Consider the following 140,312-nt stretch of genomic DNA (forward strand, 5'->3'; position numbering starts at 1 on the left):
TCAATTTTAATGAAATTGTAAAATGAAAAATGTACACTATTCATCAGCAGAAAAAGGATGAATGTTATTGGTTTTGGTCTACTATTGTGGAATCCCAGTGTTTTGGTCATTTCAGTTGAAACACCTAAACACTACAATCATTTGTTTAATAGTTGTTAGCCCTTTAATACTATTAATACTATTATTTTTAATGCTATTTTAAACAATCATACAGTGAAATCACTCTCATAATCCAGATACAGAATAGTTCTATCACCCAGAAAAACTCCCTCACCCTATCCCTTCATATTCACCCCTCTACCCACCTATAATCCCTTGTAACCATTGAGCTGATCTTTCTCTATATTTTTGTCTTTTTGAGCATGTCATATAAATGAAACCGGCTTCTTTCAAAACAAAATGCTTTTAAAATTCATCCAAGTTATTGCATGTATAAAAAGTTCATTCTTTTTTATTTTTTATTGCTAAGTAGTAGTCTCATGTATAGATACACTGTAGTTTATCCATTCACTATTTGAACGAGATTTGGGTTTTTCCAATTTTTAGCAATTACATATAGAGTTGTTAAAATATTCACATACAGGCTTTTGTGTGTACGTTAAGTTTTTATTTCTCTAGAGAAGATAGGCAGGTGTGCAATTGCTGGGTCATATGGTAAATGTACATTTAAGTTTATAAGAAACTGCCAAAATGATTTCCAGAGTGGCTGTGTCATTTTGCATTGCTGCAAGCAGTGTAAGAGTGCCCATTGCTCTGTATTTTTGTCAGCACTTCATATTGGCAATATTTTTATTTTAGCTATTCTGTTAGGTGTGTTGTGGTATGTCATCTTAGTTTTAATTTGCATTTTCCTAATGGCTAATGATGTTGAACATCTTTTCATGTGCTTATTTACCATTTTATATCCTATTTAATGAAGCATCTGTTCATGCCTTCTGCCCACTTTTAATTTGAATTGTTTTCTTATGGTTAAGGTTTGAGTGTTCTTTCTTGCTTTAGGCTGCGTTGTGTCTTCGTTGCAGCACATGGGCTCTTCGTTGCATATGGGCCCTTCGTTGTGGCACATGGGCTCTCAAGTTGCAGCATGCGGGCTTTCTCTAGTTGCAGCATGGGCTCTAGGGCACGTGGACTCAGTAGTTGTGGTGTGCCGGCTTAGTTGCAGTATGTGGGATCCTAGTTCCCTGACTGGGGATAGAACCCAGGCCCCCTCCATTGGGAGTGTGGAGTCTTAGCCACTGGGCAACCAGAGAAGTCCCAAGTTTTCAGTACTTCATAAATTCTGGATACAAGTTCTTTGTCAGATTGTGATTTGCAAATATTTCCTCCCAGTCTCTGGCTTGTCCTTTCATTCCCTTAACCATGTCTTTGGCAAAGCAAAAGTTTTTCATTTTGATGAAATCCGGTTTATTACTTTTTTTTGTATAGATCATGTTGCTGTTACCATGTATAAGAACCTATCACCAAATTCTAGGACATGTAGATTTTATCCTATGTTTTCTTCTAAAATTTTTACAGTTTTGTAGCTTACATTTAGATCTGTAATACATTTTGTTAATTTTTTTATGAAGTGTGAGTTTTAGATGAAGGTTCATCTTTTGTTTCTTTTTGTTTTAGTTTTGCATATAGATATTCAATTGCTCCAACACCATTTGTTTAAAAAGCCCATCTCTATTGAATTGTTTCTGCCCTGTTGTCAAAAATCAGTTGGCCATATTTGTTTTGACCATATTTGTGTGAATCTATTTCTGAATTCTTTGCTATTCTGTCAGTCTATGTCTCTTTCCCTTCTATAATACTACACTGTCTTGATTTCTTAGTTTTATGGTAAACCCTAAAAAACAGCTAGTGTAATTCCTCTAGTTTCTTTCTTTTTTCAAAATTGCATCTGTTTCAGTTCTTTTGCCTTTCTATATAAATGTTAGAATTAGCTTCTTGACATCTATATAAAGCTTGCGAATTTTGATTGTAATTATTTGATTATGTTGCGTTTCATGTGGATATTTTAGGTTTATCCTTTGAGGGTTTGCTCAGCTTCTTGAATCTGTAGGTTTATGTCACCAAATTCAGGAACTTACCAGCCATTATTTCTTCAAATATTTTTTCAGCAGTGTATGTATGCTTCATCACTGTATGCAGAGTCGTTTCCTTCTGGGCCTCTGAGAACAAAATGTTAAGACATTACTTATTGTCCCACAGGTCTCTGAGCTCTGATCTTTTTTTTTTTTTTTCCAAGCTATTTTCTCTGTTATTTAGTGTGGATAATTTTTATTGATATATTTTCTTTATTTATTTATTTTCATTTTTTTAAACATCTTTGTTGGTGTTTAATTGCTTTACATTTTGTGTTAGTTTCTGCTGTATAATAAAGTGAATCAACTATACATATACATATATCCCCATATCCCCTCCCTCTTGCGTCTCCTTCCCACCCTCCCTATCCCACCCCTTTAGGTGGTCACAAAGGTCCGAGCTGATCTCCTTGTGCAATGCAGCTGCTTCCTGCTAGCTATCTGTTTTACATTTGGTAGTGTATATATATCCATGCCACTCTCTCACTTCGTCCCAGCTTACCCTTCCCCCTCCCCTTGTCCTCAAGTCCATTCTCTATGTCTGCATCTTTATTCCTGTCCTGCCCCTACGTTCTTCAGAAACTTTTTTTTGTTTGTTTTAGATTCCATATATATGTGTTAGCATATGGTATTTGTTTTTCTCTTTCTGACTTACTTCATTCTGTATGACAGAATCTAGGTCCATGCACCTCACTACAAATAACTCAATTTCATTTCTTTTTATGGCTAATATTCCATTGTATATATGTGCCACATCTTCTTTATCCATTCATCTGTCAATGGACACTTAGGTTGCTTCCATGTCCTGGCTATTGTAAGTAGAGCTGCAATGAACATTGTGGTACATGACACTTTTTAAATTATGGTTTTCTCAGGGTATTTGCCCAGTAGTGGGATTGCTGGGTCATATGGTAGTTCTATTTTTAGTTTTTTAAGGAACGTCCATACTGTTCTCCATAGTGGCTGTATCAATTTACATTCCCACCAACAGTGCAAGAGGGTTCCCTTTTCTCCACACCCTCTCCAGCATGTGTTGTTTGTAGATTTTTTGATGATGGCCATGCTGACTGGTGTGAGATGATATCTCATTGTAGTTTTGATTTGCATTTCTCTAATGATTAGTGATGTGGAGCATCCTTTCATGTGTTTGTTGTCAATCTGTATGTCTTCTTTGGAGAAAGGTCTATTTAGGTCTTCTGCCCATTTTTGGATTGGGTTGTTTGTTTTTTTGATATTGAGCTGCATGAGCTGCTTGTATATTTTGGAGATTAATCCTTTGTCAGTTGCTTCTTTTGCAAATATTTTCTCCCATTCTGAGGGTTGTCTTTTCGTCCTTTTTATGATTTCCTTTGCTGTACAAAAGCTTTTAAGTTTCATTAGTTCCCATATGTTTTTGTTTTTATTTCCCTTCCTCTAGGAGATGGGTCAAAAAGGATCTTGCTGTGATTTATGTCATAGAATATTCTGCCTATGTTTTCCTCTAAGAGTTTTATAGCGTCTGGTCTTACATTTAGGTCTCTAATCCATTTTGAGTTTATTTTTGTGTATGGTGTTAGGGAGTGTTCTAATTTCATTCTTTTACATGTACCTGTCCAGTTTTCCCAGCACCACCTTTGAAGAGGCTGTCTTTTCTCCATTGTATATTCTTGCCTCCTTTATCAAAGATAAGGTGACCATATGTGTGGGTTTATCTCTGGGCTTTCTATCCTGTTCCATTGATCTATATTTCTGGTTTTGTGCCAGTACCATTCACTCACTCTTGCCTCTGCCTTCTCCATTCTGCTGTTGAGTTCATTTTGTACGTTTTTATTTTGGTTACTGTTCTAAAATTTCCATTTGGTTCTTTTTTATACCTTCAATTTTCTATTTTAACATTTGTTGCAAGGTAAGTGACTGTTCAAGCATTTTTGTAATAGCTGTTTAACGTCTTTGTTGTATAATTCCAACATTGATGTCGTTTCAGCCTTGGTATCTGTTGATTGTTTTTCATCTGGAAGTTGAAATTTTTGTGGCACTTTACCAGGTAATTTGGATTGTAGCTTGGACATTTTGAATATTATATCATGAGATTCTGGGTCTTGTTTAGATTCTATGGTGAATGGCATTCTTTTTGTTTTAGCAGGCAATGAACCTGATTAGATGCAGAATGCAGTCACCAGTCCACCTTCTATGGACTGTGGTTCCAGTGTCAGTTCAGTTTTCAAGAACTGCAGTTCTTGTGATCTAAGATTTATGTGACCTGGTCTGGAACCTATGCAATCTGGGACCTAGTCAATTGGATAGTTTAGTTCTAAAGTTCTTTTTGTATGCTAAATAGGATCAGATCCAAGCATTAGTGACTTGAGAGTGAACTTTGGGGTTCATAATCAACTTTACAACGTTGCTTTCCTCCCTCTCTATGATCTCCTCACTACTTCCTGGTTCCCTAGGCTCCCTTTCTTTAGTCCTCTGGCCAGAAACTTGGAGTTCTGTTTACTCTGTTGCTCTGTGTCTCATACCTTCATGATTGGGCCTACATCCTGACCTATATGGAGTGGGGATAGAGGAAAAAAGCAAGAGAGGTTTTCGCTACCCTCTTGAAATCATAACTCTGTCAAACAGAAAAATTCTCATCTCTCAGTTGTAGTTCTTGTGGGTTTCCATAGTTGCTGGCCACTACTACAGGATTGTCTAGGGGAAGTCTTTGGAAGCCAATGGGAAGCCTTTGCTCCAAATGATATAACTACAAATGTAGTAACTTTGTCTTGATTTGAAGTTCTGAGGAAATCAATATGACCTGTGTACAAATTATTGCTCAAGGGGAAGTAGTATGATGCACATACAGGACAGATAACCCCTGTAAAGTTGAACAACAATCTGATCTATCTTAATGCCTAGGGTGGAAAACAGTGATGGCTAATCAGACAGACCTTATTTATAATTTTAGAAGCAGTTACAATGTTTTCAAAAGTCCAGGCCAAATGGCAGGGTTCTAATTGCTGTGAAACTATACCTATGCTTAGATGTGAATCTTAACTTCTTGTTTACTTGTACAGTGAGTGTCACCCTTTTAAAATATTATATGTACCTAAAGTCAGGAAATACTTTGGGGAATGCTTTTGTTTTCATATTATTTTGTTTTCAATCCTTTGACTTTAGCAGGGACTGTCTTTCAAAGAGTACAATTCACTTTAACAATCCATACAGAACCATTTTTCAAAGAGGTGCTAACCTTTATATTGTAAGCATAATTCATCCATTGTTTTCAATAAATATTGATTGTTTAAACGGTGCCAGACTTGATGCCTTTTAGTATTGTCACACTGTTACCATTATTACTGCTATTGGTTATAGGAATTTATTAGATAAAGTAGAATTATTCATTTACATGTTGGTAGCTTGTGCTAAGCCTGAACTTCATGGCAGATTTTTTTTTAAGTCTGGAAGTAGAGCTGGATGAGCTGACAGATTGTTTGAATGAGATTGAATCCTATTAAAATGATGTTTTCTTTTCTGCATACAGAATGAAAAATACTAAATTGCTGTCATTTTATCTACATCTGTTAGACCTGCTTGCTTCTCTCTGCCTTTGCTGTTTCTCTGGTCTAGAGTAATGAAAAGTCTGCTTATTGCCATATCATGGGAAATGAGATTGAATAAGGAGGGAAGGCAAAGCATTATGAGTTGCTAAAGTTGTTCAGAGGAATTTGTATTTGATGAGCATTTAGGCAGCCACTCGATTCCTGAGCTGAAGGAATCACAATGGAAACTGGGAAGCTTACTTTGTTAGTATAACACAGGGTGGCTTCTGGGGGGAGGGAAGCCAAAAACTCTAGATAAAGAAAGATTGGGTAGTGAACTATTTTAGTAAATAACTTGCCTAAACCTGTATGTAAACAGAAGAGGCTGCTCTAAAGGGGCGTTGATAGGCCACTGTGGACTTCCACTAGGCCAGAGGCTAATTCCAGAGAACACAGGAAAGGCGGGGCAGGGAGTCCCTGGCAGGTGCTGTAGCTCTAGCAGGTCAAAGTCCACTATGCAGAAGGGCAAGCAGAAGGTAATCAGGAAACCAGGTTAGGGGACATGTTTATAAAGGGCCTGGACAGGAGTCTGATTCAGCAGAAATTCCTTGTCTCCCTGCCTAAGGGCAGAATTGTTTTTGTGGTGTGTTGTGTGTGCGTGTGTGCTGAAATGGAGGTGGCTAGAGCTGGGCATGGAATAGATGGGAAGTCAGACAGTTCCTCAGAGTGACTCTGCGTACAGTTATCAATGAAGTACTAGACTAGGGCAGTGGGAATGGAAAGGTGAATTTAAAAGATTTGCAAAGAATTGTTGCAGGGACGGGGACCCCTTCCAGGGCCCGAGAGTGGGCTGTCGTCTAATACTCGGAAATGAATTGTCCAAGGAGACACGTGTGCTGACAAAGCAAGAGACTATTGGGAAGGGGCGCCTGGGTGGAGAGCAGCAGGGTAAGGGAACCCAGGAGAACTGCTCTGCCACGTGGCTTGCCGTCTCGGGTTTTACGGTAATTGGTTTAGTTTCCGGGTTGTCTCTGGCCAGTCACTCTGCCTCAGGGTCCTTCCTGGTGGCGCGTGCATCGCTCAGCCAAGATGGATTCCAGCGAGGAGGATTCTGGGAGGGTGGTAGGACATAAACGGACTGGCATCTCCTCTCTCCTTTTGACCCTTCCCGAATTCTTCCGGTTGGTGGTAGCTTGTTAGTTCCGCGTTCCTTACCAGGACCTCCTGTTGTAGGAAAACTCATGCAAGTGGTTGCTGTGATACCTGGCCAGGGTGGGCGGTTTCAGTCAATGGTTCCCCTAACAGAATGAGGAGGACTTTGTGATAGGGATTCAGGAAACGGGGGTGTGGCAAAGGCGACGTTTAGATTTCTAAGAATTCTGTAAGGAATTCTGACAGAAATGGTAGTTGAAAAGAGATCTGAGTGGGAAAGGTAAATGTATTCTTTTCTTTTTGTTGAATTTGAGATGCTGGTAGTTATGCCACAGTTGTGATAAGAATCAAGCCACCGATGGCCTTTGATTAACTCCACAAACTAGGGAGGAGTGAAGCAATATTACTAGGAGCTACAGAAATGGTTAGAAAGGAAGTGGAAGAAGCACATGTAGACCACATGTAAGATGCTTGACAACAGACACCCTGAGGATGAAGCCCTCATTGTGTGGCAAAGACTGATAGTAGGAAGAGGCTGCATTGTAAGAGTATGTTTCAGAAAGTGGGATGAGTGGGATCTGGGGTTTTGTGGAGAAGTTACTGAAATAAAAGAATTTCTTCTGATGAGAGGGAAAAAATTTGGAAGGATAATGGAGGCTCATGTCAGATGGTTTTGGTCTTCATTTCCTATAAGCTGAGATCATAGGGAATGAGGTGAGAGAACAATTTGGGGTTAATGGTAATGTCTGGAAATACTTTAAGACTTGTTTATGAGGTAAAATAATGAGTATGATGATCCACAACGAGGATCTTCACAATGTCAAGACATTTCCAAGTCTCCTGCCATCTCCTCTTTCCTGATCAACTTTGCTGTTTCTGGGCCCTGAGAATCATTCTTTCCCCTCCATTCCTTAAGTCCTCCAGAATCTGTTCCAATAACTGTTAAATTCACAGTGTTCTTTTCAGTTCATCAAACTAATAAGACACAATTCAGGTAAAGATTTTTAAACAGAAATTTTATTGGAAGAATTTTGATACAATAGTTTATCATTCTTTTTAAATACATCTGAGGTTAAACAAAATATATACATGAATGTCTTCAAGTAGAAAAAAGTAAAATATACATTATGAATTTGTTGTGTTGTTCTTAGGCAAATCATAATTGCTCACTTTAGCATATTCAAACCAAATTACAACATAGTCTTTGACATTCCAACCTAGCCTTGTACTCGAACGTTTATTTAGAAATGTTTTGATGCCATACTCTTCACCATAGGAATCAAACCCAAATTCAAACTTGGCCATATGTTTAGAAACCATTAAAGACAGGGAGGTAAAGAGTTGTAGGGGTGTTTAGAATAGGATTTGGCAATTTTTCATTCACAGTATTTCTGATATAAAAGACCCATTCTGTGTATTGATCAAAGTCACAAATGTTGGGGCAAAATATCACTTGGGCAGAAATATCACTGAATTTGCTATTAGAGGAAGCAATGAGATGATTACTTGGCAAGCTCTTGACAGGATATGTCTAGTTCAGAACAGAATCTTCATTGAGCCTAATCGATGCATGATATATGATACATAAAACTCAAATACTAAAATTCAAAATAAAGCTTTTTTTTTTCCACTAGTGAAAAAGGGAAGTTTTACATTGGCAGAAGCAATGAAAAGAGATGGAAAATAAGTAAAGAGAAGCTCTACTGAAATTTAGTATTTAGAGGGGAAAAGACAGAGAAGATAAAAACTATCTTAGGAATGTTTAAATCACTTAATGAATACATGTAGTGTTGTTTTTATAGAAGTACCTTCAAGATATACCTTTGAAAGAGTTTTAGATGAAAATACATCTGGGATAAATGAAATAGAATGTTATACACAGGTCCTTAAAGTAATGGGAATATGGCAACTTTCTATAAAAACAAAGAAGAGTGTGGTTTCTCATTTGGCTATACAAAATATAAAAATTCAAGTGACCCAGGTTCCACAGTCCCAGTTCTACGAAATTCCTGTCCAACAGCATGCAAAATGGAAAACATCTCGATATTTCCACTGTTCCTGTATTAAAATGAAGGAGCAGCTAGCTTAGAGGGCTACTTGAAAAAAAAAATGGCCAAAGTGAATATAAACTCACTTATTTGTGCAAAAATGCCAAAGAAAAGCTGAGATGTCTTCTGTAATAAACAGTAAATTACTGGTTTACCTGTCCCCAGTCCTTACTTGTGTATCCACTGCTGTCTACAATATTTACTCACTGGTTATCCAAACATTTACTAAGTGCGTTAAGTGTAAATTCATGCTAAGTGTGGTGACAATAGGATGTATGAGACAAAGACATTCTTTTTTACAGGCTTTCCATCAGGATCAAAATTACAAATATTAAATTTTCAAAGCCATGGGAAGAGTTCAAAGTTAAATATTATTAAGTTTAAGCATAGATTACTACTAATTGTGAAATATATTTCTTCCTTTTGAAAAGGTGTCTATAAAATGTAATGTTGTAAATCGAATCCTATGTATCCCTCTCATGCAGTGCAAAATTATTTGTACTTCTTGGAAGACAACTTCCTACTAACTAGGTTAATGTGTCTTGGCCAGGAGTTCAGTTTCTCGTCACACACTGGTGCTGACACTATTGAATCAGTCCCTTTTAAGCAGCTTACTCTGTGTCAAAAAAACTTTACTTTCTTTTTTTAAAAAAAGTTCTTAAAAGTGCTTAAAAGAGCTCTGATTGCTCTTTTTAGCCTGCACAGTTTAAGTTAAATGGCAAAGGTAATAAGCATAAGAGAGCATCCAAAGAAGGAATGGGTCTAACCAATGTATATATAACAACTATTCCCCTATATCAATTTTTTCATGGTGATGGTTCATGATTTTATAGGAGAGTGTGTTTAGATCTGCTACAACTTCTTGGACCTTTAAATCATTGTAGAATGACATACAAAAAAGAGTAGTTGTCACCAAGAAGTACTGGATCTAGAGTCAGTGCTCTACCACTGGCTATCCCCCAGTTAGGTCATTTACAATCTCTCGAAACAGCTTCGTCATCTGTAAAATGGAGTTATGAATTAATTCCTTCCTCACAAGAATGTTAGGAGAATCAGAAGATAAAATATATCTGAAAAAGATCTATGGATCAAAATCATGGAAAAATCTTTCTTTATAAAAATATGAGGATTTTAAATGTGATAACATGAAAAAGGCCATACAAAGAGCCTGATATATAAACACTTAATAAAAGTAACCCCACCCTTCCTGTATAATTTGTAGTTAGGAAATGGTTAAACATAAACCAAAGACACACTCATCAAAAACATCGATTTGACCTTTAAATAGAACTATACTCTGCAAATACTTTTTTTGATACATAATTTTTCATTGTCTTGATTCTATGATAGAGGTCTGGATCACTAAGGCTTTTGGGGGTTGTGTCTTGAAAGAATCCTCTATGAGTAAAACTTTTATTGAATGTTCTTTAAAGAATAAGATAATTTCCTTTTTTGTCAAAGTTCTGGTGAAGTGGAAAATAATTTGTTTCGAAGATAGTGACAGAAAGAAAAAAAGTTTAACTTTTTTTTTTTTTTAACTTTCTCAAGGTAATGCTTTTAATGAAGAGTTGAAAGTAGCAGTTTAACATCTGGGATTCTGATAAGACTTCAAAATTTTACCCTATTAAAAATTTTGTTTTGTTCTATACAACATTTAATGCCCAATTTTGTGTGGCTCTGAGAATAACGTTAAGAATTCAAGAGCTCTCTGGTGACTGAACAAGGATGAAATGATATGACCTATGAATTAGCCTGGTTTCTAAAAAGCACCAATTCACAGAATTTAAACAAAATAAAGAAACTAAACAATCCTTAAATTGGATTTAGTCTTGGGCAATTAACAGAAAAATTTACTCACAAGTTAAAAGTATCCAATGCACACCTGTCACTATATTTTTTTAAAAAAATCAGAAACTGGTTCCAGAAGAGTAAAAAAGAGTTAAAAAAATTAATCATATCTTTCATAAAGAATACTATGGAAATAATATTCTAAATCTCATAATTAGCTAAGAAAAATAAGACAATAAAAAAACTCCATTTATCACGTGCCTTAATGTACCAAAAATGGAGGTCAGACGTTCTTTATTTAAAAATGCTTCTTCAGAAGCATTCAGAACATTTACAGAATTACACTGGAGACAAAGCACAGTAAGTCAGAAAACCTGGATTCTGGTCTTGGCTTTGCCACTAATTATCTCTGTGACCTTGAATAAATGACAGCATTTCTGGGCTTCAATTTTCTCATCTGTAAAGTGAGAGGTAGAATGAGAGACTGCTTCTAAGGACAGTCTCCTTGGATGTAAAATTCTATGCTAAGCAATGAATTATTTTTGTTCTTAAATCCCAGCATTATATAAGAGGATGCTACCATATTAATAATTCTGTAAAACTGATTATACCATGGTAGGTAAAAACATTACAGAACTCTGATCATCTGCATCTGGAGTCAACGATTTGGCTGCTTTACAAAGGTGCACAAAACTCACAGTATTTTGGTTATTGGTGTTTACCAGTAGGCTTTGAAGAACGCTGGAGCATTCCAGGTACATGGGAAATGCCAGTAACATCTGTTACCACTTCCTTATGCCTCTGCAGAAGATGCTGTGGGGATGTGTGAGGTACACTGAGCTACAGATAAACTAGATACTGTCCTTCACAAAGTGCACAAGGAGTAAGCAAAATAAGGGAGCCATACATAGGTTAAGCCCTTCATCTCGATCAATATAATCTAGATTTAAAAACACAAAACTAGTATAGGTATATTTCTCTTTGGGGAAGTTTACTTGGCAAGGTAAACATTCCCTGAGCAATACAAATTTTTTCTCCAGAGAATATTTGGTTTTTAAAATATCAGCAAAGTTATACTCAGATTTTTTTCCCCAAGAATTAGGCCAACAATAGGGACATTCTAAATTTATAATAATAATCAAGGAGTATTTCTCAGTGAAATTATCTACTTTAGCAATACATCTGTGCCAAGAACATTGAGAAGACAAAGTATTTCCTAAAAGGGAGAAAAAAATTCCTTTTTGTCCTGCTGCACACACAGGTTTAAGAACATTTCATTAAAGTATAAATGTTAAGGCCAACCTGCTAAATGATATGAACTGGAGATCTCTTGTAACAGGTGCAAAACTAAGAGTTTCATCTCAGTCAAATGTCCTATATATATACTCTATTCCTTATCAAAGGAAAAAACCATGCTCATGCACTTGTGTATTGAGAGCGTAGTTAAATAAAGTGATGCATATCTTGACAAGAAACTTCGCTTGGAATGGAGGCCTCAGTGAAAGGCAGAATTGGATCTTCAATGTGCACTGTAAATTTTACAGGCCAGTGCAAAAATTATCTCTGTATGTGAAATATCAGTACAATTTCACATAATTAGTTTTTAAAGGCACACATCTAAAATCCCCGCCTTCCTCTAGATCTGTCATTTTACACAATATGCCAAAACCTATAGAATATCGCAGGCTTCTATCAGGCTTGGTAGTGGATGCAAACTACTACTACAAGGTAGTCATTATAAGTGACTACTTATAATGAAAAAGCAGTACCATTATCAGGACATTTCCTTTTATATTTCCGTCCTGAAACATCTTAACAATTGTTTCAGTTAAATGCATTCTATTGCAGGAATTCTTAGCTTTAAACTGCCTGGCAGTAAGTAAAAATGTTTTGAAAATACTACTTAATCTGCAAAAAGGGGACTATCAACAGTTCATGGCAATCTGCAGCGGTTTAGAAAAGCATGAAGAAAGCAGTCTATAGTTTTCCTAACACAGTATATTTCATAAATTGTAGGTCAGAAATAGGGAAACAGATACCTTGAAACTTAGACAAAATCAACAGTGATTTCTGCCACATCAGTGAAAAAGTGCTTATTACTGATCTACATTCTAAACATTCATTTCCATCCTGCAGGGTTTTCCCCCCAGCAATTTAAATTTTTCCCTTTCAGTTAAAAGGGAATATACATTGTGATAAAATGAAGTACAATGGGAAAATGTCTATTCAGAACAATTTCTTCATAAAACACAGAGAATATTTAAGTAGAACATTCAAGCACTTATCTCAAATTGCAATTTTATTTTTCAAATACACAAGAGCCTAGAAATCAACTTATTTATTAACTTCCAAGATACCTGTGTTAGGAAGAGTTCTATGTTACCACATTTACTCAGTACCTTCAATACTTCAAAGTCAATAAAATGCTGCTTTAGGATTCCTGAAAGCAACTGTATTTGTGTAATACTTGCACAGGAAAACGTATGACTTGGCATTTGAAGAATGAAAAAGCAAAATAACATTGTCACAACCATTTCTGCCTTCACTCTACATGCCTTTTCCTTTCATTAATAGAATCTATAAAAACAGTAAGGAAAGATATACGAAAGTTTATCACAGACACAGTAGCTTTTATAGAAATTTGGAATTTAGCAGATGTTTTAAGTAAGTTAAAACACCCATCTGTATAACAGAAGCATTTGCAAAGTTTTGAAAACACAGTACACAAAATAATTTAATGTAATAACTGAATTTGATTTAAAAAGCAAAATAACACCTTTTATTTTTTGATGGGATAAAGCAATAAAAGGCAGATTTTTATATATCTAAACCTATGCTGCAAGTACACAAAAAGACATCTGTATACATTACTAACAAGCGTCTTATTTTGTACAGAATACAGAATACCCATTAAAAAAAAAACATATACATGACCTTTGATGGTACATTTCTATGCTGGCAAATACATTTTCTGATACAAAGGCACTTTGAAAACCCAATATGGTTTGGTTCATAAGTTTGCAAGGTACAAACAATTTTACAAACATGGTTATATTGAAGAACGTCAACAATTGTGACATTACATATAAAGCAGATTTCCATTTTTCTTTTTCTTTTTTTTTTTTTTTTTAAATAACACTGGTTTTCTGGGAATGAAAGTAGTGGTTTCCAGCAGCTTCAGTGAAGACATTCCAGATGATTAGAGGCCCACTGTCTGAATTTCTTACTGGCTAGGATGAGGGGTGGGAGTGAGGGCATTTGAAATGAAAAAAAAAAGGAAACAAACAGAAAACAATACCCTGGAACAAAACTAGAAACCTCAGAAATCAAAATGGTTTGGAGGGAAGAAGCACAGAAGACCAAAAGTCCAGGAGAGATCCTCTTAATTCTGATCCCTTAGTTGTAAACTCCTGGCAGAGCACAATCGGCTGACTCTGCCTGGTCTACTTGGTGCTGGGAAGTTGTAGTGATGATTTCTCTTTTTAAAAAGCTAGGTACCATGATTAGGATTTTACAGTACCAGAAAAAATTAGGTCCCCCAAAAAGCATAATTTCTTTTCATTCATTTACATGGCCGCAAAGTCAATCTGTACATAAAGCTGTCTCACTCCGGCCTGAAAAGTTAAAAAAAAAAAAAAATTAGAAAATCAAACAAACCAATAATAGACTACACATTTCAGAAAAGTAGTAGGAAAAAAAATTTTTCTTTTCTTTTTTTTTTTTTGAAAAAGGGAAGAATTATTTTTCTTTTCTGTCTTTGGGAAAGAATTCTCCATTTTTCATCATAAAGTGCCAATAATTTTATTTTAGAAACAAGTATGTTAATAAGTTGCAAAAAAGATTCTCCATTTAGCCCTACAAAAGAAAGCTATGCTACTAATTACATGCCCTGCCCAAGTGAATTTTGGAAAAATGAGGTTACCCTGCTACCATTATTCTGCTAGAAAACACCACAGTGCTTGACTAGTTGGCTACTAAAATCATAAATCTATCCAGTCTAAATCTTCCTATGATAAATGATTTTAAACACTGAAATAAGCATAACCATCTACTGGTTACTGAATTACTTTACACTCCAACTCCTCTTTTCAATTTTGGATATAAACTTGCTATTCAAGGACACTGATCTCAAAATTGCCCCCATCTCTCCAGTTTTATCAATTTTTCTATATTTGCTATCTATAATTCCTTTACTCTCTTCTCTCTTGAACTCATTTCAACCAAACTTTTGCTGCCAACCACTTCCCAAAACTGTCAAGGTCACCTCTAAATTGCTTAGCCCAGTGCTCAATTCTCAGTCCTCATCTTAGTAATTAATCTAGCAGCAAAAAGGACACAGACGATCACTTCCTCCTACTGAAACACTTTTCCTGCTCTTGGCTTCCAGAGAATACTCGCTGGTTGCCCTTTTACCTCACTTATCAATCTTTCTCAGTCTCCTTTGTGGGTTTTTCCTCCTGTCTTTGAATACTAAACACTCAAATACCCAAAGGCTTAGTCCTCAGATCCCTTCTTTTTTGACACTTGTCCCCTAGATGGTCTCACCCAGTATCCAGACTTTCAGTACCGTCTACATGCTCACACCTTTTGTAGACTGGAACCTACCTACCATCTACCTGACAGTTCTACTTGGATGTCTGACAAGCATCGAAACACAGCCAAATTGATCCCTATTTCCTCCCCTCTAAACTGTTGATCCTATATCTTCTTAGGCTCAATTCCTTCCTCAATGCTGCAACTTAAAAACCTTTCTTTCTCTCATACCCAACCCATTAGCGAAACCTGTTTGCCTTACCTTCAAAATAATGCAAATACAGAATCTGATCAATTTACATCACCTCCATTGCTATCCCCTGGCCCAAGTCACTATCATCTCTTGCCTACATTTTGTAACGGCCTCTGATCTCGTTTTCACTCTTTTACCTTTGCCCTCCTTTGGTCTGTTTCCAGCAGAGCAACTATAGTGATGTCACTCCATCACTCAAACCCTACAACAGCTTACCTTCCTCAGTCCTTAGCCCAGAGTCCTACAATGGCCTTCAAAGCTTTCCCATGATCTGGCCCCTATTACCTCTCTGATCTCATCTCTTACTTCTCTCCCTTTGTTGACTCTGTTCCAGCCACACTGGGCCCTCTGCCTGGTACAATGTTCCTCGAGATTGCCACATGACATACTCCCTTTCCTGTCATATCTCTACTCAGATGTCAGTGAGGCTTATCCTGACCACCCTATTAAAAAATGCATTCAATTCATTCATCCAACAAATACATTTTGTGCATCTACTGGAATCCAGGCCCTCTTCTGTCCCCTGGGAATACAACAGCCAACAAAACAGGTAAAAAATACCCTTGCCCTCATGGAATTTATAAGCTGTTGGGAACTAGGAAGGAGGGGAGATGATAAACAAGCAAGTAAATAAATATGAGATGATGAGATAGATATTATCTATCTATCTCTATCTATCTATCAAAAGAACAAAAAACAAAAACAAAGCTTGGTGCAAGAGATGGTAAATGCCTCAGCACCCCCCCCCCCCCCCGTCTCCCTACCCTGCTCTCCCTATCTATAACACATCACTTTCTAATATATCATAAAACTTATTTGCTGTGATGCTGTTGATTGTTACTCTCCAATGATAATGTCCAAGATAAAAGGACTTTGTCCTGTCTTTTGCTGCTGACTCCCAGAACCTCAAGTAGTGCCCAGCACACAGTAAATGATCAATAAATACATGTTGGATGAACTGAAATTCTATTAATTTCCTTCTTTCAAATAAAAAACAATTTTTAAAGATTAAAGCATACAATCGGTTACAATTAAGCACTTTCTTGTCAGCAACATAGAATGAAGAGTAAAGTGGAACATCTAAGAGAAAGAAAAGCCGGAGTGGGGGATAAAATAATAACGCTACCTTCTCCCAGGAATTTCTGGGCTCCTGAAAGCATTACTTTCTACCATGGCTTTTCTTCTAGCATTCCAGTTGGAGGGCTCTGCCCAGCACTAATGAATGTCTAAGGAGTCAGGAGCTGCTCTAGTGGAGTAAAAAGCTGGAAAAGACCCCAGTAGCTTTCCAGCACAGAAAACATGCTAGCGTTTTTGCCTCATTAAAAAAAAAGAAAAAGAAAGAAAGAAAAGAAAAATCCTTGCTGTGGTAAAGTTAAAGTTCTCTGAAAATACATTGAATTGCACGCACTCAAAGAATTTTGTGGCAGAAAAAAGATAGAACTTAACATCTGTATGATTTTAAGCTAAAAACTGAAACAGAATCTCAGTTTTCCTAATTTTAAAAGTGTTGATAAATACCAATCCTACTTATCTCACAAAAATGTTATATATTCATCCAGTATTTGACAAACATTTGATAAATCCTTGCTACATATCAGGCACTATTGTAAGGATCATATGTGAATATACAAGAAAGGATTCTTACATGCTATAAAAAACAAATTATTATGGTTGATTATATTTGATTTACTCAACCCAGATGGGCCCCGTAATAACTGTACTTAGGAGCCCTTCTGCAAAATTCTTGTGTATCTAACCTTAGGAGAAAACAACTATTGCCCAAATAAACTGGCTTAATTTCTTTTCTCTTTAACAAAATTGTTAATGAAAGAAAAATGGACAAGGTAAGTTGGGCTCCCATTATTATCTCTGCCACTTTCCTAACCGCCCCCCCCCATATACAGTGAAGATAGTAATAAGAAATGAGGTAGCCCAAGGCAATAAAAAAGAAAGAGGAAAAACAAAGAGGCTAGGTAAATTGATCTTTGCATAATCACAAGTTAATTACTCAAGCTGATATCTTTCCCCAGAGGGCCTACTGCTTTACACAAAAGCCCAGTCTAACAGAAAAAGTCATTTTGTTTCATCCATCTGGCTGGATGGGAACACCTTTAAGTCTTCCAGCTTCCCATTTTCCTTTCTCAATTTCCTTCAATGTAGAGAAAAAAAGTGGAATTTCCAAAGACTCCTTTAGGAAGTCACCTACTTCCTGAATGCAAACTAGGTTTTCTTTACAGTTTATCCACACGACAAAGACATGACAAATACTCCAGCAGATCAAAACAGTGCCCAGTGCCATTAAATATTCTACCTACCGCTGGGATGACACTAAAGCCGGCTGAGGGTTGTCCTCAAAAAAAGTGAAAACCCTAGAATACTTGTGTCTTATATCCTGAGAATCATGTATAAACCGTAATTCAGTTAACACTTTTTTAAGTTGGAAAGACAGCTAGTTATTTTTAACATCCATGCTTCTAAGAAAATAAGTGTTAACCTGAAATCATAGACTTAGAATACTCTCCATAAATACTCGTTGTGGAAAGGAAGACAAATCAGCAGTAAAAATTTAGAAAAATAAACAAGAATACGGCTAAAGAAAATTACTGGGTTGTTTGTATTTCTCTACCAATTCTCAAAAACTGCAGAAACTTTCTACTTTTTTTTTTTTTTTGCTGTACGCGGGCGTCTCACTGCTGTGGCCTCTCCCATTGCGGAGCACAGGCTCCAGATGCGCAGGCCCAGCAGCCATGGCTCACGGGCCCAGCCGCGCCGCGGCATGTGGGATCTTCCCGGACCGGGGCACGAACCTGCGTCCCCTGCATCGGCAGGCGGACCCTCAACCACTGGGCCACCAGGGAAGCCCTCTACTTTAATTTTTGACTCAATGTAGAATATTAGTCTTTATCCCTTAAAAATGAATTCTTGAAAAACTGCCTTACTCTTCCATGTGAAAACTGAATCATCTCAGAATTCGTGAAATAGTGACTTAATATGATGAAATTACAAGTCATGAACAATAACTTGGGTCTGGGTTCCTTTTTCTGTAAACTGGGGAGAATACCCCACCTGTGCTGCAGGTAGATTAATATGTTAGGTGTCTATCGCAGTGCCTGGCATGTGGTGGGCTCTCAATAAGGCTAGCTGCTGCTGCTGTTATTATTTCCACCACCATCAACCAATGGACACTTAACCCCTGTGGATTAATTAAAACTAATCAATCATTATAAAAGATTAAAATTCCCTACAAACAGGAAGGGTGGAAAACTAGCTAGCCACCCTGAAAGGCACAGAAAGCTTCTCCTATTCCCTACTGTCAGAGACAGGAAGGGATCGCGCAGGCAGGACAGCGGTGCAGGTGGGAGGTCCTGAATCTGGGGGAACTCCCATCTGGGTTAGTGAGGAGGCTTTTTGGTTCCTTCCTGGCGATCAGTGTTAACTTCTATTTTGAGGCAAGAAAGTAGAGCACAGAAAGCTGAAGCAGGAAGCCAGGGGTTCAGGACTTAATAGGTATAACAGAAACAGGCAGAAGAGAAGATGGAAGATATCAAGGTACAATTTTTATCAAGGAGCAAATAATATGCATTAGCCTTGATTGTCTTTTCTGCTGTGTGGAACTGAGGAGGGTAATGAACCCAAGCATATTCTAGATTTTTCTTCAAACTTTATTTCTAACCAAAGTGTATTAAAAAAATTAACAGATGATATCAGCCAGTTTAAAACAAGAAACATAAATGATAAATTGCCTTCCTCATCCAGTATCCCACATCCACTTCCTGTTCATATACTAAACATAAATAATAAATTTTCTATTTCATCTGTTCCCAAATGATAAATCATTTTTAAAAAGTTAGTGCACGCGGTGGAAAGGAGAGGGACTTTTTCTATGTCAATAAAAAACCCTGTAGTTTAAAAACTGGATTATCACTTAACTAATAATCCCAAAGGAATCAAAGTACTGAAGAGACTTCTACCAATTCACTAGTATTGCTCTATATTCGTGATAGCAAGCCAACTGCCTTAGCCATTCATGATTAAGTGATAACTATGGAACATGAGAATAAAAAGACATGCTTAATGTACAGTTCCAAAACAGTTGCAAAGCTTATAGTTTTAAAAACAAAACAAAATGTTATAATTCTCAAACTTATGTTAACCTTTTCAAAGCTAACCCCATATAAATTTTAACAAGAACAACTTTTTAACCAAAAGAAAAAAATTTTAATTCCAATTTAAGATCAGCTATAAGAAAAATACATTAAAATGTCATAGAACCACAAAGTATTGAGAAAATCCTTCTTTTGGTCTTTTGGAACTAAGGCCACCAGTATTTCAAGTCTTTCTACAAGAAATGTACTTAAAGGATTAGTGTAATTTTTTTCTTAAAAATGGAGCAATTTGATCTTTACTACTTTTGATAAGTAAAATCTATGATTAAGATATAATTTAAAATTTTTAAAAAACGTAAAAAAATTTAAATTTCATTTCATGAATTGCAAATGTTACTGCAAGGTATTGGATATACTCATAGCATAATGAATATGCATGACTAGGGCATAAGCAGTAAAGGAAAATAAATTAATAAAAAACTTCAGTTTTGCATACGTCAGAACCAAAACAACTATCACAAAACAACTTTACAATCATTAAATGTATGGAATGAAAATCATGAGAAGGATGACTTCTCTCTGCCTGCTGGGAAAAATGTGTTGAACCATTTTCACTGCAAGCCTAAGAGAGTCCCTAGTCTCTGCAAGGAATGAAATCAAGTGTGCTTGACCTTAGCTGATAAAAAGGCTTAAAATATGTTTTAGAGCTTAAAATTTTCAAAACCCAAATACAGTTTCCAAAACCAAAGAGGCAGCTGAGTAAACTTTCAACTTCAGCCATTTTAAAAGCCAAGATTTCTAAGGTTACCAGAAGAACCTCCCTCCACCTACTTCAATTACAACTTCAGCAGTTCTAAGCACAGACACAGCTGCTCACACATTTCTAAACCTATAAATTGCATTCCTTCTCAGAGGGAAAATTAAGTGACTTAAGTGCCAAAGTCTTCGGACAGTATGAGGTATCCTAGAGGTGGACAGAAGCTCAGACTGTGAGGGTGGAAGGACATGGTATAACTAGGAGAAAATCGAGACTGAAGGAGAGAATAATGACCTAGAAATGGCAGTGAAAAGCAAGGTTGTTGCTAGTCATGTTCTCCTTTTTGCCTCTGAAAAAGGGAGGAGGTGTGAGAAGGATTCAGACATGTTGTGAAGGTTTTGCATGCTGCATTATGAAACTCATGGTGGTACAGACTTCTTATAATGTCTGTTAAGAAAAGACAGTTCTTAAATGTCTAGAGTAAATAAGTGGTACCAGCATATTGTTTTGTAGTAGAGGACGTCTGGCTGTTGCCTACATTATAAGATTATTTCATTAATTATTCCAAAGGAACATAACCATACACCTCTATTAGAGAAGAGATCGTTTAATTTATGCTAAGGTCCTGAATTTAAACTGTCAGTCTGTCCCTCTCTCTTTCTCTATCTATATGATGCTTAGAAGGGTCTTTAAGGCTTCAGAGAGAAAGTAACAATTGAATTGGACCTTTACATTAGAGTAGGATTTTTGTCTCACACAGGTAAGTAAATAGTCTGGTGGGGCTGGCGTATGAAGTACATGGCAATGAATAATAGTAGGAGAGAGGCTTGAAAGTTAATTGTGTCATGCTAGAAAGTTTGGGCTTTATCCTGGTGGCAATGAGGAGCCACCAAACTTTTATTTTTTAACTTTTTATTTTGAAAAGGCTTAAAGTCAAAAGAATAGCACCATAAATGCATATCTACCCATCACCTGTATAAACCAATCGCAAACATTTTGCCACATTTGCCTTATTTCTCTATATATGTATTTATTTATAATCCTTTTTACTTTTGCTGAAACATTTGAAAATTAGACATCCTGATACTTTGCCACTAAAGCCTTCAGCATGTATCTCCTAAGAATACAAGCATTCTTCTATAACCACAATACCATTATCGTACCCAAGAAGTTTAACACCTACACAATTATATGAGCTATTGTGTGGTCCATATTCTAATTACCCAATAGTTTCCTCTGTGGCTGTTTCTCCCCAGTCCAAGATCCAATCAAGGGCCACACACGGCATTTAATTGTGAAGTCTCCTCTAATCTAGAAGAATCCTCCATTGTTCCTTTTTTTCCTTTCATGACACTGACACTTCTTAAGAATCCAGGGTAACAGTCCACAAGGTGACGGGATTCACATTAACTATTTCTGGCAAGAGTGCCACACAGGTCATGCTGTGTACTTCCCACTGCATCACATCAGGAGGGCTGGGTCAGTTTTTAAGCACAGATTTTTTTTTTTTTAACATCTTTATTGGAGTATAATTGCTTTACAATGTTGTGTTAGTTTCTGCTGTATAACAAAGTGAATCAGCTATACGTATACATATATCCCCAAATCCCCTCCCTCTTGCGTCTCCCTCCCACCCTCCCTATCCAACCCCTCTAGGTGGTTACAAAGCACCGAGCTGATCTCCCTGTGCAATGCGGCTGCTTCCCACTAGCTATCTGTTTTACATTTGGTAGTGTATATATGTCAATGCTACTCTCTCACTTCGTCCCAGCTTACCCTTCCCCCTCCCCTTGTCCTCAAGTCCATTCTCTATGTCTGCGTCTTTATTCCTGTCCTGCCCCTAGGTTCTTCAGAACCATTTTTTTTTTAGATTCCATAAATATGTGTTAGCATACAGTATTTGTTTTTCTCTTTCTGACTTGCTTCACTCTGTATGACAGATTCTAGGTCCACCCACCTCACTACAAATAACTCAATTTCGTTTCTTTTTATGGCTGAGGAATATTCCATTGTATGTATGTGCCACATCTTCTTTACCCATTCATCTGTCGATGGGCACTTAGGTTGCTTGCATGTCCTGGCTATTGGAAATAGTGCTTCAATGAACACTGAAGCACAGATTTTTAAGGCATGGAATCAGTTTCCTCATTAGATTTATGTGTTAGATAATTTTGGAAGCAGTGTCAACATCTAGATTTTTTGCCAAATATTTCCAGCAAGCTAGACCAAAAAAAAAAAAAATCTGTGGTCTCTCTCTTCAGATATTCTTGACATGATGTTCTTATTCTCCCAGTATATACAGAATAACCTAGTAATCACTTTTACTTTATCAGTCACTGACTATGTCAATTCATGATGGCATAAACATTACCTGATATAATTTGGTTGCAGTCATGCACTGACTAATTCGTGATTCCATATACAGAATTAAGAAAACCTCAACAGCATATTAAGCCATTAAATGACACAGAAGTAGAGATGGCTTTGCTATCAACAAAAATGTTAACATAGTTTGCTTTTAGCCAACGCCACTGACCAGACATTATTCTTATTCCAAATGCTACCTTAGAATTCCTAGCTTCAAATATCATATAACATGTCTTATAAGGAGTGTACAGTAAGGGAGAATCTACTTTTTCTTAAAGGAGCTCAAATCAGTACAACAACGAGTAAACAGGACTATCTTCATTAACAGTATTCACTAAAGTAAGGATCTCCCAAATTTGACTCTGTGGTTGAAAAAAAACTTTCACACTTATCTCACAGTGTAGTATATATATATTCAATATGTTAAATAGTAAATCTTTTTAAGACTAGTAGATACAATAAATTCCTAGACCCTTAAAAGAAGTTAGTAAAAAAATCATACCTGAGTAAAAATATTATGTGTTTGGCTTAAAATCCACCTGGCATCAGCATCAGGTGCTACTACTAATTTCAAGGTCCCAACATAAACATCAGAACATAAGGTCCAGAAATGCTGTTCTTGTAAACTGTAAACTCCTTGCAACTGCTGCACCTAAAATATAAAGAGCACATATTAACATGAACTCAAGTTTAAGTACACCCAACTTAAATCATGCAACACATCAGTAAACATGGATTCTACTCTCTAATGAAAAAAGTGGCCTGGTGTGGCGGGGGGGTGGCTTGCATTGATTAACAAATACCTACTGGGTACTTACTATGTGCTGGTACCATGACAGGTGTTTGGGAAATATAAATGAGCACATATCAAAATTTGTGGGGCACAGCTAAGAGAGCACCTAAGTGAAATTTACATTTTCAAATACAGTTGACCCGAGAACAGCACAGGGGTTAGGGATGCCAGCCCTCTTCTCAGTCAAAAATCTGAGGATGCAACCAACCATGGATCATGTAGTACTGTGGCTATTTACTGTTGAAAAATATCCATGTATAAGTAGAACGTGCAGTTCAAACCTGTGTCGTTCAAGGGTCAACTGTACATCGATCAGAAGACAAATATAAATACAAATGAGCTAAGAAATTAGGAAAAAAACAAAAAAGTCAACTTAAGAAATAAAAAGGAAGGAAATAAAGGATGGAAATCAATAATCCACAAATTTAGAAATGACAGAGTTCACAATATCAAAAAACTAGTTCTCTGAAAAGATTAACAAGCTAGAGTCAGTGTTTCGTACGTAATGGGGGCATGTTTTAGACAGGATGATTCTTCATCGTGTACAAGTGTCAGAAACTACAGGATCTTTGCATCCCCAGGACCCAGGGAAGTACATGCCAACATATACCCTTCCCCAACTCATGTGACAACCAGAAAAGGGAGGGATGTCTCAAAGTTTTTCCAGTGGCTCCTTAAGTGTTCCACACCCTTAGGTTGACAACCACTGGCAAGACAAACTCTGATGGCGGTAAAAAAATAAAATAAATGAACATGCAATTAAACAAAGTACAAAATGAAAAAGGAAAAGAACTACAAACAACAGATTTTAAAAACTATAAAACGGAATACTATATGAATGTATCAATATGTGAGTGTACAAAATACTACAGCTGAGTAGAATCCAAACACTTCTCACCACCTCTACTGCTGCCAGGCTAGTTGAAGCCACTTTAGTTTGGATTATTATAATACCTTATTAACTGGTCTCTCTATTTCTAGCCTTGCACCTCTTCATCTATTCTCAAAACAGTAGCCCAAGTAAGAATCTGTTACTTTAGATCAGATGCTTTCACTCTGTTCAGAATCCTCCAGTAGATTCCCACCTTACTCTGAACAAAAACCAGTGCTTTCACAATGACTTACATGGACCCACGTCATGTGGCCCCTTGTTATTTACCTTATTTACCTCATCTCCTACTACTCCTCCCCTTGCTCCCTCTTCCTCAGCTACAGAAGCCTCCTCACCACTCTGAAAAGTCAGGCACACTCCTGTCCCAGGGCATTTGCTATTCCCTCTGCCTGGAGTGTCTTTCCTTCCAGATTTCTGCCTGGCCTACTTTGTTTGGGTCTTGACTCAAATGCCATCTTCTCAGGAGGCCCTTCTACTGTTATTCTATGTAAAACTACAATGCTTTTATTTTTACATTTCTCTGGTTTGTTTTACTTTTCAGCATATAATGTCGCACACTACATTACTATGTTATTTATATTGTTTCTTGCCTGTCTCCTCTGGCAGAACGCAAGCTCAATAAAGGCAGGGATTTATTTTCGATTTTTATGTTTTGTATCCTCAGCACCTAAAACTGTAAGGACCTAAGCCTGGCCCAAGTAATTGCTCAGTAAATAGTACATGTATGTATATAAAATGAATATAAATTCAATTTTGGTGTTTGCTTTGGTAACACATATACTAAAATGAGAACGATCAGAGAAGATTAACATGGCCCTTGTGCAAGAATGACATGCAAATTCATGAAGTGTTCCATGGTCATTTCACAATGTACATGTATATCAAAACAACATATTGTACACTTTAAATATACATAATTTTCATTTATCAATTTTACCTCACTAAAGCTGGAAAAAATAAATAATAAAATCAGAAAAGCAAAAACAAAAAACACAATTTCAAAAATCTAGACAAAAATGAATACATTTCTGGAAATACAGAAAATGCTGTAATATAAGAAAAAACCAGAAGATATAAAAGGGCCATTAAAAACTGAAAAGGTAATAAAAGTTCTCTTTCATAAAGCCCCCCCAACCCCCAGTCCCAGAGGGCAGACTTTCAAGAAACTTAACATAACCTCTTAGTTTTGCCAGAAAATAAAAAAGAGGTGCTATCTCATATAAGAAATAATCTTGATCCCCAACCAGATAAAGACAATAAATCATAAGCTAATTTCTCTTATGAATTAAATAAGCTAACTCCAACAGTATATTAAAAAATAACATATCATGACTACGTTAGGTTTATCCCAAGAGGGAAAGATTAAACATCAGAAACTCTATTACTCTTATTCTTCAATTAGTGAAGCAAAGGAGAAAAACCACATAGTCATTTCAATAAAAGCATTACAATTATTTAATAAAATTCAACCCCTATTTATGATTGGAAGGACACTTCCTTAACTTAATAAAAGCTATCTACCCAAAACGTACAGAAAACGCTTAAGGAAAAAACGTTAGATGTATTCCCTTGAAGATCAGGAAAATCTTTACAAAGATGTCCAAATCACCGCTATTGTTCAATATCTCTGTATAGATCTAGAGGAGATGAACTAAGATCAGAAACCAGAAGTTAAAAAGATCTTTATAACAATTACAGCAATTTAAAAGAGAAAGAGGTTACTCAGTGAAGGGGCTAACTACCGATTCCTGGAAATAGTCAAGAAGCCGAATGACCAACTGAATGTCGCAAAGGAGATTCTTCCAACAGATAGAAGTCTGGGCCAAATGAATAATAAGATCTTTTTGAATTCTGAGATTCCCTGATTCTTAAGTAATCTATTTGGGCTGTCAATTAAGAAAAAGTTGAACTTATATTTATCAAAAATATTTATTTTTATCAGAATTTGTTGTAGGATCACTTTCTATAAGCTCCAAGACACTTGGTGGGAAATGTGAGACAATAACCATTGTGCCCTTTAAAAAAACTGCTTTTACTAGGGAAAGAGGTCAAGGTGCACTTCCTCTTCCTCTTTCAGGACTCTGATGACACAGTGGTTTGAACCTGATATCCCTCCACACTTTTCTAAATGGAAATGGTATACTGCTAGGGAACCAACACCCTGATTGAACAGATTTCTTCTACCTCCATAGATATAGCAGTACAAGCACATTCCTGCAGTTATCCTAAAGCATAAGTTAAGGAATGAGTCTTATAGAAACTGGCATTAACTTTACTCGAATTAAAAAAAGTGGGGAAAGTGTAGCTACAGATGAAAATCTGTGTCGCTCTTCCTGCTCGGACCGTGTGGTTTAACAAAAAGAGCATGAGCTTTTAAAGCCAGAATGATATGGATTCAAATCCAGATTCAGCCACTACCATCTGTGACTTTAGATGAGTTACTTAAATCCTCAAACATCAATTTTACTCAATTTTCCTAGGGAAAGGAAGATGAAACTTACCCTGTATGGTTAATGTGAAGAAAAGAAACAATATATGTAAATCACTTAATATAGGGACCAGCTTAGAGTAGGCGTTCAATAAATTGCCCCTTTCTCTTCCACAACTATGCTGACTGGTCCTACCTTAAAATCATAAAACCACAAATGTCAAATGGGCAGCACTTCACTTTCCCTACCTCAAAAAGGACTATTTTATACCTTCTCTTTTCTCCTCTGGTCTTCTAATTTCTCTGCATGATTACTCTGCCCTGTAAATCAAAGAGAAAATAGAAGCACACAGAAAATCCCTTATCCTGCACCACCGAATCCACCAGTCAGCCCTCACCTCTTTCAGCACTTTCTGTCTTCCCTTGGGGGATACAGTACCCCTGGCTCCTATCTACAATTAATTCCTCCATAGTGCTTTGGGTTCTCTCCTTCTTCACCTTCTCAAGACCTTCATTCCTTCAGCAGGTAGTGAAGTAACCTGCTTCACTACCATACCATCAATTTCTTCCTGTAACACACAGGCTCCAGAACTGCACTGTGCAATACAGAAGTCACTAAACACATGTGATTAAATATATGAAAATGAAATGAAGTTTAAAAATTAGTTGCGCTATAGCTCAAATTATTAAGCTTCAAGTGCTCAACAGCCACGTGTTCCTTGTGACTTCCATACTGGGAAATGTAGATTATTGAACATCTCCATTATTGGGGGAAGTTCTATGGGATGCTGTTTTAAAACATCTTATTTTAAAAACAAATTCCCTCACCACTGTTACTGTATCTACAGCCAAGCTATCAGCTCATTTCTTTGTTCCCTTTAACAACACTTCTTAAAAAAAGTTGACTGTAACCACTATCTCTACCTCCCCAATTCATTTTCTCCTTAATCTACTATTATCATGCTTTCTCCAAACTCTACTGAAAATGCTTTTATCAAGGCCATTAATGCTGTTCATGATCCCAATCAATGGTCACTTCTCTGTTCCTACTGTAATTGCCTCACAGAAATATTTGGCACTGTTGATTACTTCCTCCTTCAACTTCTTCTGGGTTTTCCAGCTCCCATTCCTGGCTTTCCTGCCTGTGCTCTAAATCTGGAGTGGAAGCTTGACCTAAAGATTAGAGCTTAATCCTCCCAAGGTAACCTCACATAATCCTAATGTTTTAAATGCTAGTCATATACTGATGACTCAAACTCCCCCTAGTTCTCATCAGTCCCTAAAACTCCAGATTTGCATATCCAACCACTTGAGTGACATTTCCCCTAGATGTACAGTAGGCATTTCATTTTTAACATATCCAGAATAGAACTCTTGATTTGGGAGGATTTTCCACCCTCACACCTGCACCAACCTCAACAAATGGTATTAGCATCTACCTAGTTGCGATTCAACACTTTTTCTCCCTTCTGCTAATATAATCCATCTCCAAAAACTTATCCAAAATATCTACTTAGCTCCATTTTCACTTCTACCACTGTAGTCCAGGCCATGATTTTTCAGATTAGAACAGCCTCTTAACTGGTTTTCTTTGCTTTCATTCTCCCTAGAGTTTATTCTCTAATAGCAAGCAGAATAAGCTTTTAAAAACTTACATTTTGTGACACCCTATCTGCCTAAAAGCTTACTAATGCTTCCCAGTGAATAGAATTAAATCTAAACCTCTTAGTAAGACCAAAACCTCTATATGATCTGTCTCTGCCATTCTCCCCAGCCTTTCCAGCCACTCTTCCCTTTATTATGCTTCAGCCACAATGGCTTTTTTTTTTCCTGTTTTTCAAACACACTAAATTAGTTCCAGTCATAGAACTTTTCACATTAGCATTTTCCTTTGCTTGGAACACTCTTCTCCAAGATGTTCATGTCTGGCTCCTTCTTGTCAACAAGATTTCAATTTCCTTGAATATGACTTCCTGGATAAATCTGACATAGCCATCCATGTCTCACATGACTTTGTTTTATTTCTATTATAGTAATCATCACTGATATTTTCTTATTTATTTATTGTTTAGTGCCTGTGCTTTCCCACCAGACCATAAATTCTTTGATAGACCCTGACTACCTTATTTACCATTACACCCCTAATACCTTAGAAGAATATATGGCATAAAAGGGGAGCTCACAAAATCTATGCTGAAGAAATGCTTATATCATCTGCTATTTATATTTATATTTTAAAAGAGCTGCTTGATTTCTAGATGAGGACAACTTCTACCACATTTTCTTTAGTGAAGCTCAATATTTTCCAATGATTTTATTCTGGTTCATATAAATGGCATTCATGGTCAGCATTCAGTCTTGGCAGAAATACTAAATTATACACACATGCTACCCATATTTATAAAAGTTATAACCCCTAACAGCTTGGAAACAACCAAAACCCAATGGTTTGGAAGCTTTGAAACTTACCCTCTGATAGCACTGAGGGAGAGTATTTTCCAAAAGGGGAGGAGTTCGCTGCATTAATATTCCAACAGACTCTCTTAAAAGAGGAATAACACTATAGAAAAGGAAGACATCAAACTTATTAAAGCCACATTCTGACAATCCCATCCTGCAAGAAAGTAATAATATACCTCCCAATAGAATATAACAAAGATTTGTCAGAATAATATGAGGAAAAAGAATCCAGCCATTGCTCCAAATTTTTCATGGGACAAATAAGTTATTCTTTAAAGTAAAAGAGCTAAATGAAATGTATCAATGTATGAAACAATAAACACGCCACTGAATAATACTGGAGCATCTAAAATTTAAACACAGCAGTCGTTCAACTATCATTTATAATATGACTTCAAATGGCTAGAATCTTCAAGGATAATCTATAAAGCATATCATGGCCAACTGGTCCTTAACGTTTGTCAAATATTTACATTCATTTATCTGAAGAATACTGTTAAGGAAAATACAAAAAAAATTAATACAGCATATTAAGTTCATTTGTCCAGTGTTTTTCCAACCCGATTATATATCAGTCTTCACTGATTATTAAAAAAAATAGAAGCCTGGATATAACCACAGATCTAGTGAATCAGCACCTCTTGTGATAGGGCCCCAAGGTCTGTATGAACTGATGTAATTAGTCCTCAACCAGTATTTGGAAATTATGGCTTTAGGCTACTTGGATGGTTAAATGCACACAAAGCAATTAATAGTGTAATGGTGAGGCTGACTCTAATGCAATAGTTTTCTAAACCAGCTACATATCAAATTCACCTTAGAGTCTTGTTTGTTGTCATTTCTAACATATTGAATGAGAACCTCTGAGGGAGAGTTGAGGCATCTATGTTTTTAAAAAGCTCTCCAGGGGGAGTCCAATGAGTCAGGGGGTGAGGCACTGCTCTATTGCTTGAAGCAGACTGAGAGGGAAGGTCAAGAATAGCTTCATTACACTTAATAGCTTAAGCCAGTTCTTTCTTTTAAACTTGTAGTATCTCAATATTTCTAGAGTAAAACCCCTCCTGATTATAGCTATAGGAGACAGAGATAAAAACAAAACAAAACAAAACATATACCTTTTAAGGAAGGTAGAAGGTGAAGTGTACCTTAAAAGATTAGTAGTACTTCTGACAGACAGAAAAGAAAGAGAAGATATTAATGAAGACACAAAGGAACAGGGACAATGCTTGTCTTGTTCACTGTTATATTCCCAAGGAGGCCTAGTAAAGTGCTGGTCACAAAGTGGGCCCACAATAAATACTTGTTGGTTAAATGAATGATAAATGCATAGATATTAGACGTTTTAGAATCTAGATTAAAGAAAGGAAAGGCCCCAGGGAAGAAATTAGGAGACTGTTCCATACTTTGTGTACAGTGATAAGTATTTGGATAGGGAGGGTAAAAACAGGAAGAGAAACAAATAGGAAAATTAAACAGATACTGAGAGATATTGAGATATTTAGAAACTGGTGTCCAGGGAAGCAACACCAAGGGCAAGCTTAGAAAACTAAAAGTGTGGAGAGAATAGCAGTAATGAATATAAAAGCTCAATGTAGACAGGAGTTTAAGTCACATTCAGATGAAATTATTCTTCAGTCAGATAGTGATTTACGAGCCAAGAATAATTGGATGCCACCTTTAATTGCTTCTTCTCCCTTAAAACTCTCATGCTCTAAATCGCCAAGTTCTCATGACTTAACATTCTAAACACTTCTAAACTCCATCCCCTCCCTGTCATTCTATTACATATGTCTACAGTAATCTCCATATCACTTCACTTGGATTATTACAACAGCCTCCTAAATGGTCCCGTTACCTCTAGTCTTATTTCCTTAAGTCTGCTGTGATAGGCAGCTTTAAAGATGGATCCCAATGACCCCTGCCTCCCTAGCGTTCATGCTCTCGTGTAATCCCTTCCCCTCGAGTGTGGGGCTGGATCTAGTGACTTGCTCCTAATGAGTAAAAGTATGGCAAAAGTGACAAGATGTCAATTCTAAATTAAAGTACTCTGGCTTCCATCTTGTTCACCCTCCTCTCTTGCTCTCTCACTTGCTTGCTCAAAGCTGACACGCTATGAGCTGTCCTATGGAGAGGCCCAGGGCAAGGAACTGAGAGATGCCTCTGGAGAGAAACTGAGACCCTCAGTCCAACAGCCCAAAAGAAACTCAATACTGTCAACAACCACTTCAGTGAGCTTGGAAGCGGATTCTCCTCCAGATGAGCACTGGAATGACTGTAGCTGGCTGACACCTTGACTGTTAACTTGTTAGAGACCCTGAGCCACAGCCCAGTTAGCCACGCTCAGGTTCCGGAACCAAGGCAAAGATAACAATGTGTGTTATTTCAGCTACGAGGTTTTTGTGTTAAGTTCTTATGCATTCATAGATAACTAATATAACCATTCTTTACAAAGCCATTAGACTAATCTACCTAAAATCAGTATCTGACTCTCTTCCTTCCCCATTTAAAAAAAATCCATTAAGAGCTCCCTACTGCCTAGCGGATTAAGTGTAAGCTCTTTCACATGGTATATTTTTTGATCTGCCCTCCTCTAGCTTCACCTCCTATCATTTTTGCTTCACATTTTAAGCTCTCTAAAACGTAATCATGTTTGTACTTCACTTTCTGCTGTTTTTCCTTTCATGCTCTGGCTCATGCTGTAACCTCTCTAGAATGTCCCTAAACTGCCCTGTAATCTGGCTTCTATTCCTTCTTTAAAATCTCAAGTGTCACCCCTTTTAGGGTATATTCCCTGATCACAAACTGTCTTCCAAACTGTATAAATGTCCTCTCTGTGCTCCTGTAAAAAATCTGTGATACCTATATTAACACTGGAGGAAAAATGGGTGGAAAGCAACTGGAATCGGGGTTAAGTATTTTGACAGTGAAAGAACATCAGTTATTCCTTCATCTAACCTGAAGAGTAGTGTCTGTTTCTATCTACTGTGCTGTTATTAAATAGGTGAGGACTCCCTGGATTTACCAAAAAGGCAAAGAAAAACAACACAGTAGAATAATAAGGCATAATTCAACCATTACATTTTTTCTTTCCTCTCTCCATCCTCATTTCTCAGGAAAAAGAAAGGATCAGTCACTAAATGTTTCTACATATCTAATTTACACAATTTTTATGTTTTCCTACTTTCCTTATTGTACTTCTCAGAAAATGAGGCACAAAAATGGTTCCCCTAGAATAACTGTTTGAGAATAAGTTTAAAAAATTTTTTTATACAGCAGGTTCTTATTAGTTATCTATTTTATACATATTAGTGTATATATGTCAATCCCAATATCCCAAATCATCACATCACCACCCCCCCGACAATAAGAAAAGTTTTTCCATGTGCCCACTAAATTTAGCTATTTTGATCATTTCTTCTCCAATCTTTATCTCAAGAAACTCCTAATAATCTGGAGATATCTGAGGTGGAAAATCACTCAAATGTAAATCATGAGACTTGGGGTTCTAATTCTGCCATTAAATAGCTTCAGGCAAATAGTATAACATTCCAGAGCATCAGTTTTCTCATCTATAGAATAAGGAAGTAGATTAAATATCTAGGCAATTTCTTCCATCTTTAATTTATTTTCATTCAATAAGAAAAAGAAAGGTCAATCTACAAGGAATACGAAGAGAGAATATATTTGGAAATGAAAGAAAATATAAGTTGCCTTTACATTCTAAACAGCAACAACAACAATGCACAACAGCATCATCAAATAAGATACACTTTGCAAATGAATTTAATCTATTACTAATCAGGTAATCCTGCAAATGGATTTTATTACACAATCAATACAAATAAGCAATAATTAAGCACTACATGCTTTGCTTGGCATCAGATTTTCTCGAATCAGATGGAATCTTACTCTAGAGTTGTGGAAATGGAGACCTAGTGCACCAAAGTAACTTGCCCAAGGACATAGCTAGTGAATGGGAGAGCTAGAATAATAAGAACAGGTCTTTTGACTCCAAACTCAATTTTGAAAAGTTCAAGTCAACATTTACTATATGCCTACCATGTGCCAGACATGTGCTAGGCACCAGAAATAAAAAGATAAATAATACACAATGCCTTACCTCAAAGGAATTCACAACTATTGAAAAAGCCTGTAGAGATCAATGGAAATCAGGCAACAAACACTTATTTAGGACCCACCATTTGGAGGAAGGCATATGAATTCAAAACAACTGTAGATTAAAAGCCTGTATACAATTTCACTTCCCATGAACTTTTAGTGAACGGTTTTTTTATTAGTATGTTGACAACTTACTTTTAAACATACCTTTAAAAATAAAAAGTATAACTTTCAAAATAAAGTGGGGGAAAAAGGAATAGAAGAGAACATGGACTCTACTGTAACAGAAGACATGCAATATGAGCAATGATATTACTTAAGCAATAGTTGTAAAATATCACCTTGCAAACAACTTTTAAAATATTTATTGTCTTAGAATACCTAGGGCTAGTCTAGCTTTCCCTGCAAAGATCTAAAACACAATTAATACAAAAGAGTTGAGTCCAATCTAAAATAATCCTTAAGGAGATCAGCTTTAAAACATTAAAGACATTCCCTTAATACAGTCTCTTAATAAGTCACCCAAAATAACCATCTACAAATTTATCCAAACCTTTGTTCAAATTTTTGTGTTAACCCACGTGTGTTGCCTCTCAAAGACTGCTACTCCCTTGTAAGAACAATAACAATAACAACAACTAGTATGGCCCTTTTTCTCCTAAAGTTTACTTTCACCTGTGGCCCTTAGTTTGAGGATTCTAGAACTGGTGAAGTTCCATGATCACAGATTACACACTATTAGAATTAACAGAGGGGACTTCCCTGGTGGCACAGTGGTTAAGAATCCGCCTGCCAACACAGGGGACACAGGTTCAAGCCCTGCTGGGAAGATCCCACATGCCGCGGAGCAACTAAGCCCATGCACCACAACTACTGAGCCTGTGCTCTAGAGCCTGCGAGCCACACTACTGAGCCCACGTGCCACAACTACTGAAGCCTGTGCGCCTAGAGCCCATGCTCCTCAACAAGAGAAGCCACCACACCACAACGAAAAGTAGCCCCTGCTCGCCGCAACTGGAGAAAGCCCACGAGCAGCAAAGAAGACCCAACGCAGCCAAAAATAAATAAATAAATTTATAAAAAAAGAATTAACAGAGAATTTAGAGATCACTCATTTTAACACAATTCAAGAACCATAATGCAGATAAATATTTTAATAATAAAATTAACGTTAGAAGCAAGCATCTATTTTAAAATAACTAAATAAAAGATATAACTGATATGTATAAGGAAATAATATATAGAGAGTGTACCAACAGGTTCTTACTGATTTTGTTATACTATAAAATTTGGAATGGTTGCCTACTTAGGTAGAATTTTAATAAAATATTTACATTCAACAGCAGCAAGCATTTCACCAAAGCACATGGAAGCATCACACTAATTTTCTCCAATAATAATTTTAAAATCTTGTTAAGAATTTCAGATGTAGGAGCTATATAACTAGGTTATGAAACTGGGGTGGGGAGAAAAAGGTGCTTGCTAAATCACATGGTGATAAGCAATTTAGAACCAAAGCCAATTCCTATAACAATCTCAGAGGTCATAAAAATGTAAAAGAAACCTGTAGAAACTCTATTTTTGCTTTTTAAAAATTGTGTTTAGCTCAGGAGCTTACGCCCATATTTTTCTGATTAACTATTGTAATAGGGAATCATAAAGTAGATTTTAGCATGGATCTATCTAGCCATAATGAAAGGATATGGGGAAAAAGACAAACTCAGCAAATTCCTGTCTGAGCTAAGACTTAGAGCTGCATCCAAACCCAGAAAGTAAGCATTTGGAAACAATTAGAGGTTCACTTCTGGTTGACTAACTCAATTCTAGCTTTAACAGTGAAATAGCATTTTCCTAGCATATATAAAAAGAATGAGTCATTAGGTACATGAGTTCACCAGTAAAACATGGTAATAGTTTTATTCCTCAAAACCTGAAGATAAATCAAATTTACAATCATACACTTAAAATTAATATGAAAGCTTAAATGTTAGCAGATTAAATAAGCAACAGTTATTACTCTTTATTGCCAGTAACTTTGTAAGTGAAAAAATACTTACTTCAAAAGCAGCATATTTAGTGAGTCTCACCATTTCAACAGTACATAAAATTATCTAGCAATAATTATAAACAAACCAAACCAAAGAAAAGGGTATACATTATGAAAACTTTTGAAGAACAGACTGGTGATAATCATAATCATTAACAATAAAAAATTTCAGAGAGTTGAAACTATTACTTAGATCTGAGAATAAATATTAATAATAATTAAAAAATAATTACTGATTCAACTTTTTTGAATTGGCTAATGGGCTTAAGTCCTCCTGCATATTACCAGTGGTTCTTATAATCTACAAGTGTATAGACAGCTGTACTTTATAAAAGAACCCATAAATTTGAAGGTCTAGTATATATCATATACTCGAAAATGTTTAGTGGACCAAAAAAACAAAGAAAATTGGCCCCCCAAAGCAATGTATTCTGCATTCAGACATGGTGGTCCTATGACAAGCTGTAAATATGCAGTCATATTTACACAAATACAATGATTCCGTAGTAGAAAACAATTACCCATTAACCCAGAATTTCATGAGCCTAATACAGAACAGATAACCCAGAACCACAGGAATTGTGGTTCGCCTTATAATTATTCTGAGTCTCTGAAACCTATGGTTTAAATCAACGCATATTTACAGAGTACCTACTTTACTCAATAATGGAGACAGTAAGATATCCTAAAATACCCCTAGAACTTAAGAGCCAAAGTCATGAAAAGGTCACTCTTTTCCTTAAACTTCTGGAACTTAGTTATAACACTTAATGCATTTGGTCTTTGGACTGAAACCATTAGTAAATAATGTCGTTAGTAAATAGTAATGTCTTTGTTTAGACAACACTTAATAGTTTTTAAAGTATTTAATAAATTTTTTCCAATTTGATCCTCACAACAACCTTAAGTAACTTTCAGAAAATGCTGGAATCACAGATGTAAGCAAGATCATAAGAGATCATTTAGGCCAACCCCCTCATTTTACAGAAAAGAAAACCATCTCAGAGAGATTAAGACAACTTGTTCTTTGTTACACACTGGTAAGTGGCAGAGTTGGGTGGGATAACTCCAAGACTAAAGCTCTCTGCACTACACTGCAGTCTCATCATGATTGAGTCCTCTGGAGTCAGAGACCATATTATATTCTTTTAATTCCCAGTGCCCAGCACAGTGTATGGAATATAATAAGTGCTTGACATATATCTGCTGAATGCATAGTCTATTTTAAAATTTCAAACACTAGAGGAAGATTATTAAAATGTAAAACATCCCTTGTTTGACATGACTTTCAACCCTTCACAATAACAGCTAAATAACAAAACAAGAAAAGAGCCCCTCAATTTAGTCATTTCCCCAAAAGAATCTCCAATAAATAGAAGCAAAAGTATCTTATTCTCTATTCAAGTATAGGTGAGAAAGAATTAATTACACTTAGGCAGAAGCAATCAACATTCCCAGCTCTTGATGTGCAATTTGTTATCTTAATAAAGGCTCTTTATTATAATGAATAAGAATATTCTCATAAATAAGAAACTAAAATCACACCAACAATATAAGTAAAAAAAAATTACTAAGTGACACATATGTATCCATGAAGAGCAAAGGTGCAAATAAATAAGAAAAATGAATGAAAATTCATAATACCCTGTCAAGAGGGAGGGAAATGGGGAAAAACAATGGAATAAAAGAAGTAAGAAGAGAGGACTTCTCTGGTGGCGCAGTGGTTAAGAATCCACCTGCCAATGCAGGGGACACGGGTTCGAGCCCTGGTCCGGGAAGATTCTACATGCCGCGGAGCAACTAAGCCCGTGTGCCACAACTACTGAGCTTGCACTCTAGAGCCCACGAGCCACAACTACTGAAACCATGTGCCACAATTACTGAAGCCTGCGTGCCTAGAGCCTGTGCTCTGCAACAAGAGAAGCCACCGCAACGAGAAGCCCATGCACTGCAATGAAGAATAGCCCCCACTCACTGCAACTAGAGAAAGCCCGCGCACAGCAACGAAGACCCAAGGCAGCCAAAAATAAATAAATAATTTTTTTAAAAAAAGGAAAAGCAGAGAAAAAGGTGAAAGGATTAAAAAAAAAAGAAAAAGACGAGGACAAAGAGCACCACAAGATATACATAGTTTTGAGAGAAGACTGGAATAAATCTTCTTATTCTTATTAAATATGGTAACGTTTGTATTGAAAAGATCATGAGACTTGGAGGTACCTCCCCATTACCTCTGCAACTCACTGAAAGCAGTGGCGAGGCTAAGATGGACAAAGGCAGGAGATGAAGCTCTTTAAGGAAATCTGCATTTTAAAAAGTACAGAAGTGAAGAAACAGGATTTTATTTAGGAAAACCAGATAAGAGGGCAAGAAATATTTATTAATCACTTCAGTGATCACAAGTTTTAACTCAGAACAAAAAGGGCTTAAGATCAGCATGAAAAATCCAAGAGGAGTGGGACCAGAGTGCTGATCAAATACCTAGGTTCAACAAGGCTATTAGGAATCTGAGCTAAACAGTGTCTATCTGGTTTTAGGTTAAGCAATTAACGCACAATGCTTGCCAAGTGGCAGGTCTGTTCTAGGCTTGGTATATCTTAACCTATTTAATCCACATATAGCAAATTATGAGGAAGATACAACTATCATTGCCACTTTAAAGATGAAAAATTGAGGCTAAGTGGCTTGTCCAAGGTCACACAGATAAAAAGTAGAAACAGGATTTGAACCCAGGCAGTTTTGCTCCACAGTAAATGCTCTTAACTTCTCTGCAAGACTCCTTCCAACTAAGTCATCAGGGTGGCTTTGCTAGTGCTCCCAAAACACCTTTACCCAAAGGAGAATTCTGACATTAGGAAATGCTGACCTTCAAAGTGTATAGGAGGCCTGGACCGCAAAAAGAAATTTAAAAGCTCTGGAAAAGATGATCAGTAATAACAATATGAAAGTTTTCTGCCATCTGAGAGCTGACTGGTAAAGTCAAAAGTTGAACAGAAGCAAACCCCTGACATCTAGTTTCTGTTCTGGACCCATCCTCAATGATAACTTCCAAAGTCACATGTCTGAGAAGCAAACCTAACATAGGAAATGAAAAGCAAAGGAAAAAGTACTCTTATTTGCTTACCCAAATTAAACTTAAAATACCACTGTGAGAGTATAATTTTTATTAAATATCTCAAAGTAGGTTTCTAATTGCTACAGTGCTACATTGGATGCTGACTACATTAAAATATTTAGTTACTGAGGTAGGAATAGAAATCATGTTTTCAAAGGATAAACTAAGCAAGAGAACAGAGTAACAAGTGCAGACTATACCTAGTGGTGGAGAATTTCAAATTAATTACACACAAATTAACAATGAACAACGAATAATCAAAGGGACGAATAGTTTTTCTTTTGGCAGGAGTAAATTAAGAGTAGAAAAAACTTAATATGCTTTCAACCTTTTAAATTTTACTTTATTATTTTAAAGGCTAAAAATGTCTATGATTCCGAAGTCAAAAGTATATTTAAAATATACTTCAAAGTCTCACTTCTAATCCCTTCCCTCTGCCTAGAGGTAACTATATTTATCATATTTGTTTTTGGTTTATTCTTTGTGTTTCTTTTCAAAATTATAAGAAAACATGCAGATTATATGTGTATCTCTTCTCCTTATGGAAAAGGTAATAGTGCTACTTTTTGCCTATCTTATGCTATACTCCTATATATCATTTGCTACATATCAAGTGCTATTTTGTTTTCTTAACAATATATCTTGAAAATAACGCCACATTACCATATAGAGATATTCCTTATTCTTTATTATTATTATTATTATGGTAAAAAACATGTAACACTAAATTTATCATCTTAACCATTTTTAAATATATAGTTCAGTAGTGTTAAGTAACATTGTTGTGCAAAAGATCTCTAGAACTTTTTCACACTGCAACACTGAAACTCTTTACCCATTAAACACTATAATTCCCATCCCTCCTGCCCCAGCCCTTGGCAATCACCTTTCTACTTTGTTTCCACAATTTTAACTACTTTATATATTTCATATGAGTAGACTCATACAATATTTGCTCTTTGGGATTGGATTATTTAGCTTAGCATAATGTCCCCGAGTTTCATCCATAATGTAGTGTGTGACAGACCTTCCTTCTTTTTAAAGGCTACATAATATTCCATTGTATGTATGTACATTTTCTTTATCCATTCATTTGTTGACGGATATCTGGGTTACTTCTACCTCTTGGCTATTGTGAATAATGCTGCAATGAACATGGATATATGAATATCTTTTTGTGATCCTGCTCTGAGTTCTTTTGGACATGTACCCAGAAGTGGAATTGCTAGATCATATGTACTCTATTTTTAACTTTCCATAATGGTGGCATCATTTTACATTCCTATTAACAGTGCACAAAGGCTCCAAATTCTCCACATCCTTGCCAACACTTATTATCTATTCTTTTGATAGTAGACATCCTGATGGGTGTGAGGTGATGTCTTGTCATTTTGATTTGCATTTCCCTAGTGATTAGTAACACTGAGCATCTTTTTACGTGCCTATTGGCCAGGTGTAAATCTTCTTTGGAGAAATATTTATTAAAATCCTTTGCATATTTTTAAATTGGTTTATTTTGTTGTTGTTGTTGAGTTGTAGACTTTCCTTGTATATTCTGAATATTAACATCTTACAAGATATATATGATTGCAATTATTTGCTCCAATTCCATAGGTTGCCTTTTCACTCTGCTGATTGCTCCTTTTGATGAGCTGAAGTTCTTAAGCTTGGTAAAGTCCAATTTGTCTATTTTTTATTTTTTTTGCCTGTCTTCTTTGGTTAGTATCCAAGAAATCATTCCTAAAACCAATATTCTGAAACTTTTCTCCTAGGAGAAAAGTTTTTGTCTAGGAGTTTAATAGTTTTAGATCATATGTTTAAGGTCTTTAATCCATTTTGAGTTAATTTTTTTATGTGGTGTAAAGTAAGGGGCCAACTTCATTATTTTGCACGTGGATATCCATTTTCTCAAAACCATTTGTTGAGGAGACTGCTTTATCCCCATTGTGTAGTCCAGGCACCCCTGTCAAAAATCATTTGGCTATATATATGCAAATGTTTACTTCTGGGCTCTTTATTCAGTTTACTGGTCTATATATCTGTCTTTATGCCAGGACCACACCATCTAAATCACTGTTTCTTTGTTGTTATGTTTTGAAATCAGGGAGTGTAAGGCCTCCAACTTTGTTCTTCTTTCTTAAGATTGTTTTGGCTATCATAGTCTCTTCACATTCCATACAAGTTTTAGTATTTTTAAAAAATCTATTTCTGAAAAAAAAAAGTCATTAGGATTTTGATAGGGATTGCACTGAATCTGTAGATGACTTTGGGCAGCATACACATTTCAACAATATTGAAGTCTTCTGATCCATGCATGAGATGTCTTTCCATTTATTTATATCTTCTTTGATTTCTTTTAGCAATGCTTTATGGTTTACAATGTACACATGTTTCACCTCCTTGGTGGAATTTATTCTTAAGTATTTTATCCTTTTTGGTGCTATGGTAAATGGGATTGTTTTTAAAATTTCCTTTTCTGATTGGTCATTGTTATTATATAAGAATGCAACCGGGTTTTGAGTGCTGATTTTGTATTCTGCAACTTTGCTGAATTCTTTTATTAGTTCTAACAGTTTTTGTGTGTATGTGTAATCTAGGATTTTCTACATATAAGATCATGTCACGTGTGAACAGGGATAATTGTAATATTTCTTTTCCAATTTGTATGCCTTTTCTTTTTCTTGTCTGATTGCTCTGGCTAGAACTTTCAGTACTATGGCAAATAGTAGTGGGAAAATTGGGCATCCTTGCCTTATTCTTGATCTTGGAGGAAAAGTTTTCATTCCTCTCCAGGTGTGGGTTTTTCACATATGGCTTTTATTATGTTGAAGTAGTTTCCTTCTAGTCTTGGTTTGTTAGTGTTTTTAATCATGAAAGGGTATTGAATTTTGTCACTTTTCTGCATTGTTTGAGATGACCACATCTTTTCTTCCTTCATTTTGTTCATATCGTGTATAATACTGATTGATTTTCATTATGTTGAACCATCCTTACGTTCCAAGTATAAATCTCCCCTAGTCATGGTGTATGATGCTTTTAATGTGCTATTGAACTTGGTTTGCTACTGTTTTGCTTAGAATTCTTAAATCAACACTCATCAGGGATACTGGGTCTATAGTTTTCCTGTTGTGTCTTTGTCTGGTTTTGATATCCAGTTAATGCTGGCCTCATGAGTTTGGGATTCTCCTCTCCTCTTCAATTCTCTGGAATAGTTTGAAAAGAACTGGTACTAACACTTCTTTAAATTTTTGGTAAGATTCACCAGTGAAACCATCTGATCCTGGGCTTTTCTTTGTTGAGAGTTTTTTGATTACTGCTTCAATCTCCTCACTAGTAATAGGTTTGTTCACATCTTTAAAATTCTTCATGATTCAGCAGTGGTAGGTTGTATGTTTCTAGAAATTTATCAATTTCTTCTAGGTTATCCAATTTGTTGGCATACAACTGTTCATAGTAGTCCCCTATAGTTCTTTTTATTTCTGTGATATCAGTTGTAATATCTCCTATTTCACTTCCTATTTTAGATATTTGAGTCTTTTTTTTCTTAGGTGGTCTAGCAAAGTTTTATCAATTTTGTTGATCTTTTCAAAAAACCAACTCTAGGTTTTGTTGACTTTTTTCTATTGTTTTTCTATTCTCTATTTCATTTATCTCTGCTCTAACCTTTAGTATTTCCTTCCTTCTGCTGACTTCGAGTTTAGTTTGTTCTTTTTCTAGCTCCTTGAGTTGTAAGGTTAGGTTGTTGACCTGAGATCTTTCTTTCCTTTTTAAAAAATGTATGTGTTTATAGCTATGAACTTCCCTCTTTATACTTCTTTTCCTGAATCCCATATGTTTTGGTATGTTGTGTTTTTGTTTGTTTTCATTTGTCTCCATATATTTTCTAAATTCTCTTGTGATTTCTTCCTTGATCCGTTGGTTGTTAAAGAGCCTGTTGTTTAATTTCCACATATTTTTGGATTTTCAAGTTTTCCTTCTGCTATTGATTTCTAGTTACATTCCACTGTGGTCAGAGAAAATATTTTATATAATTTCAATGTTCTAAATTTTGTTAGGACCTCTTTTGTGACATGACATATCTTCTTTCTGGGAGAATGTTCCATGTGCGCTTGAGAAGAATGTGTATTCTGCTGTAGTTGGGTCAGGCTCAACAACAACCTGTTAGGCCCAACTGGTCTATAGTGTTCAAGTCTTCTCTTTCCCTATTGAGTCTCTAATGAATGACTGGTTGATTTCCTAGTTCCTCTAAGGTACTGAAGTCTCCTACTATTACTATGTTGCTGTCTATTTCTCCCTTTTTGTCAATGTTTGCTTTATATATTTGGGTGCTCTCATGTTAGCAGCATATGTATTTACAATTGTTATATCTTCCTGGTGAATTGACCCTTTTATCCTTACAATGTTTCTTCTTTGTCTCTTGTGACAGTTTTTGTTGTCTATTTTGGCTAAGTATGGCTACCACTGCTCTCTTCAGGTTCCTGTTTGTACGAAGTATCTTTTGCTACCCTTTCACTTTTAGTCTATGTGAGTCCTTTTAGCTAAAATGAATATCTTGTAGGCAGAATAAAGATGACTCTTTTTTTCTTAAAATCCATTCAGCCAGTCAATGTTTTTGAAATGGTATGTTTAATCCCTTTACATATAATTACTGGCATGGAAGGACTTACTATTACCATTTTGTTCGGTTTTCTATCTTGTAGTTTTTTCATCTCTCTTTCACCTTTTTTCCCTCTTTTACTTCTTCATTTGTGTTTCATTGATTTTTTGTAGTGACATGTTCTGGTTCCCTTCTCATTTCCCCTTTGTGTATATTCTATTAATATTTCCCTTGTGGTTATCACTGCATGTGACAAGTTGCTCTTCTTTTGCTGCTTTCAAGATTCTCACATTATATGTAACTTTTGACAGCTTGATTATGATGTGCCTCAGTGTAGGTTTCTTTATATTATATTTATCCAAGTTGAAGTTCTTTACATTTCTTGAATTTGTGTATCTGTTTTTCTTCTTAGATTTGGGAAAGTTTCTTCAGCTAGGTATTCTGCACCTTTCTCTCTTTCTTTACTTTCTGAGACTCCCATAATGCATTTGTTGTTCTGCTTGTCCATAAATCCCTCAGGCTCTCCTCATTTTTTTTCTTCTTTTTTTTACTCCTCTGCCTCAATAATTTTTGTTAAGTCCTGCCTTCAATCTCACTGATTCTTTCTTCTGCCTGGTCAAATCTGCTGTTGAGGCCCTCCAGTGAAATTTTCAATTCAGTTATTGTTGTTTTGTTTGGCTCTTCTCCACAGTTTCTATCTCTTTGATGATATTCCCATTTTGCTCATGCACCATTTTCCTGATTTTGTTTAGTGTCTACCTGTGCTTTCTTTTAATTAATTGGGCATCTTTATGATGGTAATTTTGAATTCTTCACCTGGCAATTCATATGTCACCTTTTTTCAGGTTTGGTTTCTGGATATCTAATTGTTTCCATGGTTGGCTGTTTCTTTGTATGTCTTATTTTTCATTGTTGGGATTTCAGCACCTTAAGAATCAGTCAACTTTCCAGATTTTGTGGTCTGGTTTCATGCAGGGAGGACTTACTCTATATAGCCTGGCTGGAGATTCAGGAGACCTCTCAAGTCTTTTCTGGTACATGCCCTCTCTGAGCTTGCGCATGTAACCTCCTATTTGAAAAAGGATGCTGGCTCCTATTCAAGAGCTCCTCCTGGTGTTTATCTGCAATACTGCTGCCTCCTGGAGCTGTAGTAAATCACAGTCCTGGAGTTCCACCTAGTGTCTGTCTGTGATACTGCAGACTGTAATGCACAACTGACGTCTGTTCCCAGGGATGCCCAACCAAGGCACCGATTTTTGTCAGTGCTTGGATACAAGCAAGACAAATCTCTCAGGCAGCACCACCCTAAAAGTCAGTTAATGTTAAACTTCTTTCCCCCCGCAGGAATATGGGAATTGGAGGTTTCCTCCCAAACAGTCCACCATGTGCAGGCTTGGGTGGTGGGAGTGGTTATGAGGAGAGAAAGTGGGGAGTGTCATGAATTTCCTGTCAAGCTTCCATGTGGTTGGCTTTCCATTAGCCTGGTGTGCAGGAAACTTTTAACTAGTTTCTGGATTTCTCACAGAGGTATTTTGTCAGTTTGTTGTGTTAAATCTGTCTCCATGGAGGAAAGAGAGTCTAGGGCTTCCTATTATGCCATCTTGCTGATTATACTTCCTGTCTCCCTTTATTCTTTATTTTTAGGGATACATAGAAGTCCCTTACTGATGTACATATGTGTTCTTTCCAATCTTTGGCACAAACACATAAAACCACAAAGAATGGCCTTAAAATATATCTTTATGTATTTTTGCCAATTTATCTTTAGGATACATTCCTAGAAGTGGAACTACTTAATCAAAGGTAAACATACATTTAATTATGCTAGATGTTTGTCAAAGTTCTCTCCACAGAGACAGTACCACTCTCATTTCTATCAGCAATGTATGAGAGTACTTATTTTACCTATAGCCTTGCCAAAAGATTATGCAAATTTTTGGATATTTATCCACCTGATTGGTGAGAAGTGGTGTTACAATATAGTTTTAATTTGCATTTCTTTTTTATAAGTGAGGCTTAACTACTTTTACATGTTTAAAAGTCATCTGTATTTCTTTTCCTTTGAACTAAATGACCTTATACTTTTGCCCATTTTTCTATCAGGCTTTTAATTTAATTTTTATTTTTAAGAGTGCTCTCTATATTAGGGAGGTTAGCCCTTTATGATCTAAGTGGCAAATATTTATCCCAATTGATTATGCATTTTGACTTCCCTTATGGTGCTCTTTTTTTCTATGCCAAAGTTTTTTTTTTTAAATGTAACTTAATTCATCAATCTTTTCTCTCACTGATTCTAGGTTTTGAGCCATAGCTGTTCCCCTAATATTCCCATGTTGTAAAAATAATTCAGACATGCTTTTTTTCTAGTATTAGCATGGGTTCGAGTTTTACTTTTAGAGCTCCAATCCATTTAGAATTTATCCAGGTAACAGTATGAGGTACAGTTCCAAATTTATCTTTCTCCACATGGTTGGTTATCCAGTTAGTAGAAAGCTCATCTTTGCCCCACTGACTCAAAATGCTGCCTTTATCCCTATAAAATTTCTATTTGCATATAAATCTATTTCTGGAATTTCTAATCTGCTCCATTAGTCTGTTTGCTTTTTTAGGCATCTCACTATTTTAATTGTAAAGGCTTGGGGCTTCCCTGGTGGTCCAGCGGTTAAGCCTCCATGCTCCTAATGCAGGGGGCCTGGGTTCGATCCCTGGTCAGGGAACTAGATCCCGCATGTTGCAACTAAAGATCCTGCATGCCAAAAGGAAGATTCCGCACATGGCAACAAAGATCCATGTGCCACAACTAAGACCCAGTGCAGCCAAATAAATAAATATTTAAAAAAAAAAAAAAAACTGTGAAGGCTTTACACTTTACATCTTCTTTTTCAAGGTTTTCTTGGCTATTCCTCCTGCTTCTTCGTTTTTCCTTATAAACTTTAAATTCAACTTTTATTACCTCCTCTCTAGAAAAAAAAACCTGTTGGTATTTTTGTTAGAATAGTTTAAAATTTATAAATAAGAGTTAACATGTTTATAATGTTGATTCTTTAAAAACACCATAATTGACCCAAAAAAGGCTCTGTTCAAGTCTACTTTTGTTTTTCAGAAGTGTTTAAATCTTTTCTCCTACAAGTTTTACACATTGTATCTCTAGATTGTCTTTGTTATTGCTACTGAAAAGGTGTCTTCTCTTTAATTGTAACATTCAACTGGATTTTGCTTATATATAAAGGGTACTAATTTTATACATTAGTTTTGCATCTGTAACTTTACTAAATTACCTGTTTGTCATAGTTTTTCCATTGAGTCTTAGAGGGTTTAAAGAAATATAGTCATATATTTTACATAAAAGAATAATCTCTTCTTTCCAATTTTTAAGTCTCAAATACTTTCTCTTATCTAATGTTATTGGCTTATGATCACTAATACATTACCACACTTGCTCTGTTCCTTTTAATATTTCTAAGACTGTCTGCCAGCCTTTCTTAATTGGGATCCCTCTTCTGAACCATTGAACACAAAATGATTTCAGTGACTATTTCTCAATGTCCGCAAGAATAGTACATAACCAGTACTTTTCTAGATGCAGAGGTGAAGTTAATAACTGCATACAAATGGATACTTTACGGCATTAGGGTATTCTCTCCCAGAATGCTGGTTGAGAAAAGCTGTTAGACTATTCAGTATTTATAAATGCTCTTACTAACTATGATGGTTTTACATGTGATTAAAAAATACAATTACCATACAATAATATTCCCATACGTTTGATTTTACAATATGAGTATAAACAGCAAGTTAAAATCTTGGGAAACTGTTTATCTTTATCTTAGTCCCAAAAGTATAGTACACAAATTATAACCACTTGAAAGACAAACCGCAAAGGAAATTGTTAGGCAACACCCAAAACCATTCTCGAAAAAAAAAATCTGTAATTTCTCATATATATACAACTATTTGAAGATATGGTAGCATATTACTTGTTTAAAAAAATGCTTTTTTGACTTAATATAGGCTACAAATAATTATCTATTTAACCACAAAATCAACAAGGTTTATCAAAATCAGTATCTGATCCAAATCCTGTATTCTTGAACAATGATAACCATCTAGATAATCATTTAGAATTTCAACTTTATAAATTTTGTTTCATTACTGTATATTCTTTCCATTTCATACTGCAGCTTATGACCACTACCTGTTATTTCTAAAGCCTGTACCTTGGTTTGCTTCTAAAAGTTGGGCTATTTTTTCCTTCTATATGATAATAAATAAATATATTATTTGAAATACTTTTGCCCCTAACAAAAAGACAATTTCTTTTTTTAAGAAAAGTTTTCTTTGTATTTACAAATGATTAGTGAAAGTCACAGAGCAGCACAAGATAGTATCTTTTGAATTGCAGAAAACTGATTAAAGAAAAAAAAAAAGGCTTCAGAAATACCACACCAGTAACAAAGCTTTTTTCTGCATCCTGTTTATGTATTTTTTCCCATCATGCACAGGTACCCTTTTTATTTAAGTGAATCAAAAATCAAGCTACAGATTTATGTAGCTTTTAAATCACAGTGCAATTCAAAGCTACAACTAATTGTTCAGATTTCTGTTCTCTAAGTTATGAACCCACTTTCCATTCCAATTCAACTTACTAAGGGGGGGGAAAGTGAAATCACACTGAAATCTCCTATATTTTCAGATGATAAAAGATTATATATACTCTTGCTCTTATACTCAATCTCCTGCTTTTCACTGGGAAAAAAAAAAAATCCATCACAGTACAACCGAGTTTCACACAGAAGTTTAAATTACCCTTTGCGCGTTAGGAAATGTTCAGAGAAAAAATGTCTTTTTCTAGGAAATCACTTTCACTTGAAAGTGATACTGCAACACTGGGCAGCCTAGAAGGGACAGACGTCTATTTCATGGCACATTCTCAATTGAGGAACATTTAGATCTAGAGAATATATAAAGAGTACCATTATTTCTCTTGTTTTTAGTGAATTGAGAATATATGAAAAAATTAACAGTAAGGAAAATTACTTCTCTAATACTCCATTTTGTTGAGTGCTTAAAAATTTTAATCTACTTCCTAAAATTAGTTTTGACTAATTAGACAAACTCTTAAACAATTTGAGAAGTGTCTCAAAGTTATCTGCTTGCAAATATTTCATTATCATGTAAATATTTAAGTAAAATAAGTTTGCTTTCTTAACAGAAAAACAGACTGAACTGGAATGTCTTAATTTTGTACTTTGGAGCTACCTTGGTTTTTACTGCCTGCCATTAAATATATATATATATATGCTTTTAAAAGGCAAAGTCACAATTATTGATTTACTTTAGAAAAATTAGGAAAGAAGCAGAATTTTAAAATTACATCACCCAGAGAGATCCAATTAACATTTAGGGATATATATATATTTTTTTTCCCTCCATCCTATATGTAAAGAGAAATATATACTTCAGATATGGACTGTTTACAATAATGACTCATACTTATGCATTGCCCTGTATCTTGTCATTTATTGTCACTGAATTAAGACCTTGCTACCTAATAAATCATCCCAAAACTTTATTGACTTAAAACAATAACTGTACTATTATCTTTCATCTAGAACCTGCGAATGCTCTACTACTGACCAAACTTAATAAATCAGCACATGTAGTAGAAACTCAATAATGGAAAAAAAGAAAAGGCCTAAAAATGACTAAAGAAATACTGTTAAAGTGATAACGTGACCCCTGAGTGTTGTGATCCCGACTGATCTTTCTTGACTTCTTTATATTTTCATCATTTCCCAAGTTTTCTATAATGACTACATATTTATTATCAGAAAAAGCTAAAAAATTTTTCTTACTCAGAATATAATCTTGTATACATGATACAGACAAAAATACTATTTATATATATATATATATATATATATATATATATATATATATATATATATATATATATATAAAGAGACTCAGAATAAAAAAGCCAAACCCATAAAAATATTAACATAGCTCTCTTGGCTGGTGGAACTATGGGTAATTTTTTTCCTTATTCTTTTTATATTTTACCAAGTTTCTTTATCAACATAACTATTTCTATAATTTTAAAAAACTACTTTTAAATATGTAATTTTCACTAAATCTTCAGCCTCCCCTCTAAATAGCAACAGCATTTCATGCTCTACCTGAAAACTGGCTATCACCTGAGGACACTTTTCCTTACAGCACTTTCTCTCCCACAGTCCCTGTACTACTGGGACTTACCGGGAGGTAAATGTCCTCCTCACTTATCACTACTACTGTTCCTACTTCTCCCCAACACAGCTCCTTTAAGGCCCATGCCATCAGATTATGCCACCTTCTACCCACCCTAATTACTAGTGATACAATTCTTGATAGCTCCCCTTCAGTCACTGAATAGTTTAGCAACAGGCTTATTCTCTTTCCATCTCTACGTTTTTCATTACTCTTAATTGAAATATCCACGTGAACAATCCATCCAACATTCGGCCTCTATATGATGCTCTTTTCCTGGATCCACCCCTATGATCAGAACTTAGACCTTAAGATCTCAATTTCAAGCATCTCAATAAAACTTCCTACTTCTGATTTCTTCCCCCAATCCATCTTTAACACTTTTCCCAGAATTCCAATCCAATCCACTCCCATCATTTTCATTTTCAGAATCTATTACTACCTTTAAATCTTAGTTTCCTATGTCTAAAATCCCTGCCTTGCTCCTTTCTCACTCTGCCAGTGAGAAAGGAGCAAGGCAGGGATTATAGACATGGGACACTAACACCACCCAACACTCACCCAACAAAACACTCACCCAACAAAACCTCAGACCTTTTAAATCCAGCTCTCTGCCTATTCCATACCTTTTACCAAGTAGCTGAACAAGACTAGAAAAAAAGAAAAAGAAAAAAAAACACAACTGTGCTGGTTGCTTTCACTTTAAATTCATGACCACAAACCTCAAAGTGAGCCCTCAGTGTCGCCAGCAGTCACTGCTCCCCTTTACAGCAAAGGGCCTTGAAAAGGAGTTGACTACAGTTACTTCCATTTCCTCCCCTCCCATTCTCTCTTGAAGCTACTCTGATCAGGCTTTCATTCTCATCACTCCTCTGGGCATGTTATCTAAGTTACCAATTATCAGCCCAAAAGCATTTAATAGGCTTAATTATTCCTTCTTGTTTAAAACACTTGCTTTACACGGCTCCTAAAACAAGGCACGCCCATGTGTCTCCTCGCTCCTCGCTGGCCACTCCGCTTTCCTCTCCTCTGCTGGAGTTGCCTCTGTTCCCCACCTCCCCTAGGGTTCAGTCCTCCAGCCACTTCTCTCTATCAGTGCTCATTCTCTGGGCAAACTCATCCAATCTCATGGCTTTAAATACCATGCAGCTTGATGACACCCAAATTTCTATCTTTCACCTCAACCCCTTCCCCAAATTCTAGATACATATACCTGCCACCTCTCTGCCCTACTCACTGCACTCCCCTCTCGTCATTCCTCAAACGATGCAGAGGACTTTCCAAGCCCTTCTAAAATACAGCCCCTTCCCCTACTTCATAGCATTTATCACTATATGACATACATTATCTATTTGCATGTCCATCTGCTTTATTGACTATAACCCCTATTAGAATATAAGCTCCATGAAGGTAGGGTATTTGCTATATTGTTTACTGACTAGCACAGAGTGGGCACTAAAACATTTGTTAAACGATTTAAAGATTCGTTAAAGTTTTCTGCTTTATCTCCAAGTGGTGGGATTGAAAGGACATTTCAATAGACAAGTTGCACATTTCAATAATGTTTGAGTTTTTTACAATCAACATGTATTACTTTTGATATGAGAACAAAGGAAAAGAACAAGTAAAAATGTTAAGCTTAACAAAAATGAAAAAGAATCAAATTATATGAATTTGAGAATATATATTTATGTAAACTACTGAGAAAAAGTTTTATAAACAGGTCAGTAGGACTTAGACAAGGATAACACCTAAGTTTTATAGGTTTATCTTGAAAGCCAACTGTAGTTGGTTGTGGCTGCCTGAAGCATTATTCCCTTTAGCTAAATTGGGTTCAGCAGAAAAGAGGGTTGCTTTCCAGGAAAATGGAAGGGGTAGGAATTGTGGAATTCATGACAGATAAATGCTACTCTATGACTTTAAATCTATATGTGAACTATTTCCAATCCTTTATATTCAGCTGAGTGCTCCCAAGATTTCTGTACTTGTACTTGCACCACCTACTTGAGATCACCATATAAATGTCTAATGAGAGACCTCAAACCTGGCAACAACCAAAACAGAACTTCTGATCAGCAATGCCCTTTGAATCAGATAAAACAACTCTTCCCCTAGTCTTCCCTCTTTCAGTAGAGGAACCTTCATTCACTCAGTTGCTCATGTAAAAACTCTAGGAATTATCCTTAATTTCCCCCCTTTCACTCAACCCTTCACCTAAACATTCATATCTAGGAGCAAATCTTATTAATTCTAGGCCCAAAGCATTTTCTAACTTTAGCTACGTCTTTCTACCTCCTAGATTATTATAGTACCTTAGACCAAGGGACCCTGGCCTCTTATTTGGTCCACTTTAATAGCTTTCTAGTTGGTCTGCCTGTGTGCCCTCTTACCCCCTTTTAATCTTATTAACTACAAAGCAGCCAAAATTATTTTTAATGATACAAATCAAATAATGTCACCCCCTATGGTTTCCTCCTCCACCTAAAATAAAATCCAAACTCCTAACCCTGGCTAATTTTCCCAGGCCTATCCCCCCGGCTTTATTTCAAAGCACTCTCCCCTTACTCCCTATACTTCTGCCATAATGACCAACTTTCAGTGCTAATGTTCTTTCCACTACAGGGCTTTTATACTAGCTGTTCCTTAGACTAGAATGCTCTCTTCAACACTCTGATCTCAATTTAAATCCTCCCTCTTCAGAAGTCTTCTCTTATGACTCAATCTAAAATGGCACCGCAGTCACTAACATCCCATCTTAACTCTCTGCACAATTAACTGCTAGATACTTGAGTGGTTTATTGATTAATTTGTTTGTGTCTCTCTCTTTTACTATAATGTAAGATCAAAACAGTAAGTTATCTTGTCCTTTCACCACCCTGGTGAGAGGGTCTACTTAATAAATATTTGCTGAAAATAATTTGTGTAGCTTTTTAATGTGTTATATTTCAGAAAAAAAAAAGTTCTCTTGTCCTCTGTGTGTGTGTTTATTTATTTATTCATATTTGTGGAACAAGTGAATGGGACTAGAACTAAGTAAGAATTCCCGATTTAGGATTAGAGAAAATAATTCTCTGAGGCTGAAAAAACACGAATTTATTTTGATTCAAATCGAAAATGTACCAACTTTTGCCTGGCAGAGTTAGGTGCTGACTTTACAACAATGAAAAAAGTTTGCCCTTATGGAGCTTAAGGAAGACAATAAGACAGGCTATTTCAACATAGTTAGTAAATGCCACAAGAGGAGTAGCAGGCGGTGCTACAGGTATACTTAACCCCTCCTGGGAGGTAGACGATCAGGAAACGCTTCCTCAAGGAAGTGCCATTTAAACTGAAATCTAATCTCAAGGATGAGAATTGTTATCTAGTACTTGTGGGGGTGAAGGGGAAAGGAGAAGGACACTCAGTGTAAGAGTATTTTATTTTGGAGAGAGGAAACAAGAGCAAAGCTCAGAATCCAGAAAGCTCATAACATGTTTTCAGGGAACTGAGTTATTTACTGTGGCTGGAGAGCAGAACAGAAATTGAGACAGGGTGAGAGAAAGACTGAAGAGATAAATGGGTACCAATGTGAAGGCCTACTGAGGAATTCAGACTTTATCCTGAGGGCAAGAAAGCCATGGCACGATTTAAAGCAAGATTATTTTTCCATGTACCATAATCTTCATTAAAGAAAGATCACTTTGGTCACAATGTGGAAAAGAAATTAGAGGGAGACAGAAAGGTCAATCTCTTCCAAGCAACAAATGATAGGAGAATTAGGATAATATGAGTGGAGACAAAGGAAAATAAAGATTAAGATCCTACTCTAAGAAGTATTAGAAGCAGCCACAAATTATAACATGCAAATAACAAAATAAAATAAACACTGAACATGCAAATAAAGAGGTACAGATGTAAGTTACCAAATCTATCAGGAGTTAAGTTTCATAGAAAATGTGAATCCAAGCTGAACTTTCAAGGAAATATGTAAGATTTCCAAAGATGAAGAAAGGAGATTCTGAGTTTTATAAAAGATTTTTACATAGCAGAGCTGATTCCTAGTACAAATAATTTAAAGAAAAATTTAAAATAATCTGCATGTTTAAAATGTATACTGTATCCTATTTTTTAAGCAAAAACTTGAAAACCTACGTTTATGACTAATTTATAAGATTATAATTTCATTGTAATTTTTAAAGTCTATTCTATTCAACTGCAAGCTATAAAAATCATCACAGTCTGCCCTCTAATAGCTCTTTTATCATTACAAAGATAGCTTTACTAACAGTAAAATCATATGGATAAATTAGACAAAAACAGTCCAGTCAAGACATATCTATATGAATAATTCAGATTGTGAAATAAAGGCACATAATGTTCCATTATTCTGATAAAAATTAAAATAATAATAAAATAACTTGACAGAAATTTAAGAGATAGTAACCATACACTAATTCAGAAAATATTTATTGAGAATTTATACACACTCACACACACTTTTACATACACATTGGTACTATGACAGGCAACAGAGAGCCAAAGAGCTAAAAGATAGATTCTTCCTCAAGAATTTATAATCTAGATAGGGAGAAGGACATAAATATACTTCAGTAAGCAATTTTATAAGACTTCTGCAATGATAATATAACTTTATAAATTAAAAATTGTTCTAGAAGAGATTTTAATATTCTTTTGCATTTGATAGCGCAAAAGACAGATGTCAAAGGAATAATATTCTAACATTAATACATTTTATATTTCTAATGTTCTACTCTACAGATATAGTGTTGGATTTAAGAAAATTACTACTGATTTGATTTACAGAAGATCAATTACTAAACACCAAAAAGAAATATCAAACCCTAGGTAAACACAGAAAAAACAGTAAGATGAAAAGAGAAATAATCTATGTAGAAATTTGTTAAAGACCAAAAAACCCCCAACATAATAATAATTTAGATCTGTAATTTAAGTAGTATATTTATCACCTCTCATTTTAATACCTGAAAGTAACATACCAACACTTACCTTAAAACTATGAGCATGGCTATCAGGATTGAACAAATAGGATCTGCTATCATTAGACCAAAATTCTGCATCATGATGGCAGAGACAATTACACCGATACTCCCAAGTGTATCTGCTAGAATGTGTAAAAATACACCTAGAAATAAAACATAATGAAAATCAAAATAACATTTTCTGATCAACTGAAAATGCAAATATTTCTTAAAACTATATTCTTGATTTTATATATAAAAAACTAGCAATTTGAAAATCAGTAAGAATGCAGATTCACTGTTTAGTAAAGAAGTAATATTGATAGTACCTTTGGGAACTGAAATAATCTTTCCTTTTAAAAAACAGCAGGGGTTAAAATATTTGACTCATTAAGTTATGCTTGCTCTTAATGGTCCTTAGTATTTTGCTATAATATAAATGAAGAAGTAGAGAAATAACTGATTTAAAAAATTTTTTGTGCACATTCGTCTCTGGTTAAGAGTCCAGAAGTTAATTAATACTTTGTTAGAAGAAAACTGCATTAGGCTGAAAGAATCAGTCAAGAAAACATTGTTTATAACTACAAATATATGTACACACAGAGCCCTCTGCTGGTAATTAAAATTATTACCATTTGAGACTAGAATTTCCTAAGGACCATACTGCTAATCCTGGTAATTATCCTGAAGGTATTGTTACCTAAAGTTACACACTAAACTCAAACCTGATATGAAAGAAAGTAGAGATTTGAATATTTTAAAGTGGACGTAAATATATTTTGAACTTTTAATAATTAAATATTACATTAGTAGGATACTGATACTCTGCCCAAGAACCTAGATATATTAACATTTAATAATTGATACTTGACTGGAAAACCATTAAAAAAATGTCAAAAATTAAGTTTAGTATACATTATTTAAAAAAATTTTAACTAAGACAAATTATTCAACATTTAGATCTGTAACAGGTAAAATTTACTGTATAGCAAAACACTGTATCTTAAACAAACCTCAACCACATGTTGCTAGAAATAGAACATTCTTCAACAGCATCAACTACTCTATCTGAAAAGAAATATCTGATGTGTGAAACCATGTGTCTACTTTAGAAATACTTATTTTTCTTTTTTATTATTCAATAAGCAATTAAAGGTAACCCAATTATGTTTTAGGTATAAAACAGATTTATTTAAACTTGAAAACACTTTCTAATAATTTAAAAATGGACTATTAACAAGTTGTTAATTGAATCTTAATACACCTGAATTGAATCTTAACACACTCTATGAAAATATGCTTCAATCAATCTGCTAATGTGGAATTTTATATCATGTATTAATACCAAATGTAACTGATTCCTCAGTACCTAATATGCTTTTTCATTTGTACACAGCATTGACCTTTACAACAACTCTTCAAAAAGTTAACAGCTCTTTTTTCTGTAACAAAAAATATGTTACAAGCACACTTATGAAAAAAATATTCTATTTCTCTATGGTGTTTCATATAACAAAGAATTAAATAGGTTAATAAATTTTGGGACCACTTTAAGTTTTAAAATTAAAACTGGAGGAAGATACACATGGAAGTGGATTGAGGGTCCCTAACCTTCAAAACTCTTAAGTGATATGTGATTTTAAATTTTAATACATTCTTTAATCAATGTTTTGGTAGGACCAGAATTGAAAGCAGCTCTAAACACTGAAAAGGAAAAAGAAAAGAACAAAGGTTCTTGATTTTCCTTTGACTGGCAAGTCCCTGGCTACATCTTATTTGCTGACCTGAAAACTGGCTTTACTAGCAAATGTCATTAACTAACTAAGCCCTTCTTACTTTCCAGTAACTCTTTCAAGAAGAAAATCACTACAGAGAGAAATCTAAACTAACATGTTTAACTTATATAAAAATTAAAACCCTTAAAAGACTTGGTAGGATACTGATATTTTAACTGCCCAAGAACCTACAAAGCCAGGGGTCATATTGAAAATGCAGCAAATAACTGAAAAATTCAGTGAAGTCAGTTTTTCATGTGAGTATCTATATGGAAAAGTTTTAGTACCTAGAAGTTATCCTAACCTTCAGCTTTCTACTGGGCTGCTTCAGCCACCATAAATTAATGGATACTCTGAAAATACAAGCTAATTTTCACAACAGCTTGTATAAAAGATAATTAGGAATGCAAATCTGACCTCCCTTCCCTCAACTTGTGATGATTTCCAAGACTAAAACTAAATTCTTATTATCAAGGCTAAATTGGTAGCACTGGATACAGATGCATTACATATGCATGATTACAAGCTATTTCAGCAAATGCTGTCCTAAAACAATTCTGTGTATTTCACAAATGGAAAACTAGTCACTACAAGACACATTTAAGCCTCCTGAAATAAGCTCTTCAGTATGGAGGAACATATTCACAGTGAAAAAATAAAAAGCAAGAACTATATCAAAGAATAGAGGAGAAAATAAAAATAAGTACAGTTGAAGTTGGATCACAAGCTAGTGAGAAAGTCAGACTGCAGTCAAAAGTTAATAAAGGCAGGAAAATGGGGAGCTGCAAATTAGGAACTGTGACAGTGAAGTTTATATGGAAATCCAGAGCCAAAGGTTGGTTCACATCCCAAAAAAGAAACTACCATAGTTCATAGACAAGACTGATTTTCTCTAGCTTGTAAAATTCTGTAATATATCATTTTACATAATATGTAAGTCCTCTTTAGGTGTCATCATTTGATGCCTATGGATATGAGAAAGATCTCCCTTTGCATTTTTTTTTTAAATATAATGGACTTTATTTTTGAGAGCAGTTTTAGGTTCACAGCAAAACTAAGTGGAAGATAGAGATTTCCCTTATGCCCACTGTTCCAATTCAGGCATAACCTCCCTCATTGTCAACCTCCCCCACCAGAGTAGTACATTTGTTACAACTGACACATCATTATGACCCAAGTTCACAGTTTACATTAGGATTCACTCTTAGCTCTGTACATTATTTGAGTTTGGATGCATTACATTTTTAGCATTAAATTTTTCCACAACATAAATACATGTTGAATGTTATTCTTGGAAAAGTTATTTAATAATTCTACAAAGGCAATCATACTATTATTTATTACTAATATAGTTATTGCTAAATATTACGGTGTTACTAGAGTCACTGGCATGAGTATTTATTTAGATTTAAGCAGTATCGTTTCTGAATATTTTAATCTTCTTATTAAATCTGAGAAAACAGCCTAGTGACAGTTAAAAGAACATCTGCTAATATACCTAATAGTATATATTAAAAAATCGACTAGGAAGGCTAACATTTTAAACACAAATACTGTGTTAAAAATTTTTCTTAAAGGAAAACTTCAGATAGCTCAAAACTACGAAAACAGTTTCATAAAACTGAGAAATATACAAATTGCTTGTCATACCTTGTAAAATCTGTCTACTGGGTCCTGTTGTTTCTTTTAAGGAGGGGCCATCTGTAGAGAGTTAAGTTAAATTATTTTAAAACATGTCTTCATTCCTGATTCAATTTTTGCAACTCAGAGTACTTTTCATTCAAATGTATCGTGAAGGATGCATGACTATATAGCCACATCAGACCTACAAAATTATTTTTAAAATTTAATATGGTAATTAAATGAAGATAGACATAGGAAATTTCAAACTGCATCAACAGTACAGAGTATTTAGGAAATTATTATATTAAGCAATCTAGTAAAAAAAAAAACGTAAATAAAAACACTGAGTCTTCTAATATTCATAACATACCTTACAGAGCCTGCTGTAACAATTTTACAATTGGAAAATCCAGAAAAAATAAAACTACTACTTGATATTATAGAAGACCAAGAAATGAAGCCAGGACGGCATCCAGGAAAACTGGACTATGGCAAACAGTTTCCCAATAACTTCTAGATGAACGTGGCAAGCTTTTCATATAGAAGAGATAAAAATACTTTTTCATATTGCCTTTATAATGACGAAATGAAAAAATACTGCAATTTTTATACTTGGAAGATTACTAATCAGCATTAACATCAAAGCAGAAAATACAGGTAAACAATGTAAAAGATCAGCAATGTTTGTTATGGGATCATCAAGTGGACTGACGAGCTTTCTGATCATGACTAACAGTCATGGTTCTTGGCCCACAGCACCAAAGAGTGGACACACCCTTGTTACTACATCTTTGATGGAACACTGTAACAATGCCAGAAGAAGTATAAAAGCATAAGGCTACACAATGACTTCTGTCTTAATATGGCACTGCTGCGTGGGGAGAAAGATGGAGCTACCTTGAAAATCCTGATAGTCAAAAGTGTAACTCTTCTAAAAATGCAGTTCCTAATCGGAGCATGAGATTTCTGTCTATACATAGTTGGTTGAGATAAAGACAGTCTTTTTTTTTTCCTTTTCCATTATGGTTTATTATAAGATATTGAATACAGTTTCCTGTGCTATACAGTAAGACTTTATTGTTTATCTATTTTATATATAGTAGTTTGTATCTGCTCCTAATCCCAAACTCCTAATTTATCCCTCTCCCACCCCCTTTCCCCTTTGGACCATAAGTCTGTTTTCTATGTCTGTGAGTCTATTTCTGTTTTGTAAATAAGTTCATTTGTGTCATATTTTAGATTCCACATATAAGTGATATCATATGGTATTTGTCTTTCTCTTTCTGACTTACTTCACTTAGTATGATAATCTCTAGGTCCATCCACATTGCTGCAAATGGCATTATTTCATTCCTTCTTATGGCTGAGTAGTATTCCGTTGTGTATATATACCACATCTTTCTTATCTATTCATCTGTTGATGGACATTTAGGGTGCTTCCATGTCTTGGCTATTGTAAACAGTGCTGCTATGAACATTGGGGTGCATGTATCTTTTTGAATTAGAGTTTTCTCCAGATACATGCCCAGGAGTGGGACTGCTGATCATACGTCAACTCTATTTCTAGTTTTTTAAGGAACCTCCATACTGTTTTCCACAGTGGCTGTATCAATTTACATTCCTGCCAACAGTGCAGGAGGGTTCCCTTTTCTCCAAACCCTCTCCAGCATTTGTTATCTGTAGACTTTTTAATGATGGTCATTCTGAGTGGTGTGAGGTGATACCTCATTGTAGTTCTGATTTTCATTTCTCCAATAGTTAACGATGTTGAGTATCTTTTCATGTGCCTATTGGCTACCTGTATGTCTTTGGAGAAATGTCTATTTAGGTTTTCTGCCCTTTTTTTAAATTGGGTTGTTTGTTTTTTTGTTATTGAGTTGTATGAGCTGTTTGTATATTTTGGAAATTAAACCCTTGTCGGTCTCATTGTTTGCAAATATTTTCTTCCAGTCTGTAGGTTGTTTTTTCATTTTGTTTATGGTTTCCTTTGCTGTGCAAAAGCTTATAAATTTGATTAGGTCCCATTTGTTTACTTTTGCCTTTATTTCTATTGCCTTGGGAGTCTGACCTAAGAAAACATTGGTACGATTTATGTCAGAGAATGTTTTGCCTGTGTCCTCTTCTAGCAGTTTTATAGTGTCATGTCTTATATTTAAGTCATAAAAATAACATTTGGTGATAGGTCATGTAATTTTTGGAATGTAATTCTGAAAATGTTCAAAGAATTAAGTGAAACTGCTATAACAGAATTCCTTAAAGTTTCTTAGTATTGATACTTACATTATAAGGATGGAAAATAGGAACAGAATTGATGCCAAACCTGTTTTATGCTAATAAGTGTTACTTATCCATAAACTAGTTGAGGAAAAAAAGACTTCCAGTCATATCATTAAGATATGCATTTCAGGGACTTCCCTGGTGATGCAGTGGTTAAGAATCCGCCTGCCAGTGCAGGGGACATGGGTTCGATAAGATATTGAATATATCTTATCAATATCTTGGGATCTGCCTGGTCTGGGAAGATCCCATATGCCATGGAGCAACTAAGCTCGTGCGCCACAACTACGAAGCCTGCACTCTAGAGGCTGCAAGCCCAACTACTAAGCCCACGTGCCACAACTACTGAAGCCCATGTGCCGAGAGCCCGTGCTCCACAACAAGAGAAGCCGCCGCAATGAGAAGTCCGCGCACCGCAACGAAGAGTAGCCCCTGCTTGCCACAACTAGAGAAAGCCCGTGTGCAGCAATGAAGACCCAACACAGCCATATAAAATAAAAAAAGATATGTATTTCAAATAAAATGTTGCTTTATGTTTATATACATATCAAAAATCAAAACAGAATTATTTTCATTGACTTTATACTAGTAAACGCTACAATAACTCCATCCAAAAGAAATGTTTAAATGTTGTCTTGTGTTCCTAAGAAATAAAATATTTTAATTTATATACATATTTTATTGCCAAGAAATATAAGAGATGGTCAACTAAGGACTTAAATATACTCCATTTTATAAAATTCTGGAAAGGAAGTGGAATAGAAATAAGAATTCGAGGAGAAACAGGATGCTGTAAAATTTATAACTGTTTATGCACTTTTGAATGGGTGACAGTGGGTCTCAAATCACTAAGGTATTTAGAGTCCACTGATTGACTATATTCAAGAGTAATATGGAAGTTTCTTTCTAAAATATAATCTATAAGGTATCAGAAATTACATTCTTTGCAATTATTTAAACAAATTTTTTTAGAAATCATCTTAAAACTGTGAGCAATATACGGTTTTTCAAAATTATTTTGGGATGCATGTGAGCAAAAAACTTAGAAACGCAGGTTTTAAAGCATATCAGTGTAATAGTTACAAAAATATAGCAAATGTTAGAGACTGAAAAAATTAGGGGCTTAGTATTTAATCTATAAGGCCCATTTCATATTTTCAAATTGAAAGCTTTAGGATTTGGTCTGTGTGCCAAGTACAGACAATTTTTAAGCATATAATTTATTTAAAGATTAATAAAATGGTATCACCTAAGCAGCTTCTATCTATTAATCTATATTCTAAAATTTTGTGAATAAACTATTTAAATATAATTTTAAAATTCAATGTTAATTAAGTTGATAAATACCTTATAATTTAGTACCTAGTACTATATAAGTTAGCATATAAAGATGGAGGTAAATATCAGGTGATAGCTATCAAAATTACAAGAAAAATGTGAAAAATTGAAAACTGTCATATTTTTATAAGCCTATATATGGCACAAAAGGCCTCAGTATACTTCAAAAAAATCATTTGCTAAAATGCAATAGTTCCTCATTCACTGACACTCATTTAAAATAGTGGCATTTTATTATAATAAACTCATTGAAAAAAGCTACAATCACTGCCTATGCCAAGTTAATTTCATTATATACTAAAAATAAACTAGTCCAGGAAACCATTCAGTCTGACTCATTAGAAAGGAACTTGATTGCAATATTTTTAACAGATTATTTCAACTACAAAAATTAATCTACGCAATTTCTGTTTATTTAAAAAACTGTCCACTTGAAAGCATTTAGGCTATACTCACCATGAGAATGAAAGTGTCCATGTCCATGAGCGTGATCATGGCTATGTGCAGCACCATGTTTCAATTCATGACTATGGCAATGATCTCCATGGCCATGTGCCTGATCCAGAGCACCGTTAAAGAGGGAATGACTGTGTCCATGGCCTAAAAACAAAGAGTGTTAGAACAAAAGTTATGTAAAAATATATTATTTAATGGTTACAATAATACTGACATTAGTGAAAAGAATTGGCTCTAAAACCAGATTCGATTTACTTGTAGAAAGTGCTACAGATTCATTAAAACAATACTGTATAGTATTGTATAGTATAAAGTACAGGAAGGAAATAAAAGCATGGAAGGAAGTAGATTTTCATCTCCAGTAGACTTTACTGGAGATGAAAATAAGTGAGAAGTACACAAATATTTAAAGAGATTAGACAATGTTGTTCATTCATTCATTTGGAACACATTATGTTACAGCATCATTCTAGGCACTAGGGATAAAGCAGTGAACAATACAGACAAAATCTTGGCCAAAACTTTGCCAAGTACTATTATACATACTAACAAAGATAAAACAATGCATGCATATGGTCACATTAAGACAGAGGCAGGGAAGCAGCTGCATTTGGTAAAAGGATCAGTAAAATTAAAGCAGGTAGAATCCTTAGGGGAAAAAAAGCACAAAACAGTGGGGAATCATTTCTCCATAGCAGACCTAAAAACTACTAAACCATCATAGAAACATCTTCTACAAACTATTCCAAAGCATAGAAAAAGACTGGATGTTACCTAATTCAAAAATATCACTTATATTTACAAAAATCCTAAATACCAGAAAATCAAATTCAGCATTGCATTACATGAAAAATCATGAATAATGGGGAAATCAACTTCCAGAATGGTGGACAGAGGATGTGGGCAAACTAGCTCTCCTAAAACAACAAAAATATGTGGAACACAACTAAAAAATTTCAGAACTCTGACAATTAACCAAAACCACAAAAGGAACTGAAAATCATCTACCCAAGAAACTACCAAACCTCAGTAAGATAGCAGGGTCTTGATGTTTTAACTTGGGGCTATGCCATTCCACTTCCTGCCTCAGCTCAGTTGAGAATAGCCAAAAGCCAGCAGCTGTGCAGACAGTGGAGAGATCTGATTTCTTCTGAAGCACTGTTAAAAGCACCATGTCCAGAGCACAGTCAATATTTTGTCCAAACTTTCAGTTCCCTGAAAAAAATCTCTATTCTCAATGTGATAATTATCAGACTCAGAGTTCAGCTTTGAGAATTCAATAGCCATACACTGCAGGAAATGAATTAATCCAAGGATGTCATACAACAGAAAAAAAAAACTACAATAATATCAGCAACAACAAACTCTGAGAGGGTGAAGTAATCTGATATCAGTGTCATTTTAATATAAAAGGTCCAGTTTTCAACAAAAAAATTATAAGACATGGAAAAAAAGAAGCAAGTATGCCATATATACAGGAGAAAAACCAGCCAAGAGAAAATATTCCTGAAGGGTACTCAGATTTTGAACTTAATAAACAAAAACTTTAGATCAGCTCTTATAAATATGATCAAAGAACTAAAGGAAACCATGTCTAAAGGATGAAAGTATAATAATGATGACTCATCAAGTAGAGAAAATTAACAAAGAAACAGAAATTATCTATCTATTAGAAAACCAAACAGAGGACTTCCCTGGTGGTGTAGTGGTTAAGAATCCACCAGCTGATGCAGGGGACACAGGTTCGAGCCCTGATCCAGGAAGATCCCACATGCCACGGAGCAACTAAGCCCACGTGCCACAACTATTGAAGCCTGCATGCCTAGAGCCCGTACTTCGCAACAAGAGAAGCCAGCACCATGAGAAGCCCGCGCACCGCAACGAAGAGCAGCCCCCGCTCGCCACAACTAGAGAAAGCCCGTGTGCAGCAACGAAGACCCAACACGGCCAAAAGTAAATAAATAAAATAAATTTAAAAAAAAAAGAAAAGAAAAGAAAACCAAACAGAAACCCTGAAGTTAAAAAGAAATAACTAAAATAAAATATCCACTTTAGAAGGGCTCAACCACAGATCTGGGCTGCAACAACAGCAAACTTGAAGATGGATCAATAGAGATTATCCACTCTGAAAAGCAGGGAAAGAAAAGAAAATCAAGAAAAATGAACCTTAGAGACCTGTGAAAACATCAAGTGTACCAATTAAGTATAAAGGGAGTCTCAAAGAGAGAAGAGAAAGAAAAAGAGATAGAAAAAGTATCTGAAGAAATAATGGCTGGAAACTCCCCGAATTTGATGAAAAATATTATCTACGCATTCAAGAAGCTCAGGAAACTCCAAGTAGAATAAACACAAATAGAGCCATATCTAAAGACATTGCAGTCAAATGGATGAACATCAAAAAGAAATCTTGAAAATTGAATAGCAAGATAAAAATGACTTATCACATACAAGGGAACTTGAACAAGATGAAATGCTGACTTCACCACAAAATCATGGAGGCCAAAAGACAATAGGATGACAAAACTAAAATTAAAAAAAAGACTCAACCAAGAATTCTAAATGCAACTAAAGTCTCCTTTAAATATAAAGGAAAAATTAGACATTTCCACATAAACTGAAGTATTCCCTACAAATGAAATGAAAGGACACTTAAACAGTAACTCAAATCCACTCAAAAAAATAAAGAACACCAGTAAAGGTAATTACGAAAGAGAGGATAAACATATTTTTTTATTTGTAACTTGTTTCTTCTCCTATACATTATATTGGGTTGGCCAAAAAGTTCGTTCAGGTTTGTCCGTAACATCTTACAGAAAAACCCGAATAGACTTTTTGGCCAACCCAATAAAAGACAACTGCATAAAGCAATAATTATAAAACTGTATCGATGGGCTTAAAACATAAAACGTGTAATTCATCTGACAATAATACTACAAAGAAGAGCGGTGGGAATCAAGGTATATCAAAGTTTTGTGTATTATTAAATTACTATTAATCTGAATTATTAAGTTACTATTAATCTGTTTTAAGTTAAGATGATACTTGTAATCCCCAGGGCAACAGTTAAGAAAATAACTAAAAAATATACAGTAAAAGAAGAGAATTAAAAAGGTACACTAAAAAATATCTATTTAATTTAAAAGACAAGAATCGAGGAACAGAGTAACAAAAAGGACAAAAGATACAGACAACAAATATTAAAATGGCAGATGTAAATCCTACCTTAGTAGTAATTACATGAAATGTAAATTTTTTAAAAACCCCAATCAAAAGGCAGAGGTTGTCAGAATGGATTAAAAAAAAAATGATCCAGCTGTATTCTGTCAGCAAATTCTAGATTCAAAGACACAAATAAGTTGCAAGTAAAAGGACAGAAAGGGGCTTCCCTGGTGGCGCAGTGGTTGAGGGTCTGCCTGCCGATGCAGGGGACGCGGGTTTGTGCCCCGGTCCGGGAAGATCCCACATGCCGCGAAGCGGCTGGGCCCGTGAGCCATGGCCGCTGAGCCTGCGCGTCCACAGCCTGTGTTCCGCAACGGGAGAGGCTGCAACAGTGAGAGGCCCTCGGTACCGCAAAAAAAAAAAAAAAAAAAGGATACCAATACCATGCATTATGGCGTGCGTGTGCCATAATGGCTATTAATACAATAAGCTAGAATTTATTGTGAGAGAAAAAGAACATCTTATATAACAAGTTCAACCCCTCTGGAAGATATCCCACGGTTATAGAAATATATGAACTGAACAACATACCTCCAAAATACATAAAGCAAAAACTAAAAAAATTAACTGGGAAAATAAACAACAATAATAGTTGAAGACTTCAATACTCTACTTTCAATAATGGGTAGATAACTAGGCAGAAGCTCAACAAGGAAATGGAAGATTGAGCAACTATGAACAAATCAGACTTAACAGACAGCTACAGAACACCCCACCTAACAGCAGAATACATACTCTTCTCACATGCACAAGGAAGAGTCTCCAGGAGAGACCAAGTGCTAGGTCATAAAACAAGACTCAACAAAACTTTTAAAATTTGAAACGATAAAAAGTATGTCATCTGATCACAATGAAATTAAATCAGAAATCAACAACAGAAGAAAATTAGGGAAATTCACAAATATGAAAAAAATCAAAAAACACACCCCTGAATAACTAATGGATCAAAGAAGAAATCAGAAGGGAAATTTAAAAATACTTTGAGATGAACAAAAATGAAAACATGACATACCCAAACTTACATTATAGCAATGCTTAGAAAAAAATGTTTAGTTATTATGCTTGTGCTAAAAAAAAAAAAATCAAATCAATAATCTAATCTTCCACCTTAAAAATATTAGAAAAAGAAGAAAAAAATTAAACCCAAAAGCAAGGAGAAGAAAGTGCGTAATAAATATTACAGCAGAAATAAAATGAAATGAAGACAAGAAAATCAATGGAGAAAAACCAACAAAACCAAAGGGAAAAATAACTAGACTGACCAAGAAAAAAAAAGAGAGAAGGCATAAATTGCTAAAATCACTGCTGATCTTATGAGAAAAAAAAGGCACACTTTTAAATACATATCTATAAACAATAATAATTTATTTAGATGAAATGGACAAATTCCTAGAAACACACAAACTGCTGAAACTGACTCAATAGGAAACAGAAATCATAATAGACCTATAACAAGCAAAAAAACTGAATAATTTTAAAACTGCCAACAAAGAAAAGCCCAGGATTCACAAGTGAATTCTGCCAAACATTTAAAAAGTACCGCTACTTCACAAACTCTCCCCTATGTCCTCCAAATAACAGAAGAGAAAGGAACATTTCCCAACTCATTATATAAGGCCAGTATTACCCTGATACCAACACCAGCCAAAGATATCAAAAGAAAACTACAGACAAATATCCCTTAAGAATATAAACACGAAAGTCCTCAACAAAATGCTAGCAAATCAAATCTAGCAATATGTCAAAAGGATTATAAACCATGGCCAAATGGGATTTATCCTAAGAATGCAAAGGTGCTTTAGTATCTGAAAATCAAGCAATGTAATATACCATACTAATAGAATAAAGGGTAAAACCCAACTGATCATCTTCAAAAATAAAGAAAAAAATCACTAATAAAATCCAATACCCTTTCATGATGAAAACGCCCAGTAAACTAGGAATAAAAAGAAAACTTCCTCAATCTAAAGGGCATTTCTGAAGAACCCATAGCTAACACAGCTAAAATCATCTTTAATAAAGAAAGATTGAATGCTTTCACTCTAAAATCAGGAAAAAGAAAAGAATGTCCATTCTCACTACTTCTATTTAACACTGTAGGATCTGGCCAGGGCATTTAGACAAGTTATAAAAAAAAGGCATTCAGATTGGCATTCATCTGGGCCTTCAGCAAGTCACAGTAGTAACATCAAAGATCACTGATCACAGATCATCATAACAAACATAATAATAATGAAAAAGGTTGATATATTGCAAGAATTACCAAAATGAGACACAGAGACATGAAGTAAGAAAATGGTGTTGGAAAAATAGTGCTGATAGGTTTGATGCAAGGTTGCCACAAACCTTCAATTTGTAAAAAAATGCGAAATCTGCAAAGCTCAATAAAATAAGGTATGCTTGTATTTAGAAAATTCTAAAGAATCCACCAAAAACCTGTTAGAATAATGAGCTATTTCAGCAATGTGGCAGGACACAATATCAATATACAAAAATGAGCTGCATCCCTTATCCCATTTTGCAATCCAAAGAAAACAATCCCACTGATAATGGCAGGCAAAAAAAAAGAAGCCCTACAAGTAAAGTTAACAAAAGAAGTGTGAGACTTGTACCCTAACAACTACAAAACACTGTTGCAAGAAACCAAAGAAGTTACAAATAAATGGAAAGGCATCCCATGTTCATGAATCAGGAGACTTAACATTGTTAAGATGACAGTAATTCCCAAATTGACCTACAGAGTCAGTACAATTCCTATCAAAACCCCAGCTGCCTTTTTTTTGGGCAGAAATTGACAAACTGATCCTAAAATTTACATGGAAATGCAAGAAGAGACCCAGAGTAGCCAAAACAACCTTAAAAAAGAATAAAGTTGGACAATTCACATGTTCTAATTTCAAAATGTACCCAAAAGCTACCTTAATCAAGACTGTGTGGTTCTAGCCCTAAGGACAGACATATAGATCCATGAAACAGAATTGAGAGTCCAGAAGTAAACTCTCAATTGATTGTTGACAAGGGTGCCAAGACAATTCAACAAAGAAAAACAATCTTTTAGCAAATTCCATTGAGAAAAGCAGACACTTATATACAAGAAAATGACATTGGACCCAGACGTCACACCATACACAAAATTGACACAAAATGGATCGCAGACCTAAATTTTAACCCCCAAATTTAAGGACGGCTCCTCATGAGAAAATCTATCAATGTAATTACTAACTTTAAATTAACTAAAGCAGGAAAAAAAATGATTACTTCAATAGATGCAGAAAAAAAAGAAACAGGGCTTCCCTGGTGGCGCAGTGGTTGAGAGTCCGCCTGCCGATGCAGAGGACATGGGTTCGTGCTCAGGTCCGGGAAGATCCCACATGCCGCGGAGCGGCTGGGCCCGTGAGCCATGGCCCCTGAGCCTGCGCATCCGGAGCCTGTGCTCCACAACGGGAGAGGCCACAACAGTGAGAGGCCCGCGTACCGCAAAAAAAAAAAAAAAAAAAAGAAAAGAAAAAAAAAGAAATATCCTTAACTTGATAAACCAGTTTTATCAGAAACAGACCACAAACATCAGACCCAATGGCAAAACTTTAGTAGCGTTCTTTTATTAAAGCAATGGTTCTGAACCTTTACTGCACACTAAAGTTGACTGGAGAGTTTCAAAACATGCTGATGTTTGGGTCTCTTCCTCCAGAGATTCTGATGTAAATATTCTGGGATTAAACCTGGGCATCAACGTTTCTTTAAAAGCTACCCAGGTGATTATCCAGGTTGACACAATGATATAAGCTATAAGTATTTCTAATGAACATTGTTCTAGAGGTCCTGGCTATGTAATTAAGACAAGCAGGAATAATTGTTTTCATTCTTAATAGTGAGAAAAACTTTTCAAATACCTAAAAATGAACCAAATGAAAAATATAAAGACCTTTATTAAAGTGCCTAAGACAATTTAATAAAGGACTCAAAATATAAGATGTTAATTCTCCACAATAAACATAAAGACAATGCATTCCCAATCAAATCCCAAAAATATTTTTCATAAAACTTGACTAGTTGATGAAAAATACCAAATGAGCAAGACAGGCCCAAACAACTTTGGAGGGAAAAAAAAGAGAGAGAGAGAGAGATGGGATTAACCCTACCAGATATTAAAACATAAAGTTTACAGCAATTATTCCAGTGTGATAGTGGGGTGGCCAAAATAAACAGGCCAGATCTGATACATAAAGCAATTTAATATAGGGTAAAAGTGTCCTTTTATATCAATGATGTAAAGAGCAGATTAATAAATGGTGCTTAGAAAACTGCTTATTCATTCACACCGAGAAAAAAAAGTCCTAACTCACCCCATCACAAAAATAAATTACATACAGATGAAGGACCAAAGTAGATGGGAAAAAAACCATAAAACCAAAGTTTTCATAGTATTAAATAATAAGAGAATACGTTTATGACCCAGGGACAGAAAATTCCTTAAACAAAGCAGAAAACATACCACAAAATATATGACAGAAAAACTAGACTATACCCAAATTAAAAACCCCTATATAAAAGCTTAAATAGACAAGCCATAGACTGGGAAAAGATATTTGCAACACATAAAACAAAGAATTAATATACAAAATACATTAAAAATGCTTGTAAGTGGATTAACAATAAGAAAAACAGGCAAAAAAAAAAAGGGGGGGGGACAATTCCAGAAAAGGAAAAAATCTGAATGGCCTAAAAACATACAGAAAGATTTTCAACCACACTACTAGGCAAAGAAATACCAAATAAAATGATACCATTTTTATCAAAATATCACCAAAATGGTTTTAAACCCATAATATTAAGTTTTGATATGGGTGACAGAATACTAGTGCTTGAATTTTTTGCTGGGGTAAAAGGGAATGAGTCATTTGGAGGGCAAATTGCTAACATCTATTGAAACTAAACACTAGATATCCTGTGTTCCAGCAATTCTACTCATATTCCAGCAGACTGCAATTCAAAGAACTTTCTGTGATGATGGAAATCTTCTACATTTGCTGTCCAAATGGTAGCCCTATGTGACTACTGAGCACTTGAAATATAATTAGTATAACTGAGGAACTGAATTCTTAATTTTATTAAATTTAATTAACCATAATGTAAACTTAAATAGTCACATGTGACTAATGACTACTGTATAGGATAGCACAGCTTTGGAAAAACACTTGCATGTGTTCACAAGGATATGCTTCATATGGAACTGCGAAAAACAAGAAACGACTTAAATCCATAGAAGACTGGTTAAATAAACCATGGTAACCCACACCATGGAGTTTTGTGTTTCTGTTAACAAGAGAAGGTACACTGATGGATACCAGGTGGAAGGATCTCAAAGACAGATTGTATGATAAATTTCATACCCCCATACACTGTAACTTTTTAGTAACTAGATTTGTACTGTGGTTTTGATATTTGTTTGTTTTATATAAATGATATCATACTAAACAGATAAGCTACAGAGGTCTGGAAGTATCCACACCAAGCTGATAACATGTACAACTCTGAGAAGCCACTAAGAGGGAGGGACATGGAGAAGCGGGAAGGATTGTTCAGGAAGACATTAATATGAGTCTATTAACATATTACTTTCTTTATTAAAAGTCAGTATAGTAAGTTAAACTTTAAAAATTATCAATTTTCAAAAGTGACTATGACAGAAACCAGAAATGAAGAAACAAAGGGTTCTAACCATCATACCAGAGCCATGAGAATGTCCATGACCTCCATGCTTGAAAACAAATATTCCTACTAGGTTTACCAAAAACCCAAGAATTGAAACAAGAAGCAGTCTCTCATGGTGTACATCTGGAGGGGCTAATGCTCTCTAGAAAATACAGAATACAAACAAATTGCATTGATATAATTTCTGACTGATCAACTGGTAAATTTAAAAAAATTTTTAGTTATTTTCAGAATTAAAATCACTCCAAAATTATCTGCCAAAACAGTTAATAAAAATAAAACCATTGCTCACATACTGTAGAAAAGGTAACAGTTACTATTCTTAAATAAATACATTTAAAAGCATGAACATTTGGACTAAAACCATCCTTCTTCAGAATCTTAAAATACTGTCATTAATTTTCAGTTGATTAATCTTTAAATTTTCTCTTTACTTGTTTTAATATACAAAACATTCAAGATTCATTGGCAAAATCCTCATATTCTATCTTAAGAACTCTTCCGACAGACCTCACTACAGGGACTGTGTGTTTACTTTTCATAAAGTGTCAACACTTCATTCACAGCTTGTAAAGCACTATTATTTGTTTTCAATTTGAAGTAGTTTCACATATAATTTTTTCAATTACTTTATAAGTTCCTCCTGTACACACATAATATTTTATCTAATCCAAGACTGGCCTCAATAAATAATGATAGTGTGAAAAATAGCTCTATTACAAGTATCTTTAGTTAGTAAATATTTTCATTATAGAAACATAATTTACTGACTCTAATTATTATCTACTATACCTCAACTCCTTCTGAGAAAATAAAAAAAGCAGTGAAGATCAAAAACAGGCCGTTGACAAAACCAGCCAGAACTTCCGCTCTAACATACCTAAAGAAGAGCAAACAACTGAATTAAGTTAGTTCTTAAAAATCAAATCACAAATTCATATATTCAGAGGTCCTAAACCATACTATATGGTTATAAGCAGCCAACAAAGTCCCAGTGTTTATAGTATGTTTTATTGTACATATAGCATAACATTGAGAAAATAAAATTATGAGTTATATTTAACAGCAGAATGCCATAAAATATATAGATTTCTACAAAAGACATTTTTAGAGTAAGTAGGTTTAGACAGACCTTTCACAGAAATATAAATCTCAAGCTGCCAGTGGAGAAGGAAGGACAGGACCAGATAAGTGGGCAAAGAAGGAAGGATACAAAGATAAAAAGTAGAAGAAGAGACCTTGAAAAAGGGCTTTTTATAACTTGTTAATTCCTTCTTTTCTAAGAACTCCTTATGCTTTCTGCTTTGTACCTTTCAGCTTTCAAATCTTTGGCAAGGGGAGCTTTGACTGAAGGAAAACAAAATTATTTCTGAATTATCCCAGAGACAACTTGAGATTTATATTTCTATCACTCTTCTTCTAAGATTAATAAATTTAACAAAAACTTTTCAATTACCTATTTTTAGAATCAATTCTAGCTTCACATAATTCTAATTAAACTATTTTTAAAATACCTCTCTTTTTCTCCATGGGCTTCTGAAGCTTTCTGCTTCCTACCTGTGTGAAGCATTGGGGAAAGATTTTATTTTTCCATGAGGTATATTTGGCTTAGTTAAAGTCATTAAAACAACTTTAACTTGGCAGTTTTACATGTTCAGACATTATTTAAAGGGTGCTGACAGCAATTAATGACTCTGGTTCTTGAACAATGTAACAGGAGCATCAAAAAGCTAGACTTCCTAGCTTTCTATGTTAATTTCTAGATAATACAATTTTCACTGCAAAAAATATTTTTAAAGAGAAAAAACTCTTTAAAATATACTCCATATGGTTATGTTGAAGCTTGTCTGTTAAGTACATTCCAACATAGTGTATATTTCTACACTCAGAAATACTGCATATGTCTACCTTCTAATACATATATGTGAATTAAATTAATATCTTATTTGTCAAAGCAAACACTTTTTTTTTCATTAAATTCAAAGAATTCACTGCCTGCTTTCCACAATCCACACTTAGGAATTTATCTAATATATCAACAGTGTTACTGTCCAAGAAATAAAAAATACTTTCTTTTAACCCACCCTTCTAATCCCATAGCTAATGCTTGATGGAAAGCCTTTTGTCCTTGAGTTCCATTAGATTTCAAGATCAAAGGCAGGAGTATTTTTCAGGCATCTTTTTGTCCCTAATGCTTAGCTTAGTAGGTACTCCATAAATTCTGATAAATTGTTGGGCTAAAGTGATTTTAATTAGGTTTAATATATTTGCTAAAGTTGACTGCAGGATTAAAATGAAAAACTTGTGAAATCTAGACACACTTGCTTTTCCAAACACACTGTGTTTACCTGCACAGACTGAGTCTTGGAATTAAAACATACGATCCATGAATGTGCTATTGCCTATTTAGTATGATGGTATGTGGATTCTTTAGCCAGGGAGAAAAAGATACAAATATATGTACATATGTATATAAGCATGCACATATGCATCTATCTACCTATCAGATATGTATTACTTTTTTTTTTTTTTTTTTTTTTTTTGCGGTACTCGGGCCTCTCACTGTTGTGGCCACTCCCATTGCGGAGCACAGGCTCCGGACACGCAGGATCAGCGGCCATGGCTCACGGGCCCAGCCACCGCGCGGCATGTGGGATCCTCCCGGACCGGGGCACGAACCCGCGTCCCCTGCATCAGCAGGCGGACTCCCAACCACTGCGCCACCAGGGAAGCCCCAGATATGTATTACTTTTATTCTAGCTTTGCTATTTCAAAATTAGGAGTGTGACGATACACAGAGATGACTTTACATAAAAAAAATACTGAAAAGTTTTTGCTGCCTTTCAGATTCTGCCTATGGTTTCTACTATTGCAGTCAGCCTGCTATTCTGATCATACTGAATTAGGGGTTTGGGGATTCATCACTGGCTTAGCCTACTCAGTGTAATTCTGTTATACTGGCACCTACATTTACTGCTGCTACTTACTATTATAGCAATTACTAATAGTTTCAAATGTTACATCAGCTTTTTTCCCCTAATTTTTCCCTTCTCAAAAGAAAAAAAAGCAAATAAGGAGAAGACAGGATAAACAAATTTAAAAATGTCAAGAATATTACTCTCGTATATTTTAAAGTTGAATCAGTAAAATCTGCTATGGTACTGAAGGTATTCAAAGCTATTTATAAAAACTATCTTATACCAGGAGATTATGCATTCTAAATAGAAAACAATAGATACCCTAAGAATTAAGGAATTGAGGAGAATTCTTATAGTTAGTTACTGTCTATCCAAGAAGACTGCTTAATAAGATACTCTAATTAGATATTTTTATGTAAAATATGTATGAATTACTAATTTTCCAACACAAAATTATAACTTCACATACAACCTTTAGTAATTCAAAATATACTTAAGAGTCTTTTGATTATACAATGCCATGGAATAGGTTCTTTTCTGAGCTTTTGAGCTGTTTGGATTTATAAATAAACAGGATCTCTTGCTCTATAAATATAACATAATACTATTTTTTGTCTCACTTTTTATAATGTTACAAGTAATCATACCACTTGGGTTATACCCCAAATCAGCAAGTCCTGTCACAGAATTTCACATATCTCTCTTTTAGCACTTGTCACACAATGTATATTTATCATAGGATTTTTACAGAACTGTTTCCCCATCAGACCACAAGTTCCTCCAAGGCAGACGTCATATCTTATTCATTTTTATATCATTACAAGTAGCAAAGTATTCAAATCATATTGGGCCCTCAATAAACATCTGACGAGAACAAGAGCACGTGCAAGAAGCAGAGAGTGTGTAATTACTCAAGAACAAAGCTAGCTAGAAAGCAAAGCTAGAAAGAAAGAGGAAGTAGTGGGGGAGCACCAGTAGAAGAGAGAACCAGGGGCACAAGAAACAGTGCATGTAAGAGGGTGGATGTGAACGGAAGAGAGAGAATGAGAGGAACTGCACAGGAAAGAAAGTGCACAGGCAAGGAGAATCAGGGAAAGAAAGAAAGAGAGCCTGGGAAAGGGAGAGGAAAAAAAAAAAAAACAACTACAGCTGAAGAGGTTAAGGGGTGGGGAAGATGGGATGAGAGAGTCTTAGCCATACAGTGCTACAGCATAGAGGAAGAGTAGGAGAAAGCAAAGAATAAGAGAAAAGAAGAGAGGGAGAGAGAAAGGGAGAATGGAGAGTAGAAGGGAGAGGGAGAGAAAAAGACCATGAGCACAGACCCAAGTAACTAGAAAGAAAGAACAGGAGAGAAGGGAGTTTAGAAGTAAAAGGGAGAGAATGAGTATGAGTATGGGGAGACAAATGAGAGATGGAGTGAAAACAGGAAAGACAGCAAAGAAAGGAGGGAGTGCAAGACAGCACTCACAAGGGAAAGCGAGGGGAGGGGAAGAGACAGGGCAATAGTCAATAAGTAAGCAGGTGAGAGGGGGGAGCAGGAACGAGAAAGTGGGTGGGAGAGAGAAAGAGAAAGAGGATATTAGTTCTGAGCGCTACTTATTTACACATAAATATAATTACATTGTAAAACAGTCTATGAGCTCAAAAAAAGAGAAAACACTCAGGCAGAGTAAATCAAATAATGGAAACTCCATTGCTGCCCCCAATCAGAGATGGCAGAAAGCAAACTCTGCCTCTAACGTTACTAGGCTCAGAAGTGAGACCAGCCCCTTCGGCATAAAAACACTTTCCAAATATTTAGTTAATTGTACATATTCAGCAAAAGTAGGGGAAGTACTTTACATAAAAGCAGAGCTGAAGACAATAAGTAAACAAAATATCAACCAAAAAAGAAAACTAAAGAAACATGACCATTTTCATATACTGAAACTTTCTCTTTTTCCTTTCTTCAAAAAAAAACAAAACCAAAAAAATAGATTAAGAGTTGAGAAATTTCCCTATCTAGTAACAATCTCACCTGAAAATTTCTGGTAAAATCAAGATGCAAGAGAACTCAGATGCAAAAAAAAAAGTACACATTGTAGATTCCAATTATATATTGTCCAAAAACAGGCAAAAGTCACCTATGGAGTTAGGAAAGCGGGAAGGTGAGTGTTAAAGAACTAGAAGGAGGCATGAGGGGTTTTCAAGGGTTCAAGTTAGACAAATGTATTCAATTGTGAAAATTCATTGAGCTTGAGTTTTATATATTATTTTCTGTATTTCTTATACTTCAATAAAAATGTTTTTAAAAAGTCTTACCCATAAGAGAAAGCATCATTATCTCTCCATTTTGAAATAACGGACGCTGCCAATCCAGCCAAAATGGCAGTGCTATCGAAAAACATGTGAAAAGAGTCGGAAATCAAACCTAAGCTGGAAAAGAACAAACACATTGGCATATTATAATAATAACCAAATAGTAGTCATCCTTTTCTAAAAATCTAAGATCCAGCCTCTGCTCATCAGGAACTAATCTTCTAAAAAGATAACATTAAAATATGATATATTGAAAAACATTAAAGATAACTTTTAAGCATCTAAGAAGAAACCCTCATACCCCTTGCCAAAGGAAAAGCCCAGCTGCTACTGAAAGAAGGATAGGCATCTGTCCGCCCTCTGATGACTAGCTAAGGTCAGCTGTTGGAAGAGGTGCAGGACCCTTGCTCCTTTTCTTGATACACGGCTGCAGGGAGGGGTGGGGAAATGGGCAGGAACATTAATAACACCCACTCTGACACTCAGGGGGAAAGGGCCTACCTAATGTTGAGGCTGCAACAGGAGAATGAAATATTCATCCCCCCACTTCCCCACCCAAAGCCTTGCCTAAAGTAAAAGACAACAGCAATCTACCTCTGAGAGTCAAGCAAGAGCACGGAGAGACTCCCTTGTGGCACAGGTATGCAGGGCTTGCTGAAAACTGAGAGTGAAACAAGAACACTGAGAAAACCCTCCAGTACTCAAAATCCTACACTAAGCACAAAGTGGTAGAAGCCTCTGGAAAAATGTGACATCTGTGGCTTGTTGACATTAACTAGCAATATACAACACAAAAGCCCAGCTCAACTATTGATCAGATAAGTTCAAAACCCCCATGCTGACAAAACAAAACAAAACAAAACGAAAAGGGCGTGCACATTTCTGGGCATAAATACTACTAACCTCAGTCTCTATTACTCTTTTAAACATAATATGCAGCACTCAATAAATATTTATAAGGCATATAACAAGATCAAGGAAACAAAATAATAAGACCCATTGTTAAGAGCTGAAACAGTCAACAGAATCAGAAGCAGAAAAGTCCCAGAGATTAGATTGTAATAGGGGCTTTAAAACAAATATGATTAATATGTTAAAGGATGTGGTACAAAGCTGGAGAAAATTTATGAACGAACAGGGACTTTCCACAGAGATAGAAACTATAAAATAATCAAATGGAAGTGATAAAAACTTTTAAAATAACATAGTATTAAAGATTAAAAATAACATACATGAGCTTCTGAGCAGACAGGACACAGAGAGAAAGCATCAGGTCAAAACAAATTATCCAAAGTAAAACACAAAGAAGAAAAGGAATGAAAAAGAAAAAAAATAAAAAAGAACATTCAAAACCTATCAAAGCATCAAACAGACTAAAATACATGTATTTGGATTCTCAGTAATAGAGAAGAAAGAATAGGGTAGAAAGAGCATTTAAAGAGAAAATGCTTGAAGAGTTTCCCAAAATTAATGAAAAACAAAAAACAAATCACATATCCAAGAAGCTTAATGAAGTACTAGCAAGGGGAAAACCCTACATACCTCACAAATTGCTGAACACCCAACAGAAAGAGAAAATCTTGAAAACAACCAAAAAAAAGAAAGAAAGAAAAATTGGATACAGAAAAACAAAGGTAAGATTAATAGCATATTTTGCATCAGAAACTACTCAAGGCAGAAGGCAATGAAGCAATGTCTTTAAAGTATTGAAAGAAAAAAAAAGCGTCAACCTAAAATTCTATATCTAGCAAAATATCTTTCAAAAATGAAGATAAAATAGATTTTTAATACAACCAAAACTGAGAGAATTCACTGCCAGCAGATCTGAACTACAAGAATAAAAAGTTCTTTAAGTCCAATATGATACCAGATGGAAACTTAGCCTTGAATGATGATCACTGAAAATGATAAATAGGTGTAAAAATATTAAAAATAACTTTATTTTAGTATCTTTAAAAGATAATTGAGAATAGAAAAAAAGAGGAAAAAACAATAACCCAAAAATTGGTTCTTTGGAAATATCAGTAAAATTCACAACCTTTAAATAAACTGACCAAGAAAAAAGAGAAAGGGCTCAAAGTACTAAAATCAGCAATGAAAGTGAGATACTACTACTGACTTTATAGAAAGAAGGATTATAAGAAAATACTATGAACAACTAAATATAAACCAATAAATTAGATAACTTAGATGAAATAAACAAATTCCTAGAAACAATCTAGCAAAACTGGGTCAAAAAAAAATCTAAATAGATTTATAACAAGGAAACAGATTAAATTAATAATTTTAAAACTTTCAACAAAGAAAAGTCCAGGCCCAGATGGCTTCACTGGTAAATCCTACCAAACATTTAAAGAACAATAAATATCAATCCCTGGGCTTCCCTGGTGGCGCAGTGGTTGAGAGTCCACCTGCTGATGCAGGGGACGTGGGTTCGTGCCCCGGTCCGGGAGGATCCCACGTGTCGCTGAGCAGCTGGGCCCGTGAGCCATGGCCGCTGAGCCTGCGCGTCCGGAGCCCGTGCTCCGCAACAGGAGAGGCCACAGCAGTGAGAGGCCTGCGTACCGCAAAAAAAAAAAAAAAAAATTCAATCCCTTACAAACTCTTCCAAAAAACAAAAGATGAAGGAATACTTCCCAACTCATTGTATAAGCATTACCCTGATACCAAAATCAGACAAAAGACACCACAAGAAAAGAAACTACAGACAAGTAGTTTTTGCAAATACACACATACACACAAGAATCTTCAACAAAATACTAGCAAATTAAATTCAGCGATATATAAAAAAGTATACACTACAACCAAGTGGGATTTATCCCAACAATGCAAGGTTGGTTAACTACATGAAAATCAATCAATATACTACATCATATCAATGGAATGAAGGACAAAACCCACATAATCATCTTAATAGATGCAGAAAAGCATTTCACAAAATCCAACACTTATGATGAAAACACTCAACAAACTTGCTATAGAGGGAACTTCCTGGACTGATAAATGGCATCTACGAAAACCCCACAGCTAACATCAGCATCACTAGTGGCCAAAGACTGAATGCTTTCCCCTAAGATCAGGTACAAGATAAAAACGTCCCCTTACCACTTCTATTTAACATTGTACTAGCGGGTGTAACAAGGGCAATTAGGCAGGAACTGAAATAAAAGGCACCCAGACTGGAAGGGAAGGAGTAAAACTATCTCTATTTGCAAATGGCATGATCTTGTATATACAAAATCTTAAAGACTCTACTAAAAAACTATTAGAACTAATAAATGAGTCTGGCAAGGTTGCAGGATACAAGATCAACATACAAAAATGAATTATATTCCTATATAACGTGATGCACAAAAATGAAATTTAAAAAATTTCCATTTACAATAGCATCAAAAAGAAGAAAATAATTAGGAATAAATTTAACAAAAAAAGTATAAAAGCTATACTCTGGAAACTATAAAATATTGTTGGAAAAAAATTAAAGAAGACCTAAATAAATGGAAAGACGTCCATGTTTATGGATCAGAAGACAATACTGTTAAGATGGCAATACTTCCTCAATTGATCTACAGATTCAACTCACTCTCCATCAAAATCCCAGCTGACCCCTTTGGAGAAATTGACAAGCTGATCTTAAAACTCATATGGAAAAGCAAGAGATATAGAATAGCCAAAACAATATTGAAAAAGAAAAGCAAAGTTGGAGGACTCACACTTCCTAATTTCAAAACTTATTATAAAGCTACAGAAATCAAAACAATGTGGTACTGGAATAAGAATAAACGTATAGATCAGTAGAATGGAATTTAGAGTTCAGAAGTAAACCCTCACACATTTATGGTCAACTGTTTGTTGACAAGGATGCCAAAATAGTTCAATGGTGGAAAGAATAGTGTTTGCAACACTGACACAACTGGATATCCACATGCAGGAAATGATTTTTGACCCTTACTTCATATTATACACAAGGGTTAACCTAAAATGGATCAAAGACCTAAACATAAAAGCTAACGTATTCACAACCTTGGATTGGGCAATGGTTTCTTATATATGATATCAAAAGCACAAGCAACAAAAGAAAAAAAGTAACAGACTGGACATCATTGAAATTTTAAAACTTCCATGCTTCAAAGGACATATAAACAAAGTGAAATGACAGTACACAAGTGGGAGGAAATATCTGCCAATCATATATCTGACAAGGGGCTTGTATCCAGAATATATGAAGAATTCTTAAAAATCTTCAAAAAGAGAAATTATCCAATTTTTTAAATGAACAAAGGATCTGAATAGACATTTCTCCAAAGAAGACATACAAATGCCCAATCAGCACTAGAAAAGTTACTCAGCATCATTAACTACAATGCAGGGAAATGCAAATCAAAACAATGAGAAACAACTTCACATGCACTATGATGACTACAATAAAAAAGCCCTCCTGGCATATAAATAACTGAATTAAAGACCTTTAAAAGAGAAAAAAAAAAAAAAAAAGAAAAAAAAAAAAAAAGCCCAATAATCCCAAGTGTTGGTGGAGAAACTGGAACCCTCACACACTGCTGGAATAGTATTTGGTAATAAAAATAAATGAAATACTGATACATGTAGAACATGGATAACCCTTGAAACCATTATGCTAACTGAAATAAACTGTCACAAAAGATGATATGCAAATGATTCCATTTATATGAAATGTTCAGAATAGGCAAATATATAGAGATAGAAAATAGATTAGTGATTACCTAGAATTGGGGCAGATCAGGAGATGAGAGAATTGGAGGGTGATGGCTAGGGGTGCAAGGTTTCCTTTTGCAGTAATAAAAGTGTTCCAATATGGACTGTTGTGATGGTTTTACAACTCTGTGAATACTATACTAAAAGCCATTCAAAAGTAGACTATAAATGGAAGAATTTTAAGGTATATGAATTATATCTCAATAAAGCTGTTTTAAAAAACCATATCTGACAGTCTAAGGCAGGGTGAGCAATCTATGGCCCACAAGCCAAATCTGGACCACCATTCATTTTTGTAAATAAGGTTTCACTGAAACACAGTTATGCTCATCTGCTTATACACTGTCTATGGCTGCTTCTGTGCTGTAACAGTAGAATGGAGAAACTGTAACAGAGATCTTATGACCCTTAAAGCCTAAAATATTTATTATCTGCTCTCAACAGAAAAGGTTTGCTAACCTCCGGTATAAAGCCAAAATAGGAACACTTTATTGTAGGGTTTACATAAACGTGAAGTGTATGGCAATAATAGCACGCAGGGACTTCGCTGGTGGCACAGTGGTTGGGAGTCCACCTGCCAATGCAGGGAATATGGGTTTGATCCCTGGTCCGGGAGGATCCCACATGCCGCAGAGCAACTAAGCCCGTGCGCCACAACTACTGAAGCCCACACACCTAGAGCCCGTGTTCCACAACAGGAGAAGCCACTGCAATAAGAAGCCCACGCACAGCAACGAAGACCCAACACAGCCAAAAAAAAAAAAAAAAAAAAAAATTAATAATAATAATAGCATACAGGATAGAAGGAAATGGAAGTGTATTATTATAAAGTTCTTACAAGATACATGAAGCAACATATTATTTGTGATGTTAAAGATTTGTATTATACATGCTTTAAAAAAAAGCTACTTGGGGGGGGGCAGGAAATCCTATTGGGCAGAGGATCCTGTACCAACACAAAGCAGATGTTTTGCTCTGACCAAAGGAGCAGGAAACTCACTCTCACCCAAGACCATCTACATAAATGTGACAGACTTTAGCTGTCACCAAAGGAAGGAAAAAATGTTAAAAACAAACAAACAAACAAAAGAAAAACAAACCAAAAAACATACCCTTGAGGCCCAGACTCACAGGGCCTGCCTAAGACTGAGGCTTGGTCAAGTTAATGAATGCCCCTCTGCCCTCACCACAAACCTCACACTGAGTAACAATCAACAGCAGTCTATAGCTTGGCAGGGGGAGGGTGCATTGAGCATGAAGAGAGAACTTCTGTGACACATGCATATGAAGAATACTGGAAACAAAAGGCCTAATCGCCTGTCGGAAGATGCATGTCTATTCCTAGTCATAAATACTACTACCTCAATATCTACTGATCTCTACTCACAATGTCAAGGTTTTGATCAAAAATTTTAAGAAACACAAAAAATAGCAAGCAAAATAACTCGTTGTGAAGAGATAAAGCAGTCAACAGAATCAGACCAAGATGCTGGCCCAGATACTGGAACTATCAGAACTATAATTAATACATTAAAGGATCTATGGAAAAGGTGGGGAAAAATGCATGAATCAATGCGAAATTTCAGCAGAGAAATGGGAAGTACAAAAAAAAAGAAGATTAAATGGAAATGCTAGAAACAAAAAACAAGGCATCAGAGATGAAGAATTCTTCCACTTGGTTTATCAGCAGACTGGACAGAGCTGAGGAAAGAAATCAGGAAACTTTAGGCTAGCTCAACTTCTGAAAGCAAGCATATCGGCAGCTCAATCTTTAAAAAGCAAGAAGCATCAGAATGGTTAAGAGCACTACTTCTGAAGTCAGAGTATCTGGGTTCAAACCCCAGCTCTACCATTTACTAATTCTGTGACTGTGAAGTTGTTTAACTACTTTGGACCTCAATTTTTTAGCCATCATTTAAACAGGTAACAGTAAAAAATGTCATAAACGTTATAACTGAATTAATATACATGAAACACTTATCACAGTGCTTGTCACATTAAAGCCACATTGATATTCCCATTATTACTATTATTATTAATATGAATACCTTATAATATCTAGTGTTCCCAGTATGATCTATAGCTCTCAATATTTGGTTATATGCTACAGCTTTCTTCAATTGTAAGTGCTACAAACTAAAAGTCAAAAACATTCTTCATAGAAGTTGAAAAAGCAGTTTTTACATTTCCTTATAATTTAGGATAATTATAAAATTAGAAACAAGTAAAGCACATTACTCACCCACACAGAAAGGAACAAAAATTTATAAATTTCTCAAAAATCATTATAAAGTATTTTGAAAATGTCTTAAGTTTTATCATGAACCCTGCATATTTTATTCAACTATATATAGATGCATGATAGTTTAAGTATCGTCTATACTTATCTGATACCCAACTCAAAGCAGAATAAGAAATAGTGAATAAATGAAAAGGCTGAGTGAGAAAATCAAAACCTGAGAACAAGGTAAGGTTCTTGCTATCCAAGCAATCCTCTCAGATTTAGTTATTTTAAGATTTTCCTTGGATAGTTAGATCACCGTAAAACTACATACTTGGCCCTTAATAGCTTTGTAACACTGAAAATAATAATTTAATTATACTTTGAGGTATGAAAGACCCATTTGAAGAATATCTCTGTAAGGTGTTATAAAACCAATAAAAACATTATGATTTTTTCTATGCTCTGATAAAGGACTGATATAGTAAGCTATTTTTAAAATTTGGTTTCAGAAAACTCTGTCTCTATTCTGATAAAATATTGTTGTGGTGTTGCAGTAAAACCTGACAATGAGAATCTTTACCCACCCTGCTTTGATTTCATGAGATTTTATAACCGAATTTAAAAGTCAATTTCAGCAACGACATTAGGCTACATATTTAATAGTTTTTTTTTTCCTCTGTATATGTGGTTTTTAAAGTTTTTATTTCTTAATTGGAGGGTTTTATTATATATATGACTTTTATTCTAAATAACTGTAAATTAGTTGTAGAAGAAGGCAAGTATTCATGCTAAATAAATATAAATTTTAAAATTTACTGATTTATTGATCTACATATATTAGTGCAAGAAAAGGGTAAACCTCTACTGTATACTAAAGCAATCAAGTTCCCTTTTAAAGAGGCTTAGATATAGCATGGCAATTTTAATACTCATCAAAATGAGATTTTGATTTTATTTAAACTTTAAGTAAATTTAATTGTCATTAAAGTGTTATCTTATTTTTAGCATAACATAAAACATGATTCTACCTGAAATAATACTTCCTCTTCTGAGGTTGTAGAACATCATGTTCTCTTAAAGCATTGTGATATGAGATCTTTTCACCTAAACCTGGTATCATGATTGGAAAATTACTTAGTTACAACTATGTAGGCAAACTCATGTGAAAAAAGTCTACTTCTAGTTCTCTGCTCACCTATTATATGTCAAAATAGTGTTCATGAGGAATGTCAATTTTGCTGCTCATCTTCAATATCAGTAAATGTTTCTGATTATGAATTATCACTTAAACTACATGACATAAAATTCCTTAGAAAATAAAGGTAGCATACAGAATATTTAAGGTTATATGATTTACACATCAAATGTGACTTGATTAAAAAAATTAGTTGCTAAAAGCAGCCTCCTCGTTTTAGGCTCCTATCTTTAAACACTAAACACTAAAATGTATTTTTAAACTTTTTTTTTTTAAGTGACCACTTTCTAAGGACATTTTTATAAAGAAAACTTCTTAGGATATAAAAAAGAAACCTGATCACTGAAGCAAAATATAATAAATGTGAACAGAACATTTGGCAAAAGAAACTTATGAAATAGATTTTATTTAAGGTCTATTGAAGGAAAAAACAAAGAAAGGGAGAAAGAACCTATAAATTAAGAGGTATGAGACATATCAACCAAATACCATTGATCTTGTTTAAATTCTGATTTGTAAAACCAACTTTAAAAAGAATTTATTTAATAAGGGACATGTGAACACTCACTGGACATTTGATATTAATAAATTATTAATTTTTATAGGTCACAATGACATCAGATTATGTTAAAAAGGGGGGCTCTTATGTTTTAGACTCAACTGAAGTAGTTATGGAAGAAATTATACTATATCTGGTATCTGCATTAAAACAATTCAATGGTGACAAGTGTAACAGATGAAACAAAATAGGCCACATGTTAATAAACATTAAAGCTGGGTGATGGATACATGAAGTCCACTAAACTCTCTAGTTTTATATACATTTTCCACAATAAAAAATTTTTTAAAGGTCTACTGGTAACTAGGCTAACAGCATATTTACAGTGGTTGTTAGATATTAATTCAAAATCAAAGAAAGGGAATCATCAACTTGGGTTCCATGAGATAGAAAGGGGGAAAGAAACTATCAACTATCGATTAATTAGCAAGAATTAGAAAATCCTTAGAATCCTGATATTTGTATAAGTTGTTAAACTAATGAAAGTTACAGTGAAAAACCCACAACTCCACTACATTCCATATAACCCTTTACTGTAAAGAAAAATTCTCAGCACAATGGAATCGAAATCTACATTTTTAAAGTAGAAAAAAAGACTATAGAAAAGCAAAAGTCATCACCATAACCTGGTAAGTAATGTCTTTTGGGAAGAGAAGGGAAAAGCTGATAAAAGTCTAAGACATTGAAAATTTTTAATGCTATAGAAAAATACATAACTAATGGAAGCCTTTTTCTTAACCAAGGAAGTACTTTACAAACATATGCTATGGCATACTTTATAAGAAGTAGGACCAAATGAGTGACTGGTATGGCCTAAAACATTTCTTTAACACATAATTACTTTGCTAATACAAAGACATTTGCCTTTAGAGTTAAATGAGTTTCCTCTATGTCTAAGGGGGAAAATGGTTGTAACAGCTTTGGTAGAAAGTATCACTGAAATTAAGAATTTTAAGACAGTGAAGTAAACATAAAATAGAAGAGCATAAAAACAAAGAAAGCAAACTATATTAAGATACTAGGGAAAGAATCACCGTATAGTAGAAAATACTTGGATAACAGGTACTGCTAGGCTCTTCTGCTACTCTGGAAAGTAAAAAACTCCCTGGGCCTCCTATACTTTTCCACCTGTAGAAGAGGTCCGACCGGCTTATTTCTCTTTCTAGTCCCACTTCATGAGCCTACATATTCCCTTTCTTCATTAGTGAAAAATCCTTGACTTTCAGCAGAATACCTGGTTGACTGGAGCAAATATGGCATTTGCAACTGGACATGAACATGTGACAAAGGTTGAGCCACTGAAATATCAGTGAAAACTGTTGTGTGTTAGCGTCCAGATAAATCTCCTTAAAAGACACTTTACATACTTTTTCATTCTGGACATTCTGCTGCTAAGGATGGCTGGAACTCTTAATAGCCACTTTGGAAATAAAGTTTTATCTTGTTTAGGCAATCACTAATTTGGGGTTTTTCTAAAACTTGAGAAAGAACCTAATCCTAGATGGTACAAAACACATTGTTTACATATACCATCCTACCATGAGATTAGTTACTCAACGATAAATAAGTAAATGAAAATAAATGCTAGAAGGAAAAGAACCCTAGAAGGAAAGATCACATATGGTATTCCTACCATTTTCCTACTAAGAATAGGAAGGGTTTAATGTCCCCCTCACCCTGCCCCAAATGGGGTAGTTAGCATGGTTAGTTTAGGGAGGTTAATTCCATATATTCATTATTCCTTCATTATTTCATTCTGTAAACATGTATTAAGCATACTATGCACCAAGTACTAAGGAGCCTGAATAAGACAGAAGAGATCCCATTTTAATAAAGTTTACATTCTAGTAGAAAGGTAAAAGGCACTGGATATTTAATGAGGGAAAATATACAAAGAGCTTAGCTATTCTCCACTGATGACACATTTTCACCAACAAAAATATAAACCAAGTATAATTAAGCTCTTATTTAAAGTGAAGGTGTTGAGTAAGAACCAAAACTATTTAACATTTGTTGCAACTAGATCAAATGTTTCTAAGAACCTTTATTCACGAAGAGAAAGAATGTTTTATCTATCTTTTAATTCCATAATGGAAAAAAACTCTTGACATTTCATAACATCTTGAAACTTAACTTTTACATAATGCAAAAGAACACAGAAATGACTATGACAAAAACAAAAAACAAGTTTTGGTAACAAATTTACTCAAGGAACTTAAAATCTAATTGAACCTTTAGGAACAGAGATAATCTACTCATATAAAGAAATCGTTGATCAGTCAACAAAAGGGCCCAAAATTTGTTGTGTCTAAATAAGACAAAAGCCAGATTATGAAAAGGCCCAAGCAATTTCCAAGTCTGCCAAGGCTTCAACGGGAACACATTTGTACTCCCAATTAGCTGATAAAAATTAATATTGGGGGAAAAGTGACTGTGGATGTGGAGGTTAACATAAAAATGTATACCTGCTAATTAATCTAGGCATGACAGACAGTGGTTCAGAGCTAGACTGCAAATCTGTAAGATATAACACAAAGGGAGTAAACTGGAGGAGAAAAGGCCTAAAATTAAAAGAACAAGCTACCTGAGGGCAGAACAAGTCATGCATCACTGATGTTTTCCTTATGTATTGATGAATATTGACTAGTGGCTTAGAAAACAATGGTTTTAGTAATTTCCTCAACGGATCTCTACAGATCAAAAGAATTACTTTCCATAAAGAGATGGTTTAGGCACTTCAAATATGAATCCCTTGAACAAGACATTTCACATAGTAATTTATGCAATGGAAAGCCATAGTGAAATATAATGTATTGTAATATAAAGTAATTGTAGCAAAACTGTATGTAGGCAAACCAAGATACAGCCAGCACATATACCACAATATGGCATAATTTAGGAAGAAGAAAATATAAAATATAATATAAATATCACATATTTATAATAAAGTATGATTATTTCAATACAAATTAAGACAATAGAGTGCTTTTAACATGTATATTAACATGTAATATATTGAAGGGTGTTAATATTACAGGACACATATATCGGATTCCCAGAGGATTAAAAATGGTTATTACATATATTGACATTTTATTATGTTTCAGTATGCCTTTTACACTTAAGTGGTGACTAAACCAATAACCGTCATAATCTGCTGAGTATTTTTGATAAAACTGAATTGACATTTGAATTTAAAAGTCCACGTTTTCATATGAAAGTATACATGTCAGAAAAACTGGTGGTATCACCTAATGTCATTGTTCAATCTCAATAGAGACAAAAATCAAGAACAGCAATCCTCTCTGAAAATGGACCTTAAAGGACAGAGACTAAGTCTATTTAATTAATAGGAAATAAAGCATAGATGGTATAGGTTCTTATTTTGGGGTCCAAGACCTATTTCAAGAAACCCAAAGAAAAAACTTAAGTTTTATATAAAATTTTGAAGTGTTGGCTATTATGAGATTCTCAAATGAGTATGATATTTAAAGAGGAATCAGTACACCTACAAGTGAGATGATCTTATTATCGTTGCTGAACAATTTTATAAGACCTTAAGTTATTCAACAGCAAACACCGGGATAACAGTACGGCATCTTCACAGTTATACTGGATAGACCTCTTTCCATTGCAGTTAAAAACAAAAACAAAAACAACCAAAGGTGACACCAAAAACCATCAACTCAAGAGATGTAAGGCTTTTAGAAAACTATATGGGATCTTCTACCGCAGTCAAGACCAAAGGAAAATCATGATACAGTTTCAGCATAAAATTAAAAGAGAATGAAAACATGTTTCTTTCGATATCCCCTTTATAAACCTCTTCCTGGTTTCAAGACCTAATAACAAATTAAGTAGAACACCTCAGATATTCCCTCTCGGAAGTTTATGGGTGAATCCCAAATGCCACTCCCCCACAGAGTGGCAGGAAACGCGTTTCTCCCAATTCCAAGAAAGTGGACAAAGCTAAGGTGAGTAAGGACAAAAGACTCTCTCCATCTGTCAAAATGAGGAGGGGACTTGTCACTCCGGTTTGACGGAGTGGGGGGAAGTGGGAAAAGGAAGAGGGGACCTAAATCTTAACTGCTGCACGTGATGGCCTCGGCTCTTAAGAAATGTAACCGTGCCAGATTGGTGTGGATATGAGAAAGCAACTCAGCAGCAGAGGTGGTGGCAAAGGCAAGAGCTGAACCTCCTGGTGAGGAGCTACGTGGCATTAAGCAAACAGCGCTTCGTCTCCCCCACCCGCTGCTTCCGCCCCAACCCTTTTCCCCTTTGGTTACCAGTTGCTCCAGATGCCGTACAGTAGTTCAACAAAAGCGAAAGAGAGGTTCAGGCACAGGAAGAAAAACAGGTTCCGAGACGTCTTGTCCGACAGGATAGACCTAAGCATGACACAAGTAGGGAATAGCCGGGAAAGTCAGAGGAGTGCCGGACCAGGAGGTTGGGTTCCCCTTTCAGGACCCTCCCAGTCCACCCGTTCCTGTCCTCACACGAACGAGGGTGTCCCTGACGCTCCCTCCCTGGACCTCGGGCCATCCTTAAGTCTGGGCCTTTTCCCCTTCTGCCGGACACCCCCTTCCCGCAAATACGGCACTCCGCACCTAAACCAGCCTGAGATCTTGCCGAACAGATTGAACTTAGGTGGTTTGTATTCATCGTCCTTGATGGACAGGGGCAACATCTTCTCTGCCCGGCGAAGGGCCGGGTCTACTCCCCTCTAGTAGTGGCTCCGTGGGTGATGGTAGTGACAGTGGTGACGCCTCAGATGGGAATCTGGGAATCCCGCTTGCCCCGGGCCGCGCGCGGCTTCGAGACAGACAGATTCAGACACACACCGGAGAACCCGCCGACTTCCGGCCCCAGCCGCGCAACGCGTCCTGGGACGGGAAAGGGGGAAGGCGGGGCCGAGGGAGGGACGTGCGCGGTGGGGCGGGGCTTACGACGAGGGTTGGGTTGCGCGAGTATTGCTGGGGGCAAAAAGAGTTGGCAACTATTAAGTGGTCTAAAGGGCCGACTTGGAGTGGAGTCCCGCCACCTGGACTCAGGAAGAAAATCCTGAGATGGCCACCCACAGACTGGGCTGGCTGGGAGGTTGTGAGCCCACTCACGCCCACTCCGACTGCCTACCATTCTTGTTCCCGGATGCGCTGGCGTCCAGCGCCTGCCCTTTCGCCATTGCCCCTATTAGCATTAAATCCTGGTGCATTAGAGAGCAGTGCTTAAGAATCCAGGCGGCGACATATTCTCTCGCCGCCAGTCCGCAGGAAGCGCAAAGAATGGTTTTGCTGGATGAACTCCATGGGCGCCCAAATCCTAGTAATCCACCCCATCCCGCCCCCGAAAACAGTGCCTGACCTTTCTGTACTGCCACGCGGGAGGCAATCAATAAATGTCTTCCGAAAGAATGTTTAAAGGTATTTAAAAGAGCCTTTTAAAAGGAGATCCTACGAGACCGTGTTGAAATTGAGGTTTGGTTAAGGCATTGCTTCCCCGACAATCTCAATCCGTTCATAACCCAAAACTCGAGTTCCTACACGTCCCCTTCACTTCCAGGTCATCCCGGAGGCCGCCGCCGTGGCTCTAATTCTCGTGAGAACCCCATAACCAGTTTCAGGGAAGTGCAGGGAAAACTGACTCGTTGGTGGGACGTGAGGGCTTGCGGAGCGCCAAAGGCGAGCCCGGCGGGCCAGTGCTGGGCGCCCACGGTGGTTGGAACTCCTCTTCCAACGCCTCTCTGGGAAATTGTTTGGGTAAGGTCAGGTGGTCCATCACCTGAATGATTAAAAGTTGTTACCCTTGGGGGGAGAAATGGGGCAAAGGAGGACTGGCTCTTGGAGGTGGGCTAGAAACTACAAAACCGAGCTTCTTGGGAACGGCTTTTTAGTCTAACAGGAAGTGGAGCGTCACCGAAAGGGAGGGGCGGCCACCCGGGACTGCCCTCTTCTTCAGGCTCTCTCTTTGTGGGCAGCGTTTCATCCAGGTTATCAATCCAGCGAATAATGCCGGGTGAATGCACGCTGCTGGGTTTGGAAAAAAAATGAAAAATGAGCAAGCGAGACCCCCCTTTCGTTTCATCGTAACCAAGCTGGAAGCAAATAAATCGGCTAGGTCCCACTGCAGTCTTCTGCGCTCGAGGTAAGGAAATAGGAAAATGCTCTCGTGTTAAAAATCTTTTTGCAGTGAGAATATATGTGTTTTGCACTCCTTCTTGGAACTTTGTGAGTGTGTGGGGTAGTGATTCTGTGGTTTTATTTTTGAAAATAAAATTTACTTATTCTACAATTTTTTTTTAATGTTCGTGTTAATTAAACTGCTGTGTAAAAACAGCTAGATTTCAGAAATTAAGTTCTGGAAAGAGTATTTTGTCTTTGTCTTTCTTGGCGTATATTTCATTATTTTAATTTGAACATAGAAATATTTTCAATTAATAACATTTACTTATATTTTTAGGAAGCTTTTATATTAGCCATAGACTGAGTTTTACTGTACTGCACTGCTGGGGAAACGTTAAGTGGGTACAAACTAGGTTGAAGATAAATATTTCCACAGCGATTGAGTGTTTCTCCAAAGCTGCTTTATTTCAGTATGATGTAACTGGGAGTGGGGGTGGGGTGTGCATATATGGAAATAACTAAATTTCAGCAACTGGTTTCCAGCGTTCTCTTAACTCATCCAGGTCAGCTGCAATCTGAGCCTGTGTTTTTGTATTCTGCCTTTGAAAATAAATTCTACATTTTGCCCTATATTGCTGCAGATGAGAAATTGTTCACCTGGGTTATGGAGAAATCTGCAATACCCTTTTTCAAATAGTTTTGAAATAAGTTGGAGAAATTGAAGTTTAATTTCAGTTACAGTGGTCCTGGAACTCCTAAATTCCCCACTGCTCACTCCGCAGAATATAAGATAGCTATTCCGGTGAGGGCCTTCTTTCAAAAAGTGGCAATGCCACTTCACATCTTTCATTCTTAGACGACATAATTACCAACTTCAATACTAAATATTTTATTAGAAATATAAATTGGACACTAAATCAGGAAAAGTGCTATGAGTGGAAAATGTTTGACATGTCTCACGTGATTTGTCATCTTGAAATAATGTTTGTCCCATATATGTTAACCAGTATATGTTGTCATATCAAAATTAAAGTTAGTTTCATTCATTCAACAATCATTTAATGAGTGTCTACTATGTGCTAAGCTCTGTGCTGGGCACGGGGTGGGGGAAGGGAGGTAGCTTAAAAAGCCTGATAAAGTTCTTTCCCTGGAGGAATTTTATGGGAAGAAGAAGCGGGATGTGAGGAGAGGGCAAATCAGTTCAGGATTTTAGAACTAAATGATATTTAAGATGTGCACAAGAGGTGCTTTTGGTGTAGCGAGGAGGAACAACTGTCACCTGATGAGTCCAGATACATGCTAAGCCATCCCTTTACCCCTTCAGTAACTTGAATCATGAAAGAATATAAGTTTGGAAAATCAAAAATGATTCTTCAGGTCTATTCAGGTGGTCATTACAGATGCAGTATCTTGCTGGTCTCCAATCAGTTCTGAATTCCTTCATATGTTATGGATTTATAAGATCATAAAATAGGTAGATATATTAATGAACATTTTAAACCAATAAATGGATTTCTACCCTGAACTTTTAAATGTTTGTTTAGATCATCTACTAATTAATTGCATTAGGTTAACTGTGCAGACTATATGGGGGAAGAAATCCCTAACTTCTTAGACATGTGATTAAGGACTGTGAGAAATGAAAGCCGAGAAGATTAAGGGGCAGAAGCTCATCTCCAGCCAAGGTTTCAGCTCCTTTTGGGCAATAGTAAGGAATAGGAAGGATGCCATCTGTCATTCCTCAGTAATCAACGCTGACATTTACCTGCAACCCTATTATAGACCCTGAGTTTTTTTAGTACTTCAAATTGAATGCCTTATGAACCTTTAGTGAAAAAAGGAGTTTTGATGGTAGATAAAACTACAGATACTTAAAAATCTAGAAATTGAATACAAGTGCAGGTTGCTAATGCATTCAGAGGTCTTGCTCCATGGCATACATGTTCTGGTTTCAAAAGTGTAAACACATTAGATCATCAGCATGATGTGAGTTTATTCTGCTTCTGGATACCTAAGAGAAAGATGAAAACAAAAAATATAGCAATGTTAGCACCAGCCTGACAGGTAGCACCTACCTAATTGCCTAAATGTAGTTTTTAGAACACAGTATAGCAAATTTTAATTTCTAAAAATAATTCAAAGCCTATGGACTATAGCATTAAAAAGCATTTTTTTAAAATTTCCTGGTGATTGACAAAAACATCACAGAAAATTCTTTGATTTCCCTTAATAGTGCCAAGAGAGCCTGTTCCTATCAATTACTGAAGCCATAAGGAAAATTTTTTTAAAAAATTAAAACTTTACCATAATGAGGTAAGTACCAGTATTTTTTTTTTTTTACTTTTTAAAAATTGTGGTAAAATACACATAATATTTGCCATCTTAACCATTTTTAAGTGTACAGCTCAATAGTGTTAAGTGTATTGACATTGTTGAGCAGCCAATCTCAAGAACTTTTTCAGCCTGCAAAACTGAAATTCTATAACCATTAAACAACAACTCTCCATTTCTCTGTTCCCCGGGCCCCTGGCAACCACCATTCTACTTTCTGTTTCTATGAATTTGACTACTCTATATTCCTCATGGAAGTGAAATCATAGAGTATTTGTCCTTTTGTGCTGGCTTATTTCACTGAGCATGATGTCCTGAAGGTTCATCCATGTTGTAGCATGTGTCAGAATTTCCTTCCTTTTAAAGACTGAATAATATTCCATTGTATGTCTGTACCACGTTTTGTTTATCCATTCATCTGTCAATGGACATTTGGGTTGCTTCCATTTTTTGACTATTGTGAATAATGCTGCTACGGACATAAGTGAAATACCAGTATTTTTATCTGAGAAAAATTGTTTCCTATAGAGGTGTTTTTGTTTCCTTGGAAATAAGAGTTTTTACTTGAGCCAGAGTCTGTTAGAAAATACTATATTGCCTGTTTTAGATCTTATCCATTGAAATAGTATTCCAGGTTATAGTATAAAGTCAATACCTACAGAGTTGAAATATTCTTGTAGACTAGAACAAAGCTGAAAACAGAGACTACTTGAAAGACACTAAAAATACAATGTAGGTCAAGTGTGAGAGTCGGGAGTTTGTTTGGACCCACCACTCTTTCTGTGGCTCAGGAAACATCATTTAATATTCTCAGTCTCAGCTAGCCCATCTACAAAATGGGGTGGGTATATTTTAATTCCCGTGTCTCTGAAGGTTTGAAACATTACTGATTTGAGTTGTTAGGTAACATAAAGAGGGAAGAGGTCTGATAACTTCCATTACTATTGCTAAGCTCTGTGAGGGCAGGAATTGATGGCCTTGCTCATTACCATCCCTAGTGCCTGACAGTGCTGGGCTCGTGCATGGTAAGCACCTAGGAATGTTTATGGACTGACATAACTACTATGGATATTCTGACCTTCCTCTAATAAAGTTAGGAAGCTCATATGAATTAAGATTACGTCTTTGTTAGGTTTAATATCTAAGGCTATTTACAAATCATAATTCATGTGTATGAAATCTGTTTCTCTTAGAGAAACGATTTTGCAGTGAGTTTATTGCTGAAAACCAGTGTTGTATAAAAGGGAGAGGGTTCCATAGAATATTCCAGGTTTCTGTTGCCCAACAATCTTGCCTCCCCTCCATCTTCCTGTGACTAAAACAGAGAGAAGTTCAAGTGAAAAGCTTCAGTGTCCTGGAATGGTAAAAGTAATGTATTTGCAGATGTACTTGGCTTCTTTTTGACCCATTTCTGGAACTGATTTTGCATGGCACTGTACTGAGCTAAAAATGTTTTTCTATTTCTAGGCTTTCTTCTTAGGATGCATTGACTCCTTGGATCCTTATAAGTCGTGGATGTTCCTCTTAAGAATAAGTCCATTCCTTCTCCTGCCCTGATATATGCCCATAAGTTTGGTCATCTCCAAACACCACCATCATCATTATCATACAATTAATTGTCAATTCCTGGAGAAAGATGCAAGACGAGAAGGAACTTTCATCTAGCATAATTCAGACCTGTGCACTTTGAGGGTAGAGAAGGTCTCACTGCCTCAGTAACAAATAGCTGGATTGAAGGACGCAGTGCTTTAAGAAGCCTTTATACATAATATTTATGTAATTTCCTCTTAAATCAATGATGAGAAAGCAAATCTAATTAATTGGTAGTAGTTGCCTGAAGAAGTATTGAGAAGCAATTTGATGCTTTGTACAGGATGCTTAGGAGGGGAAAAACAAAACGCCAGGACTGTCAGGCAGCCTTTGCTACTGATAACAGGGTGAGATTAGGGAGGGAGGTGGAGACACAGGTACTTAGTGTCTGCTGTCTGTTTTAAATGGTGTCTTCGGTGTTTATTTGAACCTGATTTACCTGTAAGGGAATGGCTCACTCAATCTTGCTGCCAGGAGAAGAACTTGCTCTAATTTAATGCGACCAGCGCAGAAATTCTTTCCTTAACAGCTTGAAGTGAGAAATGACCTGTTGCAGCAACTTCTGTTTTTCAAATGTCATACTGTAGGAAATTCAGCTGTTTATCAATATGTTTTAGCACCTCTGTTTCAGAACTATAGACTCAAAATGCAGTCTATAGTCCTAAGCTTTCTAAATGACAGGACGTAGATTGGCTACTGATGATCATGTATATGTTGTTGTTAAAGTGATTTTCTATTGACAGTATATGTGCATCTGCATCAGTTCAGGCGAATTCCTTATGCCTGGACCTTGGGTTCTTTATCTATGAAACAAGGAAGCTGGCTTAGGAGGGCTCTGAGGTCTCTTTCAGTTTTCTGAGTTTATGATGTGTTTGTATCATAAGGCATATAGATACTGGAGCAGTTTTGGAGACATTGCTTTATCCTTCATTGAGCGTAATACATAGCAGTAGGGATTTCAGGGGCCACCTGGCTAGCAGTGTTCGTGTTCAAGGTAAAATATATGTAGAGCAGGGCTTCTCCACCTTGGCATCACTGGCATGTTAGGCCTGGGTAATTCCTTGCTGTGGGGCCTGTCCTGTCCATTGTAGGATGTTTAGCAGCAGCACTGCCATCTGCCCACCAGAGAGCAATAGCATCTCCTAGCCCCAGTCACAGCAATCAAAAATGTCTCCCGACTTTGCCCCATGTTCCCTAGAGAGCAAAATCGTCCCTGGTTGAAAACCGCTGGTCTAGGAGATGCTATGTAACCATATCAAAATAACTAAAAGGATGTGCTCTCTACTCATGAGGAACTAAATAAGTTAACATATGTGCAAAAAATATCATCTGGGGATCTTTGATTTTGCAGATGATTAGGAGAAAAAGAAGGATTTTTGTTTTGCTGACATTTACTGTGTTTATCAAAGTCACATTTAGTTTACTATAGTCATAGATGGAAGAAGGGCAGAAAGGGGATAGACTAAGAACTGTCAGATCCTTTTTGGAATGAGGCAGGGTGCCAGGAAATATATATATCAATAGATACAATTTTAAATTAAATAATTTTAATTCTTGGTTCTTTCTAAGTAAGACATAGGTTATCCAGATGTATTCATTTTCATATCCCCCCATTCAAAACTCAAAGCTGTGATTTAGGTGATAGATTCTCCTCTGGACAAAGGACAGAAGAAAGCTATAAACTGAAATCCAGATAGCTATGAAGTCATCATCACTCTCCATACTGTTGTAAGGCTGTTTCCAGTAGGCCTACAATAAAGTTCCAGACTTCAGCTATTCTCAAAGTACAGAGATGCCCCTTGCACGGCAGTCTATAAAGTTTTTGTTCTTGCTTTTCTATGTAGGCTACAAATGTAACATAATTTTATCAGGCGATATCATTTAATAAATACTACATGAAATATTTACATTGTCTTTCCAAAGATATAAATTATGTCTCTCAAAACATTTTTGATACAAGTAAAATAGGGGATTAGAAGCTATCTGAAAGAGGAAATTTCTATGACAGATAAAGTGGGGTAACTCCCACTTTAAAGTATAGATAAAAGTGAAACAGTCGTTCACGATTATCTTTGACAATGTATATTTATAGTAGGCTATAGAGATGAATCTTCATTACTTTTTCTCCACTAAAACTGCCAGGTAGCTATTAATGTCTGTTTTAGAGACTAGAGACACTGCTATGTAAGTTTTATAGTATGTTACTCCTACTCAGCTGAAGAAAATGAACATAAAGATCTTAATCAGGGTATACTTTAATGCAGTTGTCAGGATTCTTAACTCTGAGTGCTTATAACCAGCCATTTTTATGCAGAACTGAAAATATGTTTTATGAGACCTGCTTTTGAGTCAGTATTAGAAGGATTATCAAGGCCTTTGAACCAAGATTATTAATTCATAATGGTTTCTCTTTGGTTTACCACATTAACAGTATATGTTGTTTTAGTAAAAGGGTGTATACAGTGAAAAGATCTGTGCTCTCAAACCTTAAATCACCATCCTTGAAAAGTAATCATGGTAAAGCTGAAGTTACTTCAAAAATAATTCATTTTGTTCGTATCTTAGAGTGAAGCTATGATAAAAGGAGAAACACAAAATTTCTTTTCTTAACAGAACAGGCTGCAGAGAAAGTCCAGGAGAGAACATCCTTGAAAGCTCTCCAAAAAGATTACTGCAAGGGAACATTTCTTTTCAAATCTGGACTTTTGAAAAGTGAGAGTTGCTGAATGACAATGACCATTCCCTTGTCCTTATGAATAAGTTCTTCCTTTGCTTGCACAGGCCTCAGCGCATTATCACATCATGGGGTGTGTTCCCCTATAAGCCTTGTAATTCTCCAGTCCCCACTTCTGTGAACTTTAAAGAGAGATGTTAAAGGCACGGTGTATATGGCCTCTCTATGTCCTTGCTGACCTGTATAGAGAAAAACTGTTGCTACAGTTACAAAACACACCTCACAACATGAAACAAGATCAGGGGAATGTGACTGTCACTTTAACTCCACCACTGCCAAGTTTCCTCGATGAAAAACAGAAGACTGATCGGACATCATTTGGATAGCCAAGTGAGATTTCGTTTGGAACCTAATCTGTTAGACAGGAAGATTTAGACTAGTCTTAGGATTGTTTGTAGAATGGTGGCCTAGCTGCAGATGCCCAACTGAAACCACAAGGTGCAAAATCAAGAGCTTACATACAGACACAGTGCACTTTTTCATGAAGGAAACCCAAATAAACTGTACAGAAGCAGTGTTATACAAGGAAGAACAGTGACAGTGGCTTGTACAGTTAGCACACCACAGGTGTGAGTTAGCAGTGAGAAGTCTTTTCCAACTTGATATTATTTATCTGTAATAAGGAATAGATAAGGGTATCTGTTTATTGTATAGCCTGAGAGGAAAAATTGTACTAAAAGTAGTAAGAGTGGATAGACCATGGGTCAATTAAAGTCATCAAGAATAATAATATCTCATTCTTTCTGGTTCTGAGAGATCTATTTTTTTTTCTTAAAGATATGTTTTATATGTCTAGAAACTCCTGGTTGATTTTTGTTTTCAGTCTTTTTATAAGTAAATTTCTTTAAGCTTTCTTTTTCCTCATTTCAGGCTTTTGTACTTGAGTAGAGTAGTAGAATAGATCTAGGAAAAGTGCTGAGATGTATTTGAAGGCTCAGCTGCCAGCATGGAAAATGAGGCCATCCCTCAAAAGCTTGTGGAGGCTTGTGGAGGAGTAAGTAAAGCAAGTAAATCAAAAGCAGAAATAGCAGAAGAATCAAACAACAGCAGCAATTGAAAGCCAGCAGTTCTCCAAAACGAGGCAGTAGGGGTGATAGTGAAACTGTATTGGAAGCCAAGAAATCAGAGTTCTGGGTATCTGTAAAACAGTATGAGATTTAACCTTTCCTTACATTTGTGACTGAGTTTTGATCAGACAAAAAATTTTGACCAATAAATCTCCAGGCCTCATCACTTGGTTTTTGTTCGCCTACTCTTCTGTAGCCATCTCAGGCAGATCCTGTAGGTATAGTGAGGAATACGAGAGTCCAGAGCTGATGACAATACCTGGTGATCCTCATGTTCTGTGGCGGAGGTTGCTTTGGAAGCTCAAGAGCCCTACCTCAGCACATCCCGCATTTGAAACTGGCAGTACACTCCCCAGCCCATGATGATGAAAAAGCCTGGGCTCTGGCAGGAGTTTTTTTCCTGGATTTGGATCCTAGATCCATTACTTCAGTTGTTTAGTAACCTTGAGAAAGTTATTTAACCTCTGTAAGCATCCAAATACTATTAAATGGGAATAATAATACTAGTAAAATATAAACAAGATTCTGTTGCTCCCCTGATCAAAACCCTCCAATGGCTTCCCATCTCACTTAGAATAAAATCCATACTCCTTACTCAGGCCAACAAGATCCCCCATAATCTGGCCCTTGCTTATCATGTCATTCTGATTTATTCTCTTCGTTACCATCATGCTGAATTAGCTTTGAGTTTATTTATTTTGTTATCTGTTTGGCCCTACTGTTTCCTCTGCTATTAACAGCAGAGACTTTGTCTATCTTATTCATTGCTATATTCACAGAATCTAAAACAGTGCATGGTACAGTAAGTGCTCAGTGGTTATTTGTTTAATTTACTGAGTAAGCACGTACTATGACATGCAAAGCACATAGTACAGGGCCTAGAATGTAATAAACCCACTATAATTGTTTGCTTCTGCTGCTATTACTATTATTTCATATATTAGGGTTCTGCATATGATTTCACTTGGAAAAAAGTTTGCTACCAAAATGTAAGTTTAAAGTTAGTGTACTGAAATATACATATATCAGAACATCAAGTTGTACACCTTACATATATACAACTTTTATGTGTCAATGATATCTCAGTAAAGCTGCTTAAGGAATTAGTATACTACCAAGAAAAATATAATCCCATCTGAAAAAAATAATCTCAGTTCCAAATGTTTAGTAGTGAAATGAGGGCAAATTTTAAAATGCACTGCTTAATTCTTCCTGTTCGGTGTGTAGATAACCCTTTGTCTGCAGCTGCAAAGCGAGCAGGCCCAGAAGGAAAGTTTTATTCACTGTACTTTTTATCTAAGGCCAAATCACCTTATCAAAGAGGCAGGGTGAACTGAACTTGAGTCAGCTAAAAGATGATTAACCTCTCTCCTCAAAAAAGCAAAAACAAAAACATGGTAACTAGTAAGAATGCTAAGATTCTGCATTTTATTTCCATTTCTACTCCAGGTGTTGCCACATCTGCAAACTCCCTGGAAGAGTGATGGGGATTCGAGTACTTCGTTTCTCTTTGGTGGTAATCCTTGTGTTACTGCTGGTAGCTGGGGCTTTGACCGCTTTACTTCCTAATATCAAAGAAGACAAGATGCTCACTTTGCGTAGGGAAGTAAAATCCCAGGGCAAGTCCACCCAGGATTCCTTTACTCTCATAATGCAGACGTACAACAGAACAGATCTCTTGTTGAGACTTTTAAATCATTATCAGGCAGTACCATATCTGCACAAAGTGATTGTGGTGTGGAACAATGTTGGGGAGAAGGGACCAGATGAGTTATGGAACTCTCTAGGGCCTCACCCTGTCCCTGTGATCTTCAAAGTACAGACAACAAACAGGATGAGAAATCGACTCCAGGTCTTTCCTGAACTAGAAACCAATGGTGAGTTGCAGCTGGGTTCTTAGTCTGGCAGGGCTGCAGCTAACCAGAGCTGGGGGTGGGTGCGTGGCTTTTGGGCCTTCTACTTGTCTTAATTGCCTGGAGAAGATAGGGAAATTTAATCATAAGAAAGCATTTTGAAAAACTTAAGGGTCAGTTTCCAAGATGTCAAGAAGCAGTCTCCTGGGGAAGAAATCGCATATATCTTGCAACAGTGACAAAGAGGTTCATATCGTGAAAGAAGATATGCTATGATTACATATTACTGCATCACAGAAGTTAGTAAAATGCCATTTAACTTATGCTTAATGTATTTTTTGCCGCCTCCTTTTCCTCCCACTCAGCAGTTACATGAGATTGTAATTTGCTTAAAAGAACCTTGGTTTTATTTATTTATAGGTTCATTAGTTTCTAGGATGATGGATGATAAATACATGATAATTTCCCCCTCAGGAAATTATAAAAATCAATTACATTTCAAGTAAAAACTTTTTCTGCTAGACAAATCTCTCCAAGAATACATTTTTTTATTTACTGAATTTCATTCAGAAAATACTTCATTTGAATGACTTATAAAAACACCACTGTATCTTATAACTTCTGTCTTCATTTCCAAACTGTTTGATTTAAATTTTTTTCCTTTCATTTCAGCGGTGTTAATGGTAGATGATGACATGCTAATTAGCACCCAAGACCTTGTTTTTGCTTTCTCCGTGTGGCAGGTAATGTTGCTACATCCTTTATGAAATCATCCGTATAAAGTCTGATCTAGTGTTTAACCAGAGCAGCATGGTTTAATGTGAGAGTCACCCAAACCAGCGTAGACAGTATTTATCTAAAAGGTAGATTAATTTATCATAATCAGATTTCCTGAGCTCAGTTAAGCTAATCTGAAAGTTACAGTATCTTTTATCTGTATTTGATTTATATTTGGTATATTGGAAAGAAGAGCTAGAACTGACTTCCAAAGAACAATGAGGAAACGATCTGGTATATGATAGAGCAAAGACTAAAATCCAGAGGCACTTTCGCCTGTATCTCAAATGAGAAGTGTATTTCTGTATTAATATTGCACAGAACTTCCTTTGAAAGAAACAATTTATTACATCCATAAAATTTAATTCTGATTCTGAGACCATTGTTTAAAAATTAATAATACTGATAATAATTCTGCATGGACCATTGTAGTGGCAGTTTCCTCCACCCCCACCCCCTTAAATTCCAAGCTGGGATAAACAGGCATAAATTGCCTGGTATCTATAAAAACTCCTTTTTCCTACTGAATATGTGTTAATAGTAGACAACTTTTACAAGTTGCACTACAAGTACCTGAAACCAGAACTGCATACAAATACTTTGAAGCCCTGTCCAATAATTAAACACTGTGCTACCCAATAAATGGTCTAATTTGCACTATAGTAACTCTCCTTAATTAGCGACTTGGGATGTAACAACATTAGGTATTAATGGTAAGTGGTCACAGTACTCTGCAGATATCATCATTCTCAAAACTTCAGTTTTCAGCTTCATGCCTAGTGTACTGATCAACAGATTTTTTCCTATCAGCAGTTTTTCCAGCCCTATAAATAAAAGCTTCCTAGGCGAAAAGTTCTAATGTAATACTCCAGCTGTGAGATTTCTATTTCAGGTAAAAAATCAATCTCCTGAAAATATCAGGGTGGGGGGAAATATGAGAACTGCGATTAATTAGAACAATCCAAGTAAACCATAATTAAAGATGGATAAATATGACTTTAGGTTTTATTCATAAAACCATCAAGAACAGTTTCAATCCATTGCGCAAGATAATTTGACTCCTAAAGTTCTGTCCCATCAGTGCCCTGCATAGTGTAGTGATTTGGGGCCTAGAGAGAAGCAAGATTAGAGCAGACAGGTATCTGTGCCTTTGCACTCACCCATCACCTCCACTTGCAGTGCTTTACCTTTTCCACCTCTATTCATCCGTGAAATCTCTTTCATCGCATAGATTAAGTGGCACATCTTCTCTGAAGGCTCCCAGCCTTTACACCCAACCCTTGACATTCCCCTTGCTTCCCAGCAGCACAGTTGTCATCCTGTCCTCGGTGCCCCCCTGAGAATTGCACAGCTGCATTTACAGCTTTTTCACAGTGTGGTAATTCCTGGTTCACATATCTGTATCATACCCTCTCTAGACTATGCGTTCTTTGAAATGGGATTTAACCCACCCTGACTTGTATGCGTGTGTCCCTAGTTTAGTGTCTGTTCTGTCAATGAATGAAACTCAAGTTATTTGTGAGATTGAACTAAACCTTTTAATTCTATAAGTTCATGCTTCTTTTCCGTGATTCTCTGCTTTTCTTTGCTGATTTTTGTTTTATTTTTAGTCACTCTCATCCTACTATTATTGTTTTAATACTATCCTTCAAAGATCCTGACACATCTCATATATCTATATATATGTCTATATCTATCTATCTATCCATCTATCTATCTATATATCTTTGAGCAACATGGATTTGAACTGTACAGGGACATTTATACTCAGATTTTTTCAATAAATACAAACCACAGTACTACATGATCAGTGGTTGGCTGAATCTAGAGATGCAGATCTGTGGATGCAGAGGGCTGACTGTAAAGTTATAGACGAGTTTTCTACTACGCTCGGGGGGTCAGTGCCCCTAACCCCTGCATTGTTTAAGGCTCAACTGTATATGTGTGTGTTGTGTATATATGTGTGTATATATATATTTTTTCTTATGTTTTTAAAAAAGAGACACCCAAGCTGAAAAGAGATAAAAATAAATATCGTTTAAAATCAATGGTGACTTTCAAAAACATTGAAATCAACATGGAAAAACAGTAAAATGATACATGTAAATCCATAATTTTATATACGCCTAAGAGATTAAAACAATTTTTCAAAATAGTCACATTATATCTTCTTATCTCCTGTAATAAATATCATTCATACTTCTCTTATAGCAAAACTCAACTTCTCTTATAGCAAACTCTGAAAAACCAGACTCTTTGGTAACTCGAATTTATTAATATTGGATAATGTGTAAATTAGGAGAATATTTGTGAGGTTAGAAATTTTGTTAGAGATTTGGTTATGATGAATTGACCTTTAAACTTATCAGTACATAGATGTATGAATTTGTCTGGAGTTAAAGGAAATTGAGATGTAGAAGCCAGGAATAAAATAACATTGACAAATCAGTTTAATTCTTTCTGTAGTAAATCATTGCCTTTCACCATGTCAGCTTTAAAGAAATGCCACACTTAATTGTTCTTTTTCCATCTTTTCAGCAATTTCCTGATCAAATTGTAGGATTTGTTCCAAGAAAGCATGTGTCTACTTCCTCTGGTGTCTACAGTTACGGAGGTTTTGAACTGCAAACACCAGGGTTTGGAAATGGTGACCATTACTCTCTGGTGCTGATTGGAGCCTCATTCTTCCATAGCAAATACCTTGAGCTCTTTCAGAGGCAACCTGCTGCTGTCCATGCTTTGTTAGATGAAACGCAAAACTGTGATGATATTGCCATGAATTTTATCATTGCCAAGCACACTGGGAAGACTTCGGGGGTATTTGTGAAACCTGTAAACATAGACAATTTAGAAAAAGAAACCAATGGTGGCTATTCTGGAATGTGGCACCGAGCTGAGCACTTTCTGCAGAGGTCTTATTGTATAAATAAGCTTGTTAACATCTATGACAGCATGCCCTTAAAATACTCCAACATTATGATTTCTCAGTTTGGTTTTCCATATGCCAATCACAAAAGTAAAATGTGAAAGTAAAACAAACAAAAACAAACCTCAAAACTGCTTGGTATTTGAGTAGCTTCTTCATGCTATGGTCGGTTTATTTATTTATTTATCTTTAAGCACATCATGAACTTTTTTCTACTCCAGAAGTTTCTACAAGGGGGAAAAGGTGCTTAGGGCTTCTAGCATATAAAATTTAAAGGCACTTCAAAACCCAAGAAGCTGGTATTACCCAGATAGGTCTTCCTGTGAGAAGTTTTCATCCACAGATATGATTCCTTGGTCAACAATTTTATTGTTTACATCCTGAGACCGTTCTACAATTTAAAAAAAATTTTTTTAATTGAAGTATAGTTGATTTACAGTGTTGTGATAATGTTCTACAGTTGTTTTGACTCCTGGCACTTGCCTTAAGGACCTTTAGCAAGCTGTTTCCAGGATCAGAAACTCAGGACAAGTATTTCTCAGCTTTTTCATTAAAGGATGATTATTGTCATTTGAAGCCTGAAATGCCTCTTCAACAAAAGCCTGTGGTATAGGGAAAAGCCATGTGAGGAGAGAATAGTCTCAATCCCATATAAAAATGAGTGGAAATTTTGTGACTATCAGTACTTCCCTTGTGGTCCTTCCAACCAGCCCTTTCCAGGACTAACTTATCCCAGCATGATTTTGGTGTAACCATCAGTGCTTTTATTTCTGTGGATATCTGTTGTGACTGGGAGGGTTAATTTTAGTAGCTAAAGGATGTCTAGTTGTTCACTTGATTTTTATGAACATTTACTGCATGGATCACAAGTGCAGCCTCTGTTTCTTAACATGCAACTTATATGCAGTAAGGAGTAAATGTGTTACTAGATTCAGGTCGTGCTTTTTGTCACTGAATCTGACTTTGAGATTGCACATTAATTCTTAGATTTTACATAAAGTATGTATTGTTTAAGAAACATGTATAAAATAACTCTTGAAAGAATGTTTAAGTAGGAACTGGCAGAAATTACAACCCTTACTATCAAATGATCTTTATTGTTATAAAAGCGTAGGTTATCTCCTGGATACTAAAACGTGTGTATTACGCACTAAGTCAATCTCTTGCATTCAGAACTTCTTCCCTCCACACAGCAAAAGATCCAGAGATCATTTCAATTACATAGATACAGGAAAAAATAAGAGACCTGAGTCATAGTAGAGGAATTCCACAGGGAGTCTGCATCAGCTGATTGTTAAGTTGCCCACTTCCTGTTATGTGAATTAGTATCTGTTCCACACGGTGTCTGTGTTTGGTCCTCGTTCACTATTGGTGGAAAGGAATACTCAGGCCTCTTTCTGCCACCTTCTCCTCTTCCTATGCCCCCTTCTGCTCCCATTATGCCGTTATATTCTCAAAATTGCAAAGCTATGAAAATAATCATGGTTAATGTTCCAACAATGAGGTCTCTGTGCAATTAGCTCAGTGTATATTGTTCCTTTACATGGGCATGTGTATGTATCTTAATGCCATCAGAGAAAGCCAATAGAACTCGCAGCCTCACTAAAAATTTATAGTGTTAATTATCTGCTTTGTCCAACCTTGGTAGTGACTTTTTGCCTCTTGAGATTGGCAGATAAATAAAATAAACTTTTACCATCCAGATGTTCTATGTTAATTAAGCAGACTCATGCTTTCGTGGTTGGTATTTACACAGATTTTCAAATATTCTCATATTTTGTTCCGAGTAAGATTAGAGGTATTAGCTACATTGCCCATGGGAAAATTTTCCAGTGGGAAAATATTCTCAGGTTTTATTTCTCATCTTGTATTCTTAAACTTACCTTCAGCATCACTTAAGTTGCTCATATCATATTTTTCAGACCTTATAGAGCAAATATGAAAGCAAAGTGAAGTTCAGTCTGTGTTACAAAAACTCTTGCATTGATTGAGGCTAGACATATACTAAAACTCTTTTTCCCTGCACCCTCTTATTCTTGCTCCAAATGATCTGGAGAAGAGAGGATGCTCAGGCTTAAAGCTACATGAGAAAAGCAATATAGCTTAGGGGTTAAATGTGCCAGTGGAGTCCTTGGGCTCAAATCCTTCCTGCATCTCATGTATACTTCACCTCTTGGAGCTTCAACTTCCTCGTCTGCAAAAATGAGAATAATATCTACGAAGGGGTTTGTTTTAAGGAATAAAGGAGATAGCTTGTGTAAGTAGGAACACAGTACCTTGCCCATTTTCAATGGTCAATAAAGGAAAGATGTTGGGGTGTGTCATTGACAGTAAAGGCAGTTCATTCTACTCAACTCACCTCTCAAGCATCAGAAAGGCCCCCGGACCCACCAGGTGCGATATTTGGGAAATTGTTTCTACGTAACAAATGTTTCTACATAACAGTGTTTCTGCATAATCATGGCAATTTTCATCTCATTTTCTTTATTTCAAATGCCCTTTTTCTAGTTAAAACAGTACATATTCATTCTAGCAATTTTGGCTTATTCAGACCAGTATAAAGAAGAAATGAAAAGCCCCCAACCGCATTAACGATGGCTAAACATTTTTGTGTCTATTCCTCCTGACTTTTCTAGGCATATATTTTAAAAGCATGATTTGTTTGGTATTTCACTGGATGGGTAAACCATAGTTTATATAATCAATCATATTGCTATTCTGTTTGATAATTTCTTATTATTGTAACAACATTTGGGTAAGTGTCCTTGCCATGAACAGATCTCTTTGAGCCTACCTATAATGATTTCTTTAAAATCAAGTCCAGCAAGTCCAATGCCTGGATCTATCTAGTCTTCGTATTTTTAGGAGTTTTAATACATATTGCTATATATCCCCAAGAAACATTGCCATAGCTATAGTATTACCACATCTGAGAGCACCTGTTTCTCATCAGATTCCCAACATTGCGTATTATTTTAAATTTTCTTAATTTCTTTTGCCATGCACAAACGCTGCAGAATTTGGAAGGACTCTGGCTGTGTTAAGAACTCCATGTTGAGAAGACTGAAAAAGCAGGCAATCAACTGTCAAATGAAAGATTCCAGGACAGTGTAAGCTTCAGGAATCCTGAAGTGCTTCCAGAAATTCTTTGCTCCCAGGCTTGAGTATAGGCAATGAATTGTTGGCTCTTTGCTGGTCCCAGGAAAAAAGAACTTGGAAGCAACAAAAAATGCTCACAATGGTTCCTCTGAAAAAGACCTAGGGCTTTGACCACAAAGTCAGGAGTGGATTAGTGAATGTGTGTGTGTATGTGTGTGTGTGTGTGTGTGTGTGCCTATGTGCACGCACACGTACGTGCACATGTGACAGTGGGGAGGGTAGGAGGTAGAGGGAGTGGGAAGGAAGGGGATGGAGTGGAGGACAATGCTGTGATGGAAGAGGAAGACAGAGGTGCCAAATCTCATTGGTAGCTACGAGGACATAAATGGTGAGATCTGATCATCCTCTACCGCATGCTATTTCATAAGCCAGTTTTTATTTTTCTGCTAGTTTCCTCCAACTTTCTCTCTCTCTCCCCTTCCACCTCCTCTCCATTCATGAAGGCTCTCTTAATATAAAACCCAAATATTTTCAAAAATATACTTATTGTGGATGAAACGCAAAGAGCATTTGATTCATTGGAAACATGCACTGAGTCCTGGCTCCACTAAATTTCCTCATCTGCTGAGTGGGGTTGAAAATACCTGCCCTAAAATTTCACTGGTTGTTTTTGGTTTCAAAGGGCACAACGTGTAGGAAGAACTTTACAGTATCAGGAAAATGAAAGAATTTTTTAAAATCCGTTACAAATAAAGAGCAGCTCAGCTGAGAGTGAAAAAAACTTGGTTGTGAATTAGCAGCTGTGTCACAATTACACCTTAGCGCATAAAAAGAAGTGAAAATAAATATGCAAGTACCGAAAACAATTTAAGGAACCCACTTTATTAGCTCTGGCTCAGAATGAAATATTTAAATGAAGTGTTTAAACTAGAGATGACTCGAGGCTCTTTCTCTTTTCATATATCAATATTTATTTTATTTAAAAAGAAAAAGGACAAAATTTTTGGTCAGAATACTTAAGTAGATTAAAAGAAAATAAATCTGGGGCTTCCCTGGTGGCGCAGTGGTTGAGAGTCCACCTGCCGATGCAGGGGACACGGGTTCGTGCCCCAGTCCGGGAAGGTCCCACATGCCGCAGAGCAGCTAGGCCCGTGAGCCATGGCCGCTGAGCCTGCGCGTCCTGAGCCTGTGCTCTGCAACGGAAGAGGTCACAACAGTGAGAGGCCCGCGTACAATAAATAAATAAATAAATCTGAAGGAAACAGCTTTAATTTACAGCAGTGGTTCTTCACTTGGGCCGATTTTCCTCCCAGGGGTCATTAGCAATGTCTGAAGACACATTTGGTTGTTACAAATGGGAGCAATCTACTGGCATACAGGGAGGATGCTGCAGCACTGCCGCCCCCAATTAACTGTCCCAAAATGTCAGTAGTGCTGAAGCTGAGAAAAAACGTGCATGATATATTATAGAATATTTGATTGGTAATTTATCTATATAACTAACACTTTATGACACTGCCAGTTGCATTCCTAAAGTTTTATCTTATATAACAGTGCCTATTGGAACAAAATTAAGTGGGGGGGGAACATGTTTATATTACTATTAAGACATCTGGTGCATAATTCTGTGACCCAAAATCTGATCAAGGAGCCAGAAATTTCCCTGGTTAAGGTTTATTTCTGACTTTTTTTTTTTTCTGATCCACTTGCCTTTTTCTGTTTTCACATCTGAAGAAATAGACAATAGAGCTTCAGTTTCTGGGAAGGACCTATGAATAAACATATATTTCTGAAGAACTACAGAGCAATATTACATAATATAGTGTGTATTTTCATAACCCATCTCTAGTTAGAGAAAGTCAGGATGGTTAAGTTAAAGTAAACTAAGTACAAATTTTCAAATAATCATATTTATGTATGGTCAAGTATTTTTGGTTTAAACAATAAACTTAATAAACAGCTAGTGAAGACAATTTATATAGGAAAGAATCCTGGAATGAGAGAATTAAGAGATGTTTTTCTTGGTAATGAGTTCTGTAAGTTTATCTAGGTCTCAGTTTCCACATCTACAAAGGAGAGGGGTAAACTAAATGATTAGTAACTTTCTTTCCATTTGTAAAATTCTGTGACCCTAAATCAGTGCTGAATTGGTAGGTTTTAAAGGAGCCACGTTATACTTCCTGACAAGAAAAAAAATATTCCCTAGAGTTTAGCTCTGCTGGAGCTTACAACCTTCCCTACACCCTAAGCCTATCTTTCCAGGAATCCTTTCTCAAAGTGAAAACTAACTTAATAAACATCACTATCGTTGTACTGCTTTAGGACCAAAAGACATAATCATGATGATGGGATAAAAAAGAAGTTGATGATGTCATCTTTCAGTGTTAAACGCTAACTAGAAGAGGTTATGATTTAAAAGATGTTTTACAGAAACGGACTCACAGACTTAGAGAATGAACTTATGGTTACCAGGGAGGGAAGGGTGAAGGAAAGGGATAGTTAGGGAGTTTGGGATTGACATGTACACATTGCTAAATTTAAAAAGGATAACCAACAAGGACCTACTGTATAGCACAGGGAACTCTGCTCAGTGTTATGTGGCAGCCTGGATGGGAGGGGAGTCTGGAGGAGAATGGATATATGTGTATGTATGGCTGAGTCACTTTGCTGTGCACCTGAAACTATCACAACATTGTTAACCAGCTATTCTCCAACATAAAAAAATTTTTTTTAATTAAAAAATAAAAGATGTTTTACTTCTTAACCAAGCATCTGTTGCCACTGGCCTTTAGGAAGATCCCCAAAAAAGTTGCAACAGGCTAACCACTAAACCACTTGAATCAAATTGAACTATGAATCAGAAATCATTAGGTAAAGCCACTAATTTGTTAAACGCAGAATGCAAATACAAGTTTTAAAGACTGAATTAAACTATTTGATTCTACTGAAATTTATAAAACATGATTTTAATGGAATTTTCTATCTTACCAGCAGATGTCAGTGCAACCTAATTAACTGAGTAACACTTTTTTTTTTTTAAGCAGATTAAATACCTGCCAGTAAACTGAGTGAAAACAGTCTTAAAATAGCAGTTAAAAAATCTACTGTCAATGTGTTTGATTAAGAATATCTTCTTAAGTGGAGCTATAGAAAAAAATCAATCCTTCAGAAGTTATTAAGTTAAAACGGGCCCTTGCCTAGGTAAATCATATTACATAAGTTATAACACATTGTTATTATCGTCATAATTTATGTGACAATAGCATTTCTCAGTGACATATAAAAGACATGACCTTAATTAAGTACAAAATGCTAATCTGGGGTAAAGTGTAAGAATAACAGTATTTTAAAAACTCACACATCATAGACACTAGAGCCAAAGGAAACTCATTTGTCTCTGGGTGACGTATTTACAGTCCCTGAAGAAACACAATAATTCCTAATGAATCCCTAAAATATCTAGAGTGTGATACCATCTGTCTTCTAGAATGTAGCCTTTGCTTGTAGCAAAAGTTGTTAATCTAATGGCAGTAACAGCAACGTCTATGATGTGGGGAATTTGTAACAGCCTACAACGTAGATACTTGTATCACCCACCTTTGAAGATTCAATAACTGATGTTCAGAGAGGTTAGGTAATTTGCCTAATAAAGAAAAGTTACGCAGAAAGTCAAAGTGACAGAACTCAGATGGTTCCAAGGCTATATTCTTTCCTTTATGCAATATTCTGCTCCTCTAAAACTGCTATTTCATGACCCTGTATTAAAGAGGCCTCTTGTTGCATTTTTTTGTCACACTTGGAGTTCAAGCTATATTTTGTACAAAAGATTTCTACAACAATGGTATGGGACACAACTAGAATTAGGCTAAAATAAGGAAAAATAAAGAGAGATGTGTAAAACCACTTTTAAAAAGCAAAAGCCAGTTTTTTAAATAAAATTAAATGTGCACTTACCATCTAACCTAGCAATTTCATGCCTGGACATTTACCCAAGAAATGTGAAAATATATATATCCACACGAAGACATGCATAAAAAATGTTTATCAAAACTTTGTTCATAATCATCAAAAACCGAAAACAACTCAAATTTCCATCATCTAGTTAAAGGATAAATATATTGTGGTTTATCCATGCGATAGAATGCTACTCAGCAGTAAATGGGAACCAACCACTGATACATGCAACACCATGGCAGAATATCAAATCATTAAGCCAAGTAAAAGAAGACAGACACAAGGCTACATACCATATGATTCCATGTGTATAACATTCTGGAAAAGGCAAAACCATAGAGACAAAACAAATCAGTGGCTCTTTCTACAAAAGAGCCTGAAGGAAATCTGGGGGATGATAAAAATATTCTAGATCTTGATTGTGGTGGTGTTAATGTGACTATATACATTTACCAAAACTCATAAAACTACAAAGTTAAAATTGGTGACTTTTATTTTATGTAAATTTTACCTCAGTAAACCAGACTTTTTAAAAAATTGAAAGACATTGGACACAAAGTATTAATAATTCCATAAAAATTTATGAATTGTTGAGTCAAATAACAAGAGATAGAGAAGTTAACAGCCTGAATCTTGCCTTGGAATACTTAGCCTCATCTGGGAATGTAGGAGAAACCAGGGTACTAGTGTTAGCTGGCCAACCCACTTGTGTGTGATCCTGAGTGAGAATTACTTCTCTCCAAATCTCAGTTAAGGTACTGTTAAAGAAATTGCGTTAAATATCTAAATTATTTAAACCTTCTTGAACTTCTCAAGCCAAAAAAACAAAAACAAAAAAAAGGACCAGATTCACCATTCCAAAAAATCTCCCTCCTGCTGATTAAAGGTGATTAAAGGAAATCTAATATATAATTCCTAGGTAGGAGAACAGTATTAATAACATCAGCTTTATTTACTCACCATTCCATTGGAGAGGGAAATTATATAATTTGGCCAGCAGGTGTCATGCACTCATCTATGTAAAACTGACAACTCTTTCTATCAAAATGCTTTCTTAATATTTGCCTAATATTTTCATCTGTAATGATTATGAACATTGTTTCTCTATATAAATGCTTAAAGGAAGGAGGATGTTTGAAATATTAAATCTTTTCCTCATTTTTTTTCTTAGTTCTAATCAAGGATGGTAATTAAATCTATATATCAAGATAGAAATCTCTCTTATTCCATTATGTTTAACGTTTCAAAGGTTTTTAGAAAACAGAGTAACAGCTTCATGAACATTACTTGCCTAGTTTCGGCAAACTCAGTCCTTTAATGGCATTCTGTTTATTCTCAATATCACCTCTTGCATGAAGCCTTCCTCTGGTATCTCATATACCACAAAATGTTCGATGTTCTATGTAAAGCAGCCTCCACATTGTCTTATAACTGTTTATGTATGTCTGTCTCTCTTCTCTTTTGACCACTCCCCAAATTATAAATTCCTAGGAGGCACCAGTGCTGCATCTCCAAGTTGTAACATAGAACCTTATGCTCAATAACATTTGTTGATGGTAAGCAAATAAGTGAACGAATACTTGAATGGATTTTGCCATTTCCAGGCATGTGGTTTTTCAACGACCAGGTGAAAAGTGAAAGGACCAGTAGGCAGTCAGATCAATAGAAAAGCATATAGAGGCACATGGCTATTTTCCCTGGAGGAATGTTTAGGACAATTGTGGCTTATTGAAATAAGGGCAGCAGCATATAAAGACCAAAAATTGGGGATAATAAGGTAGTACATGGCTTATGTAATGGACTAGCAGAAAGTCCTAACTGTTTAGTACCAAAAATTCTTTGACATCTGGGGAAGCCTACAGATCCCTTCTTAGAAAAGTGTTTTTAAAGAACATAAAATAAAATACATAAGATTACAAAGAAAATTAATTACATATAAATACAGTTTTCAAAATAGGTTTAAACAATTTATTAAGATTTAGCAGTCAGTTTGATAACTACCATAATTTCATAAAAGCGATGAGTGTAAATGATGTTTTGAGAAATCTGTGACAACTGTAATATGATATGAAAATATATTTTTGACAGTCACAGTCACTGCTATTCTTTTGCAGTTTTTACCTACATTCATAAAGTAGGCAAAGTTGATGAAAATGCTAAATTTCAGGCTAGTAAAATTAGAGCTGTAATTTTTTTCTCCTTTCTAAATTCACAGACCCCTTAAATTCTATTCATGAACCACTTGACAGTGTCTATGGACCCAAGGTTGAGAACCTCTGGATAAAAGGGAAGTTGGCATAATGGAAGATAGGGAATTATACAGGAAGAGGGAGCAAAAGGAGTTTCCTTCTACAGGTAGTCTTCTCTCTCTCTTTTCCTTAAGAAAGCTCATATTATTCACTTCCTAGCCTCTCATCTGTTCTTTGCCTCATTACAGTAGAGTTTGTACCCCTGTCATTCCATGAAACCATCCTTTCCCAAGTCGTGCCTGCTGTCCAGGCAGGACATTAACCAATGAGTGTGTCTCGGTCCTTACCTTGTTTGATTTCTCTTTGGCTTTTGTACTGTTGACCACTCTCTTTTTAAAACTTCTTTCCTCCTTGGTCTCTTTCTTTTTCTTATATCTCTTTGGTTCCTTTTCAGCCTCCTATCCTATTTCCTCTTCTGCCTTTGGATGGGTCCCTGGAGTTCTACCTACCCTATACTTCTCTCTCACTCTGCATGCTTTCTCTGGATATTCTCTCGTCAATCTAGTTTACATCTCTAGCCCAAGACTCTTTCCTGATCTTAAGTCCCTATATTCAACTATCTATGCCACAATTCTTCTTAAATATGCCAGGGATCCCGCAAACTCAATATATCCCAAATTAAATTTATTCTCTTCCCCTCTCTGCTTCTTCTCTTATGTTCCCCATTTGGGTGAATGACACTACAATCCAAAGCTTCCCGTACCAAAGGTCTGGAAGCTCTTTTTGATTTCGTCTTCTCCCTTACCCCCAGACATAAAAATATCAATAACTGCTGAATTTTCCAGAGTATCTATCTTTAAGATTGCTCAAGCTCATCACTTTTTCCCAGTTTTACTATTATTGACTTAGACATTTTAATAGCTACCAACTATTCATTGTTTACGATGGATCAGGTACTCTGTCAAGTGTTTTACATAGCTGTTTTAGTTAATCCTCGTATCGCCCCTCAGGGTAAGAATGATTATGCCTAAAATTACAAATGAGGAAATAGAAGCAAAGGGAGAGGACGAACTTGCCCAAGGCCACAAGGCTTTTCAATGGCAGAACCAGGATCAGAGCATTGGTCTGTTGGACTCCAAAGCCATATGCCTTCTTGTTGCTCTTAGGGTCTTCATGATTGCCCTTCGAAACTCCATTATGGTATCACCAAAGTTCTCTCTCTCAGAAGCAAATTTGATCACCTTATTCTGCTGCCTGTACTGTTCAGTGTTCCCAGGACCCTTCCCCATAAAGCTGAAAATCCTCAGCTGGGTTCCAGGAGCTCACCCCAGCTTACGTCTCCAGCCTCTTCTCTTGTGGCCACCCAGCTTGCGCTCCACATTCAGATGCTTTTCTTCCCATATAGGCGCACTTCACTCTTCCACCTCATAGCATCAGTTTGTTTAGGCAGCCATAACAAAGTACTGCAGACCGGGTGGCTTGAACAACAGAAATATATTTTATCACAGTTCCAGAGGCTAGAAGCCAGAGATCAAGGTGTTGGCAGGGTTGTTTCTTCTGAAGCTTCTCTCCTTGGCTTGCAGCTGGCCATCTTCTCACTGTGTTCTCACATGATCTTCCCTCTGCGCAAGTGCATCCTTGGTGTCTCTCTGAGTGTCCAAATTTTCTCTTCTTTCTTGCAAGGACATCAGTCAGATTGGATTAAGGCTTAACCAAGTGGCCTCATTTTAACTTGATTACTTCTTTAAAGGCCCTAACTCCAAATACAATCACATTCAGAGCTACTAGGGGTTAAGGTTTCACCATATGAATTTCAGGGAGGACACAATTCAGTCCATTAACACCCACTCACAGAGCTAATTTTGACTCACCCCTTTCAACTCATTCTTTCATGCCACCCTCTCTGAAAAGTCTTCTCTGGCTGCCCCAGTTCTGAGTTAAAGGTCTCTGACATTAATACTATTACAGCCTTTGAGCTTCTTCCTGTTATAGCATTTACATTTTGTATTGCAATTACTTTTTTGCTTCTCTGACACCTCCATTGGACCAAGCTCCTTGAGGGCAGGAACTGTGACTCATTATTCATTTTTCTAGCCACAGCCCAAAACCCAGTACCTGGATCACATATGTATTTAATCAGCCAATTAGTCAGTTAACAATTTGTTAGTTAATATTTTCCGAAAGCTTATTTTGATCAGCCACTTTTCAAGAAATTAAGGACACAGTAGTGAACAAGACCAAAGAAAGTTCCTTCTCTCATGTAATTGACATTTTAGCAGGAAGTCAATAAATAGGTAAAAATAAATAGTATAATTTTGGTACTGATAAAGAAGATAAAGTGGAGTAATTTTGTGGAGAGCAGCTTTAGGGGACTTCTTTGGCTGGGGGGTTCAGGGAAAGCTGGAGGAGACATATGAGATGTGACTTGAATGATGAGATGTAACCAATGTATGATCTATAAGAAGAGAGTTTCAAGCAGGAAATATCAAAGGCAAAGACCCTGAGATGGGAATTAACTTGGCAAGTTTGAGGGACAATAAGAATGCCAGAGTGACTATAGGGCAGTGACTGATGGTGAGAGCAGAAGGAAATGATGTCAGGAGCTTGAGCTGATTTCTAAGTGCAAAGGGAGTCACTGAAATGTTTTAAACCAGGGCTGGAGATGATATGATTTATGTCCTTAATAATATCACTCTGGCTGCTGTGTGGGGTGTAGATTTTAGAAGGACAGTGGTGGAACTGGAAGACTAAAAAAGAGATTGATGTCAATTATAGCCAAAGGTCTCAGTGGGGGGTGATTTTGTACTCCCTAAACCCCTAGAGGACATCTGGCAATGTCTGGAGAGATTTTTGGTTTCTCACAACTGCGGAGTGGGAGTGCTACTGGCATGTAGTGGGTAGAGGCCAGGGATGCTGTTAAACAGCCTACAATGCACAGGACAGTCCCCATGACAAAGAATTTTGGGGGCAAAATGTCAGTAGTGCCAAGGTTGAGAAACTATGATTTAGAAATGGTGGTGGTTTGACCCAGGTGGTAGCAATGGAGGTTTTAAGAAGTGCTTAGACTTAAGATATATTTGGAGGTAGGCAGTAAGCTGTACAGGATTTGTAGACAGATTGGATGTGGGCTCTTTAAGTTTGGGGCCTGAGCAATGAGGTGGATGTTGGTAATATTTACTGAGATGAAGAAGACTGGGGATTAGTTATTAGAGCATAGATGACATTTAAAGCCATAAGACTGGGTGAAATCATTCAGGTGGGTAATATAGAGAAGAAAAGAGGGCCAGGCAGAGCCCTTGGACACTCCAGCATTGGAAGTCCTGTTAGAGGAAAAGTAGCCAACACATGAGACAAGAATGAGGTCTTTGGGAAGGCCAGAGAGGATGTGCTCCAAACTGAGGGGAGGGTCAGCTAAGGAGTAGCAATACTTCTTCCACTGGAAAAGGAGGGGAGGTAAAGTTCATGGATAGGTATATAGGCAGCTGAGTGGATTTGGTAGCAGGAAGAAGAGTAGCTCCCATCTGACTGAATTTATCATCTTTATGAACTGAGGTCTGAGTGTGAGCATCAGCTGAGTGTGAGTGTGAATGTGGGGGGGGGGGGCGGGGGAGAGAGAGAGATACTGGAGATTTGAGAAGGGAGGATGTTATGAGACAGCTAACTTGCAGAGAGGGAGAGTGAAGTCACCATGGAAATGAGATAGAATTCTCAGATAGTGTTATGAGCCATCTGAGATTTGTAGTCACAAATTTAAAATGAGTCTAGTCAGTATAGCTTCTGGCTTAAAATAATTAATAACTTTTATTGAATGAATAAAGTGTCATAGTAATAATAACATCAACATCTACAATTTCTTGATCGTTTATAATGTAGCGTGGATCAGCCTTTGCAGAATACTCTTATTTATTTATTTATTTATGGCCACATTGGGTCTTTGTTGCTGTGAGTGGGCTTTCTCTAGTTGCAGCGAGCAGGGGCTACTCTTCGTTGCAGTGTGCGGGCTTCTCATTGCAGTGGCATCTCTTGTTGCGGAGCATGGGCTCTAGGCGAGTGGGCTTCAGTAGTTGTGGCACGTGAGCTCAGTAGTTGTGGCTCATGGGCTCTAGAGCACAGGCTCAGTAGTTGTGGCGCACGGGCTTAGCTGCTCCGTGGCATGTGGGATCTTCCTGGACCAGGGCTTCAACCCGTGTCCCCTGCACTGGCAGGCGGATTCTTAACCACTGTGCCACCAGGGAAGTCCCAGAATACTCTTATTTAATACTCTCAAACAACCCTGTGAGATAGGCAATTTAATTTACTGATAAAGAAACTATCGCTCAGGGAGATTAAGTGATTTGTTCAAGGCCACACAGTATAAGAACAGGATTGAAAACTGGGTCCATCGACTCCAAAGCTCACATTCTTCACTAGTATTTTATATCCTACTCAGGCTATGGTTAATGAAAACCACTGCCCTGAGCAGGGCTTTGTAACTTCCCTACCTTTTGAGAAGGCCAAAGATGCTAGGAACTCAAAGAGGAAGGATGGGACTAAATGGAGGTAGTGCTGAAAAAAATCACCTGATGTTCATTAAAAATGCATATAATTGATGCTCTAATTATAAACTCTGCTGTGATTTTTCTCTTTCAGGATTCTTCTTAAGGCTTACTTAAATCCAATTGTCCTGTTTATCCAAATGGGCTCAGGACAGCCTGTGGAGAGGCAACAAGAAACTGGAGAGGGAACAGGGCACAGGGTGTGATTTGCCCTCAGCCTCCAATCCCCCATGGGACAGTCTTGAGTTCTGAAAAGGGACTAAACTGACTTCTACCAAGGAAACATTCCATGTTCCCCCGTGCCTCCACTTTTGGTTGAAATGGAGACATGAGGGTTGAGAAAGAGGTTATCTGAAACCTCAAGAGATTCTCTGAAGAGAATGGAGATTTTCCTTTGTAATTTGACTCCTGCTGCACACCCAACTCACTACACATTCTTGGCAGTGATGTGGCTCCTGACATGACTGCAGTTAACAGATTAAATGCAAAATATGACAGGTCCTTTCAGTCAGAACCGCCAACGCAAAATGCCCCATTGTTTCCCTCATTTTAAATAGCTGTCAACCATACTCTTTATTTCCCTCCCTCCAACAATTAAAATATTTTAGGGCCTGTGGTTTTTTTTGTTTTTTGTCTTTTTCTGCAGTGGATGAAGAGGGGACGAGGACAGAACTGGACAGTTGCTAGATCTGATGAATTTGCATATAGCATTATTGATATAAATGTATATCCCATGAAAAGTTGGGTTTATTCTCACTGTTTCAGTCATATTTACCTACCACTTGCCATTAACCATGCTAACGTTGCCCTATTATCAAAAAGTTGTTTCTAAAAAATAACATTTTTGACACTTTTGTTTAAATACTTATGAAAGATCAGTTAAAACTCAGCATTTATTTATTTTTTCTCTGAGCCTTGTTTCAAGCAATTGGTATATTTTGATCACATACTTTCTCACTTTATCAGTCATGATGAAACATGTCAGCTAGGACGGAGCACCCTACATGACACTAGGCGAGTTAACATCTCTCTTATACATGCACTAGGTTAAGGCCTGATGTATTTGGTTCTTCCTCTCCAGGAAAGAGTTTAAGCAATCATTTAGCATTCCACAAACATTGATTAATCACCTACTACCTAGCACCATGTTAGGTGCTTGAGATACAAAGAAGGGTAAGAAATGGTCCTTGTTCTCAAGGAACGGAAAGAGACAAGTATATCAAGTGTTACAGAGAGTAAAATAGCTTCATCTGAAGGGTAGAGTGGAAAAAAAGGAAGAAGCACACAACCTACATAAGGTTCTGGCCTTTCTGTCCTAAGATGAAGCCACTGGCCATTTCTCACTCTGACCCCTCATGACCAACAGGGCTCTGGAGAGAGAATATCGGCTGGTACCATCAGCCACCAGAAGACCTGGGCTCTGGAGTCAGATAGACCTCGTTCACATTACATATCTATCACTGAGTAAGATGTGAACTTGGCAAGTTTTTTAACCTCATTGAACCCAAATTTCTTTATCCTCAAAATAAAGCTTATTGCAAGGGAGGCAATGTTGTGAAGTGCCTAAGAGGTGAAGGTTTGCAGCTAGGCTGCCTGGATTCAACCAGGTGACCTTGGGCAAATTATTTAATCTCTCAGATTTACAAGGAAAAGATTATCTTAATCTTCTGCAAACTCTTTCAGTTTCCTTCATTTGTAAAATAGGGACAATAATATCTTGTATCTCATTGGTTTTGGAGTGGATTAAATGATTAAAGAGCATAGAATAGTGCCTGGTACACTGTAACTGGTCAATAAATGTTAACTATCATTATTATTATTATTATATCCTCCTTATAGAGCAAGTTGAAAGTTAAATGAAATCATGTGTGCACAATAGCTAGCACAGTTCCTAACACCTAATAATCACTTACTAAATTCAACAAATGAAACTAAATGAACTAAATGCAGCATTCTCACTTTTGTTTCATCAAATCTCTGACCATGACCTTAACAGAGGGAGCTTTTAAAAAGTTAAATCAGTCATATCACAATTCTTCTCACAGCTCTCCAGTGGTTTCCTGGCTCATTCAAAATAAAAGGCAAAGTCCTCAGAGCAACCTACAAGTCCAAAAATAACCTGATCCCACCCTCCCTCCCTGACCTCATGGCCTACCCCTCCATGCCTCACTCACCCTGCTGCAGCCACACAGGATCTGGGCTGTCCTTTGAACACACCAAGCAGACTCTTATCTCCGACCCTGGCTCTTTCCTCTCCCTGGAAGGCCCTTCTTCCCCCAGATACTGGCACAGCTGGCATCCCTTCTTTGCTCAGTTTATCTTACCAGTGAGGCTATCCTTCATCCTGCTGTTCCCTTACTCTGCTTTATATTTCTGCTTAGGACATTGGTATCTGCTGTACCATATATTTTACCTGTCTATTTTATCTAGCTCTGTCTTCCTTCACTAGAAGGTAAAGTAACCTTAACTTTTATATAAAAAGTCTATACTTTGCTGAACATATCTGTTTAAATACTTATCAATGCTTATTTACAAAAACTGACTACAATCTGGGCCTTGAAACAAAGCTTGACAAATTTCCAACTGTTCTCACACAAAACATGTTCTCTAAACACAACTTAAAAGTCAACAATAAAAGACAAGCAGAAAACTTCTCATATACTTGGAAAGGAGAAATTAAATTGTATAGTACAAATATTTATAACCAAAAATATTTAAAATATTACATATCGAAACATGAGGGGACCAGCAAAAGGAGTTTTTAGAAAAAAGTATATAGCCTTCAATGCTTGTTTTAGAAAAGAATAAATGAGCTGTACATGCGACCTAAAAAATTAGAAAAACAGAAAAAAATTAAGAAAGAATAAGTTAAAAGCAAAATTAATGGTTTAGAAAATAGAAAATATAATAAATAGGATCTATAAAATCAAAAGTTGGTTCTTTGAAAAGACTATTAAGAGACAAACCACTAGCAAGATTGATAAAGAAAGGTAGAGATGGGGGGGGACCTTGAAGATGGCGGAAGAGTAAGACGCGGAGATCACCTTCCTCCCCACAGATACACCAGAAATACATCTACACGTGGAACAACTCCTACAGAACACCTACTGAAGGCTGACAGAAGACCTCAGACCTCCCAAAAGGCAAGAAACTCCCCACATACCTGGGTAGGGCAAAAGAAAAAAAGAAAAAAACAGAGACAAAAGAATAGGGACGGCACCTGCACCAGTGGGAGGGAGCTGTGAAGGAGGAAAGGTTTCCACACACTAGGAAGCCCCTTCGCGGGTGGAGACTGCGGGAGGCGGAGGGGGGAGCTTCGGAGCCGCTGAGGAGCGCACAGCAACAGGGGTGCGGAGAGCAAAACGGGGAGATTCCCGCACAGAAGATCAGTGCCGACCGGCACTCACAGCCCAAGAGGCTTGTCTGCTCACGCGCCGAGGCGGGCGGGGCTGCGAGCTGAGGCTCGGGTTTCGGTTTCAGTCAGAGCGCAGGGAGAGGACTGGGGTTGGCGGCTTGAACATAGCCCGAAGGGGTTAGTGCACCACGGCTAGCTGGGAGGGAGTCCGGGGAAAAGTCTGCACCTGCCGAAGAGGCAAGAGACTTTTTCTTCCCTTTTTGTTTCCTGGTGCGCGAGGAGAGGGGTTTAAGAGCGCTGCTTAAAGACACTCCAGAGACGGGCGCGAGCTGCGGCTAAAAGCGCGAACCCCAGAGACGGGCGCGAGCCGCGGCTAAAAGCACGGACCCCAGGGACAGGCAGGAGACGCTAAGGCTGCTGCTGCCACCACCAAGGGGCCTGTGTGCGAGCACAGCTCACTATCCACACCCTTCTTCCGCGGAGCCTGTGCAGCCGCCAGGTTCCTGGGATCCAGGGACAACTTCCCCGGGAGAACCCACGGCGGGCCTCAGGTTGGTGCAACGTCACGCCGGCCTCTGCCACCACAGGCCCGCCCCGCACGCAGTGCCCCTCCCTCCCACCCCCCGGCCTGAGTGCGCCAGAGCCCCCGAATCAGCGGCTCCTTTAACCCCGTCCTGTCTGAGCAAAAAACAGACGCCCTCCAGCGACCTACACGCAGAGGCGGGGCCAAATCCAAAGCTGAGCCCCCGTGAGCTGTGAGAACAAAGAAGAGAAAGGGAAATCTCTCCCAGCAGCCTCAGAAGCAGCGGATTAAAGCTCCACAATCAACTTGATGTACCCTGCATCTGTGGAATACATGAATAGACAACGAGTCATCCCAAATTGAGGAGGTGGGCTTCGAGAGCAAGATCTATGATTTTTTCCCCTTTTCCTCTTTTTGTGAATGTGTATGCTTCTGTGTGAGATCTTGTCTGTATAGTTTTGCTTCCACCATTTGTCCTAGGGTTCTACCCATCCATGATTTTATTTTTGAATTTTTTTTCTGAATAATTAATTTTAATTTTAATAACTTTATTATACTTTTCTTTCTTTCTTTCTTTCTTTCTTTCTTTCTTTCTTTCTTTCTTTCTTTCTTCCTTCCCTCCTTTCTTTCTTTCTTCATAATTCTACTAATTTTCTCTACTTTTTCTCCCTTTTATTCTGAGCCATGTGGATGAAAGGCTCTTGGTGCTCCAGCCAGGAGTCAGGGCTCTGCCTCTGAGGTAGGAGAGCCAACTTCAGGACACTGGTCAACAAGAGACCTCCCAGCTCCACATAATATCAAACGGCAAAAATCTCCCAGAGACCTCCTTCTTAACACCAGCACCCAGCTCCACTCAACGACCAGCAAGCTACAGTGCTGGACAACCTATGCCAAACAACTAGCAAAACAGGAACACAACCCCACCCATTAGCAGAGAGGCTGCCTAAAATCATAATAAGGCCACAGACACCCCAAAACACACCACCAGACATGAACCTGCCCACTAGAGAGACAAGATCCAGCCTCATCCACCACAACACAGGCACTAACCCCCTCCACCAGGAAGCCTACATAACCCACTGAACCAACCTTAGCCCCTGGAGACAGACATCAAAAACAGCAGGAACTACGAACCTGCAGCCTGCAAAAAGGAGACCCCAAACACAGTAAGGTAAGCAAAATGAAAAGACAGAAAAACACACAGCAGATGAAGGAGCAAGATAAAAACCCACCAGACCTAACAAATGAAGAGGAAATAGGCAGTCTACCTGAAAAAGAATTCAGAATAATGATAGTAAGGATGATCCGAAATCTTGGAAATAGAATGGACAAAATACAAGAAACAGTTAACAAGGACCTAGAAGAAATAAAGATGAAACAAGCAATGATGAACAACACAATAAATGAAATTAAAAGTACTCTAGATGAGATCAATAACAGAATAACTGAGGCAGAAGAACGGATAAGTGACCTGGAATATAAACTAGTGGAAATAACTACTGCAGAGCAGAATAAAGAAGAAAGGATGAAAAGAAATGAGGACAGTCTCAGAGACCTCTGGGACAACATTAAATGCACCAACATTCGAATTATAGGGGTTCCAGAAGAAGAAGAGAAAAAGAAAGGGACTGAGAAAATATTTGAAGAGATTATAGTTGAAAACTTCCCTAATATGGGAAAGGAAATACTTAATCAAGTCCAGGAAGCACAGAGAGTCCCATACAGGATAAATCCAAGGAAAAATACACCAAGACACATATCAATCAAACTGTCAAAAATTAAATACAAAGAAAACATATTAAAAGCAGCAAGGGAAAAACAACAAATAACACACAAGGGAATCCCCATAAGGTTAACAGCTGATCTCTCAGCAGAAACCCTACAAGCCAGAAGGGAGTGGCAAGACATACTGAAAGTGATGAAGGAGAAAAACCTGCAACCAAGACTACTCTACCCAGCAAGGATCTCATTCAGATTTGATGGAGAAATTAAAACCTTTACAGACAAGCAAAAGCTGAGAGAGTTCAGCACCACCAAACCAGCTTTACAACAAATGCTAAAGGAACTTCTCTAGACAAGAAACACAAGAGAAGGAAAAGACCTATAATAACGAACCCAAAACAATTAAGAAAATGGGAATAGGAATATACATATCGATAATTACCTTAAATGTAAATGGACTAAATGCTCCCACCAAAAGACACAGATTGGCTGAATGGATACAAAAACAAGACCCTTATATATGCTGTCTACAAGAGACCCACTTCAGACCTAGAGACACATACAGACTGAAAGTAAGGAGATGGAAAAAGATATTTCATGCAAATGGAAACCAAAATAAAGCTGGAGTAGCAATTCTCATATCAGACAAAATAGACTTTAAAATAAGGACTATTAGAAGAGACAAAGAAGGACACTACATAATGATCAAGGGATCAATCCAAGAAGAAGATATAACAATTGTAAATATTTATGCACCCAACATAGGAGCACTTCAATACATAAGGCAAATACTAACAGCCATGAAAGGGGAAATCGACAGTAACATATTCATAGTAGGGGACTTTAACACTCCACTTTCACCAATGGACAGATCATCCAAAATGAAAATAAATAAGGAAACACAAGCTTTAAATGATACATTAAACAAGATGGACTTAATTGATATTTATAGGACACTCCATCCAAAAACAACAGAATACACATTTTTCTCAAGTGCTCATGGAACATTCTCCAGGATAGATCATATCTTGGGTCACAAATCAAGCCTTGGTAAATTTAAGAAAATTGAAATTGTATCAAGTATCTTTTCCGACAACAACGCCATGAGACAAGATATCAATTACAGGAAAAGATCTGTAAAAAATACAAACACATGGAGGCTAAACAATACACTACTTAATAATGAAGTGATCACTGAAGAAATCAAAGAGGAAATAAAAAAATACCTAGAAACAAATGACAATGGAGACACAATGACCCAAAACCTATGGGATGCAGCAAAAGCAGTTCTAAGGGGGAAGTTTATACCAATACAAGCCCACCTTAAGAAGCAGGAAACATCTCGAATAAACAACCTAACCTTGCACCTCAAGCAATTAGAGAAAGAAGAACAAAAAACCCCCAAAGATAGCAGAAAAAAAGACATCATAAAAATCAGATCAGAAATAAATGAAAAAGAAATGAAGGAATCAATAGCAAAGATCAATAAAAATAAAAGCTGAGAAGATAAACAAAATAGATAAACCACTAGCCAGACTCATCAAGAAAAAAAGGGAGAAGACTCAAATCAATAGAATTAGAAATGAAAAAGGAGAAGTAACAATGGACACTGCAGAAATAAAAAAGATCATGAGAAATTACTACAAGCAACTCTATGCCAATAAAATGGACAATCTGGAAGAAATGGACAAATTCTTAGAAATGCACAACCTGCCAAGACTGAATCAGGAAGAAATAGAAAATATGAACAGACCAATCGCAAGCACTGAAATTGAAACTGTGATTAAAAATCTTCCAACAAATAAAAGCTCAGGACCAGATGGCTTCACAGGCGAATTCTATCAAACATTTAGAGAAGACCTAACGCCTATCCTTCTCAAACTCTTCCAAAATATAGCAGAGGGAGGAACACTCCCAAATTCCTTCTACGAGGCCACCATCACCTTGATACCAAAACCAGACAAGGATGTCACAAAGAAAGAAAACTACAGGCCAATATCACTGATGAACATAGATGCAAAAATTCTCAACAAAATACTAGCAAACAGAATCCAACAGCATATTAAAAGGATCATACACCATGAACAAGTGGGGTTTATTCCAGGAATGCAAGGATTCTTCAATATACGCAAATGTATCAATGTGATACACCATATTAACAAATTGAAGGAGAAAAACCATATGATCATCTCAATAGATGCAGAGAAAACTTTTGACAAAATTCAACGCCCATTTATGATAAAAAACCCTGCAGAAAGTAGGCATAGAGGGAACTTTCCCCAACATAATAAAGGCCATATATGACAAGCCCACAGCCAACATCATCCTCAATGGTGAAAAACTGAAAGCATTTCCACTAAGATCAGGAACAAGACAAGGTTGCCCATTCTCACCACTGTTATTCAACATAGTTTTGGAAGTTTTAGCCACAGCAATCAGAGAAGAAAAGGAAATAAAAGGAATACAAATTGGAAAAGAAGAAGTAAAGCTGTCATTGTTTGCAGATGACATGATACTATACATAGAGAATCCTAAAGATGCTACCAGAAAATTACTAAAGCTAATCAATGAATTTGGTAAAGTAGCAGGATACAAAATTAATGCACAGAAATCTCTGGCATTCCTATACACTAATGATGAAAAATCTGAAAGTGAAATCAAGAAAACACTCCCATTTATCATTGCAATAAAAAGAATAAAATATCTAGGAATAAACCTACCTAAGGAGACAAAAGACCTGTATGCAGAAAATTGTAAGACACTGATGAAAGAAATTAAAAATGATACAAATAGATGGAGAGATACACCATGTTCTTGGATTAGAAGAATCAACATTGTGAAAATGACTCTACTACCCAAAGCAATCTATAGATTCAATGCAATCCCTATCAAACTACCACTGGCATTTTTCACAGAACTAGAACAAAAAATTTCACAATTTGTATGGAAACACAAAAGATCCCGAATAGCCAAAGCAATCTTGAGAACGAAAAAAGGAGCTGGAGGAATCAGGCTCCTTGACTTCAGACTATACTACAAAGCTACAGTAATCAAGACAGTATGGTACTGGAACAAAAACAGAAAGATAGATCAATGGAACAGGATAGAAAGCCCAGAGATAAACCCATGCACATATGGACAACTTATCTTTGATAAAGGTGGCAGTTATGTACAGTGGAGAAAGGACAGCCCTTCGATAAGTGGTGCTGGGAAAACTGGACAGATACATGTAAAAGTATGAGATTAGATCAGTCCCTAACACCATACACAAAAATAAGCTCAAAATGGATTAAAGACCTAAATGTAAGGCCAGAAACTATCAAACTCTTAGAGGAAAACATAGGCAGAACACTCTATGACATAAATCATAGCAAGATCCTTTCTGACCCACCTCCTAGAGAAATGGAAATAAAAACAAAAATAAACAAATGGGACCTAATGAAACTTAAAAGCTTTTGCACAGCAAAGGAAACCATAAACAAGACCAAAAGACAACCCTCAGAATGGGAGAAAATATTTGCAAATGAAGCAACTGACAAAGGATTAATCTCCAGAATTTACAAGCAGCTCATGCAGCTCAATAACAAAAAAACAAACAACCCAATCCAAAAATGGGCAGAAGACCTAAATAGACATTTCTCCAAAGAAGATATACAGACTTCCAACAAACACATGAAAGAATGCTCAACATCATTAATCATTAGAGAAATGCAAATCAAAACTACAATGAGATATCATCTCACACCAGTCAGGATGGCCATCATCAAAAAATCTAGAAACAATAAATGCTGGAGAGGGTGTGGAGAAAAGGGAACACTCTTGCACTGCTGGTGGGAATGTGAATTGGTTCAGCCACTATGGAGAACAGTATGGAGGTTCCTTAAAAAACTACAAATAGAACTACCATATGACCCAGCAATCCCACTACTGGGCATATACCCTGAGAAAACCAAAATCCAAAAATAGTCATGTACCAAAATGTTCATTGCAGCTCTATTTACAATAGCCCAGAGATGGAAACAACCTAAGTGCCCATCATTGGATGAATGGATAAAGAAGATGTGGCACATATATACAATGGAATACTACTCAGCCATAAAAAGAAACGAAATTGAGCTATTTGTAATGAGGTGGATAGACCTAGAGTCTGTCATACAGAGTGAAGTAAGTCAGAAAGAAAAAGACAAATACCGTATGCTAACACATATATATGGAATTTAAGAAGAAAAAAAAATGTCATGAAGAACCTAGGGGTAAGACAGGAATAAAGACACAGACCTACTGGAGAACGGACTTGAGGATCTGGGGAGAGGGAAGGGTGAGCTGTGACAGGGTGAGAGAGAGTCATGGACATATACACACTAACAAACGTAGAGTAGATAGCTAGTGGGAAGCAGCCGCATGGCACAGGGATATCGGCTCGGTGCTTTGTGACCGCCTGGAGGGGTGGGATAGGGAGGGTGAGAGGGAGGAAGACGCAAGAGGGAAGAGATATGGGAACATATGTATATGCATAACTGATTCACTTTGTTATAAAGCAGAAACTAACACACCATTGTAAAGCAATTATACCCCAATAAAGATGTTAAAAAGAAAGAAAGAAAGAAAGAAAGGTAGAGATGGCACAAATAAATAATGTTAGCAGTGGAAAAGGAAAATAACTTCATAACCAACAAAATTTATAAAACATAATAAAATAATACTTTGGTTAATTTTATGGCAATAAATTTGAAAATATAGAAAAAATATACAAACTTTTAAAAGGAGTTCAACAACTCTTAAAAACACTGACAAAGTAGTTAAACATCTTCCTATAAAGAAAACACCAGTCTCAGATGGTTTTATTTATGTGTTCTACAAAATTTGCAAGGAGAAGTTTATTCTAATCTTTTCAAACTCTTTCAGAAAAATAGAAAAAAAGAGGGAACGTTCCCTACCGTATTCTGTGAGTCCAATAATAACCATGATAACAACTAGACAAGGATTATATGAGGAAAAAAATTACTCGCCAATTTTCCTTATGAATGTAGATTTAAGAATTCTAAACAAATATTAGATACATCATGATTAAGTTGGATTGTCTCATGAATAAAAGGCTGAGATACATAACTTTAGAAAATTCTAGAATGTTAGTCATCAGAAGAATAGATTAAAGGAGGTATAGCTTATACATTTTTTTTCTCAGAAATTTGATATTATCCCAAGGAATATTTGGAAAAGCAAATAACAATAAGTTGTTTGAATTTAAACCCAAAATTTCTAAGTTTGCTTGGCTCTGACTAATCTATCCTTTTATCACCTGGCAGAATGAAGGAACAGAAAAAGAAAGAAAATTAGACTTTAATATCTGAGTTTTGTCCTTAAAATATCCCATTTACTAAGCCTGCCACTGGAATGGCTTTATTTTCTTATATCCATACTCATGCAGACTATGCAAGAAAAGTCTTAAGAGACACTATTTTATTACTAAGTTTGGTGGTCAGCATCTCCTCCATTCTTTTATCTTGTAATTCATAATTTTAAAATAAAAAAATTGTTAATTGTGTAGAAGGACTTGTGATTTATTTATTTTTTAGTGAATAGAATAGTTTATGATCGTTTCCTTTACCAGATTAAAGTAGGAATAAAGTAACGTAAAATACTTATTGAGCTTAACATATGACAGGCACTAGGTAAAATGCTCTACAAACATTGCTTTGTATACTCCTCTAAGGTTACTTATGCTTAAAGAAGTGAAGAAACTGGCTGATGGTCACTGCTTCCAGCACAGAATGTTATGGGAACTTAAGATGAGTTCTATTTGACTTTAAGGATTAGCCTTTTTCTGCCAGATATGGGTGAGAGGGTAGGGAATGGCATACTGAGACACTTTTCTTCATAATTAGAGAAATTCTCTCTTTCACAGGTTTTTTTTTTCCCCCACTTCCCCCCCACCCCAACCCACAGGTACTTTTTGTATGGGAACCTTATACAGCTCATTTCTGTAATTTTGCTGGATACTCTATGTATCAAAGCTTTTATTGAATTGTATATAAATTCCCATTTTGATACGCTCACTTAGCATCCATTACAAATTATGGTAATTTGTAGCAGGAATTTGCTTTGATATCGAAAGGCATTGGTGAGTTTTTGTACTAGAGGAAACTCATTTGACCTCTATGTTTGATCTGTGAAAAGAATAAAAGGTAAGAGAATTATTGTTTGACTTCTTAGCTTCTTCCAGGTCTTTAAGGCTCCCCCAATTGTATTGCATTCTACCCATTTTCTCTTGATCTCTCATACTCAGTCTATCATTAATTATTTAAAATATAGTCTTAATAGCTCATGCAACTCCTCTGCCTCTTTACCATAAACCTACCCTACCTGAAAAAGCCCCAAACTTGGAAATCTTAAAAAATATTTCTGCTGCTATTCTATTCAGGCAGCTAAATTCTAAAGGAAAAAAGGTTCCCAATCATACAGTCGTCTCCTCTGTAAGTCTATGTTTTGTAAACTTGCTCAGCACTGCTTACCAAATTATTTCTTACTGAAGCTAGAATTAGCTGTCTTACTCTTTTTTTCTTTGGAAATTGTCCAGTAGCTTCATTTTTCTACTCAAGCCTTCCGTTTATTTCTTCTCCACTCAGCAACAGAAAAGAATTTCCCTTTCTCTTTTTCGGGAAAACACTGAGGCCATTAGATCATCCTTTGACCCGTGCTTTAAGAGATATACTTTGCTTGTGTTGTTCATGTTTTCCATCCCAGTTAGCTGCTTAAATTTGTTTTTGTTTTCAATGATGTATCCCAAACACAATATCTTCCATGGAAGAATAGTAATTACCAAGGATGTCTTCTTTCTTTTTTAGGAAGCTGTACTACTTTTTCTAGTCATCTGCATTATCCCCAGTTCTCAGAGATTCTTCAAAACTCATTTTAAATGGATTAGTTTATATGTACCCAAAGTCCCTTAATATATTATCATTAAGAGCAGTTAGACTGGTGAATCTGGTTACATCCTCATCGTTTTCTTTGCTATTATTTTATAATATTTAGAAAATATTATTTTTCAAGTGTCTATTTGTTAATATGTTTACTTGTAAGTATGGGTAAATGTTTAACCATTTATTGTAATTAGCATGATTCTTTTTATAAGATCATATTGAATAAGTCCAAAATAAATAATTCCCCTGACCTATACCATGTCCTTCGCCTCATGTCTCTTTCTGACAACTGCTATTCTTATTATTGTATTATGAATAACTTTTTGGCATTTGCTAATCCCACAACTTTGATCTCAAGACATCTATTATTCTCTGGATCTTTCATGTTCATTTACAAGAAAACCTTGACTCTGTAATCATATAAACCTGAATTTAAACCTTGGCTCTACCACTTGATCTCCTCAGGCTTTATTTGCTCATCTGCAAAAAGGTCTTTAATCTACCTTACAGGGTCGTTGAGAGGATTAGGGAAGTTATATGCTGTGTTCCCATTATAATGCCTGGCACATAGTAAGTGATCAAAATATATTACTCTAGTTCCTTCTCTCCATGAACTGATTTCCCTCATTTTGCATTTTTCTGCATTACTTTATTTCTTTAAAGGATTGAAAGAAAACTCTAATTGACTTTGACCATCTTTTTCACAGGATTTTGCATTTTTGTTTTCCAAAAGAACTTGATAGAGTTTTGAATCCTCCTGCTTCCTTTAAGGACTGTTCTAGGCCCTAAATAGAATATAAAACTCCACAGCACATCAGTTTTCCCCTCAAAACAAACCTGTAATTTATAACCTTCATGTAAATTACTATTTGGGAGCATTAACCATCACATTTCTTATATATATCGAGTAGTGACTATGAAGTTCTCAGGTCACAAATCTTACAATTTAAGAAAATATTTTTCTGAAACAACTTAGTTTCTGTCTCAAAAATCCCCTTTTTTCTCAGTAGCCAATAAAATAATCTTGTCAATTCTGAGTAAACCAGTCCAGTTAGGGTCTTTTCTCCTTTATCTTTTCTCTGATGTAGAATTTGATTTCCGGAGGCTCATGATATTGTGGGAGCAGATGGGGATGGTTGAAGGGTATCTGGCCCATGATTGACAGCTGTCATTCATATTGGCTTCCACGGAGTTGCAATAGCCCTTTGAGCCATGCACAGCCCTCCATGTTGGCATCCACGGAGATGTCACTGCTCCCTCCTGTACCATAGTGGTGTGATCCCAGCTGCTTTCCTCTCATTACAAATCCTCTTCATTATGACTGTGAATTCCTCACCAATTTCCTGGCTAGTTTCTGCACCCTTTTCTAGGGCATAAGAAAATTATCTCCTCTCCTACATTGCTATTGGGCTTCAGGAAGCTCCATAGGACCATCTCAGGCTCTAACTGCCCCCATCCATTTCCACAACAACCTCTGCTACTGAATATGCTCCATGACAGTAGAAAGGATTCCTGGGGACAATGTCACCTTCAAGAATCCTCTATGATCTTGCTACTCAAAGTGTGGACTGTAGACCAGTAGCATCGGGATCACTTGGGAACTTGTTAGAAATGCAGAATCTTGGACCCCATTCTAGAACTACTCAATCAGAAGTTCATTTTCACAAAATCTCCAGGTGATTCATATACACATTAAAATTTGCAAAGCACTCATCCCTGAGATACAAGACAGAGTTTCAACTTGCCCTCAGGACCCTGACCTATCTAAGGGTTCGATTGCTTTTCCCTCCCTAAGGAGCTAATTATTTTGAGGAAGGTAAGAGGAAGTAGGGTCCGGGAACCCTTCCTAGAGATCTTCACCAAGGTCTTAACAATCTTGTTTCCCACCCCAATTCAAACACTTTCTTTCCTTACCTCAGAAAAAAATTTAAACTGTCTCCTCTGGAAAGGGAAAATGCCCAGGAAATACTTGATTTAATCCTTGTATCATATAACTGGGCATCTTTAATTGCAAAGCCAAGAACTTGATATCTTTATTTTTTGGTTTGTGTTGCAACTTCCTCCCCTTCCCTTCTTCCTCACCCTGTTTCTTGGGACAATGGAACAATCCAGTCTAATGACCTGGATAGGGGAGGTTCAGGTAGAGGGAATACTTCACTGCATGACAGGGATTTTATTTATATTTTAAAATACTTCAATCTCCATTGGATCTGGGTTTTCTGGAAACCCAAAGTACATTTCTGAGACAGCAGTTCATGCTGGCATATTGAATTTCATTCTTTTAGGCTTTATTTTCTGTCAGTAGACTTTACTATAAAATTTTTGTGTTCAGTGAATATTGGGCAAGTAAACTCATGGAAGTAACATAAGCCTCTTCCATCTTCAATAATCTGGTTTGGTATAATATGCGATGCTTCAAATAATATGTTCTTTACTTCCTAAAGTCTTCTTTGACCCCTCAAGAGTGAGCCCTGCCTTTCCAGAATTCCAGGTATTTATTCTATGATAGCATTTAACACTCTGTTCACTATATCCCTTATTAGACTACAAGCTCACTGAGGTCAGGGTCAGTGTCTATTTCACTGTTGTGTCCCCAGTGCCTGACCCAGTACCTGTCTCGTTGGAAAAGTACAAAAACTGCTTGGATGAATAAATGAACAAATTCACTGATATTATTCCAACCTTTCCTCACCTACCCTCATTATATGACAGGAAGAGAATAAGTATAAAAAGTGTTGCAGAGGTCTTTTAGTCCAATCACTGACTCAAAGTAAAAATCCTATATATAGAATCTCTACAGAGAGTCAAGCTTTTGCTAAAATATTTCCCAAAGAGGGAATATAATTAGCTTTTTCCATTTATGGGTAGTTCATATTTTTAGAAAGTGCTTTTTTAAACTGAATCAAAATCTACCTCCTTGGTTTCATCTGCCCTTTGGAGTTTTATAGATTTGCATTTCTATAGTATAATTCTCCAAATTTGTTAAAAAGACACAAAATCAAAAAGATTTAAAAAGTGGTAAGATGGTTTATCTTGCACAGAAATCACCATCAACTGGAATGTCTGCTTTTTCCTCCAATAAAACACACAGGTCTTGCTTTAGAACTAACGTATTCACAGAAATGTCAGAAATGGAATAGGGAAGGAATAGTGGTAGGTTTTGCTACTACATTTAAGGATGGGAAATTGCCTCGAGTTTTAGCCTTGTCCTTGTTGTGAGAGAAGCATTGCTTAGGTACTTTATGATATATGTCATATAGCATGAGATGACGATTCATTTCTGGTTGTGATATCTTATATTAGAAAACGTTCATTAACATTTCTCTATGTGCTTTTGCTCTGTCCCCATATTGCTACTGCTTAGTTGTTGTTGTCACCTCAAATCCTACATTTGAAAGATGAAAATTCCCTTCTTTTCTTAACCAACTTCTTCTACCAATTGCTCTATCATTGACACCGTTATTCCCACAGGCTTATAAAATATGGGCTTAATTTATCCTGCTCATTCCCCCATCTGGTCAGCTACCCAGTCATGCACATTTCTCCTCTGTAGTTTTTCTCACGTCTACTTCTTCCTCTCCAGTGATGCTGACAAATGGCCTTCACTGGCCACGTGATTCGATTTCTGCTTCCCTTTCTTACTCCAGCTTCTATCCCATTTTAATCCAAAAGGTAGACCACAGCCATACTAATTTTCCTTAAAATCCTCTGTTATCAGTATGTCACCTAGTTTAAAACTTACAATGTGTTGATGTTCTACTGCAACAGAAGCTAAATTGTGCCTCCATTTCAAGGTCCTTCTTCAACCCCTCTAATCTCTCAAACTGTCCAGCTTTATTTTAGCTGCTGCACCCCACATCTACCCACCTCCCTTCCAACTCCAGGTCCACTCTTGTCGGCACCCTTTCTCCCTGAAGCCTACCTGCATCCCCACCCACTCACAACCATGCTACATTTGCATGTGTATGATCTCCTCTCTCCTCTGGGCCAGTTCTGTAGCCCACCCTTAAGTCCTATTTCCCCCACAGATTTTTGTCCTAAATATTCCAGTCTTTATTCAGCTCCTTCCCTCTCTCTCCTCTATTATTTTTATTTTGAACTATAAACAAAAGGAGATAAACTTATGTGTACAGTTTTACACATGGTTATAAAGAGAACACCCAGGTTGCCACCACTCAGATGGGACATAGAACATTCTGGAACCCTGGGGGCTCACCCCTGCTCCTATGTGTCCCTTCTCAACCAATTTTACAGTATTAATAGTCTGTAACTCATAATTTAGTGCTTATAGTAATTAAATACCATCTTGCTTTGCCTTGTGGCTTAAGTGTGTTAATATTATTCCTCCTACTCAGCTGTAGGCTCTTGAAGGGCAGGGACTCTATAGATTATTCTTCAGAAACCCCTCAGTGTCCTAAGCCATGCTAAGTGTATATGGGTATTCAGTAGATACTTGCTCATTGATTATAGACTAAGAAAAAGCAACACTGAGGACAAAAAAACAATATGTATGTATATGTCCACAGTGAACATTGTGATATCTCTCAAATTCATGCTAACCTTTAGAAACTGGCACAGTTCTATTTTGTTGAGTTCTTGCCCCATATAGTATGCTCCCTGGTTTCAGTTTTCTTTTCTTTCATATGGCACTCAGCTTTCTTGGAGATTTCTCAGGGAATTTCCAGTTTTGCAAAACAGAATGTGGAGGAATGTCTTGTCAGTGAATAGAAATCCATGGCAACACTGCAGAAACACCAGCGATTCTCTCTCCTATTTCGGTCAAGGAACCACTGTAATCACAAAACAGCTTTTTCTCCTCCACTGTACAACTCTTCCTCCCATGAAAAAACTTTGCATTGCATCCAAATGTCTTTAGAACTAAACACTTTTGCAAATGTTAGTAACATTCCCTGTCTTGGAAGTTTAATCACACAGGACTTCTAACAAATATTCTCTGCCAAGAATAGAGAAGAAAAGATATATGTGTAATAAACAACTAAGGAAATAGTAAACACAAAGCACACATTAGTAAAAAATAAATAAATGATCTCTGAAGGAGCTCGCTGTGTATGCAAAACATTTGATTCAAGGAAATGATGCAGTGTAAACATAAAAGATGTATAAAGTATTCCAATGCTGGTACAGAGAAAAACAGCATATATATTATAAGACCATAATAATTCTAGTAACTGGTGAGACATGTGAACAACCAAGCTGTTGGGTTAAATAGGCATTCTTGCATAGAATAATCTGAGATTTAGCAGCAGAAGGAAGGAAATCCACTTTTTTGTCTTATCCTAGGACTTTTATGACTGGGGCAAAAATCATTGTATTGAAGAATTATTTCTGGTCTGGGATAGTTATAATGAGACAGTGGAGATAAGCAGGAAGGAAATCCATACTTACTGTAATGGGTTTATTTACAATAGCTTAGTTCATGCCTAGGCCCGTGAAATATCTATATCAGGCAGGATAGAAAGCTACAAATAATAGCACCTGACAATCAGCCCTCAATCAGTTAAGCAGCTACACTTAACTGCCAAACTTCAGATATGAAGAGAAGGACAAAAACTATTGAGAAGTCTCAGATTTTCATTCAGTCAGTTTACACATATTTGCTGAGCTTCTCCCAGGTGCCAGACTCTGCTGTCGCCACTTCTGATACAATGTTGAACAAGACAGCTGAAAGTCCTTGCTCTTGTGGAGAGACAACATTCTAGTGAAGATATGCTGATAGTGATTCATATAGTGTGATACGAATCTGTGAACAAGAGTTTACTTTTATGAACTTCAAAAACAAAAATAGACATTGTTTATTTTGAGGCAAAACCATAGAAAGCCTATAAGTAACCAGAAGCCTCACCATGGTGGTTGACTATAGGGAAGGAAGAGTCAGAGCAATAGGATCAAGAAGGAACAAACAGGTAGCTTCAATGATGTCGGTGATATTGAGCTTATGAGCTTGGGTAATGGATTGATAGGTGCTTGTTTTATTATTTTGCTTTACAATCTAAGTAAGAGTGACATAATTTCTTTTGTACATATCGAATATTACATCATAAAGTTTTCGGTTTTTTTTTAATGAAGGGAGAAAGAGGATGGCAGTGATTTTTTAAAAAGGACGAAGAGGGCAGGGCATGAAATTTATTTTCTCACAGTTCTGGAGTCTGGCAGTTCAAGATCAGGGTGACAGCATGTTAGCTTCTGGTGAGAGCTCTCTTCCTGGCTGGCAGATGGCCACCTTCTACATGGCAGAGAGAGAGAGAGAGAGAGAGAGAGAGAGAGAGAGAGAGAGAGCTCTCTGGTGCCTTGTTATATAAGGACACTAATTGCATTATGAGGGCCCCACCTTCATGACCTTGTCTAAACCTAATTATTTCCCAAAGTCCCCATCTCCAAATACTACCACATTGGGGGTTAGGGCTTCAACATATGAATTTTGAGGAGAGACAAACATTCCTTCTATATCAGACTCCGTGCAGAGGGTTTATTGAGGAATGTTCTCAGAAGATATAAGAAAATGAAAAGTCAGGACTGGGCAGAAGTAGAAACTGACAAGAAGTGAGGTTGCAACTGAGGCCTCAACCTATCTGACAAGGAGATGTGGAGCTGGGATAGACCTTCAGAGATATAGTGAACTAAGGCAAAGGGGTAGTCATTGGCTGTTGGTTGCTCCCTCAGGGACGTACTCCTGAGCAAGACAGTATCCAGGGAGAGATGCAGTTATGAGGCATCAGTAGCTGATGGTTCCAGCAGCTGGAGGATGGGTGTTTAAGCCCTGAAGAAGTGATCTGGGAAAAACACAACTGTAATCTCCAAAGTTTTAGGATTTAAAATATCATGGTGATGAAAACAGATGGAAGTTAAAATCTGAGTTCTGCGTGGCCTACAGAAGTTCATTGAAATCTATTAAAATTTTTTTCTCATCTGTAAAAAATGGTTATAATAATACTATAATAATATAAAATAACATAATATATTTTATATTATAGTTATATATTTTTTTCTAACAATTGTTATAAGGATTACATAAACTTAAAAATTTATAAAGAAACTTGTTGAAGGGCCTGACACATTCAGTAAATGGGAGCAATTATTATTACTATGTTAATATCTTATATACTTTCTGAAACAAGATTGAATATATACAAATAAACAGTCAGATGCCTCAATTAGTTCATAGGATAAAAAATTTATGTGAGAAGTTTTCAGTACCTACTGATATCAGTGCCTTGGAAGTGTTCTGAATTATAGTCCCAATTCTCACACAGGTGTCTGAGACAGCAAATGGATTTAATCTCAAGCTCCAGCCAAGAGCAATCTGCAGTCGCTGCTGAGAATGTAGTGTTAGGAAACTTTCTATGAAGATTTCCACTTCCAGTTAGACTATAGGTAGATGTGAAAGAACTCCACTCCTACAGTAACAACAAGGAAAAAACCCAAGCAAAATTAGAAACTCACACTTTTTTATGGGGCTAGACAAGAAAGAGGGGCATAAGGAAGCCTTTAAGAACTAAGTTACAGAGCAATATGGGCCACACCTGTGTGGTCAGGGAGCTGTGGCTGCCTCCATACCTGGGTGGTGGAGGAGGTGCCTGTTCTGTGTCCAGATGGAGGGAAGAGCTGGCTTGTCATAGGTGGAGAAACAGCATGAATAAGGATAAATCAGCTCAGCCTTTGCCTTAAATATATGCACTAATGAAACAGAATGACATCTGGAAAAGCCCCATAACCAAAGCAAATTGCTAGGTCTTACAGTTCTCTATAACCCCACTCTGAATTTGGGCTGAGAACACAGTGGGTGTTGAGGGGGTGGAAGTGTAGTCCTTGGCATTCTTGCAGTAATTAGATTCCAGGGATCTGCCCAATTATGTCCAAAAAGTGAACCAAATATATCTTAAAATTCAGCACCATTGACTGCCAGCTCAACTACCAATAAAATAAAAAGACAGGGCTTCCCTGGTGGCGCAGTGGTTGAGAGTCCGCCTGCCGATGCAGGGTACGTGGGTTCGTGCCCCGGTCCGGGAAGATCCTACATGCCGCGGAGTGGCTGGGCCCATGCGCCATGGCCGCTGAGCCTGCGCATCTGGAGCCTGTGCTCCGCAACGGGAGAGGCCACAACAGTGAGAGGCCCACGTACCGCAAAAAAAAAAAAAAAAAAAAAAAAAAAAAAGAGAGAGGCACGGGAGGATGTAAGTTGGACTAATCACAAGTGAACTTCAAAACAAAAACAAATCCCTGGAATTTCTAGAACTGAAAAGTGTAACATTTGAAATTAAAATTTCATTGGACATGTTTAACAGCAAATAGATCACTGCAGAAAAAAATTAGTGAATTAAAAAAAAGTTAATAGAAATTATCTAGACTGAAGGAGAGAGGTAAAGTGATTTTAGAAAATGAACAAAGTATCAGGAATTGTGAGCTAATATCAGATGGTCTTACATGTGTGTAATTGGTGTCCCAGAAAGGGAGGAGAGAGACAAAGGGACACAAAATATATCTGATGAAAGAGAAGCCTAAAATTTTCCAAATGTGATGAACTAATACATATTCACTGTGGGGGGTGGCATATAGGCATCTGCTTTACCAATATATATTTTAATTTAATTTTTAAACTTTTAATATTAAAAAAGATCAATGTTGAAGAAAAGAGGTTTTGGAATTAGACTGCTTGTGCTTGAATCTCTGATCCGTGAGTCACCTTAGGCAAGTTTCTTTAGCCCTCCAAGCTCTACCTCCTGCATCTGTAAACTGGGTAGAATAGCATATTCACTTCATAGAGAACAATATGAAATAATAAATGTTAAGTTTTTAGCATAGTTCCCGGCACCAAGAAAGAACTCAATAAATGTAAAATTTCTCCTTCCCCTCACCCTCCTCTTCCTCCTCCATATTCTCTTTCTCTTTCTTCTTCATCATCACCTAGGCAATTTTCAGCCAGTGGTCATGTCTATGCCCAAAGGCCAAATTCATATCTGACACAGAAAACTGTAAGGCTCCTTCCTGACCACCCTAATTCAAGGTAAAGTTGCTTCAAATACATCATAAATGAGATACTATATATGATCATCACCCAGAGAGGTTGAGCCAGCATATAGATGATGGAAGAGACTGCAATAATCAGGTCTGTCCATATCTGAAGACATATTCTCTGGCCAAGCACACCTCTCTGCTGAGGGCACCACAAGGCCAGGAAAATGGTACCTAGTAGACCACTACTCAGTGACTAAGCTTTTGTTCTGGAGAGAAAGCAGAACAATTCAAGTAACCTATCAAGGACATCATGGTTTCCTACTTCCTTCCTAACCAAGTTTAGCATTCATTTTGCCTTTCTGGCAGAAAAATACACTAGAATGATGTCTGTTTGGACAGTCTAGATCAACTCTGTGTCCCTCCCTGATGGTCAGTGATCCTTTATATCTGGACTATTTTTCTCTATTGCACCATCTGGCATCTGTCCCTGTGGAAAAACAGAGCTGATTTTCTTGCATACACAGCCTTAACATTTTTATCCTAAAATGACAAGGGAGAGCATTTCCAGCTTTTATCTTTGTAAAAACCACTGTTTATACACTTTTTAAGTTAGCATTTATTTCTACTCTAAGTTGTGATCTTTAGAACAGTTTATCAATTCAAACATTTTAATGTATTTAATTAACAACTATTTATTTATCAGACACCTTTCTTGGTGGGGGGGTACATTAATGAATATATCAAAAATATGATGATCTTGCCTTTGTTGAGCTTACAGCCTAGTGAGGAAGAAAGAGAACAGAACAACACCACTGACTTGAGGACAACAGCCTTACAATGACGGCACAACCAGCATCTACCATCATGTAAGGTCAAATCCTTGGAACAAATATAAGTATCTATAAAACCTCCTAATGGCTCTGCTTCTCTGATTGAACCCTGAGTGATACAAGTATTGAGCAAGTTTCCTCATCTGAGAAGCTCCAGGCAAGGCAGAAAGTAAGAGGCACACAGAGAAAAACTGTTTCCTCCTGTACAAAACTGGCTGAAGCAGCTATTGAACAGGTA

General features: G+C 36.4%; 2 protein-coding genes and 1 non-coding gene across 11 annotated transcripts; 2 read left to right on the forward strand and 1 right to left on the reverse strand.

The window, feature by feature from the left end:
• Positions 1 to 7,716: 7,716 nt before the first annotated feature.
• On the reverse strand, positions 7,717 to 90,069 carry SLC30A7 (solute carrier family 30 member 7). 5 transcript variants are annotated; one of them, XM_073810298.1, is made up of 13 exons: positions 89,939 to 90,069; positions 88,864 to 88,965; positions 77,408 to 78,422; positions 76,460 to 76,526; positions 75,869 to 75,982; positions 71,442 to 71,529; positions 70,665 to 70,791; positions 61,719 to 61,862; positions 57,675 to 57,725; positions 54,278 to 54,413; positions 29,156 to 29,246; positions 23,076 to 23,225; positions 7,717 to 14,171 (listed from the first exon to the last, which is right to left on the reverse strand). In XM_073810298.1, the coding sequence occupies exons 5-13, from the start codon at positions 75,952 to 75,954 to the stop codon at positions 14,124 to 14,126; spliced, it is 921 nt and encodes a 306-aa protein (XP_073666399.1). In that variant the 5' UTR covers positions 75,955 to 75,982; positions 76,460 to 76,526; positions 77,408 to 78,422; positions 88,864 to 88,965; positions 89,939 to 90,069; the 3' UTR covers positions 7,717 to 14,123. The 5 variants fall into 5 exon arrangements, 4 of the variants coding, with proteins under 4 accessions (XP_073666399.1, XP_033718763.1, XP_004313105.1 ...); XM_033862872.2 differs by lacking the exons at positions 76,460 to 76,526; positions 77,408 to 78,422; XM_004313057.4 differs by lacking the exons at positions 76,460 to 76,526; positions 77,408 to 78,422; positions 89,939 to 90,069 and adding an exon at positions 89,185 to 89,442.
• Positions 25,015 to 25,120, forward strand: LOC117309735 (U6 spliceosomal RNA). Its single transcript, XR_004524050.1, has one exon. It is a non-coding gene; the product is annotated as a U6 spliceosomal RNA (small nuclear RNA).
• A 52-nt stretch (positions 90,070 to 90,121) lies between the features above and the next one.
• On the forward strand, positions 90,122 to 105,676 carry EXTL2 (exostosin like glycosyltransferase 2). 5 transcript variants are annotated; one of them, XM_019919558.3, is made up of 6 exons: positions 90,579 to 90,718; positions 92,930 to 93,009; positions 97,231 to 97,329; positions 99,868 to 100,295; positions 100,944 to 101,014; positions 103,587 to 105,676. In XM_019919558.3, exons 2-6 carry the CDS (start codon positions 93,005 to 93,007, stop codon positions 104,073 to 104,075), a joined length of 1,092 nt encoding a protein of 363 aa, XP_019775117.1. In that variant the 5' UTR covers positions 90,579 to 90,718; positions 92,930 to 93,004; the 3' UTR covers positions 104,076 to 105,676. The 5 variants fall into 5 exon arrangements, with proteins under 5 accessions (XP_019775116.1, XP_019775115.1, XP_019775117.1 ...); XM_019919557.3 differs by lacking the exons at positions 92,930 to 93,009; positions 97,231 to 97,329 and adding an exon at positions 90,122 to 90,333 and having other exon boundaries at positions 90,552 to 90,718; XM_004313058.4 differs by lacking the exon at positions 97,231 to 97,329.
• The last annotated feature ends 34,636 nt before the right edge of the window (positions 105,677 to 140,312 follow it).

The sequence above is a fragment of the Tursiops truncatus genome, chromosome 1, assembly GCF_011762595.2.
Source record: "Tursiops truncatus isolate mTurTru1 chromosome 1, mTurTru1.mat.Y, whole genome shotgun sequence".
Lineage (NCBI taxonomy): Eukaryota > Metazoa > Chordata > Mammalia > Artiodactyla > Delphinidae > Tursiops > Tursiops truncatus.

Excerpts from the sequence above, each read along its gene's own strand:
- SLC30A7 (XM_004313057.4), bottom strand. The coding sequence starts at position 89,264 with ATGTTGCCCCTGTCCATCAAGGACGATGAATACAAACCACCTAAGTTC. Across the intron at positions 71,530-75,868 it reads AATGATGCTTTCTCTTATGG|GTATGTTAGAGCGGAAGTTC; the intron begins GTAAGACTTTTT and ends GCTCTTCTTTAG. Across the intron at positions 23,226-29,155 it reads TCCCTCAGTGCTATCAGAGG|GTGCAGCAGTTGCAAGGAGT; the intron begins GTAAGTTTCAAA and ends TTTATATTTTAG.
- EXTL2 (XM_019919556.3), top strand. The coding sequence starts at position 90,594 with ATGCACGCTGCTGGGTTTGGAAAAAAAATGAAAAATGAGCAAGCGAGA. Across the intron at positions 90,719-99,867 it reads TGCAGTCTTCTGCGCTCGAG|GTGTTGCCACATCTGCAAAC; the intron begins GTAAGGAAATAG and ends TTTCTACTCCAG. Across the intron at positions 100,296-100,943 it reads TCCTGAACTAGAAACCAATG|CGGTGTTAATGGTAGATGAT; the intron begins GTGAGTTGCAGC and ends CTTTCATTTCAG.